Source organism: Malus domestica, chromosome 16, assembly GCF_042453785.1.
Source record: "Malus domestica chromosome 16, GDT2T_hap1".
In the NCBI taxonomy this organism is placed as follows: domain Eukaryota; kingdom Viridiplantae; phylum Streptophyta; class Magnoliopsida; order Rosales; family Rosaceae; genus Malus; species Malus domestica.
Genome location: NC_091676.1, coordinates 13,893,389 through 14,033,572, shown reverse-complemented (window position 1 = coordinate 14,033,572; position 140,184 = coordinate 13,893,389). Strand labels below are relative to the sequence as shown.

The following is a 140,184-nucleotide window of genomic DNA, read 5'->3' as shown; positions in this document are numbered from 1 at the left end:
TTATTCAGTAACTCCCACTGACACTATCACCATTTCAGTGGGGAAAACTCTGAGACTCCCAGAGACCTTAGTTTCTTAATACCCTTTTCTGGGTTCCTCTCCATTTCACCTCTGATTGCAAATTTGAAGCTCTTGAGCTCCATTTCTTCTTCTTCTTCTTCTTCTTGTTCTTGTATATGCAATGGCTCTCTGCGCATTCTCATTTCCTGCACATATCAGCAAACCAGCAGCATCTGCAGATGCTCAGAAATCCCACTTCTCTGTGGGAACACCTCTTCCATGCCCATCTCAGCAGAAGCTCAATCAGGTCAGAAAAGTTTGCATCTTTCTTGTAAATTTCACAAAAGGCACTCACTGCATGGATGATTTGAGTTTTGGAGAAATGGGTTTTGTTCGAAATGTCAATTTTATAATTCAGAACAAAATTTTAGTTGTTTTTTTGTTGTCTTTTGGAGCAGGTGATGAGAAAAAGGCCAAGTGGGATTTGTGCATCACTGTCAGAGAGAGGGGAGTATCACTCACAGAGACCTCCCACTCCTCTCTTGGACACCATCAACTATCCAATTCACATGAAAAATCTTTCTGTCAAGGTATATATTTATTTATTTATTTTTTATTATTGATATATTTGCATTGGTTGTAATTGATCTTGCTTGTGCTAATTAACTGTTAATTCAGGAGCTTCAACAACTAGCAGATGAGCTGAGGTCTGATGTGATCTTCAATGTTTCAAAAACTGGAGGCCACCTCGGTTCAAGCCTTGGTGTTGTGGAGCTCACTGTGGCTCTTCACTATGTCTTCAATGCTCCTCAGGACAGAATCTTGTGGGATGTTGGCCATCAGGTTTCTCACCTTCTTTGTTTGGTTGCTCTCTTTGTCTGATATCGAATAAGCAATGATTTGATAACTTCAAACTTTTCCATGTTTTGATTGTAAATCGTGATTTTTGTTTTGTGTAGTCTTACCCACACAAAATCTTGACTGGGAGGAGAGATAAGATGCACACCATGAGACAGACAAATGGATTAGCCGGCTTCACTAAGCGCTCTGAGAGCGAATACGATTGCTTTGGCACTGGTCACAGTTCCACCACCATCTCTGCAGGCTTGGGTAATTTCCTCTTCTGATAAATGTTGAGAACTCAAATGTATTGAACTTCAAAGTGTTCCTTTTTGGTTAGAAATTGAATTTCAGATTAGAATATTAATTGATGATCTGAGGTAAAAGGTTTCCGTTTAACAATTGGGATCAAAACATGAATGCCCCTTGGGAAGTTCCACACAATTGTAATTATAAGACACTTTATCATGTAATTGTCTAAGTGAAGAGAATCTGATTCCTTCTACTATACTCTCATGTAACTATTTACGATTTGATATACTTGCATCATGCATTGGTTTTTATGGAAAAATGTTATATTTATCCTCACGCCAGTTTTTTCTCTGAATGATCGTATTGACATCTATTTAATTTCTATAATTTCAGTCTCGATTACATTTTTAGATTTAAAGGTCAATTCCTCATTTTGGTTTTTAATCTAGGATGTTAATGGAAATGCAGGGATGGCAGTAGGAAGGGATCTAAAGGGAGGAAACAATCATGTAGTTGCTGTAATAGGTGATGGTGCCATGACAGCAGGGCAAGCGTATGAAGCCATGAACAACGCGGGGTACCTCGACTCTGACATGATTATTATTCTTAATGACAATAAACAGGTTTCTTTACCTACCGCTAGTCTTGACGGACCCATCCCGCCGGTAGGAGCTTTGAGTAGTGCTCTCAGTAGGTTGCAATCAAACAGGCCGCTCAGAGAATTAAGAGAGGTCGCCAAAGTAAGTAATACTTAAGTCTGAACATACTAAAGCGTAAGGAAAACACTTACATTTCCATAAGTGTGCAGATTCTGATTATGGTTCAACTTTGATATGCGATTGTTGCAGGGTGTTACTAAACAAATTGGTGGCCCTGTGCATAATCTGGCAGCAAAAGTTGATGAGTATGCTCGAGGAATGATCAGTGGTACTGGTTCTTCGCTATTTGAAGAGCTTGGACTATATTATATAGGTCCGGTCGATGGTCATAACCTAGATGATCTTATTTCCATTCTCAAAGAGGTTAAAATTACCAAAACAACAGGTCCTGTCCTGATCCACCTTATCACTGAGAAAGGCAGGGGATATCCGTATGCAGAAAAAGCGGCAGACAAGTACCATGGTATATACATTTCTTTCTGAAGAGACAAATAAGCAACACGTGCATTATTATTTATTGAATTGTTTCTGAAATTAAATCCATTATTGTACGTAAACAATTTATTCACTGATGATTCTTTAAAAGGAAAACTGAACGTCTTTAATGCCGTTAAAAGATCTCATTCGTGTGGTCTGCATGAGCGTAATCTGGATATAGTCAATGAAAAGCGAATAAAGTAGTTTTTCTTTTGCTATTGCAGGAGTGGCCAAATTTGATCCGGCAACTGGAAAGCAATTCAAATCAAGTGCTAGTACACAATCTTACACAACATACTTTGCAGAGGCTTTGATTGCAGAAGCTGAAGCGGACAAAGATATTGTTGCTATCCATGCTGCAATGGGAGGTGGAACAGGGATGAATCTCTTCCTCCGCCGTTTTCCAACAAGATGCTTTGATGTTGGAATAGCAGAACAGCATGCGGTTACTTTTGCTGCTGGTCTGGCCTGTGAAGGCCTAAAACCTTTCTGTGCAATTTACTCATCTTTCTTGCAGAGAGCTTATGACCAGGCAAGCTATTAGCTTCTTTCATCTTTAACTTCATCCATCATTGTTATCTTCTTTCAGAAACTGATATGGTGCTACTCTTAGATGGTCAGAATATTACTGAAAGAGTATATAAACTCAAATATTGACTTCCATGTTTGAGCCTCAGGTAGTACATGACGTAGATTTGCAAAAGCTTCCGGTTAGATTTGCTATGGACAGAGCTGGGCTGGTCGGAGCTGATGGTCCTACGCATTCCGGGTCTTTTGATGTCACTTTCATGGCATGCCTTCCTAACATGGTGGTGATGGCCCCTTCTGATGAGGCAGAGCTTTTCGATATGGTAGCCACTGCTGCTGCCATAGATGACCGACCAAGTTGTTTCCGATACCCAAGAGGAAATGGGGTTGGTGTTGAGCTGCCACTAGGGAATAAAGGAACTCCTCTCGAGGTGACTTTCAGCAGTATCTACTACTATATATCTATCTATAGCAACCATAAATTTCAATAATTACAAGATGATTGAACGTTGGCAATTTGCCTACAGGTAGGAAAAGGAAGAATATTGATCGAAGGGGAAAGAGTTGCACTTTTGGGTTACGGAGCAGCAGTACAGAGCTGTTTGGCTGCCTCCTCTTTGGTGGAATCCCATGGTTTGCACCTTACAGTTGCTGATGCACGATTTTGCAAACCACTGGACCGAGCTCTCATTCGCAGCCTTGCAAGGTCACATGAGTTTCTGATAACTGTGGAAGAAGGATCCATCGGAGGGTTTGGTTCTCACGTTGCTCATTTCCTGGCCCTTGATGGCCTTCTTGATGGAAAACTCAAGGTATGCATTTGATTTTGTTACAATATACTATGATTTCTCGATGACTCTTGCATAAACATTGTACTCCTCAAATTCCTTAAAAACTCACATTGATGCTCAATATCTTGTAGTGGAGACCAATTGTTCTTCCTGACCGGTACATTGACCACGGTTCCCCTGCTGATCAATTGGCCGAGGCCGGACTCACCCCTTCTCACATTGCAGCAACCGTATTCAATATGCTTGGACAAGCAAGAGAGGCCCTGGAGATAATGTCATGAAGACAGAAATTTACAAAGCAGCACCATTTTTTTTGCTGTATACAAAACCGAAACTGTGACGCTCTCTATTTCCATCCGTATAAAAAGTCCCATATTTGAGCAAGGTGTTGCATTAGGTAGCTGAAGGAAACCTAAACAATTCAGTTCATCAATTAGGAGCTCCAACTAGTTGAGGCACCTGAGATTGTAACATGTCCTACAAACGCAAGAACCGATTTGTGACTAGAAGAAAACTCTTTTTGAGTCTTTTGCATGGTGTCTTTTGAGTTTTTAACTTAGTTGCTTAACCCATCCGCATCCAAGTTTGGTTTCAATGTCATAGTAGCGTTCTGATTCAATAATGCATAGCTGTAGAAAGAAATTTACACATGATATTATGTTATTAGATTGAAATGTCATGCAGTGGGAATCAGTTGTTTGATTTTAATAATGCATTGTTAAGGGATTGTTGACACGTTTTAGTAGAGAGAGAGCAATTGGGGTTGTGGCGTTTCTAGGAGGGTTTGGCCAGGGCACAACATTCCATATATGTGTAGGCAGGAAATTAGTTAGTGGTGATTGATTTGAAATCACATCATACAAAGTATATGTCATGAAATGTCATGTCATCTATTCCCAAAGAAAAACAGCTAACAACAATTTGATGGTGCACATAAAAATATTCCCAAGTGATAAACCCACATCTCTCAATCCTCCAATTATATCTCATGAATGTCAAATCTCCAAAACCTTCCCTTAAATTGAAAAGTTACGCCACTTTGCCCTATTGATCATGAAATAAAATATACAAAACAAATATATACTTAATTAGTTCCCCAATTACTTAAATAATCAAGCTATAGAAAGAAAAAGAAAATTCCTCACCAATTATGAAATGACAGTCAATGAAATAACAGTTGAATTAAAAGATTCTTTTTCTTCTTCAAAACCGTTTTAAGTGTTTTTAACTATAAAATGGAGTCTCGAATTGATTATTTGAGAAGAACCCAAAATACACCAGGATGAACAATATTGCATTAATTTCACCTATAATTAATATGAAACAAATAAATTGATTTGTGTACTAAATATCCTAAAAAAAAATGGAGTTTTAACGAAAAACCTGCAGTACTGTTCACTTTAACGAAAAACCATATTTTTACATTAAAAAGTCAAACCTAGTATTATTCACTTTACCCTTTATTTTGTCCTTATTATTAAAACTCAAAGCTTTCTAACCATTTTTGTCACAGCCCGTCCCGGGATTTTATTCATCGAGAACGTGAAAAGACGAATTTACCCTTAGCGGGTATTAAGGTACGTATGTGTGGCATATTATTAGTCTAAGTACATTCCTAAAGTTTTATAAAGTTTGGATATGATTTAAAATGGATTTATATTTTGTGTGGTTAGGGATTAAAGAATTGGAATTGGATGGTTTGGATTGACCACACCCACACACGGATAACCCTCCATCCCCCGTGCCTTCTCTCTCTCTCCTCCCTCGCTGCTCTCTCAGTTTCTCACTCTCTCCCTCTAATATTGTACGGACCTCACCACAAAACCCTGAAACTTCACGGATCGAAGGTGCCAAGGGCACCATTGTGCTCGTGAAGACTCTACGAACTCAAAGACACCATTTTCAGGTAAGAATCCTTCGTTTTCACGTTGAAAACTCGAGGTCCGAGTTTGGCACTATTCATGAACTTTTTGTTGGTTAATTTTTAGGACAATCCAAGCTCATAGTGAGCTTAGTGAGGTCCCAAGGAAGCTCGGAGTGCTTCGTTGGAAGGAATTGGACGTCGGGATCACGAGGGTTAAGTTTGGCCGGTTTTGCTTGGATTTTTCCGGTGAGATTTAGTTGTTTTTGAAGCTTAAAAGTAGTATATTGTGATTCTACATGTTGAGGGCTTTAAATTGATATATTATACGAAGAAAATGGTTGAGAAACGAAGGAGAACGAAGCATTTGAAAATTCCCCAGTTTTCCGGCCACCGGAAAAACCAGTCCGGCGAACTCGCGAGGAAGAAGGTGCGCGTGGGCGCGCGTGGACCCGTGCCTTCCTTGGCGCGTGGGGGCGCGTGCTACAGTAAAAAATTATTTTAAAAATTTTTCGACGTCCGTGACGTCGAGTAGATCACTGTGGTATATTCATATACCCAAATTGAGCACCGTATGAGAAAGTTATTACGATTATTGGTTAGATGCTTTAAATAACGTTTTATAGTTTTCGCATTTAGGTGAAAATGTGAATTGACGATCCGACCGTTGGATCGTCACCAAACTTTGATACGTTGTAATACGTAATATTTGAGGATTATAGGAACTTACAGATTGGGAATCCGAGTTACGGATCTTCCGGAATTGGAGTTGTAAGTTCATAAAATAAAATGTTAACCGTCACTTAGTTTTGGAAATTGACGGAGATCCGACCGTTGGATGGTAATGAAATTTCAGGATGTTGTCCTAGAGATATATTGTGGACCTCTGGAAGTTATGGATTTAAAATCTGAGTTGCAGATCTTTCGAATCGAACTGCGTAGTGATGTGTTTTATATAAGTTATATTCTATCGATATGATTTCTGAGGTTGGATTTGATTATTGTTCTAGGCGACGATCGTCATGACGCCTTGATGTGTTATGCTAGGGAGTTGTAGGGCGAACTCCAGGTGAGTGGGCAGTTTTGTTTTCGTATTACCTATATACTATTGAGTTTTCCCAGAAATTGAATTTAAATGAAAGTATGATTTAAAATGCCATGGATAGATTTATATGAAAAGTATGATTTGAAATGTCATGCATAGAAGTATATGAAAAGCATGAATTGATGTATGATGCATATATATATGTGAATTGGTGCTGTGGACGCACAGGTAAGTATCAGGTGAGTTTTATATTATTCATGTGCATTGTTGATGTGTATATTGTGGATAACTCATAACCTGCAATCATGGTGTTAGTGCTTATATTATTCACCACACCGCACGCTCGTCTTGGATCCAAGTAGGTGGATGTCGTACAGACCAAGTGAGGGTTCCGACATGCTAGTCGTATAGATTACTAGATGTGATTCCGACTAGTGGGTGACCTTAGATTATGTGCACAGATGATTGATGAGAGAAGCACTAGAGCGTATTATTACACCATCCATGTCGTACAGACTACTTCAGGTAGTTCCGACTTATCTGCAGTGTAGTGCCGTACAGGTCATCGAGGTGACTCCGGTTGGATTGGATGTTGAGCTATGGAATTAACCGTACAGGACCAACTGCAGGGTCTCCGGTTAATTCAACTTTTCACCTGTTACATTGATGCATCATTTATTTTGTTTTCGAAATTAAAACATGGCATACTTTCGGGTTTTAAAGAAAAATTGATGATTCGAGATTTATGAAAAGTATTATGTTATTATACTATTTTCTGGGAAAAGTATACAGGTTTTACAGTGAGGGGTTAAAATTATTTTTGGCGAAATGTTTTTGAAAAGCTTGGTTTTACTGACCCACTCAATTTTGTTTTTCGCCCCTCCAGGTTCTTGATAGCAGAGTTTTGGTGGCCACGAGGAATCCAACGGTATTCTGACAGAATTCACAAAAGTAGGACTCACCCTCGAGGGTTTCCATTTTAATAATTGTATTTTAAAAGCTTCCGAACTGTGTAAATGGTTACGTCACTCTCATGTGACGGCCAGCATGCCCTCCTTCGGGACGGGGTGTGTCAATTTTCATTAGTTTTCTTAAAAAAATAAATAAATAAAAGTACGGTCTATATTACAGGCGCCTGCCCCCATCACAAGTCCGTAGGTGTGAAACCCGTAACCATTTACGTGAAAGGCGGACGCAATCAGCATCTGTTTAAACACAAACTTTGTTACTCCCTCGTCCCTACTACATTATGCAACAAGCATTTGGATTCTCATCACTGAACATGAAAAGAATTTCACTCTCTTTACAGCAATCAAAAAATGGCGGATAAACATTTGGTTTTGTCAGATTTCCCTCACCGGACGCATCTTTTGGTTTTTCTTCCTTGTCAACCACAATCTCCACTTTCTTGCCCGTCTTTTTCCTCAGTTTCTTCAACACCTTTTGTGGGTCGATTTTCCCAGTCACCACAACTTTGTGTTTCTTCATTTCTGTCGTAAATTTCTCCACCCCTAATAGTTCAATTAATCCAAAAACTAAATTAAAATTAAAACAAATTTAAGATAAAGCTGTAAAAGAAGTTAACCTTTGAGTTTGCGGAGGGTTTTGACGACGGTTCTTTCGCATGCATTACAGTGCATCGAGACTTTGAATTGTACTGATACAACCTATGGATGAATGAAAACGAAATCTAGTTATGTAATTTTGAGTCCGACATGTGATGGTAAAGGGTAAATGTGGGTTAAAACGTAGAATCTTACTTTGAGTTCTTGGTCATTTTTCTTCTTACTCTTTCCCATTGACACTGTTGAGTGTTGACGACGAGAAGGCAAAACATGCAAATTACCCATGCAGGGATGGAAGTTGAAGAGACACAACGGCAGTTCGGTAAATATTTGCATGTGTTTGGTAAGAGCGGTTATTAAATCGAGTCGTCAAATTACGGACATGCCCCTTCCTTGGTCGGAAAACGAATTAACAGTTTGTCAGTTTTTTTTTTTTTTTTTTTTTTGTCCCTTATTTTTTTTCCCGCGATTTTCTGAATGATGTTCCAACGTTTCCAACTGCGAGTTTCTCTTTTGCCACTTCAACACTTCAATCTTACCCAACTTAGTTAATGCAACTGACTTTTTTTTTTTTTTTTTTTTGTGAACAAACTGTTTAGGGTTACTCTCATCACCAACGTTAGACTATGTTGAGAATGAGTCCACATTAATGAGATGATGGATATTGCATGAGTTTATAAGAGGTTGGCTACTCTTCATATTGTTAATTGGTATTATGATGGAACCTCAACTTTCTTCATACTGTACTCATAACGTCGAGTTAGAAGGACTTATGCATAACGATCAACTGACAGCTGTGCTAGTATGGCTTTACGTAGGAATTTACAAATCGCGTACCAATATTTAGGATCGCTAACAGCGAAACTCAAACCTTGGTGGGACTATACATAAGACAGAGACCATAATTACTAACTGAGTCAACCCTCGTTGGCTTTAAGCACTTGACTTTAAGAATGTAAGTTAACATACTATTTACCAAACTTTTTTGTTTCAACAAATGTCGTAAGATTTGGATTCAATGATAACAAAGTTGAGACTATATGCTACTAAATTAAGAGTTAGTTGATAATAAATTTATGGCCCATCGAGATCATAACAATTTAAAAATAAAAAATAAAAAAGAGTTGTATGTGATGAATTGTTCAAGTGGATAATTTAATCGTCTTCAATCCATTGCATTATGAATTTAAATCTTCTTTTGCTCGTAATTTAAAAGAATTTAATATAAATTATCCTATCGACAAAAACAAATAATCAGTCATTTCATAAAAGATTCGCAGTACAGCTTTTAGCTGTTGCAACCAAAGCCCTGCTTATTTATTTATTCCGTTGGAAAATATAAAAAAAAAATTACAGCAACTATGACATTACAGAAACTGGAATTTAATACTTAATTAGCATTAACAACCCTGCAATTCTTTCTAATCTCTCCACCATCCTGCTCTCGTGTTTTGACTCCAATGGCACCCATTTTCTTCATTGAATTCCCAAAGTAGGTCATGAAAATATGGAACCTCTCAAAACGTCTAACAATCCGAGCCGAACGCCGGTCAGTGAGTAGGGCAGCATCTGATGTCAACAGGCCTTTGTTTTGCCTCAACCCCGCAAAGTAATGACTGTCAAAGGAAACTGAGCTGTTGGTGTCCAGCGCCACCGCGACGGCCGGAGTGGTGCATTGTGTTCCCAAAAACTCTGCGTATTCTGGATCAAGTGTAGGGTCTATGTCACCTTTTCCGGTTACGTTCAGTCTCCTTTGAAATACAGCGCAATGTGCCACTCCAATTGTATGTGCCCCTACACATCGAAAAATGTTCTTTTGTTAGACGGTCAGTAATTTAATCAGTTGAACTAAACCATTGATTAGATAAAGTTCTCATTTGAATGTGTGATTTAGATTGATAGTCTAAAGACCTAACATGATATGATCATTTGATTATCGACCGGGAAGAGAAAACTTGATACATACCTGATAATGCCACAAGATCTATGACGTTCAGCCCCAAACCAATAAATTGCTGGTAGAGTGTGGTGAAGTTTGCACCTGCGGAGGGTAAGTTTGCTGAAGCCTCTGACGAAAGGGAGACTTTTCCATCTTTTCTCCCGGTTAAAACCTGCCACATCGGCCTTCCAAACTGCCCAATGATCGATAATAATTAAATATCACAAACAAATTTAATATATATCAATGATTTTATTTGATATAATAACAATATATATGGGAATGATTTGAGTGTGTATATATATGGCACGTACTTGATAAGAGACAGCATCTCTGGCTGCCAAGGCAACAATATCAGCACATGAGACGATGCCGGGACACTCTTCTTCTAATCTGGCTTTAATTTCATCAATAACCTCATAACCTCTAATATTCCTGTTTTGTATTGCTTCCTTCTCCGCCGTGTTGTCGCTGGTTGAATCTAGCAATAGTGATGCATCACATCCCTACAACAAGACACACACACACACACACACACACACACACATTAGAATATATAAACGTTGTACAGGTGGTGAGGTTTTGATAACAAGAAAAAAGGCTGGTAGACGCTCGAGTATCCAACCCAAAATCAATTTTAGGATACTAGGATAACATACTCTCAACGAGGCATAACGTGTAATTGTGTATGCGTGCACTTACATATAATAAGGTAATTAAGGTGCATCTTAAGGTTTTGCTACATGATCCATGCATGTGGTGATAAGCTGAAATGGAAAGGAATTGGTGCTCATACGTACCCTAACAAAACAGTCATGGTAGTGCATCCTTAGAAGCTTTGCTGCCATGGTAGGATTTTCTGCAACCTTGCTCCATGTGATATTCCTCACTATTCTTCCAATTTCAGGGCAACTCTTGTGATAGAACACCAGACTCAGCTCACCGAGACCGCCATTACAAACGCTAACAACGTCAACGAGCACAAGAAGAGAAACTAACACCACATTTATGCTAGGCCTCATGATCAAAGATATTTAACCAAAAACCCAACTTTTGAGTATGAGTTTGTTTTCTGAACACGTAATATGAAAAGCACCAGGACTCTAGGAGTATATATAGCCGTGGAAAACCTAGTTTCGAAATAGCTATTCTGGGTTCCTTGAGCTATAAATTAATCAATTAAATACTTATTTAAGTGATCTCGATTATCAATTGTATAAAATTCGATGTTCTTCATGATACATTTTGATATATAATTGAAGTATATGATTCGTTTAGTCAACTACTTTTTAATTGCAACATAAATGTAGCTGCTAGCTAATCATCTCTCGTTATTCGTTGAATAATGGCCGCCATTGACCAAATGAAAAACGAAAAGAAGAACAATAGTTGGAGTGCAAGCAATCTTCTTATTTAATTTTTTTTCGTTCTAACTTTCTCATTTTTCTTTTTCAATTTGCAATGTGACTGAATGATTCAAACTGTTTATTTTCTAAGTTGTCCTTCAAAGATCAAGTCTTGCTAAAAATCAACCAAATCTAAATCCGTTTAGTCATATGACAGTTGTCCAATAATAATCTAAACTATATATAAATAAAACACTCATTGTCAATCAAAATCTTATGAAATTACTAGTTTAACCCTTTAATTAAAACTGAATATGAATAAGAAATATGGACAGAAGTATAATTTCACCCTACCAAAATTTTGCTGTTTTTTTCAAAGCCTCACCTACATGTAATTCTAACATATCTCTAATTAAAAATTAAAAAAAATAAAAAAAATAAAAAAAAAAGCCTCTCCCCACTCTCACATCTTCTATCACTATCTTCCTCTCTCCTTCTACTTCAAAAACAAAAATACACACTTTGTGTGTGCCCATATGCTAGTATATATATGAACTAGGTTATTCAGTTAAACACTAAAATTTAGACAACATTTTTCGAACGGTTAAATGATTTCTAAATTAATTTATTTTGCAAAGTTAACCTTAAAGGATAAACTAGAAAGTAGATTGTATTGATCATCACAGAACGTTACAAGATGAAAATGAGAGCCGAAAATGTAAAATAAGAAGGTCCGACTAAGAAGAGCGGTATCATCCGTGTAGGTTTTTACAAAGTTTGTCAAAGCATATAAACAACTTAGATTCTGTCAACTCAATCATGGTAAGTGTTGGCGCCTATGGATATACATATAATGCGAGCAAATGTCTGGAAGCTGACAGAAATTCAAGAGTAATGTTATTCATACCATATTTTAATACCACATTTTTATACTATCTTAGATGACATCTGATTACATCATTTGAAAAATTTGCAAAACTCAAGGAAATGAATGAGAAAAACTTCTCGTATACCACACTCATCATTTAATTAACTAGTTTTTCTTAATTATTAATTTATTAAATAATGAACTAAATTTAAAAATCTAATTAATTCAAATGATGTGGCTATCCACATCAGATGTCACCTAAGGTGGTATGAAAATATGGTACAAAAACATGATATGAATAGCATTACACGAAATTCAATGTTTCATGGTAGCTAAGGTATATACTTTCTGTTAATATAATGCATGATTGCACGCAGGATCAATTATCTAAGTTGTCTGCTGTTGTTTTTCCTTAAGAAACATAACAAATATGTAATGGCTGGCAATATATAGAGTTTCAATCTGGCAATGTGTGTGTGTGTGTGTATGAAGCTTTACGGGCATAAAGCACACATAACCATTAAAAAAAGTCAGAACAGCTCGTTTTCTAGCCATGTACGTCTGTTCGTGGACTTTGATCACAAATGCTAGTTAAAATCTTTCATTCAAAGCATAATATATCATATATGTGCTCTTCGATTTGGGAATAGCTTCAAATCAAAGATTTGTTTTGGATATTCTTGATTAACCACATGTTAATCTCGCCACGCCGATCCTTATGCTCTTGTGTAGATAACTGGAGTCCAATAGTCGGATAATATTCATAACATTTAAATTAATGTTAATGATAATGTTAATCAACTTTCTAGTTTTTATCTCAAGAAACCATCATTAAAGTCATGCTGAAACACCTTAAACAGAAAGCTAAGCCACTGAAGTGAAGATGAATACACATAAATATTACTTTGTGACAAGACTTTGCTATGGTTAGTCGCCACACAAAGTGTAAATGGATATTCATAAGTATTAGTATGTAACCGACATGCTTAAGCGACTAACCGTAACATGGTTCTACTCAATCTAAGGAGCATATATTATCACAAATGCATTACCTAGCAACCAAAAATAGAGCCTTGGGTTTCATGTGTAAGCTCTAGCCACAAATCGCTATAAAAGCGCTCAAAGGCCTGATGTGAGATCCCGTATTTTTAGAATTTGTTTAAATGTTACTATTTCAGTCCCTTTTTTACCTAAAGCCTTTTTGCCATCGCATTTGTTATATTAGTTACTAAACCTTATTATTTGTGTACAACTGTAAAGGTTTTCGGATTATTTATATTAGAGAAGTTTGTTTTTTCTTTTTATTTTTACTTTTATTCTCGCTCCGAACCTGATCGCAGATCTAGGACGTGACACCTAAACCTGAAAACAGTTTGTATATGCATGTAACTTTTAATATCAATACTACTTAATCAAATGCAAAATTTTATCATTTCCAGTATTAATCTTTCTCATACATACTTTATTTGGGCGATAGGACAACAAGAATCGAGACTCTCACTCTAACCACCACACAATATACACATTGATCTTTGTCTTTTTTCTCCCCTTTCTGATAAAACAATATTAGTGGGGTAATTTGAGCTAAGTCACACAATGAGCTAATTATAATGAGGTATCGAACTCACTACTTATGAGAGTTGAATCTGAGACCTCTCACATACAAATAAAGAGAAATATCACTAGACCGTACTATTACCGACAAACATTAACACAACTCTGGCGTGCATCAAAATAAGTAGTATATATACACGTACGATGACATTTTCTCTATCTAGAAAACAACACTTAAATTAGGTTTATAATAAATCCTAATAAGAATGAAAGTAGAAGAGATGAAGATTTCAAAAGGACCTTAAAATTCATAATAAATTCATGGGTACCCTGCTGCCATGCAATTCTCCCAAAAGAGGCTATCCACCGTTTCATCCATGTTGCTAAGTACACCAACCAGCTTTGATTCCACTTCTTCTTCCTCATATCCTGAGGCTGCACCTTCTGAGTACTGCAGCCACACCTTGCTACGACACCAACTCCGCGCTCGATGCTGATCTTCTACACGATCCTTAGAGTAATTATGATCACAAGCACCAAATGTATGAGAGCTACATGATTCTGCGTCCTCATCTACAAGTAGTACTAGTGCTGCTTTAGTAGTGTGATGGTCTGCTGCCTCTGAATCTGCAGTGCCTTCAAATAAAAAGAAACAAGAAACATCAACAAACTTACCCTCTTTGCAAGCCATAATCTTCACCACTACTATTTCATCAAGTTAATAAGCTTTGTGATGGTTTTAATTAGGTGGGTTTTGATCTTGATAGTTCGTTTATAACATTTTTTTTATAGCTAGGGCTGTGGTTTTAAAACCTTCCTGTTTGTTGATGCAATAGTGACAAAACGCACTCTTTACTCCTGTTTGGTCAAAATGTGGTAGGTTAATTCTTGCTTGACATTCCAATTTGGTGGTGGGTTTTATGTCATCCATCCACTCCATCTTTCAAAGTATCTTGCTATTCACCTTCCACTCAAGAATGCTAGACAGTGCAAATTTCATGTCGGGAAGATATGCCTTATATGTGTTACAATGTAATGAATGACTTCACGATTAATTATATAGAGGAGGAATGGAAGAATTTCACAATGAAAGTTTGATATGTAAGAACCAATAAAGCCTCCTAGAAATCTTAGTCCAGTTAAACAAACCACGAATAACCAAAACAATTAATATACTACAAGTATGAAATATAAACCAACCTGTAGCAGTCATAGATGAAGCCATGATCAAACAAGTAGTAGACCTTCTCCTCTCTGTCAAAACCAATAATACTCAAACTAACAATAGGCCTTAGTTCAATAATGAGCGTATGTTTTGTGAGAGCAGAGGCTACTATTTATACACAATCAATCCATGTAATTCTCCTATTAGAATCCTTATTCAACACTGAATAAGTTTACCTTATTGTATACAAAGTGTTAAAACCAGTTTTCATACTTTCATTCAATCCTTCACAAATAAGGATTAAGTATACCTTTTTACATTGGGACTTTTCTATACGGATCTGAAATAAATAGCAGGCCTTAGGAATTATAATCATGATCATATTCTTACATTCTCCCACTTGATCATGACCTAAAACCATCGCACAACAATTCAGATCATTATAGAAGTGATCACTAAATCTCAATGAAAAATTACTTCATCACAAACAATCTATCAATGCATTTCAAAGAACTGAATCCAGAAATTCACTCTTTATACAATACAAAGCTAATTTCAAAATCACAGATACTCAATCTGCACCTTTGTAACATTGTGAACCAACTGATTAAAGACAAACTCAAAACAAGTTTGCTCCCACTTTTGAAGCCAAAACATTTAATATCAACACATGATATCAAATCGTAATCATCTCAATATTCAAACCACTTGAATAACATGATTCATAATCCAAGTAATTACTTAAACCAAAATCTCGAAAGATCATAAGTAATACTATGAACAACACTTTATAATTCAGCCAACTGCTTTATCAAATCAAAAACTAACTTTAAAGCATTGTAAGAACCATAAAACAAAATTTTGTCTTCTAGAACAATTAATCACAGATAATCTGGAAAATTTGAACGCAAATGAAAACATTCGATTATTCAAAACTAGCTAAAACATAAAACTAGTTGAAACAAAATAATTGAAACAAAACTAACTAATAAACCTACAAAGATGTCATCACCTTCAATACTTCTGTACCAGCAACTACTCCCACTGATCAAAAGATTCCAGCACTCCCATTCGAGTAACATGAGCTTTGAAGACTCCAATTGGTAAAGCTTTAGTCAAAGGATCTGCAACCATGAGATTTGTACTCAGATGTTGCACTTCTATAGTTCATTTCTTTACCATCTCCCGAACTTTCAGGAATTTTACATCCATCACTCTACTAGCAGAAGTCCTCTTATTGTTTTTAGAGAAAAACACAGCTGAAGTGTTGTCACAAAACATCTTTATCGGCTTTTGAATTGAATCGATTAACTTCAACTCACTTATGAAATTCTTGAGCCAATTAGCTTGCTTGCTGCCTTCAAAACAGGCTACAAATTCTGCTTCCATGGTGGATGTTGTTATGATAGACTGCTTAGAACTTTTCCATGAAATAGCTCCACCTCCAAGCATAAAGACATAACCTCCAATGGATTTTCTTTCATCTAAGTCTCCAGCTAGATCTGAATCAGTATATCCAGTGACTTCTAGAAGTGGATTTCTGCCATATGCAAGCATGAACAACTTGGTCCGTTGCAGATATCTTAATACCTTCTTTGCCGCAGTCCAATGAGCTTCACCTGGATTTGATTGAAACCTACCCAAGATGCCAACAATGAAGGCAATATCAGGTCTCGTACAAACATTTGCATACATCAAACTACCCACCAAAGAGGCATAAGGTTTGTCTCTCATCTTTTCCTCTTCCATTTTACTCTTGGGACATTGTGCTTTGGTGAATATGTCACCTTTATTGACAGGAACGTGGCCTCCTTTGCAATGCTCCATGTTGAACCGAGTTAGCACTCTATCAATATAGCCCTTTTGAGATAAACCCAAGAGTCTTCGTCTTCTGTCTCTCACAATCTCTATTCCAAGAACAAAATGTGCTTCTCCAAGGTCCTTCATTTCAAAATTAACACTAAGCATGGACTTAGTGTTCTGCAGTAATTGAGAACTAGAACTAGCCAGTAGTATGTCATCGACATATAGCATCATTATAATGAAATTTGATCCACTGAACTTGATATAGATGCAATCGTCTAACTTATTTTCAGTGAAACCATGAGCTGTAACTACTTGATCAAATTTGAGATACCATTGCCTTGAAGCTTGTTTGAGACCATAAATTGACTTATTTAATTTACAAACCATATCTTCCTTCCCCCTTTCAACAAATCCAATCGGCTGCCTCATATAAATATCTTTTTATAGCTCTCCATTAAGGAAAACCGTCTTGACATCCATCTGATGTAGCTCCAAATCGAAATGTGAAGTCAAAGCCATTATGACCCTTATGGAATCTTTTGATGAAACAGGTGAAAAAGTATCGTTGTAGTCAATACCTTCTCTTTGAGTGAACCCTTTTGCAACTAATCGAGCTTTGTATCTTTCAATTCTACCTTGAGAGTCTCTTTTGGGTTTATAAACCCACTTACAACCTATAAGCTTGATTTTGGAATCAGATTCGACCAATGTCCAGACTTTGTTTTTGTTCATCGATTCCAATTCCTCCTTCATTGCATTGATCCATAAGATTGATTGGGAGCTCTCTATAGCTTGATTGTAGGTGATGGGATCATCAATATCACCTATGTCATACTCAGATTCTTGCAAATAGACATAATCATTTGATATGGCTGACTTCTTTGTTCTTGTCGATTTTCTTAATTCTGGTTCAGTTTGAGGTGCTTCTGAACTGTTAACTTGCTGTTGTGTTTGCACAACATGATCTTCCAGCTGAGTCTGTTCAGATGTAGTTTCTGTTTCAAGTCCACAATCTACCATTTGATGATCTTCTTCATTTGGACTAATCTGTTACGGGAATATGGGAAGAATCTTGTAATTTTCTGCAAGAGAGACATATTCATCTGAGATTTGTTCCTCAAAATTAAATTCTTCTTGATTCAGATCTGCCACATCTTGGTCTTCTAGAAAAACAGCATTGTGTGACTCTTGAATTCTTGAATGAGCTTGTGGATCATAAAACTTGAACCCTTTGGACTTTTCGCAGTAGCCAACAAAATAGCAAGACCGAGTTCTTGCATCTAATTTCTTCTCATGTGGATTATAGAACCTTGCTTCAGCCTTGCAGCCCCAAACATGAAAGTAATCAAAATTTGGTTTTCTTCCAGTCCAAATTTCAAAAGGGATTTGTGAAACAGCTTTGGTTGGCACCATGTTGAGTATATAAGTTGCTGTTTTGAGTGCTTCTCCCCATAAGAATGCTGGAAGTTTAGCTCTAGACACCATGCTTCTCACCATCCCAATCAAAGTTCTGTTCCTCCTTTCTGATACTCCATTCTGTTGTGGCGTTCCAGGTGTCGTATATTGTGCCACAATGCCATGTTTCTCCATATAAAGAGCAAAAGGTCCTTTCTGTTGACCTGCCTCAGTATACCTGCCAAAATACTCTCCTCCCCTATCCGATCTAACAATTTTAATAGTTCTATTTAATTGTCTCTCAACCTCAGTTTTAAAAATTATGAAGCAACTAAGGACGGCTGATTTTTCACTAATGAGATAAGTAAAACTGAATCTTGAGAAGTCATCAATAAAATTCACAAAATAGTTGTTTCCACATATAGTTTTAACTGGAAAAGGACCACATACATCAGTGTGTATGATTTCAAGCAGATTTTGACTCCTCCTAGCTTCTAATTTTCTAGTATTAGTCAATTTCCCTTTCAAACAATCAACACATTCACTTTTGGTTTGAAAATCAAATGAGGGAATCAAATTGGATTTAGATAATTGTAAGATTCTCTCTTTCGAAATGTGTCCCAACCTTTTGTGCCACAAAATGTAAGAATTTTCAAAATCATGCATCCTTTTGGTGTTTACATTTAAAACATGCACATAATCCTTTTCAAGAGAACAATCCAATTGCCAAAGGTTTTCACGTAAATAAGCTTTTCCCAAAACTGAGTCCAAATTATTCTTTTGAAAAAACTTTATGCCCTCATCATCCCCAAGAAAAACCAAATTCTGTTTAGTTAGTTTTGATGCAGAAACTAGGTTCCTTCTCATTGTAGGCACAAAAAGTACATCATTTAGTTCAAGTATAAAACCAGAAGATAATTTTAGTTTCACTTTCCCTATAGCTTCTACAGCAACCTTAGTCCCTTCCCCAACAAAAACACTATAATTCATTTTATTTGTTTGTTTTTGTTTTTCAAAACCATGCAATGTATTTGTGACATGAACTAATGCTTCAGTATCAAACCACCAAGATTTAGCAGGAATTTCAACCAAGTTAGACTCCTCACATACATAGACATCAGTATTACCCTTACTCCTCAGCCAATCCTTAAAAGCTTCACAATCTTTTCTTATATGACCTTTGGTTTTGCAAAAGAAACATTTAAGCTTAGTTATATCTTTAATTTTAACTTTAAGATTGTCAGATTTCATAGAGGATTGAGCATATTTAGCAGGCATACCAGATTTAGAGACATTATCATAAGATTTAGAGTTCTTACTTGGATTAAATCCGCCACCCTTCTTGCTCTTTCCTTTGGATGCATGTACAAGGTTTACTGCTTAAATTTCCTTGCCCTTGTCTTGCTTCAGTCTTTTCTCTTCTTGGACACATTGAGCAATGAGCTCATCAAGTGTCCAAAGATTCCCTTGAGTGTTATATGAGACTTTCAGTTGACAATATTTAGCAGGGAGTGCTTGAAGCACCATAAAAACCAGTTGAGTCTCTGAAATATGTACATCCATTGAGTTGAGTTTCTCGGTAGCATCTGAGAGTTTCATAATATGATCCCTAATTGAGCCATTGCCCTCACACTTGTAAGTTGTCAAGAGTGCCATGTAGTGTCTAATTTCAGCCTTCTGAGGTTCCTGGAACTTCTCTTCAATAGCCTTGAAGTAATCAACAGCAAGATCATGTTGTTTGATACCTCCTCTAACATGATTAGTCATGCCAGCCTCCAAAATGGATAGTGTCAATTTATTTGATCTCCACCACCTCTCGTGCTCTGCTTTCTCAGCCTTGGAACTTTTGTCAGTCAATAATGGGGGTTGTGGATTGTCAATTGCAATGTCAAATTCATTGAGTGTCAGTAGCAACTTGATCTCGCGTCTCCACTTCTTGAAATTACTTCCACCAGTGAGAATTGGAACACTTGCCAGATTCAAGGTTTTCAGTGAAACTGCAGTAGATCAGAATGAAATCAGTAAACATGAACCAATAGGTTCCTGATTTCTCCACTGCTAGTTAAACTTTACAGAACAAAATTTGAACCAATTTGACCATATATGTAGTCTCAATGATAAAGGATACACATAGATCAGACAATTCAAAAACTTTTTTTTTTCTTCGACCCATCAAGCAAAACCAATCAATTATTGGAGATGTCTGGATGCAATGATTTTAGTCATCTTAATTAAAAATAGATAATTAAGATCTCAACTTCTGGGAAAATTAAGGAATCACACGATAACATGGGGATCATAATTAACATATATGCATTTTAAATCCAATTCATACAAGTCTGTTGAGTTTTTATTGCTTCCGAATCTCATATAGTATCAATTAGAATAAGGCACTCAGATTCAAAATCATAGAGAAGTGCAGTAAACGAAAAAAATTCACTTTCTCATGAATCAGCAAAGATTGAATTAGACGAAAATGAAAACGAAACACATACCAGTAAGTATCCATATTGAAAACGAAGTAGTGCAGCGGAAGTAATGAATTATTTGTAATCTAGATTGACTGCTCTTTATGAACCCCAATTCGATCAGAAAACCCAGTTTTTCTGAACCCCAAATTCGAAACGACGACAACTTTATTTTACCAAACAAACATTAACTTTGTTTTATAAAGACAGCTCCGGGGTTCGAAACCTTTAGGAGCCCCTTTTATTTTATAATTCGAGTTTTTTAACTAAAACTTTGGCTCTGATACCACATGTAAGAACCAATAAAGCCTCCTAGAAATCTTAGTCCAGTTAAACAAACCACGAATAACCAAAACAATTAATATACTACAAGTATGAAATATAAACCAACCTGCAGCAGTCATAGATGAAGCCATGATCAAACAAGTAGTAGACCTTCTCCTCTCTGTCAAAACCAATAATACTTAAACTAACAATAGGCCTTAGTTCAATAATGAGTGTATGTTTTATGAGAGTAGAGGCTACTATTTATACACAATCAATCCATGTAATTCTCCTATTAGAATCCTTATTCAACACTGAATAAGTTTACCTTATTGTATACAAAGTGTTAAAACCAGTTTTCATACTTTCATTCAATCCTTCACAAATAAGGATTAAGTATACCTTTTTACATTGGGACTTTTCTATACGGATCTGAAACAAATAGCAGGCCTTAGGAATTATAATCATGATCATATTCTTACATGATAAGCTACAACATCTTTAGTAACTAATTATATTGATGCCTTTTGTGCTAGAACCTCACGCATGTTGTGGCAATGGTAATATGCAAGTCGAGAAAAATATCGATGTTGATTAGTAATGAGTTGATCTATCTTGCTAGTGCAAGTACGATCCACTACTAGGGTAACACCAGTATAAAGTCTCAAAATTGGTTAACCAACACGAATAAAAGCACTAATAGAGGAAGGGAATGAAGCACTCGTGTACTTGATTATCATTCTAAAGTGGGTTTGATAATCCGAAAGTTTGATGGTTCATTTTGTGATTAGAACCGATTCCAAAAATGCTAATCTTCGTTAGCACAAAAGTAATACTGTAATTATTGAAAGCGCACTAGCAAAGCAAGGATACTTGAAATCTTGAACTAACCCTTTTCACCAACCTTTAATAGGGGTTTTACCGACTAGTATTGGAGTGTTTCAAATTTGTGATTTTTGAAATTATTATTTTTAGCTGAGGATGTGTTGTTGCTCGCATCCTCAAGAGATCATGTGTGGATTCAAATCCCTTGACCCCAAAGGGTGTGGCTTTAAATTTTGATTTTGTGGTTAATTAGCAAGAGCACGGATTAGAGAATGTTGGACAATTTTAGCCACTCGCTTCTCTAATTCAATGCTTCGGAATTAAGTCATGCGAGGAGAAAGACAGACTGGTATGATACAACCAAAATGGCTAAAGAGCGAAGAGACTGAGGCAAGAGTGACATGAATTTTTCTCAAGCGTATTCATTCGTAACTATAGATGCGTACTAGAAGAACCAACCAAAATGGCTACATACATACTTTCAAAACTGTTGATCTTGTTCCCCAGGACAAGAACGATAAGCTACATAAATAAGAGGAATGAAATAATTTTCGGGATGACCACGGTCGCCTCTCACGTTGTTCAACTAGAAGAAACAATGTCATCTTTCACAATATTTCCCAGATTGATGTCCTGCTAATACTGTTATCTTCTTCCTGCAGAGCCACACAAAAAACTGTTTAGTTTTTAATAAACTGAACTTGTTTACAAAAAATCTTCGGCAGTTACAACGTTTAACTAGCAAGTAAACCATAGGTGCAGTTTTGAGAGTCAACATTCTCGTAAATCAGATGTTGTACCATGATAATGAATATATTCAGTTACAAGATACTTTCAACGCTTAGTTCAAGCTGAGTCAATAAACTGAATGTAATATTATCAGCTATCATTAAAATTTTGTAAACACATATATTAGTCAAAATCAATCGATCACGGAAAGAAATGGCTGAGTTCATAAATAATATCTGTGTTATGCAACTCTAATGGATATTTGAAACAAAACAAGGCAGATAACACCCCTGATAAAAATGGCTTAGAATCGTGACCCGGCCAGAAGTTGCGAGGGAATAGGAAATAAAGAAGCAAGAAAGTGAATTAGAGTCTGCTAGCAACTGTGAATGTCGAATTGTATAAAGGCTAAGAAAATATCAGTTCTTGAAGTCGTAAATTCTACCAAGTAAATGGATAGCAATGTGCAGATCTCTAGATCCCAACTATGATGTGGTCAAACAAACCTTGTGAACATGCAGCCAGCCAACTTAGGATTCCTTGCTTGCTTCTGCATCACGATTTCTCCACGGATTGAGAGCTTCCCTGATAGCTTGGGCCTCTGGCGAATTTTCATAAGCCCGTTTCTCTGATTCAAGAACAGTTACTTTGTCATCTGCATGTATGAAAAGAGGGCAATTAAGAATTACATTATGCAAGAACAAAATATAGTCATAAGAGAGAATGCAACAGGCGCTCTTTCAGATAATGTGGTACATAACAATTCAACTCGGTTATACCAAACAGAAAAAGGAATCTATTTTGTGGAAAAACGAAACCAAATTTTATCGGAAATGACAATAAAATTACAAAAAGTGGACAAGACGACCACAAGTAAAAACAGAAAGCACACAGCAAATCAGCAAACTAAATCCCCTAAAACTGAAGCAGTTATAAGAAGAGAAACTCCATTAAGCTAACTAATTGCAGATTTCCAATGAAGCAAAAGAGCAGTTTTAGAAACAACATTAACATGCGAAGGTAACTAGTCTCTTGTAAAGTGGGGACGATACAGAGCGGAGGCTTTTTGCAGAAAACAAAAAAAATGCTAAGAGTAGTGGAGAGCCGAGGTTAGAGGGCGATGGGAGTGAAGGAACAACTTAGATGGCCCAACCATAGTCAAACTCAAGGGGCACCCCAATGACGGCTCAAATGCGGAGCAAGACAGATCAAAAGAAATATTTAGTTGATCAAACACCAAATCTTTCAATCCCAGAAACCATTTGGGAGTAACCAGCACAACTGGTAATTGGTTACATTTGCAAACAAATTCCAATTGAAAGGGTTCTAAATTCAATAAAATCCATGTGAATGTGAAACCTCATCTAAGTTGAGTTCAACCAAAACAAATGATATTTCTGTCTAATCCCTTTTCACAATTTCCCTACTGCAACTCTGATATTTGGTTTCACAAACTACAACTTAATTTATAAAAAAAAAACAAAAAAATTACAGGAACAATTTACGAACAATTATTGCAATATTGCTCCATTAATTATGTCATAAAATGAAACAACAGGTACATAATCAAAAGAAAGAAAAGGGTAATGATGAAATGGAGAGTTCTCACACAGAAGCCGGTCTTGATCATGAAAAACTCCATGGAAGCTCCAATCAGAGCCGACCCGAATGCGATCTTCAAATACCAATCCAGAAACTTCATTTTCCACTACACATAAAGAAAAATCAAAACTTCAATTTCAGCAACTGTATGTATATACATATATATATATATATATAGATTATGATCAGGGCATGCTTTCGCTTAAAGAATTACAAGGTAAGAACGAGAGCTCGAGATTTATATGGCTGAAGTCTGAACAGAAAACGGAGCTCTGGGAGGCTGAGACTCTCCGACTGCGAGAGCAACTAGTTTCTCCGTCTGTTCGAGTTTGGACTGGATAACTTCAGAGATGGGCCTGGGTTTTGGGCTCCAGGTTTTTATGTCAAACTAAACCCCCACCAATATTTTCCTTTGCCCGTGTGGGAAACATTTCGTTTTTAATTTTCAATTTAATTTTTACTTTTTTTTAATTGAAAATTCAAATTTGTTTGGTAAATATTTTTGAAAATTGAAAACTACTTCTTTGAGTTTTCAAACTTGGCCTTGGGTTTTCATTTTTTTAATTTTTAATTTTCAGTTTCATAAAAACTGAAAACCACAAACTAAAAAAAATAAAAATTAAAAGCAAAATGGTTATCAAACTGCCCCTTAGAAATACTCTTTTAATAGGAGAGGGGACATTCTATTTTGGTTTATTTGGGCCTTCAAAATTCCAATTTAGTGTTGAAAGTTGAAACCTCCTAAAAATTGCACAACTTTTTAAAAGAAATAAAATAAGCAGAAAATCAAAGTCTTACTTGTGAGTGTCGTAGTAAATTAAAGAAGAATACTCTAAAGTTTTCGTGACAGCTTTATAACATTCCTCCAAATCCTAAATTCTAGATTACCTTGGTAGATAGAGAATATTCTTCTTCAACTCACCGTGTTTAGCATTCAAACTCTCCCCCTCTTTTAAATAAATTAGAGTAGTGATATCGTTTGCAATAAAAAAAATATTGGGGCTAAATTGTGCTTAGTAAATGAAAAAAAAATGCTTTTGTCAAAATCATAGATCCAAAACAGCAAATAATAGAAGCAGCTCTATTCTTACTTCTAGAAACAACATTTTTTTTTTCATAGCACAACAACCCCAAACTGATCGTACCAAACGTGTGGTTTGATTTATTTATTTCATGATACGTGGCTCATGAGCTTAATTATGCATGACCTTATTATATACCTTTGTGAAAGGAAAAAGAATCTGATACCAGCCATAATAACCGACGGTGGACGTTTGTGCTTCTCTTTTAGTTTGTGTTTGGTGGACCAACATCTGGATGATGTCGATGCTTAATATTCAAAAGTAATGCTAGGTACATTAATTTTTTAGACTAAATTTATAAATTATATGATGTATCATCAATAAAAAATTAGCACATTAATTAATAATTTAATTATTAACAACTACATCATGTAATTTACAAAATTCAATATAAACAGCTAGTCTCACAAATATTAAATGAGATGGGCCCGACAAAACTACAAGTAGGTTACTTGTCATCGTCCCATCTCATGAAATACAGATAGATTGCTTCGGCCCATGCTTTCCTCGATTACCATACAAATCGCTTGGTGAAACAAAAAGGGGTGTTCAACATGGAAAATTTTTCATTGTGACGGAAATACGAATAGTATATCATGTGTTTTTATATAAATGGTAAAAAAATTTATTTTTTAAATTATTTACTTTTTAATACACATATTCCACCATTTATATAGTGACACATGGTATACCATTTCGTGTGACGATTACAGTGAAAAATCTTTTGTTCAACACAAAATTACTTCCAAATTGCTTTTCCCTACTTGAGCTTAATGTTCTATTGAGAATTACTAGAATTGTGTAATTATACTGATATCTTAAAGTACATGTTAGATAAAGAATTTAATTTGTAATCTTCTATTTAGTTATCGCATGTATTATAACAATGTAATTTTTAATTATATTTAGTTTAAGATTTTTACGGAATTTTTTTTTTATTATAAATATTAATATTAGCAAGTTAAATTGTTAGATTTTAGGTACGAACGCTGGCATGCTTTGTCTTGGTCAAAAGCTTCTTGTCCATTAGCTCTCTTCCTTCTAGGTTTCTAGTCTAGAGGTATTTTACTTTTGGTGAAACCCTAGCAGATCAATACGTGGAGTAATCCTAACCAGGCTCTTAATGTTTTGAACCACATTATTATAGCTAACTCAATGTGAAGTTTAGCACATTATCTCATTTTTTTAGTGTAGATAGTATCGTTTGTTAAATTTTTTTTTTGATATTGATAAAGGTGTTGTATTCAATTTTTAGTAATACGTTAATGTTTTTTGCCCACTTAGTCGCTCACAAGTGAATTTGATATTAAAAATGAAAAACAAATATATATATATATATATTTTTTTTTTTTTAAATTAATATCAAGAATGAGGATCCTCTTCTGATCATTTTTGTGAGGAACCTGTGAATCTTCCAGTAATACGTTACTGGAAGATAGAGGTATTGTATTCAATTTTAACGTAATACGTTAATGTTTTTTGCTCACTTGGTTGTCAATGAATGTGTAGTTGCTCACAAGTGAATTTGATATTATAAGTGAAAAACAAATATATGTATTTTTAAAAATTTAATATCAGGAATGAGGATACTCGTCTGATCCTCTTTGCGAGGATTATGTGAATCTTCTAATCATGTCCGTTAATTGTACATTATGCGGTTAGTTTTAGCTAGATAATGTTTATATTCAATTTTAAATAAAAAAATTTATAATAATTTCTAACGATAAGATATATGAACGAACTATGATCGAACGTGATTGAAACATCTGCGAAAAACGATCCCGAGAGCCCCGGATCCTCATTCAATCTTCTCGGGAAACAAATGGGTAAGTGATGTGCAACGTGACGAAAACCTCTGCACACCTTCAGACAAAAGTTGCAAAACTTCTCGTCATCTTCCTCTGCGACCTGACCAGACCATCGTCCTCCCAGATAATTCCATGTATTTTCTCACCAATTAAATAGCATTTCCCATTATTCTAATAAATTAATTTAAATTAAAACCACTGCAATTCTCCAATTCCTTAATAAATCTTTCAGTCTCTCAGTCTCTCACTCTTTTATATTTGCTGGGTTCTTTTTTTTCCTTCCCAAAAGAAAGAAATTCTTGGGGTCCTCAGTAATAACAATGCAAGCTGCTCAATCAGTCTCCAACGGAGCTGCAGAACGTCCTCCTTCTCCTCAGGTTTATATCTCAACTTCGCCATCTCTCACTGTTTTTGTATGTTTTCCATGTTTGCATTTACTGTTTCTGCAACTTTTTGGATGCAACCTATGCTTTGCTCTCGCAAGATTTGAACTTTTTTGTGTGGATAAAGTGGAAGATTTGAACTTGATTTATCATTTTTAGCTCAAGAAATCAACTGGGTAAAAAGAAGATTTTTGCTGGGACGATTTATTTGCTGTGTTGCTTGCTTTGTTAGGGGTGTATTTAATTGAGATTAAAAGAGTTATAAGTCTATGGAGTTTAATGGAGTTCCATGGACTTTATGTGAATTTTGAGTAGAGTCTTAAGGGAGATGTCTGATTTTATAAAGCCTAGAAACACTATAAAAATCCCTCCAAATCCATTAAAATCTTCATCCTTTAAAATACTTTAAAATCAAATCTTAATTGAATGCGTATGGAGTTTTATGAACTGCTTTAAAATCCAAAATTAGACTCAGATTCTGTGGACTTTCATGGATTCATCTAAATTCTTGATTGAATACATAAGAATTTGTAAACTCTCTTAAAATCTTTAAACTCCTAATTGAACCTGGATTTTTGATTATTTTTGTCTCTGGTGGTTGGATTTCAGACGAGAACTAATGTTACGTGATAAAGTTAAGCATGAAACTTTAGGGGTGCCCCCTGCCCAGTTTCTGGTTTCACTGGTTTAATGCTATTTTTCATTGCAAGTTAAAACTACTCCCAAACTGTTACATTCTCTTTTGCCCTCCTTTATTAGTATTTTGCAGATCTTGATTGTGTACTGCAAACTGCTTTTCTGTTACCTTTTTTCTGATTATTGCAGATATGATCTGTTTTTTAGTAACGGTTAAAAAACCTGGGGTATACTAGAAAATCCCAAATCTTTATAGCCATTCGGGTTGTTTTTGTATGAAAAGTTTGTGTCTTTTCATTTTGTTAATTGATATAAGAAATCTTCTGAAAGGTTGTAGACCAAATGAGATTTAGCATTAGATATTTTGTTTTGTGAAGGCTGATTTCCAAAATCTGAAGACAGTAAATGAAGAAGCTACCGACCTGGAACCTACTGGGAGGCGGCCAGACATATCACTTCAGATACCCCGAAGGCCTGTGGGTTTTGGCAGTAGCCGTAGTGGAAAGGGTTTACTGCAGTCTCAAGGTTCCTTTAAGGGCAGCTCGCTATCAGGGGGCCTTTTCCGGGGTTTAAGCTTCAAGAAAAAAGGCAATCAACCAGATGGTGAGAGAAGCTCCCTCCTTAATTCGGACCCCAGTAGAGCTCCTGAAAGATGTACCTCTCTTCCTTTTACACCGATATCAAATTTGTCCCCCTCTGTAGCTACACCCAGCTCTGCGAGGATGTATAATGAAGTGCACAAGCCACATGTAAGTGGTCATGCATTCTACAGTTTCCTTAATTTTTGAGATTTCACATGAACTTCTTTGCATTTGGAGGTATAAAACTGGTAATGCAACAAAAGATAATAATCTTCCAAACAAAAATTATGATTGATGATTTACCTAGAGACATTGTAGATTTTTTTTTTTTGCCCCCAAAATGCTGTTTCCAAGAATGATGTCAATCTGATTTACGTTTCCAGTTTAGACACTCAAGTTACCTCTTAACCGTGTAATATGATAATTCGGGTCAATTTTTCCATTAAACTACTATGTATGTACTAAGAAAAAGAAAATTAAATCTGAATCTTTGTGCTTCTTCTAATTTTTTCCTCATTAATGCTTCCCTAAAAATGGCTTGTTAATCTGAAAGTCATCCAACTGAAAGAGATGGTTGTGATTAATTGTGTGCAGAAAGAAACTACAACAGTTTCGAGGTCCCTTTCCATGCCTGGACGTAATAAAGTCATTGTAAGATCCGTATCTTTTGCAACTCGAAATGAGCAGACTCAAGCAGAACCTAGTGATGGTATGTAGTGAATCAATTATTCTGGTTTTTTGTTCATGCTGTAAATACAACTCACATACTTGTAACAATGAATGAATTTACTCACTATATTTCAACTACTTTTGGCATATGTATTCCTCTCTCTCTCTCTCTCTCTCTCTCTCTCCCCTCTAACTTTATTTTCGGCAAATCAGATCAAATAACTCCAGTTCCAGTGGAGGCTAATGATGAAGAAATTCCTGAAGAAGAAGCAGTGTGCAGGATATGTCTTGATGTATGTGATGAACAAAATACGCTCAAAATGGAATGTCTTTGCAAAGGTGCTCTTAGACTTCTACATGAAGAGTGCGCCATTAAGTGGTTCAGCACAAAAGGAAACAAGAAATGTGATGTTTGTGGTCAAGAGGTTCAGAATTTACCTGTAACATTGCTTCGGGTGCAGAGCACTGCTCAAAGGGGTAGTGGACAGCAGCACAACCAACAGAGTTTGCATCCAGAAACGATAAGGTGAGATACTGCGGTATTGAGATCCTTTCCATTATGACTTTGATAGAGGGTATTATTTGGAGACTCATGATATCATAACTAGTAAAGGGAAAGAAAAACAGGTAGAAACCTTTTCATGAAGCATCCATTTCGATTCAGTCATGAATGTCCAGTTAGAATTCTCTAACATTAAATGCCAGAAGAGGATCTAAGTAATATCCAAATCATATTTTATTATCTTGTAGAGACAAATTTCAGCCATCATAGCCACATCATTGGCAGGCGACAGTGCTACTGTAGGGTTCTCTTTCTGATCAAGTCACACCTGTGCATTATTTGTAGAATTCAACTTATGATAGATATCATGCTTCCTTTTTTACTCTTTTATGGCTAATGAAGTCATATTTAATGCAGTGCCTGGCAGGACTTTGTGGTAATGGTCTTGATTAGCACAATATGCTATTTCTTCTTCCTTGAGCAGCTACTGGTATGCCATTCTTCTGGTGAAAAAAACTTTAGAACTAAGAATTTGATTTCCGCTAAACTAGAACTTGTTTGTGTCTCCTGATGAGTTCGATATCATAAAAATGAAAATAATCCGATCTAATTGTGTGTAATTAGACCATTGTGTAAGAACGCCTAAATTATGCGGCTCCAGGTGCCATGAAATATTATCTGTTCATTTGTATGGTCTACAAACTATCTGAGCACATACAGGGTCCCAAAAAGAACGCATTGAAAGAAGGGACAGAACTGGTTCAAATTGTGACTGATAGTTGGCGTAACGATGCTAATTCTACCTCTTTTCCAATGTGTAGATTCGTGACTTGAAAACTAGAGCGATTGTAATTACAGCACCGTTTGCATTTACATTGGGTCTCTTGGCATCCACTTTTGCCATCACCCTTGGTATAGCAGAGCCTCTGAGATTTCTGGTTCTCTTCTCTCTGTGTAAGTTTATAACACTCTAACCATTTGCTTGTTTAATTGCAGCAATCAGGGAGTATATATGGACATATGCAGCTCTGGAGTTTGCGCTTGTCGCCCTCATCGTCCACCTGTTCTACAGCATAGTGAGTGATGCTTTCGATTCGTGATTTTATCCAAACCCTGTCATAATATATGCTCCATGATCTGCGTGTGTTTTTCTGTTGCTTACTACGGTTTTTTCTACGGTGCACCAAACTGCCTAATGCCAGATTACGTGTGCTTGATTATTTCACAATTTGCGCCTTATTAACTAAATCTTTTTTGTTCTTTCTTTCAGCTTCATCTGATGGCCATTTACGCGATATTGCTTGCTGCGGTGTTGGGTTTCGGATTAGCGATGAGCCTCAACTCATTGTACATGAAATATTTCACCTGGAGGGTTCAAGTTGCGCAATCTCAAAGCTCTAGCCCTGTATGACTGATTCCTGGATTTAACAGTTGCACCATATGACTTGTCGCTAAAGAGTCGACTGCTAAATGTGGCATCCTTTGTCTTTATATTCATAATTTTTTTACTTTAAGTTTTGTAAACAATGTCGCGCCATTGGGGCGGGGGACCTCGAGTACAAGGGTAGATGCTCTTGAACCACTTTGGTTCGGTTAAAGGACGTAACATCTATAAGTTAAAATAGCCAGCACTAAAGGTTTGCTTTTATGAGCTCAAACCCGTAACTCCGTACAATGAGAGCTCAAACCCGTAGCTCCGTACAATGAGAGCTCAAACTCATTGGTGGTTTCTATTGGATGGGATTGGATTGGATTGGATAAGCCACCGCATACTAGGTATACTGATGCTAGAAATGGATGTTTACTTTGAAACCTTGTTCAAGCTAAAGGTGGAAGATAAATTAGACGTGAAGAAAACTTATCGCGTCCACCTTGGTAGGATTTGAAGTGAGACGTTTCCTTCACTAATCCATCTTCTACTTTCAACTTGGATACGATTCGAAGTTGATTTCCATTTCTTCCTTCAACATAATCTAATCCAATCCAATACGCACCAAACTAGGCCTAAAAGTACAAGATTTATAACGTTGACAATCATAAGTTGATTTATCTAATAGCATCATCGTCCCTCCCGAGTAATCAAGAATATTCTTGTGGTAAACAAATAATTTACGTTACAGTAAGCAAATCTTTACATGCAGTAAACAGTAACTAGCTACATCACCCGGTAAAAAAGGGAGAATAAAGAAACCTTCTCATATATTTGCAAGTAGTACGGTTATATACAACATGGAGATACTTACAGGGAAAATATAAAAAAGAAAACTCAATTAGTAATGCCTAACCGTATAAAGGAAGAAAGATATTTGAAAAAAAAAGAAAAGATGGACAAATATAATTGACCTTATTTATTTTTTGTCACAGGGAGGAACTTACTGCCATCTTTCCTTAGCCATATGGTCGAACGGGTTTTCTTAACTTGATCCGTGAAGAGGCGATGCCTGCCACATCATTTGTGCAAGCGTGTTAGGAAAACCAAGATACGAATCCTCGATACACATAATCTTTAGTTTCTTCCATTATTTTAAAGAGGACAAGAACAATAGATATTACTTTCGAACAATAAATATGAAATCCTGGAAGTAAAACTAACCTTTCAAACTCCAGCTTCTGAGCAACAATCCCATTCAATAGCAACTCTGAGCTGTAAACTGTAGCTCCTGAAAATATAAAGCAGTGTCAAAAAAAAAAAAAAACCTCGTATTCTTTTAGGGGTGTGATATTAGCACATCCCTTTTTACTTCTCACACACCCTTCTAATTTTCGACCATCGGATCGGATGAATTAAAGAAGATCAACAGACAGAAATTAACAAAGGGTGTGAGAGAAGTAAAAATAAGTGTGTGAATAGCACCCTACTTCTTATAAATACTTGGTAAATAAAAGCCATGGCTGATAACCTTTTTCGAGTATAGGCACACAAATTTCATAATCTTCTTCACAAGATAGAACCAACAGATCATCTGGAATTTTATCAGCCTCCAAAACAGATCTACCAATTCTTTCTATAGCCTAATGAGCATTTCGAACAGAATCAAAATCATTTCTGGAATTAATGGCAATCAAAAGCTCAGATAAAAACAGGATGAACTTTATACGTGCGTGTTGCTGTGTATGCATGTGTGAAGAGAAAGAAAGAAAACCATACCTGGCCATGGACTGCTTTGACCAGACTTGAAATTATTTCTTTACCAGGCTTCGTATTTGGGGTGATGAAGACTTTACGACCCTGCAAAATCATGTGTTAATGGAATGCAATATAAGTCTAATCTATCTGGGCGCACCAACATAAACATAATATTTACCTCCAGAAGCGGATGCTGGCACGCACGTACCAACGAAGTCGGCATGTTAAAGCCAAACTCCTTCTCCTTCTTGGTATCCCTTAGTATATAGTTTTTCTCATCGATGAGACAACTAGCTTGTCCACAGCTATCGAGCCATAAATGCGTCACCACTGGTTTTCCAGCAGCAATAGCTTCTAACATATTCCTCGTACGCACAAATTGATCTGCTATGAAGTGTGTGGCATCTGTCATAGAGGATGCTACAGAAACTCCTAGTCGGGCCAAAATCTGCAAAAAAAGATTTGCAGATAAGATTAGTTTAGAACTTACATGTTTAAAAAAAGACTGAACTCACTCACAAAATAACCTTTTTCTGATGCTTAATTACATGGTCATCCAAGTGGTGGCTATACAATACTTGAACATCTGTCATATCTCTCCTCTTCCTTAAATCCTTTGATGCTGAAGTTGGTGTATGCCCATTTGCACTTAAGTCACGGATTTCTTTCAAAAGACTTGGCCTTGAAGGGGTCTTCTTGCATGACTGTTTGAAATATTCATTACCCATACAAACCGGAGATGCATCATTGACAGGCACCTTACTGTTAACTGGAGTAGCACAAGCTGAATCCAGTGGTTTGCATTTCCCTATCGGGGATTCATCCCTCATTTTAGTAGCAGAAGACGGATTTGCATCACTCGCCCTGTCAAGAATTCCAACTGCCTCTCCACCAGTTGTAATCTCTGATATCATTATCCCATCCTTATGAGAAGAATTACAATGAAGAGGAGCTTTCCAAGGATCAGTTTTTAAACTTTGACGTGCAAATTTTCTAGCACAATTCTTGTCACCACGTGTAGCCGATCGGGTTCTTCTTGTTGACTTTACATCAACAAAAATGCTTTGAGCAGCACCCTGCGGTCTTGTGTGCCTAGTGACACGTTGTCCAACTTTGTCTGGCTGAACAGATGGGGTCGGTGGATCATTTAAGTTATCAGGCCCATAAACCTGATCAGATAACTTTCTCCTAGATCTTTTTCCTTTGGGGAAGCTTAAAGCATCCAATTTGATGCCATTGCAAATAGCTTCAAACTTGAGATCTGAACCATGATGTTGGCTTGGTTTATGATTTCCAACTTCTCCAGATCGATTGGGACCCGATTTTGAAGATTTTGCATTCAACGCATTAGACACCTGAACACCTGTTAAACTAATTATTTTTTCTCTAGTTGCAACATCCTCTGTTTGAGAGCTCGACTCTTCTCCACAATCACTGGATGCATCGTCAGCTTTCTTTAACTGATTTACCACCATAGACCGTCTAGTTCGACGTGCAATCGGCGTAAACGTACCAACATCCTGTTGTAAATGCTTTTTTATAGATCCTTCTGTTCTTAGGTCAATAGCAACAGAAGGCATTTTCTCCATGTTTCTGTTCCCAATGATGTTAAGATGCTTTTTAGCGTTGGACTTCCCCTTCTTTGATTTTGCTATCACCACCTTTGTTTCACACTCCTTCCTGGTATTCTTAGAATATTCCAGAGGTGAAACTGAAGAATGTTTACTTGATCTGCCACCAACCCTCATTTTCTTTGCTTGTTGAGTTTCTCGGGAAACCCCTGCATCAGTAAAACGCCCTCTTTTTCGAGAAGACAGTTTTGTTGAACAAGTTCTATTCTTTGATTTTTCTCCCATCGAACCTTCAGGAGAACTCTGATTTCCTTGAGCATCTTGATGGTCATCACTAGCATCACAATTGGAAATCCCTTCACCATAACACAAGGCTTCTATAGCTTCAGCTGCCATTTGAGTATCAAAGCCTACATTCATCATTTCAGGTGCATCGTTCTTATTAATATTAGCATCCAACTTCTCTCTAGGGGAGTCATTGTTAAACTGTTCATCAAACTCACTGACGAGATTCTTTTTATGTTTCATTTCATCTTCATGTGCTGTCTTCTTGTCGACTTTTGAATTATGCAACAATAGTTTTGAATCAGAATGAACTACACCTATTCTCTTGTTCTTTCCTTGTAATTGTTTTTTGCGATCCTTCTCCGCATCCTGTCTTTTCTCTTTGGACTTCTGGGGTTGGGGAAGAGATCTCCACCCATGGCTTCTGCCATCAAAGAAGTCTGCTTTTCTTCGGCGGAAAAATTCACCTCCTTCTTCATCCTCGCGGTTATCATCCCAATCAAAAATCCCTTTATCTATGCTTTTGTCATTGGCTTTCTTGGCCAAAGTTTGTGGCCCTTTTGCACTTGAGACAAATCTTGAATTGTCCCTTGCACTCTTTCCATGGCCAACTTCTTTATTAGACTCATCCAGATTATTTTGGAGGAATTTATCCACAAAATCAAGTGCATTAGCCTGTGATAATTCACCTGGTTCTTGAGAGTCAATATAGCTCAACCCTGCCAAATTACTAGGAAACTGAAGCAAATCTTCAGCTTCTTCATCACTAGCGCTGTTATGAGAAATTTCCGTGTTTTCAGCATCTGAATCCTCAGTAAAAAGTTTTCTCGCTGTTAAACTACCAGTCCTCCATTTGTTCTCATTCCTTGAATCATGTTCCTTGTTGACTTCTTCCCCATCTATGGTCGAACCCCCTAGAAGAGATACTGCATTATCTTTCCCGGAAAGTTGATTCAAAGATTGGTTATTACTTGGAACAGAACAAGACTCACTGTTGGTACCATTCAAAGCTGTACTGTGAGCTGCTAGACCGGAGGCCTGTAAGGATGCTGCACGGACTGAGGTAAATTGCATATGCACAGAACCTGAGCAAAATGGGTAGATTGACATAATAGTTCATATTAGGAGTGTATTATATTATTCCATTGAGCAATCATGAACTCTGACTTCCAGATGTAAGTAGCTGGAAAATAAATTCAGACCATGTTTCCTTTATATTTATTTTGCTTTTGTAGAAAATCAAGTAATCATAATACAAACGAGGCCCAGATAGATATTTGCACTTTGAAATAAGAAATCAATTGTATGCTCAAACAAACCGGCAGCACCATAAACCAAAACCAGTTTAGCAAAATATATAATTGATACGGATTCCATGCAATTTGAAGGAGTTAACACACAAGATCCTAGCATCCATATTCCATACAATTTTACCAAATTTTTTATTAAAAAAATGCAGTCTAACTATGAAGAAGCAGGATAGCTCATACCTGGTCCCAGTTCCGGGGAGCCGTCATCCACAGGTGTTGCAGCAGAAACATGGAGCCCTAAAAGATAAAACCCGAACTTACTTTTATGAATTAGCACATAAATTTACATGCACAATTTATTAAAAGAAACTTCATGTGAATTCAAGATTAAATAAAACATTCCAAAACCAAGGAATGATATTTCATTCAATAAGTAGGAAAATGTTCTAATTTGCAATCCATGAGCCCATTATGTAATTCACTCTGCCAGAAGCTCATCATTGAAATAGTAGATAAAGCAAAGAATTATGCAGCTATGCATATTCAAGCTTTAGACCGCAAATGAAGCTAAAGATTATGGGCTTCGGTTTCTAATGAGTTCACTGGAATATCGCTTTCCTTTCTTTATTTAGATTGGAAATCAGCTATTTGTTAGTCTGGTTGTGTTTTTGTTTTAGGCTGTTGTTTGTTTTTGTTTGCTTGGTTTTGTGGTCCTTGTTGTGGTAGCGGTGTTTGGGCTGGTCTGCTAGACCACCCTCTCTGTTTACTTCTTTTTCCCTAACAAAATTGTCTCTTTACCAAAAATAAAATAAGGTAAGGACTAGCATTCTTGTCTAGATTAAAGAGGTCAAACCTGCATTGTGTTGCTTGTCGATCAAATGATTGGCTTGCTCCGTTAACCCATTTTCACTATTTTCACAAGGAGTGCGGCAAATATTCTCCTCATTCATTAATTGACCAGAACCTCTCTGTACCGATTCATTGTCAGTTAGATCCTTGCTATCATCCAAAACTTCAGTTGCATCCGACTCTTCACTGTCACTGACAACTACATCATCAAACTCTAATAACTGAGTATCCTCCATGTTTGCAAAGCAGTTGATATCATCCAACACTTGTGTTTCACCACTGAAATCCACTGCTTGTGTTTCACCACCAAAATCCACTGCTTGTGTTTCACCACCGAAATCCATCGCTTGTGTTTCCCCGCCCAAATCCAATACTTGGGTTTCGCCACCAAAATCCATTACTTGGGTTTCGGTTGCGAAATCCATTAATTGGGTTTCATCACCAAAATCTACCATTTGGGTTTCAAATGCATCTTCAACTGGAACAGTATCATCACACGGCACAATGTCTCGCACTAACTCATCCACATCCCTCGATTTGCCCTTCTCATCTAATTTTCAATAAAACAAAATGAAGAAAAGAAATCTCAATAACAATTGTAATCCTAAACCAAAAGACAACAGCATTCACATCCCAAAATGCGCGAAAATCATACTAAAACACAGCCAAACAAAAATTCTCACAGTGATATGCACAATTTCAAGAGAACATATGCGCAAACATGTAAAAATCTTACTTTTCCATGAAAAAATTCAGAGAAAAACCGCAACAGAAATTGTTGAATCGAAAATTTTACTATGCGAACATGAATTTAACAAATTTGACTCCTTGTCTATATATTCACATTAAAATTACCATAAAGGACAAAACTTTAACTAAAAAATAGTTACCGGACAATGGAGGGCTTGAAATCTGAGTATCAATGGGCTCGGTATCGGCGCAGTCGGCGAGTGAGTTTTTCTCCATCGGCTTGATTTCGTCGTGGCCGTCCCAGAGGGAACCCATTTCAACTCTTATCGGATACCAGATCAGAATCCACCGGAACCCTAGAAAAAAAGCATCGAAATTTCATAAGGAAAAAATACGAAAAAAGAAAAACAAAAATTGATGGCGACGATCGAAAGTGGGGTAGGAAGTATGCGGAAGTGAGAAGCGAAAGACGATCAATTGGGGAAAGAGAGGGAGCGAGAGAGTGAAAGATTAGGGTTTTTGGAGGTGGAGGGAAAATAGTGGGGGGAGTGATGGGGGCCGTGGGAAATTTTGGAGGGAATATTAAGGAGTGGAACACCGTGTGAGTGTCTGTTATAATCGGAGCCGAAGTTGGTAACTTGTCCTTCATCTACGTTTCTCTCCTCTTTTACTTTTCCGACCGTAAATAAAAATACCACGGAAACTTTCACCACTGACCAGGAAACGATCAAATCAAAATCCAACGGCTGAAAATCATCACCTTAAATTCCTAGTGTAGAGGATGGTAAATGATAATAGAATACCATGACCGGCCGTTTGGTCTAGTGGTATGATTCTTGCTTTGGGTGCAAGAGGTCCCGAGTTCGATTCTCGGAACGGCCCCTTTTTATTTTTGTTTCTCCTTTTATTTTATTTTAATCTTTAAATAAAGGGGAAGAAGATTGATCCGATGTGTGGGATTATTTGGAAGTTGTTGGTTCTAGAAATCAACCAAGAAATTGGTAACAATCACTTCTTTTCATCGTTAATTATCGTTCATTTTCAAAACCTCGAAGAAGTAAAAGCCTAAGTTTTTGGAGTTCAAAACTTCAAGTCCAACACAAGTGGCGACGCCACAAGGAGATAGTAAGGAAATAAGTTAGAATTAAAATAGGTCGTTCAGAGCTTGATTCCTCCAACGTAACAACAAAAGAAGTCAAAAGTCTTGCGTAATTTGACAAGTCTTAGTAAAAAGATAAACGTGCATGCAACCGAAAACTAATATGACGCCTAAACTTGCATGCAGAACATATTTTGATCATACCCAGTTTCAACCGTTTATACACAATACTACTGTGGGACTATATAATCCCAAGTACAACAAACATAAGCACACTCCAAAACTTCACTGTCCAATGACTTTGCAAAAATCTATGAAGCAATCAGGGAACAAACATGCATTATCACTTATCACGGTTAACATGCATCAAGATTCAGTCAAGGAAAAAAATAGAGAAGTAATCAATTTTTCTTTCTTCTCTCTCAATTTTTCTTGTTTCCTCCACAAACCCTAATTTTTTCTCCAATTGTTTCCTCCATCTCCAATTTTTTTTTCTTGACACCCATACACTCATCCCTTCACTCTTCCCACCCCTCTTTCACTCACTCTCCCCATCCCCAAATTTAAAAATCCAAACAAATAAATAACGAAATTTTAGACAAGAGAAGCTTACCAAAGGAAGGAGGGAAGGCGACAACGGTATTTCTGGCGCTGAGACTGATGGAGAGAGAGGAAAAGGAGGAGGAAGAGGTGCAGCAGCAGGCAACAGAGGAAGAGGGCGTGTGAGAGAGTCTGAAAGTGTGAGGAAGGCAGGAGAAAGGAGGGCAATGTTGGCAAATTGAAAAATTCATTAATAAAATTAATGTATCTCTGTGTTTTTCACAATAAGCTGCTTTTTGCAGCTTTCGGTTTTATAGCTTTTTTTCATCTAAAACTTTGAAATAAATCTATTTTGGAGTGTTTACCAAATACTAAAAACTCTCCCAACTTTTTTTGATACCCATTTTTTTTAAAATCACTTCAATACCAAACCAGTACTAAGGCTGTCCCAAACAAACTTGTCGGAAGAACGGCTACAAAACATAGCCTGGTACGGAAAAGGAAAAGCTAATACTTTGTGTATTTTATTTTTTATTTTTTTTGACAAACGATAGATTTGAAGATTATATAATAGATTAGGAGTCGACAGAGTTTGAACTCACGTCATTATGCAAGGGGCTCCTCCCAACCATTGTGACAAAGAGCCACTCGTAGAAAAGCTAATACTTTAACACCAAAGTAAAAGGCTAACAGAAGCATTTATCTAGGAAGACGAGGTTGTTCTTGTTCATCAGAGAATTCAAATACGAGGTTCCAGTTACAAGAAAAAAAATTTCAGTTTCTTTCACTCTCGACCAACATTTCAGCATAGGTAGCCCAGGGTTCAGTGAAAATTCAAGGGTATATAAACAAGAAATTCAGAATATGCAACACAAAACCAGCAGAGCCACCTCCTTCTTCACCAAGGACCAAAAGCCGGCTGCAAAATGTGCCTGCCTCGTCATTCCAATCAATAGACGGCTTCATTTCCCACACCGGCATTCTGGGAAAAGGCCTATGAAGCAAAAGGCTAGTCTGATTACCAACTCAAGTCTGACTGAAGAAACGAAGCGGCAAAGCAGCCGGGTCAAGTTCCCAGCATCCTCTGAGGCTGCCGCCTTTTTCGTCTGTCAGCTGGAAAGAAGGAATCATGTGAGAAAACCTCAGTAGCTCAACCCCACGGACGGTCATGGTTTCAGCTGATCCTCCTTTCGCCCGAGTCTTGAAAACCGAGTTGAAACCATCCACACGCTCTAAAATCAAGACCTCTCTTTGCAAATCATTTTCAGTCTGCACCACCACAATGTCATACTCGCAGGTATCCAAGTCGGAACACGAGAGATGAGCTGTCCAGTTCTTATATAAAGCCCAAACCTCACCTCTGTGTGGATATATTTCAAAATCATTCTTACCAATAGAAACTGCATTTAACCGGTGTGAAAAGGACAGAGTAGAATCATAGTCCTGGAGTGGACCCCTTCTAACCCTAAATCTCCCGCAGCTGACGGGCATCTCCTCATCATGCCATCGGATCACATTGTCTGGTAGTAAGTTGGCAAGCCATGCAATATGCAATTTGGATCGGTGACTATCAATGCTCTTTATCTGGCCATAGTATTTTGGCAAGCCATCCTCATCACTATACAATGCCCAGATCTGACCAATCTCAAACTTTTCCAGAGATTTATCAGCATCAAAGTTGTAGAACTCAGCTTCCGGAATATCGATACCTTCTATACCTTCTGGGGATGATCCTTTGGGAACATTACCATCTTCATTCCTTGTATCCGGAGATGCAGAAAAACCATTAGTACGAGTACTAGCCTCCGTTTTCCGTTCTCTAGAAACAGGAACTTCTTCAATATTAAAAGGCAAAGCGGCGGGATCAAGCTCAACAGATCCTAATGGAACTCCTACTCCCTCGTCACCAGTCAATGTATAAGATGGAACTCTGTGGGAAAACCTCAATAATTCTCCGGATGGAACTTGAAATGTGCCTTTCCCATCCTTAACCCTTCGAAAAACACTCACAAAGCTTTTCACCTTCTCCAAGAGTGCAACATATATTCCAACATCCTTAGAATAGTCTGACAAAATATCAACAAATTCATATTCAAAGTGCTTCTGATTGGAGTCCAGATCAGAGAACCACTTTATATCCCAGTTCTTGAAAATGGCCCAAGTCTCTCCCCTTCTTGGATATATCATGTAAGCACTTCTAATCTTCCCCCAAATCATCAAATGAGAGAACATGGGAAGATCTTTCGTGGTTTCAGAGTGACCTTGTCTGAATTTACCACAAGAAAATGGCAAGTCAGCTTTGGCCCATTTCTTTTCATTATCATCATCGGGGTCCGGCTCTAGCCAGGTTATCTGCAACTTGAACTCAGGTGAGTGAACTTTCTTGATTCTAGCATAGAATCTTGGCATCCCATTTCGAGTATCATAAATAGCCCACACCTGCCCAGCTTCAAAGAGTTCTTCTTTCCGGTACCTCTCAAAGTCGTTGAAATCACTATCAGGGAAAGAATACAAGGGGTCTGGTTCTTGTTTCTCATTGGAGCTTTTATCTAATGGAGAATTCTCAAGACTTCTTTTCTTCGAATCGAATACTTTCACCCTTTCTTTAGGCCCAAACTTCTTTTCACCAACTCCCTTTGGCAAACACTCTTCAAAATAAGCACTTTCTTTCTGTTTCACCTTTTCCTCATCTCCTGTAGCGTCAGCAGCACGATCAGATTTATTATTCATGTTAGATTCCTCCTCTTTTAATGCGTCTTCATCTTCCTCTTCAGTGGCACAGGATGAACCACTCCTCTTCTCCCTTTTTGATAAAGGAGTGTCTTCACCATCACTTAGATGTTCCTTATAAGAAACGTTCTGCTTATGCCGTGAAGACCTCCGTGGTTGCTGCTCTCCATAAATTCCAGATTTCAAACCAGCCTGAAGAACAGCATCATTGATGACCATATCTTCTTCAGAATCACTGCTGCTTTCAGAGACACTGCTTTCACTGGATTCTACTACACGTTTCCTTTCTCTCTTACGCTTTACCTTTTCGGGGCGGACACCTGAAGAGCTACTTGCCTTTTTCTCTGTCTTTTGGAAAGGTTTCGCTTTGGAGTTCTCAGCTCCAACATTCCTCTGAAATGTCACTTCAGACATGTTAACATTCACTTTTTTTGGGGGGAATGCCTGCTGACTTAAGTTAGTTGGTGGTGGTGGTGGTGGTGGTGCTCCACCTGGCACATTTGTGTCATATGCAATGAAGGGCTTACCGCAGCCTTGACAACGAAGAGATCTAAGAAGAACTTCTCTATAATACTGGTACTTAACTGAACAAAATGGGCAGGCAGTCCAAAAAGTGGATCGGGCATCTGAATACCCTGGTGGAAAAGGCTGCTGTTGCTGTTGGCTCTGGAGATTAACGCCTGAAAAGTTGCCTCTGGAGTTGTTTTGAACTCCAGGATTTGAGTTCCAACTCGCCCTCTGCGGGGGCTGATGTGGTACACCTGTTTTACTCACAGAAGTCTTGCGTTTCAGGTCATGCATGCTCCGTTTGTCACGGTCCAAAAGTACTCTTTGAGCTTCACCTATCAGCTTAAAAGCAGCTTCTGCACCGGAAAACTTATTTTTATCAGGATGAAGTTGGAGAGCAAACTTCCTGTACTGCTTCTTAATTGTTATCTCATCCGCTGTTTGATCAATCTGAAGGATGCCATACCAGTCCATCTCAGTCCCAAATAATTTCTCAGCAGAGCAATGCACATCACAAACCATAAGCATCTGAGATATATTCTCCAGATCAGAATAGAGTTGTTGCGCCTTTATAGCAATCTTACGAGCCCCCACGAAATCCTTGCTCTGCATCTTCTTCTCAGCAATCGACTTGGCCCTAATGGCCTCCTCCTTATTGCAATCCATCACTAATCTGGAGAACCTGAGTTCACTTAAGCTGATTTAATGGTGCATAAAGCAACAGGAAACACTATAACCCCAAAAGCATGCTTCTTTATTGAAAAAAAGCCAAGTTTGATTTCCGTTCAATATCACAAGTCACATCCAGTTGAACCCTGCCAATTCTGCATCAACTTAAGAGTTAGGACCAATTAAAAGCCTTTAATCAACGTAAAGAAAAATAAACAAGGTGTAAGCAATTACATGTGTGCAACATTTCACCCCCAGTATTACTTATTAAGTTGACATTCAAATTAAAGAAAGGCAATGTAAAATGCATTTTTTTGCAGTTTAATAGTAAATCACTAAGCACCTACTTATGTGGTGAAACTTGAAAAAGGTCGGAGATGAAAAACAAAACAAAATCCTGAATAATAACCAAATAAACCATGCAAATATTTTCATCACATATTAGAAAGCACTTGGTGCGATGGCAAGTGCCTTCGCCCATGAGCGGTAGGTCTCGGGTTCGAGACTTGGGAGCAGCCTCTCCATAAATGGGGGTAAGGCTAGCCGACATTCACCTCTCCCAGACCCTGCGTAAAGCGGGAGCCTTGTGCACTGGGTACGACCTTTATTAGAAAGCAACTCAACGAACTCCATAAGCCACCCAGAACAACATTCAAAATAATTAAGGAAAAACAGGAAACCATGGTTAAAACTGAAAAATAAATACAGAAAACCCACAATACAATGAATTGCTTTCTCAGGAAAACCATAAAATAATAAAACATTACGAATTAAAACAAAGGAAGATATAAGAAGGCGAAATACACAACAAAATATATCCCATTTCCCGGAGCTAGACATAACCGCTTATCTCAGAGTCCCCTCTCAACAGTCTCTTTGGAACCCAAATGAAATCCTTGAATTTATAGAATTTCAATTCCAAATATTTATCCTCATACTTCAAAGACCATCTCCAACTGAGACAATTGTAAATTACCTCAACCCGAACAAATACGAATCTGTACAGCGGACGATTGTCTACAGCCGGTACAATACAGAAAATTTGGTCCAACTACAAGGGTTGGTCCTATGCTAAACTACCAAACTAACCTGCAGCAATTACGACTTGTAAGTTTTATTTTGACAATAATAAACATTGAACTCTGTCCTAAACATTTAAATTTCATTCACAAATGAATTCATTTGCAGATAATCCAAATTTTTTTTTTTTTTTTTTGCCATTTGGTCCCGGAAAGTATGACAGTTCACTTTATAAACCAAAAACATTATACCAATTGCTCCCACAACGAAGCCTTAACCCACATGCAATCCAAACCCAAAAGAACCCATAACATCACAGTCCAAAACGGGAAGCAAAACCCTTGTAAAAATTAGTAATATGGGGATGCAGAACCCTAATTTTACCCAAAATTCAACAAATAATCTCAAAAAGTTTGAAAACTTTGAAAAATTACTGTAATTTGTTGACATATTTGAATCGCAAAAACAGACCCCCAAAAGTATGCGTAATTTAATACATCGAACAATCAGAGTCAAACATCGTTCTTCAAGCTAAAGGTGGAAGCTTGAACAACTTTGGGAAAACACCAAAAAGTGATAAAAATGTCGCAACGAATTCAGAAACATAAAAAAAGGGTTTTGGAAAAGAAGCGCTTACTCGTTTGTTTTGGCTGAGAAATCATAGAGCCGGATTTGGGAGACACAGGATTCTGGAGGGACCTGGGGTTTTCAGAAGTGAGCAAGAAGATGACCTATGATACTTCGGCTTATTTCTCTAATGCCACTCATTCAGTCATTTGGGTTTATTGGTAATTAGAGTTGTAATTTAATTCAAATTCAGGGGTATTTTGTTTGGTGATTTTTTCGATTAGTCCTTGCTCTGCCCAATGTCGTTTGTAAAAGAACGTACTTCGTTCGGAGAAAGGGAAATCTTGTGATTAAACTTCATTGACATTGAACTGAAATTACAATTCTAGCCTCTCTGAAATTACCAAAAAGTACATTCATCAATTAGGGCATAGGGATTATCAATGCGCGGGCCCAGCCCAACTCTTAATGTTGGGCTCGAGCCCGGCTTAGGTTGGACCATTTTGGGCCTAGAGATATTTCGGGTCGAGTATGCTTCTGGTTCTAAAGCCTTAGCTAAAACTCGTTAACATGAATCAAAGTAAGTCCGTATAACAAAAATATGTTTATATAGAAAGGCAGAATTTGAACTCATTACTTTGGGTGTAATGGTGAATGCTCTTAACCGTATAAGCTACAACTCTTTTCCAAATACAAAGGGCCAGTTTGGGATTGTTGTGTTTAAAAAAAAAAAAAAAAAAAAAAAAAAAAAACTACTTATGTTGTGCATTAAATATAATTAGCTGAAAAATAAAGTGGTTGAGTGTTTGATAAACTGTATTTTTAAAAGTGGTGTGAGTATGAAAAGCAATATAAAAACGTTAGTAAATTTTAATGTAAAAGCAGTAGCAAAAATAGACATGATAGTGTGGGCGATGGTGATGATAATGGTGGCGAGGCCAATGGTTGTGATGGTGATTCCAATAAAAGGGTGTGGTGGTTGGGCTACAGAAGTAACAATGATGGTAAGGGAGGCGACAACGGCGATGGTGGCAGTTATGGTTGTTATGGCAGTGGTGACGGTGCCGGCAACGATGGTATTAGCAGTTGTGGTGGTAGTGGCGGCATGTATGGTTGTGGTGGTGGTGGTGGTGGCAACAATGATGGTAGCAATGGAAATGGTAGTGTAAGAGGATAGGGTTTCTAATAGTTGGTAGTGGTCACTTTGTTTTCTAAGGATAAAATGTGTATAGAATAATAAATAATGTCAATTTAAAAAATTAATGAGCATATAACATGAATTAAAAATATTCATTAAAGGCTCAACTCTGCTTTTTCTTAAAGCATCTTTTAAAAACAACTTTTAAAAGTTTTTGTTTGAAGACCATTACTTTTAAAATAATTAGAGTATTTTATTACTATCAAACATTTTTTTACTGCTTAACTTTAAAGTGAAACAATTTTTTTTTTTTATAAAAATAACCTAAATAAGATATATAATAATAGAACTGGGTTTGATATGTTTACCGAACCAAAAATAGGATATTGATTAACGTACCAAACCTTACATATGCTAATATTAGTTACCATTGTCGTGCCGCAAGTATGTCGAATGAGTTGGTTGGTAAGGTTGGTATTGGTCCTGTCAATTAATTTAGCATGTGATTGTTTCATTTGGACCCAAAATTTATTTTTTGTTTTAAGATTCCTAACTATTTTCTTCCAGCCGAAAACCCTTTTTTTTTATTTTGGTGAAGGCCTTAAAAAGTGTAACATACACATTAAGATGTTACCTAACACCATCTTTAAATTTTTTATGTAGTCGTACAAGACACCAAAAAGGAACCCAACTTTTGAACCAAACCAAAAGGCATCAAGGTTTTTTTTATTTTTTTTAAATTTTTTTAACAAAGGGTAGATTCATTACCGAAAAGAACAAGTACAACAATGGCCCAAAAACAAGTTGAGCATAAATAGAAAAGATGGACCATAAACAACCAGATGACAAAGCTCCAAAGCCAGCCTTGCCCAGCACACATAAACAAACTCTTTGCACCCAAAATGTGCCCATTTTTACTTATTTGGGCCATTGGGGTAAAATATAGTATTTGAATTATTAATATGCAAGAAAGCTAACTTGGAAAGATATTTGGCTGCAAGTGGATGAGTTTGGCACTATAATATTGTTTTTCCCATTTGTTTGGGTGGTGAAGGTTTGTCAAGCCTTTGTTTAATCAAGATACATGCATGTATTGCAAGTGGATGGGAGAGCTTTCGGATAAGGATAATATGAAAGAAGCCAACTTGCTTCTTTTAATTGTTAGTTTATTACAAGTTGGGGAGACATGTGCTAAAAACATGTGGTGGAGATGTAAGTTTCCCTTTTAAATATTATTTCTACATGCAAGTTGGCAAAAGCAATGCAAGCTGCCCAAGTTTCTTTCGGGCAAGTACAAGGTTTTCAACATGTGGCTCTTTTCAGATCTCTATTTAAAGGGGCAGATGCACAAGAATTATGGACACTCAATCAAACAAACAAATACAAGCATTCATCCTTTTCAGGATCAACCCTCACAAAAGCTATCTTTTGTCTAGTTTATTAGCTCTGCTGCTCACTTGTAGTATCGATCTCCTTTGTAGTTTTCATGTACAACTCATTTTCAGTCATTTAAATTACAACCAATCTGCAATATTAGCCACTTTCCTCAGTCATTTACATTTCCGAGCAACCTTGTCATTTACATATTGTTCTATCTCTTCATATAAGTAAAGTCCTTATTTTTAAGGCAAAGAAAGAACCTTGATTTGAGCAACTCCCACTCAAATGGCACAATCTCTTGATTTGAAGTCAAAAGGCGCAACCTCAATTATTCAAATCCCGTCTACTAGTAGTGGCACGCCCCCACCCACCAATCTTGTATGTGAAGTAAATCCCCAACTTGCCCGCGAGGCCCATGGCGGATTTAGGGAGCAAACATATTTTGGCACGCTTAATGGGACCCTTATATAGAGTTAGATTATGAACAATCCTTATGTTCATGATTTTTCTCAATATGATTTTTCTCAATATGCTTTTCCGGAGAGTATGAACAATCCTTATGTTCTCGGTGGGACCCTTGAAGATTGGCCAACTTATGGCTATGATGAAGGTTATTATTCTTTTGAAGACAATCACATTCATGAATACTATGATAGGCAAACAAATGGCTTTGAGTATCAAAATGCTTCCAATGAGTACATAGAGCCAATATCTGAGATGCCAACTCATGATCATCCGGATGAAAAGTACTACAAAGAGGATGTGGGCACATTAGAGAAGGTGTCCAAACTCCATATGGCAAGCATCGAATATGGTGAAGAGGTGACTAAGTGTTATAAAAAGGTGGAGGAAAGCTATACAACTTTTGGAGAAACTTTGAGAAAGTTGATAGATCAAATGTGTCAAATCCCCTCTACAAAGCACACTCACCCTATTACAACCAAGGAAGAACAAATCATACACGTTGATGAAGGCCACTCAGTGAAAAATCCATGAAAATGGATATGGTTGTAGAAGACCAAGCCGTTGTAGGCCAAACACCAACGCTCGGGGGGCTCGAACTCACACCTCATGTGGAGCCCGAAGAAGAAAATAGCTCCTACACTCCTCCCCGCCAACATAAGCATGTCATCCAAACCGAGATCTCAAGGAGGATGAAGCTTAGGGTCAAACATGAATGGCCACCTCCTATGGTTCCCAAGCTACATGGCATGGCCAATTTAAATGGTGAGTCGGATCTCTCTATACTCAATTTTAAAAAAAGGAAAAGATTTGAGTGTTGAGAGAAGAATAACACTTGAGCAGCCAAGGGGCTTCACCCAATTTGCCCGAATGGCTTTCTCTTATGTTATTCTTTTGTGCATTTTCTCCAGTACCCTTCTCCTCCTTTTCTCTTTCTTTCCTTTTTCTTTCTCCCTGTCTCTTTCTATCTCTTTCTGTCCTGTCCTCTGCTTTGCCCGAAAGGGCTATGTCTATATATATCTACATATTTATTATAATAAAATAAAAAATAAAATAAATCTGGGCAGTTTGCCCGAATAAACTGTGTACCAGTTTGCCCGACTTGGGCTTTCTTTTCCTTTGTTTGAATTGCCCGAAAGGGCTTTGTCCTTTTTCTTGTTTTGGTTCCCTGATAGGTTTTCCCTTTTATTTACGTTTTTCTTTCAGCTTGTCTGACAGGACCTTTAATTTCCTATTTTTGTTTGCCTGAAAGGGCTTTGTTTTCCCTGTGTTTCTTATGTTGTTACAAAGAAGAGAAATTAAAAATTAAAAATTCCAAAAATCAAAAAAATCCTTTCCTTTCTTGCTTTTATTTTTCTTTCTTGCTTTCTTTATTTTTTTTTCTTGTTGGGGGGGCTTTACAGAAAATATAAAAATCTGAGCAATCACCCAAAGGTCTTTTCCCTTTCTTCTATTTTTCTTTTGTTCGAATGGATGTATTTAGCCGAACCCGAAAGCTGAAAAACCATCAACAACAGCAGCAAGATATTCTGATTTTTCTACCATTAGTTGTCAAGGACCTATCAGCCACCAGTTTTAATGGATGAAAAGTAGAAGAATGAAGCCTCGTTTGGGTTTGGGTTCTCAAAACAGATTAAACCATGGAGGTTGGATGGTGGGTGCAGAAAATTGTTTTTGCAGTTTGCCCGAATGCTTGATGAAAGTATGTTGCTATTGCCCGAGGGAGCTACAATCTTGCCCGATGGGCAAGACATCTTTTCTGCTGCAATTTGTTTAGATTAGACATGGGGCCCCATGTTTGATCTGATAAACGTATTTGAAGTGCTCATGCCATAGCTGCGCCTGAAGGAGATGCTGGAAATTGCACCGACTCCTCCAACAACCATGTCAATGGCTTCCTAACCCAAAAATTGCCTAAATGGTGGACAAAACAAGCTACTGTGAGAAACAAGTCAACAAACAACATTATAGCTCACAGCTGCCCGTCGTTACCTTCCAACATACAGCCAGCATAGCAGTTGCAGCTTCAAAGCCAGCCACTACACTTCAGCCTTCATCTTTAAACTCACCACTAGTTGGGGGAAGTGCTCGACAGGACTTTGTTTGCATTTGCCTAATGCTTCTTCCCAATATTACATATCTTCTTGTCGGCGAAGTCTGGGCTCTGAGGCAAGGTCAGAAAACAAGATGTGTTTCGATTATAAATGCAAAGAACCAGACTTGATCAACGGCTACATATGGGATCTTTCTCTGCATCGATTGCTCGGCCGGTCATCGTAGTCTCATCGTTCATATCAGCTTTGTTAGATCTACAAATTTTGACTCGTGAACTCCTAAACAGTTGAGAACAATGAGCTTCAGGAAAACAAACATGCACAAGTTTTCTTTAAACAGCATGGATGAACGGATGGAGGCAAAGTTGAGGCTAAGTGTACATTAAGAGCTGCCGAGTTGTATAGGCAAATACTTTCTAAAAGGGTTGTCAAAAGTATGGCAAAAGTATGGCAAAAGTATGGCAAAAGAGGCAAGTCTTCCACCATCACATGTTGCATCTCAGTCAAGATAAGCATCTAATGGGATTCTTGATGTTAAGACCCAAGAAACTCCAAAAGAGAACTCTATTGGTGCTAAGAAAATTGGGATGGCTGGGGGCTCGGTGCTCACAGGCTTACTACACAGACAAATGAAAGCTTGTACGATCAAAAACTTGAAAATCTAGTCGTCCTAGTACCAGCACCGTCCGCAACTAACAATACTCCAACAGCTTGATCATCTTTTGCATCTTGATTTTTGAATTTTGGGATGGACAATAACTTCCCCAAGAGAACTATTTCAAAATACCTCAGGAGTTCAAAATCAGAATTCTGATGAAGCAAGAAAGAAATTCATAAATGTAGAATCTATCCCTTCCGCACAAATTTCTGGGTGACCAAAGCAAATCTGCTGATGTTGATACTCAAACCTCCTTGCAGAAGTTCTCGAGCCCTGCAGCCATTTCCTTGTAGAAGTTTCTCTCTTCTTTATCTTTTTCTGTGTTTTCTAGTTTGCCCGACTTCGGGCATTTTTCCAGTTTACTATCTCTATAACCAGTGAGGTTGCTCCCATGTTTTTTGGTATCCACAAGAAGGAATACAAGCCAGATAGAAACATTCTTTCCAATGCTAGTTGCACTACCAATTGCCCTGCTCTTCTTGCCAAAGTTTATCAACGACAGAATGACCGAAGAGGTAGACGTGCCTCTTCCTTCGACATCAATCCTGGCAGCATTGGAGTCGTAAATTTCACAAACTTTGCTTAAATTTGTAAAACTTGGGGGGGCTACTATTTGCACCCAAAATGTGCCCATTTTTACTTATTTGGGCCATTGGGGTAAAATATAGTATTTGAATGATTAATATGCAAGAAAGCTAACTTGGAAAGATATTTGGCTGCAAGTGGATGAGTTTGGCACTATAATATTGTTTTTCCCATTTGTTTGGGTGGTGGAGGTTTGTCAAGCCTTTGTTTAATCAAGATACATGCATGTATTGCAAGTGGATGGGAGAGCTTTCGGATAAGGATAATATGAAAGAAGCCAACTTGCTTCTTTTAATTGTTAGTTTATTACAAGTTGGGGAGACATGTGCTAAAAACATGTGGTGGAGATGCAAGTTTCCCTTTTAAATATTATTTCTACGTGCAAGTTGGCAAAAGCAATGCAAGCTACCCAAGTTTCTTTCGGGCAAGTACAAGGTTTTCAGCATGTGGCTCTTTTCAGATCTCTATTTAAAGGGGCAGATGCACAAGGATTATGGACACTCAATCAAACAAACAAATACAAGCATTCATCCTTTTCAGGATTAGCCCTCACAAAAGTCATCTTTTGTCTAGTTTATTAGCTCTGCTGCTCACTTGTAGTATCGATCTCCTTTGTAGTTTTCATGTACAACTCATTTTCAGTCATTTAAATTACAACCAATCTGCAATATTAGTCACTTTCCTCTGTCATTTACATTTCCGAGCAACCTTGTCATTTACATATTGTTCTACCTCTCCATATAAGTAAAGTCCTTATTTTTAAGGCAAAGAAAGAACCTTGATTTGAGCAACTCCCACTCAAATTGCACAATATCTTGATTTGAAGTCAAAAGGCGCAACCTCAGTCATTCAAATCCTGTCTACTAGTAGTGGCACGCCCGCACCCACCAATCTCGTATGTGAAGTAAATCCCCAGCTTGCCCGCGAGGCCTATGGCACATTTAAGGAGCAAACACAAACCACACGAAAAACCCTAGAAAGCTAAGCTTCCTGAAGTTGCAAACGCAGGCACCAGAAAACCACATGACGATCATCTCGATCTAGCTCCCTCCACAAGCAATCAGGATCACGCAAGAAAGAACCCAATAATGGTGAAGAAAGAGGCTGCATCATCCTCCCAAGGACCAACACAAGGATTGTCGCCACGAGACCAAGGAAGCACGCTGGTAGAAAGAACTCACAAGCAACATCGCCAACAAGGGCAAACAACGGGGAGGACTAACAAGGGCCAAAAAGGATGGTGATGCGAACACCCGATCTTTAGCCAAAGCTAGGGCCGGCATCGATGCAAATCGATGAAAATGAAAACCACTCACATGGCGGTGAGAAAGACTCATTGGGGGAGAGAAGGCTCTCACAGGAGGAGAGAATGACCACTCCAAATGCATCATTCACACACGTTTTGCAAAACTAAACTTCTTCTAGTAATCTACTATACCTATTACCTACCATCAACATTTATCATTATCATTCGCACATTTGGTATACCAGGCAGCAATTCATTAACATTCATGATACAAGTTAAAAGTTACAAACTAACGGCATTTTCAATCAAGAAACCCACATTTGCTGCCTTGCAAATTCTACACATGCACATGTGATGGTGGAAGTTGGTTATTTAAATCCCATATTTTTTTTTTCTTAAACAAACGCTATCATCTATACTGAAAGTTGGCTACTTGGCTAGCAAGATCGGAATGCTAAGTGGCCTCAACATTTCTACTAAAGCTCTAAATTTATTGAAGTCCAGTCCAGTCTAATCCAGTCCACCATCTCACTTTTTGTAATAAAATCATTTTGTAAAACGTTACGAAACACTCCTAACGAGCAACACGCGCGTACGAAACCCAATTATAAGGCAGCAAACCTAGAAAGAGGGCTTGACAGATTAAATTAATGGAAGACACTTCCACAAAATACCTTATCTACATACAAAATAGGAACCTGATTCCCCTTTGAAGGGACAAACTATAATTTACTGAATAGTTGGTTTAGGTGTTTTTATGCTCTAAGAAGCTGTACAAAAACTCTCTTGTCAGGCACTTAATTAACTTCAAGGCTGTTCCATTGAGCTACCACCAACAGATCCCTCAGCTGGTAACTCCACCTTTTCTCCCTCCTCCGCCGTTAATGATGGCTGAATATCCATGTCTTCGGATGCATTTTCTGGCATTGTCCCAGAAACCTGACAAGTATCGCCCACTTTAGCTTCAGATTTGGACTCCTCTGGTGTTTCCAAGCTGCCCATAGGCCCTGCCTCCGACAAGCCGTCAATGTTGTCACCCTCCACAGCCATGTTAACCGGAGGCTGATCCACATTTTCAGATGCAACTTCTGGGATTGTCCCGGAAACCTGAGAAGCATCAGCAACTTTAGCTTCGGATTTTGATGACTCTGGTGATTCGGTGCTGCCCACGGGCCTTACCTCAGATAAACCTTCAACACTATCGCCCTGATTGATCAAGATAACCGGAGTTTGATCCATGCTTTCAGACACATTCTCTGGCAATTCCACACAAACGTGAGAAGCATCAAGTATTTTAGCTTCACATTCCAATTCCTCTGGTGATTTGGAGCTGCCTATAGGCACTGCTTCAGACGAGCCCTTGACACCATCATCCACCATGGTCGAGGTAACCAGAGGCATATCCACAGATTCACACACAACTTCTGGCTCCCTCTCACAAGCATCAGGAGCATTCATCTGAGTATCCTTGTCAGCTACAGGTGTTTTTGGACCCTCCGTCACTGAGCTGCCATCTAGAACCTCAGATGGATGATCTATACCTCTTCCTTCTGTCTCTAAGGAGGATGCAGCCAGGTCAATGTCCTCCGCCATTCTATCTTCTAGCGGCACCATGCCAACCTGAGTCGTACACATGATATATACATTACTAATGAAATTAAGAGCAATAAACCAACTTTGTGATTGTCAGTGGACATTTGTATGCATTTGAATTTCAAGTGTAATTGTTATATGCTTTGAGATATTACAGTTTATAATTCTGTTTAGTAGGAAGCTCTGAGATAAGACAGGTTTTGTTTTGCGGGTGTGGTGGTGGCGGTGAGGTTCGCTCTTGTAATTTTGAAACACAAGCCTAGCTTCCAGCATTAAGGTACACACCTATTTATTTGAAAAAATACAACAACAACAACAACAACAACAAAGCCTTTTCCCACTAAGTGGGGTCGGCTATATGAATCCTAGAACGCCATTGCGCTCGGTTTTGTGTCATGTCTTCCGTTCGATCCAAGTACTCTAAGTCTTTTCTTAGAGTCTCTTCCAAAGTTTTCCTAGGTCTTCCTCTACCCCTTCGGCCCTGAACCTCTGTCCCGTAGTCACATCTTCGAACCGGAGCGTCAGTCGGCCTTCTTTGCCCATGTCCAAATCACCGGAACCGATTTTCTCTCATCTTTCCTTCAATTTCGGCTACTCCTACTTTACCTCGGATATCCTCATGCCCAATCTTATCCTTTCTCGTGTGCCCACACATCCCACGAAGCATCCTCATCTCCGCTACACCCATTTTGTGTACGTGTTGATGCTTCACCGTCCAACATTCTGTGCCATACAACATCGTTGGCCTTATTGTCGTCCTATAAAATTTTCCCTTGAGCTTCAGTGACCTACGACGGTCACATAACACGCCGGATGCACTCTTACACTTCATCCATCCAGGTCGTATTCTATGGTTGAGATCTCCATCTAATTCTCCGTTCTCTTGCAAGATAGATCCTAGGCAGCAAAAACGGTCGCTTTTTGTGATCTTCCCTAGATTGCTCCGGTCATTAGTGTGGATAAGTATATAAATGAATAGAGATAGGAAAGCAAACACAAGATGTACGTGGTTCACCCAGATTGGCTACGTCCACGGAATAGAAGAGTTCTCATTAATTGTGAAGGGTTTACACAAGTACATAGGTTCAAGCTCTCCTTTAGTGAGTACAAGTGAATGATTTAGTACAAATGACATTAGGAAATATTGTGAGAGAATGATCTCGTAATCACGAAACTTCTAAGTATCGGAGTGTGGTATCGTCTTGACTTGCCTTATCTGTCTCATAGGTAGATGTGGCATCTTCTCTGGAAGTACTCTTCCTCCATCCAGGGGTGGTATCTTTAACTGGTGGAGATGCACAAGGTAATGTATCAATTTCACTTGAAGCTTACTTGTAGTTTCAGGCTTGGTCAAGCGCGATACAAACCATGTAGTAGGAGTCTCCCAAGTCGCCGAGCTAGGAGATCTGCTGAAAGAGGTGACAGACAAGGTAAGCAATCAGAGCTCCGGCTGATTGTTCACCTTCTCCCTATCTTGCAGCAGCATGAAGGATAAAGAGAAGAAAGATGAGAAGAGATGATATGGGATACTTTTGCTTTTGAAGAAGTAACTTTCCACAGGCTTATTCTTGAACTGAGCTGGAGGGTTTTCTGGTTTCCTCCAGAGCCGACTGAAGAATTTGAGGGTCAAAACAAGTCCATCAAATCTAGAGTACGTTCGACCCTACTGATATGGGATACTTTTGCTTTTGACAGAGTAATGGATGTATCGGCACGTGTGCTGTTACGCTTGTCTCCACATGCTTCCTTGTATCCTTCGCACTTGCCCTATCTGTTCCTCAAGCAGATGCGGTATCTTCCCTGGAAACATAAGATGTTGAAGATGAGTATTCGAGAGCAATGCCAGGTAAGTAATCAGGTAAGGGGTTCCAGGCAGTCAGTTCCTGGCTGGAAGCTTGATTCCAAGTGCTGACTGATTGCTCTCTTTCTCCTTGTCTTGCAGGTAACAACAAGGCCAAAGGAAAAGACAGGGAAAAAGCATGATATGGGATACTCTTGCTTTTAACCCTGATGATATGAGATATTCTTGCTCTAGTATAACTTGTTTGCAAAGGTATTATCGGGGGGAAAGAAAGCTGAATATTTCGAAAGGCTTCGTTGGGAGTGCCCTCTCAGATATGAGGAAGGGTTGAACATTTTTGCAGGTCTGCCTGTCCGTTGGGGATGGAGGTCGACATATATAGGAGTCTCCCTAACAACAAGTAGTAATGCTATTCCTTTACCCTGCTTGGTCATAGCACGGTAGTGGGAGCTGCCAGCTTCACATGTTTTAACTCTGTCAGAGCACTTTGAAAAAGTGGTCTGTCGTATCTGGCTCTCGAGAAGTCTTCGACAGAATGCCCATAATTTCCGCAAAGCTGAGTGTGCGTGTGACAGGTGCTGACAAGGCTAGAAAAGAAGGTGCCTCTTCGATTTCTGAGATCGGCCCTCGTGGTCTCTGAGCAGCCCAGCTTTTGAGAAAGCGAGCGTCTCTTCGATTGATTCGGAGAACGATGCATCTTCGATTTTTAAGAAAGCAATCATGATGGGGGTCTGGCTCTCGAGATTCGGGGAGCAGTGTCACTTCGATTTTTGAGAAAGTAATCATGTTGGGAGTCTGGCTCTCGAGATTCGGAGGGCAGTGCCTCTTCGATTTTGGAGCAAGCAATCTTGTTGGGAGTGTTTTCTCGAATGTGAGTAAAGGTTGGGCATGTTTGCTAGTCTACCTTGCCACGAAGCACAGAGGTTGACACACAGGGATTTTCGAATTATCCAGCAATGGTACTGTTCCTTTACCCTCTCTTCGATTTTTGAGAAAGTAGTCATGTTGGGAGTCTGGCTCTCGAGATTCGGAGGACGGTGCCTCTTCGATTTTGGAGCAAGCAATCTTATTGGTAGTGTTTTCTCGAGTGTGAGTAAAGGTTGGGCATGTTTGCTAGTCTACCTTGCCACGAAGCACAGAGGTTGACACACAGGGACTTTCCAATTATCCAGCAGTGGTACTGTTCCTTTACCCTTGTGGGTAATAATATGGTAGCTAGACCTTCAAAATTTATGGGTCTAAACTTTGTTAGTGCTGTTTCTTTGCTATTCTTTTACCTTTCTTGGTCAGAGCGATGTAGTGGGAGCTGCAAGCTTTACGTGCTCAATTTTGGCAGAGAACTTTGGCAAAGTTATCTGTGGTACCCATGAGCTATTGTTGCGTGTGGGAAGTGGGTGATTCAACAGTAAGATTCATGTGTTTTCTACTTCCTCAGAAGTCTTCGACAGAATGCCCATAATTTCCGCAAAGCTGAGTGTGCGTGTGACAGGTGCTGACAAGGCTGGAAAAGTAGGCGCCTCTTCGATTTCTGAGATCGGCCCTCGTGGTCTCTGAGGAGCCCAGCTTTTGAGAAAGCGAGCGCCTCTTCGATTTCTGAGATCGGCCTTCGTGGTCTTTGAGCAGCCTAACTTTTGAGAAAGCAAACGCCTCTTCGATTTCTGAGATCAACCCTCGTGGTCTCTAAGCAGCCCAGCTTTTGAGAAAGCAAACGCCTCTTCGATTTCTGAGCAGGCGCCTCTTCGATTTCTGAAGATCCGTCGAGTGCAGATTTTTATAGGGGCTGGCATTAAGTTCCAAAGCACACTTGAATCTCCACCAGTAGAAGCTCCATTCTTGCACTTCTAAGATCTTGATTTGTCCAACCTCTTCTCTCTTCAACACCTTTGAAAATGTTTGGCCCCTCCGACCGTCGTTTTGACTTGAACCTTGTTGAAGAGGCAGCCCCGCCTTCTCCAGACAACATATGGCGCCCATCCTTCGTCTCCCCTACTGGTCCTCTTACCGTTGGGGATTCTGTGATGAAGAATGATATGACTGCTGCGGTGGTGGCCAGGAACCTTCTCACTCCCAAAGATAACAGACTACTTTCCAAACGGTCTGATGAGTTAGCTGTTAAGGATTCGCTGGCTCTCAGTGTTCAGTGTGCAGGTTCTGTGTCTAATATGGCCCAACGCCTATTTGCTCGAACCCGCCAAGTTGAATCATTGGCGGCTGAGGTGATGAGTCTCAAACAGGAGATTAGAGGGCTCAAGCATGAGAATAAACAGTTGCACCGGCTCGCACATGACTATGCTACAAACATGAAGAGGAAGCTTGACCAGATGAAGGAAACTGATGGTCAGGTTTTACTTGATCATCAGAGATTTGTGGGTTTGTTCCAAAGGCATTTATTGCCTTCGTCTTCTGGGGCTGTACCGCGTAATGAAGCTCCAAATAATCAACCTCTGATGCCTCTTCCTTCTAGGGTTCTGTCCAGTACTGAGGTTCCGAATGATCCCCCTCCGGTGCCTTCTCTTTCTGGGGCTCTACCGACTGCTGAGACTTCTCCTAAGCAACCCTTGTGAAGGCTCCCTCTTGTTTGTTTATTTTGACTCATGTATATGTACACATTTGTAGCTTATCGGGGATATCAATAAATAAGTTTTCCTTCATTTCAACGTATTGTGTTAAATACACCAAAACCTTCTTCGCTAAGTTCTTTGAATTTTCTTTTGTTGAAGCTTGTATGTTGAAGCTTTCTGAGTGGAGCATGTAGGTTGGGGTAGTGTTCCCTTAATTTCCCGAGTGAGGAAAACTTCTCGATTGGAGACTTGGAAAATCCAAGTCACTGAGTGGGATCGGCTATATGAATCTTAGAACGCCATTGTGCTCGGTCCTGTGTCATGTCCTTCGTTAGATCCAAGTACTCTAAGTCTTTTCTTAGAGTCTCTTCCAAAGTTTTCCTAGGTCTTCCTCTACCCCTTCGGCCCTGAACCTCTGTCCCATAGTCGCATCTTCTAATCGGAGCGTCAGTAGGCCTTCGTTGCACATGTCCAAACCACCGTAACCGATTTTCTCTCATCTTGCCTTCAATTTCGGCTACTCCTACTTTACCCCGGATATCCTCATTCTTAATCTTATCCTTTCTCGTGTGCCCACACATCCAACGAAGCATCCTCATCTCCGCTACACCCATTTTGTGTATGTGTTGATGCTTCACCGCCCAACATTCTATGCCATACAGCATCGCTGGCCTTATTGCCGTCCTATAAAATTTTCCCTTGAGCTTCAGTGGCATACGGCGGTCACACAACACGCCGGATGCACTCTTCCACTTCATCCATCCAGCTTGTATTCTATGGTTGAGATCTCCATCTAATTCTCCGTTCTTTTGCAAGATAGATCCTAGGTAACGAAAACGGTCGCTCTTTGGTATTTCTTGATCTCCGATCCTCACCCCTAACTCGTTTTGGCCTCCATTTGCACTGAACTTGCACTCCATATATTCTGTCTTTGATCGGCTTAGGCGAAGACCTTTAGATTCCAACACTTCTCTCCAAAGGTTAAGCTTTGCATTTACCCCTTCCTGAGTTTCATCTATCAACACTATATCGTCTGCGAAAAGCATACACCAAGGAATATCATCTTGAATATGTCCTGTTAACTCATCCATTACCAACGCAAAAAGGTAAGGACTTAAGGATGAGCCTTGATGTAATCCTACAGTTATGGGAAAGCTTTCGGTTTGTCCTTCATGAGTTCTTACGGCAGTCTTTGCTCCTTCATACATATCCTTTATAGCTTGGATATATGCTACTCGTACTCCTTTCTTCTCTAAAATCCTCCAAAGAATGTCTCTTGGGACCCTATCATACGCTTTTTCTAAATCTATAAAGACCATGTGTAAATCCTTTTTCCCATCTCTATATCTTTCCATCAATCTTCGTAAGAGATAGATTGCCTCCATGGTTGAGCGCCCTGGCATGAACCCGAATTGGTTGTCCGAAACCCGTGTCTCTTGCCTCAATCTATGCTCAATGACTCTCTCCCAGAGCTTCATTGTATGACTCATTAGCTTAATACCCCTATAGTTCATGCAATTTTGTACGTCACCCTTATTCTTGTAGATAGGCACCAAAGTGCTCGTTCGCCACTCATTTGGCATCTTCTTCGTTTTCAAAATCCTATTGAAAAGGTCAGTGAGCCATGTTATACCTGTCTCTCCCAAAACTTTCCACACTTCGATTGGTATATCGTCTGGGCCTACTGCTTTTCTATGCTTCATCTTCTTCAAAGCTACAACAACTTCTTCCTTCCGGATTCTACGATAAAAAGAGTAGTTTCTACACTCTTCTGAGTTACTCAACTCCCCTAAAGAAGCACTCCTTTCATGTCCTTCATTGAAAAGATTATGAAAATAACCTTTCCATCTGTCTTTAACCGCGTTCTCTGTAGCAAGAACCTTTCCATCCTCATCCTTGATGCACCTCACTTGGTTTAGGTCCTTTGTCTTCTTTTCCCTTGCTCTAGCTAATTTATAGATATCCAACTCTCCTTCTTTGGTATCTAGTCGCTTATACATATCGTCATAAGCCGCTAACTTAGCTTCTCTCACAGCTTTCTTCGCTTCTTGCTTCGCTTTTCTATACCTTTCACCATTTTCATCGGTCCTATCCTTGTATAAGGCTTTACAACATTCCTTCTTAGCCTTCACCTTTGTTTGTACCTCCTCATTCCACCACCAAGATTCCTTTTGGTGTGGGGCAAAACCTTTGGACTCTCCTAATACCTCTTTTGCTACTTTTCGAATACAACTAGCCATGGAATCCCACATTTGGCTAGCTTCCCTCTCTCTATCCCACGCACACTGGGTGATTACTTTCTCTTTGAAAATGACTTGTTTTTCTTCTTTTAGATTCCACCATCTAGTCCTTGGGCACTTCCAAGTCTTGTTCTTTTGTCTCACTCTTTTGATATGTACATCCATCACCAACAAGCGATGTTGATTAGCCACGCTCTCTCCTGGTATAACTTTGCAATCCTTACAAGTTATACGATCTCCTTTCCTCATTAGGAGAAAATCTATTTGTGTTTTTGACGACCCACTCTTGTAGGTGATCACATGTTCTTCTCTCTTCTTAAAGAAGGTGTTGGCTAAGAAGAGATCATATGCCATTGCAAAATCCAAGATAGCTTCCCCATCCTCGTTTCTCTCCCCAAAACCATGGCCACCATGGAAACCTCCATAGTTGCCTGTCTCCCTGCCCACGTGTCCATTTAAATCTCCTCCTATAAATAACTTCTCCGTCTGAGCAATTCCTTGCACCAAGTCTCCAAGGTCTTCCCAAAATTTCTCCTTCGAACTCTTATCCAACCCTACTTGAGGTGCGTACGCACTAATCACATTGATAAGTTCTTGTCCTATTACAATCTTGATTGCTATGATTCTATCTCCTACCCTCTTGACATCTACAACATCTTGTGTCAAGGTCTTGTCCATGATGATGCCAACACCGTTTCTCGTTCTATTTGTGCCCGAATACCAAAGTTTAAACCCTGAGTTTTCTAGATCCTTTGCCTTACTACCAACCCACTTAGTTTCTTGTAGGCACATAATATTTATCCTTCTCCTCACCATAACTTCCACTACTTCCATAGATTTTCCCATTAAGGTTCCTATATTCCACGTTCCTAAACGCATTTTGCTCTCTTGAACTCTACCCTTCTGTCCTAGCTTCTTCACCCTCCCCCGTCTAATAGGATCAAAGTACTTCTTTTGTGTGTCCCGTGTAAAGTTGATAGGAGCATATGCTCCCAAACAACTTTGAGTGGAGTCGTTCGAAAAGAAGTTTCTATGGCCCCCTTGCTCATTTAACACTGCATCCGGGTGCCGATGGAGATACAGCGACCCTTGCTCATTTATCACTGTGCTCGGGCCACACAGCGCGCCACTTACGGGTGACGCCCTAGCTTTAGCGCGATTTTGTTCTGGATTCATTTTCATAAGGATTCGACGTGATCATGGAGTGCCGGCTGTCGACTACCTGACGCCCTCCCCCTCCTCCTTTATCCGGGCTTGGGACCGGCAATGTAAGATACATAGGCGGAGTTTTATTTGAAAAAATACAATTGATAAAAAAAATGTTTATCTTAGTTCCCAATGAGTGCAACGAACCTTGGATGCATCGGAACGATCACTTGTCTCAGGTTCAGAAATCAATGATTCTAACAGCGGCGCTGAGCTGCTTATAGGATCCTTCTTGGATAACCGCTGAACCTCCTCTTCTGAATCAACACTTTCTCTTACAAGCAAATCCCCAGAAGATCTGGGTGTTTCCATTAGATGACCCATCTCGTCTTCCTTTCCAGTTGATTCCTCAAGTTGTACTGAGCTGCCATCTTGACCCTTCTCAGAAGAGCCCTTAGTATTTTCCTGCTCTTTTGTCAAGGAAGATGAAGGCAGATTTTCTAACATCCTTTCGGGCACAAATGTGTCAACCTCAGAGACAACCATTTTATCAGAAACTAAAGCTTCAGATGCGTCCCCCAACATTATTGATCTGGCTGGACCGCTCTCAGATAAGCATTCAATCTTTCCTTCCTTAACTGCAACAGTAGATGATGGCACAATAACACTTTCTGATATATTTTCGGGTTGGAGCTCACTAACCTGAGAAACATCCATTTCAGTATCAGATCCTTTCGATTCTCCCAGTAAGTCTGAACTCCCACATAAATGTTCCATAGATGTTCCATCAATCTTGTCTTCTTCCACTGGTACTGGACTGCCGAGTAGACGCTTTCCAGATATGTCAGTATCTCCTTCTGGTAGATTCTCATCAATCTGAGATGAATTAATTAGAGCATCTCTTTCGGCTCTAGAAACTTCTGGTTCCTCCACAGGTAATGAGCTACAAACTTGAAAAGTCTTAGATATATCCTTAGTCATCCCCTCCTCAGTCATTCCTTCTGATAAAATATTTTCTTGCACAGTTCCATGAACCTGAGATAAATCCATTTTAACTGTTAAAGCTCCAGAACCTTTGACGTCTTCCAGTAGTACTGAGCTGCAACTTGGCCTCTTCTCAGATGAACCCTTAATCTTTTCTTCCTGCATATTTAAAGATGAAGGAAGATCAATTTTTTCAGAGATATGTTGTGGCGATTTAACATTCATTTCAGTGACATGGTGATCCTGATCAACTGGAGATTGTGAGCTGCTACTCTGGCATTTCACGGATGAGCCCTCCACTGTTTCCGCTCCCCCTACAGAAGATGACAGCAAGACTTCTGATTTATCTTCTGATACAAATTTACCATCCTGAGAAACAACCAAGGCAGGATGAGAACGTTTTTGGTTCTCCTGTGCCCTATAGCTGCCAACTTGAGCTCTATCAGATGAGTCATGAATTTCTCCCGCCACTATTAAAGAAGATGAGGGTAAAACCGTTTCCAATACTTCTTCATGTGGACAACTAACAGCATGAGAAATATCCATTTGATCACCCTCAGCAGGGACCACTTCCTTATTGCAAGCATCAATACTACCATCCCCAATCATTTCAGTTCCAAGTTCCAAGATGCCCTTTTCAGAAGGAATAACATGCATAGTGGTATTACGCCCTGAAGCACCACCAACTAATTCATGAGAAGCTTCAGAATCATCAATCTTGGATGAAAGTTCTGAATTTAAACAAATACCTTCATTATTAACAACTTCAGATTCTGTAAAAGGCATGTCAACTTTGTCAAGAGAACCCCGCCCAGAATCAATATATAGCATTGAGGGAATAATTGTGGAATTATCATGGCTCTGAGGAGAATATTGTGTACAACCTTCTGAAGCAGGCTCATTCTTTCTTCCAGGGTTATTCTCAGCCATAACAGGAGGCACTACATCCCCTAAACCCAGAGACGATGGTGCACTTTCTCGAGGACAAACATTTTCAGATGACGTGAGCACAATGGTTTTTCTATCATGAGGGGAAGATTCTTGGGACTCTTTTGAAGAATGCTCTGATTTGTCTGCTGAATTTATTTTGGTCATTTCAGTAACACCAGGGGCAGCAACTGAATGATCTGGACTTGAAGTAATAGGTGAAGGGTCTTCAGAATGATAGCCGGCATCCTCAGTAATACAAGGAGATGTTGGATTCTCTTTAGCAAAACTCCCTTTTTTGTTTTCAGAATCTACCATGGCAGGAAGGCCCACCTCGCTTGACTCGATTGGGACCCTAGGAACAGGAGGTGTAACACCAAGATGAAGACTGGCATTATCAGTATCCTTGGACATTAAAGGGTGCTCAACAGAAGAGGATTTATGAGACTCTACTGAAAAAGATTCAGTTTTCTGTCCAGAATCTCTCCCAATCACCTCAGGATGCTCAATGTTACTTTCCAATATTAACGATGAATTCAACACACCACCAGAAGACCCTACACTAGTAGGCACATCAGCATCTCGAGCCAATGTCTGAACAACAGTATCTGTTTTACTCACCATAGTCGAACCATCAACACAGAGTTGTTTTGAGTCTTCCAATTCTTTAGTGGAGCCTAGAGCTGCCTTGCCCTCGTGTTGGTCCATATTTGTGATGGGAACATGGGTTTCATTCAAAGCAGGTGGCTTGTCCCTCTCCCCTTCTGCACTAACACCAGTCCCAGATTGCTTCTTGTAATTTGCTGGAAGGTCAAGTACACGGGCTGCTGCTTCCAAAGTTGACACAATTGGAGCTGCTTTATCCTCCAAACATTGGTTTTTGGCTAATTCCACAGAAGCCTTACTTGATACAGGTACACAAGGGACAACCCTACCTTCTCTCCCAGATGACTCAGGAATTTTAGCTTTTGACAAACGTGTTCCGGAAAAGACCTCCTTCATCACACGAGCAACATCACTTACATCAGCAGTCTGGATACGGCCCAAAGCAGAACTCTTATCAGAGAATCCTAGAGGAATGTCAAGTGTTGACGAAGAATTTGAAGGCTGCTTACCGTGGGTTGAAAAGACTGGCTCCTCTTTTCTCTTTGAATCATGACCCACTAAACTGCTAGCCAAATGTGCTTGACTTGCTTGGGCCTGAGTACCATTTGTCAACTCCTGTCCATCAGTACCCTGCTTACTTCTCAGTGCAGCAGACTTACTCCCGAATGAATCAACAGATGCATTCTGTGATTCAAACCTTAAGTTTGGATCCTGACCTGCTGGACCATCAGAAACAGAAGGTAACACCGGAGCCTGCTTCCTTCCCCTACGACGGGGTGCTTCGGCTCTGTTTGAAGTCTTTCGACCTTGTCTTTTGACTTGTACTGTTTCAGAAGGGCAAGGAGTGAGAGATTGAGAAGCTAGAGGAGCAGAAGGGTTGGAAGGCATTGACTGCGAGCTAGGAGCAGTCTTAGCAACATCATAGTTTGCCTCACTGGTGTTTTCCACTGCTGGAGGTGCAGTTATGGGAATTGGAATAGCAGGAGCTGCAGCACCTTCATTCATTTTAACAGTAGATTTGCATGCAACAACATTTTGACTTTCTCCCAATGCAGGACCTGTCAAATGTTAAATTAATTCATGTGAGGAAAATATAATCATGAATTCTGTTGTAAAAAAAAATTTCAGGCATGCATAAATGCACAGTGTTTACCAAGGGATCTGACGGATGTATCATGCATCATTGTTGAGCTTGTTATTTGCTTGGCTCGGGCAAAATTTACTGACTCTTCGGTTAAGTTCAGATCCTGACCAGCTAAATCCTCAGCCTCTTGCTTACTTTGCATGGCAATGTCTTTCCTTCCAGATGAATCCCCAGGTTTATCCTGTGGTTGCAGATTGGGTTTCAAATCTTGACCAACTAACACATCACTAACAGCAGGTGATATTGGTGCCTGTTTCCTTCCCCTACGCCGCGGTACTCCTACGTCACCTTGCGCCTTCCGGTTTTGCCCTTTTGTTTGCATGGGTACAGAAGGGGAAGGAGAAGATTGAGACAAAGGAGCAATAGATGGAGAAGAAAGGGCTGGCTGCGAACTCAAAGCTACAGCATCACCAACTTGGTGATCAGCCCCACTCACAACTTGTAAGGGAGCAGAACCAGAAAAAGAATCAGGGTGTTGGACAGCGGAAGTACTAGAAACAGTTCCACTCATGCCAATGGCTTGATTTTCTAGTGGATTCACAGATGTGTTCTGTGATGCTTCATTTTGTTTTGGATCAGGACCAGATACTCCACCAACACCAGGTGATATTGGAGCCTGTTTCCTTCCCCTACGCCTGGGTGCTTCTGGTCCACTTTGAGTCTTCCGACCTCTTCCTCTTGATTGTGCTGATGGAAAAGGGCCAACAGTGGTCGTCTGAGAATCAGGAGTTACAGAAGGTTTAGGAGCAATTGGCTGAGAACTAGGTGAGGCCACAATACTAGTATGTTGTACAATTCCTCCAATACTCTGTGCGTTAGCAGAACTAGTTGATGAATCAGGGACCAAGTTTGTGGCAGGGCTAGATGCCATCCCTCTTTGCAACCCAGTATCCACTTTAAAAGTTCCAGAAGGTGCTGTAATAGCCATCGCATTTGGTGATTGAACTAATGTTGCTCTTTTTGGCCTTCCACGGCCTCGCTTAGCTGGTGGGGTAACCTCTTTACTTTGTTGCATCTGGGAAAGGTCCACAGAGGGTGACGATATGTGTTGTGGAAGTGGAGCAGGAAGTTCTGTTTCACAAACAGCAACCACAGACCCATTGTCACCTTTTGGCATGTTTGACTCTCTAACTTCTTCTTTTGTTTTTGTGGGGGAATCCGGAGATTCGGCCTGACATAACTTTTCAAATTCCTCTTCTGTCCATTGCTCTTCATATGAACGCACCTAAAAAGCATTAAGAAAAGGGTTCATAATCAATTAGCAGGTTTGTGGTATAAGAAACACAAGGATAGAGAGGAAACATTTATTCTACTAGAATCCAATATGACAAACAAACCTCTCTTGCCCGTTTTCCCCGGCCATAACGTTGAGTATCAAGGCCCCCGAGAGACCCACCCTTCCGCTTCACCCCATCATTAGACATTTCACCAGTTTTTGGAACCTCATATATCTTCATTGCTTCACAGAACTCCTTCAAGTCATCATCTGTAACAAGGCGAGAAGGCAAGGGAGGCAGAGTCTCAGAACCATCCATGCCTTGTACACATACTAACTTTCTCCATGTTTCCTGCAAAATTAATTTTTTTAAAAAGCTGCCACTTAAGAGAAGCAGATAGCTTTCGATAATATACAAGGATACTTGTACAATGTAAAACCAAAGATACAGACAGCATTGACTGCAAATGATTAAGTAGATACCATCTCTTCTTCTTGCCTTCTTCTGTCAACTGATTCAAAGACATCAATTTCTGGCTCACTGCAAGAAAAGAGGCAACCATTGATACTCTACTCCAAATAAAAAATTGAGCAAAAAAACAAACAGATAAATAAGTAAATAAATTTTGCTTCATTTGAAAGGGGGGTAGCTTTTCAAACAAATGAAAGTAATAATGACATTTAAACCAGTGACAAACAAAATCAGGCAAGAGAACAATGGGTTTGCAATTTAATCAGCAACAAATTCCAACACGCTAATGACTTTTGATTGTGAAATTTCCAGCCCTTCTCATTTTGTAGATAATTCTACTCGGAGGAAAAATAAATAAAAAAATAGGGCAGTAAACTCATCATTGCTTATGAAAAACATTAAATATCAACAAAATCAAAGAAAACAATTAGGTACCATGGTTTACAGTGGCTCCATCTTTTCAAGAAACCCATGCATGGATTTTTTTTTCTTTTTCTTTATTATAATGGACATGCTTAAGCTGGAACAGGAACGATGCATCTAACTAGTCCACCTTATTTAGATGAACAGTAGCATAAAACTATCTACCTGCGAGCTAAAAGATCATTTAAGGCATCATCATCCAATACAGGTGCAGCTTCCTCTTTCTTACACTCACGCAAAAGGGTCTCCAAATATTCTCTTCGATCTTCAGCACTGTGGTAAAAAAGAATTTCAAGAAAACTTAGAAACAGCTTTAGAAGTATGCAACAGAGCAAGTATATAGGCAACTAACCTTGTATTGTTGTCAAAGAAACCAGCAGTAATGCTCTGATTCGCAACTCCCAGCTTGTGCTCAGCTGCAGCTCTGACTTGTTCCTCAACAGTTTGAACCTTGTGCAAAAGAAAAAACCTCAAGCAGTTAGATATAAGACTCTAAATTAGGGACAATTTAATTTCAAGACGTAAATAGAAGAGAAGGAGTGGTTATAGCTTATAGATGTACTTTTGTCTTATAAACAAAGGGGAAGTAACAAGGGGGAAGTGCCTACAGTTTCAAATCGAAGCACAAGTACATCCTTCTTCTGGCCAATTCTGTGAGCCCTTGCCTGTGCTTGCAAATCAACCTGAAGATTTACCAACCAAAAAACTAAAAACTTTAGACTTGGAATTGTATGTTATAAACTCAAAATTTAAGTTAATGAACAGTAATTTTGTAAATTGCCTGTGGATTCCAATCAGTGTCGAATATTATTACTGTATCTGCAGCTTGAAGATTTACTCCTACACCACCAGCCCGAATACTATCAAAATCATACAAATGTCAGTACCATTAACAGGCAAGAGCACATGCAGACACACATCAAGACATATGAACAGCACATCAAAGCTTTTATAGTTTCCATTTTCTACTTTCTAGCAAACCCCTAAAAGTGGAATCAAGCACATAGCAACCTAACTTTAAGGCCAAGAACGTGACAGTAGCGTAACTCAGTGACATTAAAAAAATAATGCTGGATTTTTAGACCCTATATGGGAGTGTTTCTGTATAAGGTGCATCTGTTAGAGGCACATAAGAACTTTCATAAAAAATGAAATGCATCCTCCATCTAAACCTAGCTGTGCTTCCTAAGAAAGTAATAAAGTGCTCCTCTCAACCCCAAAAACCTATGTCTATTTCAGACAAACGAAATAAAAGGCACCCTTATCTGAAAGTCGTTTTGACACCACCAAACACGCCCTTTTTTGCTTCCACTTCATATGTAAATCTAAATCTCTCCCTTTATTGACTTCTCAGGTAAAAATATAAAAGTGGAAAAAAGGGGGAGGGGGGATAGTTATCTTAAAACCTCCAAGAACCTGAGGTTCCAGTAACCATTGAACCACCTAGTCAAAGCATACAAAAATATTTACACAATACATGAAGAATCACCTGAGAAGAAATATAAAAAAGGGAGAATCCGGGTTGTTGAACATATCAATGAGGGCACCGCGATCACCCCCAGATGTATGTCCATCCAGCCTAAGGTACCGATATTGTTTATAGTTAAGATATTCCTCCATAACATCAAGTAGCCTAGTCATTGTGGAAAAGAAAAGAACCTACACAGTAACAAGTTTCATTAAGTTGTAGTCCAATGTCAAACCAAAAAACTAGAATATTCGAAAGAGACATGAATACATATTAAAGAATGAGAGGATAAGTAAACAAAATATTCATGTGGCTAGAAACAGGAAAAAAAGCCTTCCATACCCTATGATCTGTCTCTTTTAGCTTGGGAAGCAATCGATCTAGCATCTCAAGCTTCCCACAAAGCCTTATAACTGGGGGTAGATAATGATTTGGTATCAAGTTATCAACCTACAAGAAGCAATAAGATAAAAAAGTTTATCTTAATTGGGAACTCAGGGAAAACAACAGAAAGCCTTGAGAGCACAAGATAACAATGACAACTGCTTCTCCTCCCTTTCAGTATCTTTAGGAGAGCAAATAGGAACTTAAAATGAACAGGTAAAGAACATACCTCCTCTGCATGAAGCTGGCTGAGATATGGATGATTACATATATTTCGAAGCTCCATAACAGAGTTGTGCACTGACCGCGCCTGCAACCAATATGCAGATATTATAATAACAGATGCATTGTAATTCACCTGTCTTAATGAAAGTGGAATTAAAATACCTTGGAATTTCCAATTGTACCCAAATTGTCTTCTACCCTCTTCATTAGAAGCTTCTGATAAGCAGAAGCCTCACATCTTACAAGTCTCTCAATCTTTTCAGGTAGTTGATTCTCAACCTGCCACAAAGAATATAAAATTCCGCAACATTAAACATAGTGACTTGCCATACTCGAGTTTAAGAAAATAAATGGTTTGTTAATGACAAAACAGAAACTTCGATAAAACATCAGCAAGGCCCCAGAAGCAATATATTTTATACCAAAATTTCTCGATGTAAAAAACACCATAACAAATCAAATACAACCAGTAAAGGCACTAAGAACCCAAATAAAATATTCAGGAGTCAAGTCATATTGGGCCTCATCAATCATATGATCGACTTAAATTTGCATATCCTAATTAAGCGGCCAAGTCTACACGTGCCTTCTACACAACAACAACAACAACAACAACAAAGCCTTTTCCCACTAAGTGGGGTCGGCTATATGAATCCTAGAACGCCATTGCGCTCGGTTTTGTGTCATGTCCTCCGTTAGATCCAAGTACTCTAAGTCTTTTCTTAGAGTCTCTTCCAAAGTTTTCCTAGGTCTTCCTCTACCCCTTCGGCCCTGAACCTCTGTCCCGTAGTCACATCTTCGAACCGGAGCGTCAGTCGGATTTCTTTGCACATGTCCAAATCACCGGAGCCGATTTTCTCTCATCTTTCCTACAATTTCGGCTACTCCTACTTTACCTCGGATATCTTCATTCCCAATCTTATCCTTTCTCGTGTGCCCACACATCCCACAAAGCATCCTCATCTCCGCTACACCCATTTTGTGTACGTGTTGATGCTTCACCGCCCAACATTCTGTGCCATACAACATCGCTGGCCTTATTGCCGTCCTATAAAATTTTCCCTTGAGCTTCAGTGGCCTACGACGGTCACACAACACGCCGGATGCACTCTTACACTTCATCCATCCAGCTCGTATTCTATGGTTGAGATCTCCATCTCATTCTCCGTTCTCTTGCAAGATAGATCCTAGGTAGCGAAAACGGTCGCTTTTTGTGATCTTCGCTAGATTGCTCCGGTCATTAGTGTGGATAAGTATATAAATGGATAGAGATAGGAAAGCAAACACAAGATGTACGTGGTTCACCCAGATTGGCTACGTCCACGGAATAGAAGAGTTCTCATTAATTGTGAAGGGTTTACACAAGTACATAGGTTCAAGCTCTCCTTTAGTGAGTACAAGTGAATGATTTAGTACAAATGACATTAGGAAATATTGTGGGCGAATGATCTCGTAATCACGAAACTTCTAAGTATCGGAGTGTGGTGTCGTCTTGACTTGCCTTATCTGTCTCATAGGTAGATGTGGCATCTTCTCTGGAAGTACTCTTCCTCCATCCAGGGGTGGTATCTTTAACTGGTGGAGATGCACAAGGTAATGTATCAATTTCACTTGAAGCTTACTTGTAGTTTCAAGCTTGGTCAAGCGCGATACAAACCATGTAGTAGGAGTCCCCCAAGTCGCCGAGCTAGGGGGTCTGCTGAAAGAGGTGACAGACAAGGTAAACAATCAGAGCTCCGACCGATTGTTCACCTTCTCCCCATCTTGCAGCAGCATGAAGGATAAAGAGAAGAAAAATGAGAAGAGATGATATGAGATACTTTTGCTTTTGAAGAAGTAACTTTCCACAGGCTTATTCTTGAACTGAGCTGGAGGGTTTTCTGGTTTCCTCCAGAGTATAAGGCCGACTGAAGAATTTGAGGGTCAAAACAAGTCCATCAAATCTAGAGTACGTTTCACCCTGCTGATATGGGATACTTTTGCTTTTGACAGAGTAATGGATGTATCGGCACGTGTGCTGTTACGCTTGTCTCCACATGCTTCCTTGTATCCTTCGCACTTGCCCTATCTGTTCCTCAAGCAGATGCGGAATCTTCCCTGGAAACATAAGATGTTGAAGATGAGTACTCGAGAGCAATGCCAGGTAAGTAATCAGGTATGGGGTTCCAGGCAGTCAGTTCCTGGCTGGAAGCTTGATTCCAAGTGCTGACTGATTGCTCTCTTTCTCCTTGTCTTGCAGGTAAAAACAAGGCCAAAGGAAAAGACAGGGAAAAAGCATGATATGGGATACTCTTGCTTTTAACCCTGATGATATGAGATATTCTTGCTCTAGTATAGCTTGTTTGCAGAGGTATTATCGGGGGGAAAGAAAGCTGAATATTTCGAAAGGCTTCGTTGGGAGTGCCATCTCAGATATGATGAAGGGTTGAGCATTTTTGCAGGTCTGCCTGTCCGTTGGGGATGGAGGTCGACATATATAGGAGTCTCCCTAACAACAAGTAGTAATGCTATTCATTTACCCTGCTTGGTCATAGCACGGTAGTGGGAGCTGCCAGTTTCACATGTTTTAACTCTGTCAGAGCACTTTGAAAAAGTGGTCTGTGGTATCTGGCTCTCGAGATTCGGAGAGCGATGCCTCTTCGATTTTTGAGAAAGCAATCATGCTGGGGGTCTGGCTCTCGAGATTCGGAGAGCAGTGTCTCTTCGATTTTTGAGGAAGTAATCATGTTGGGAGTCTGGCTCTCGAGATTCGGAGGGCGGTGCCTCTTCGATTTTGGAACAAGCAATCCTGTTGGGAGTGTTGTCTCGAATGTGAGTAAAGGTTGGGCATGTTTGCTAGTCTACCTTGCCCCGAAGCACAAAGGTTGACACACAGGAACTTTGCAATTATCTAGCAATGGTACTGTTCCTTTACCCTCTCTTCGCTTTTGAGAAAGTAGTCATGTTGGGAGTCTGGCTCTCAAGATTCGGAGGACGGTGCCTCTTCGATTTTGGAGCAAGCAATTTTGTTGGGAGTGTTTTCTCGAATGTGAGTAAAGGTTGGGCATGTTTGCTAGTCTACCTTGCCACGAAGCACAGAGGTTGACACACAGGAACTTTCCAATTATCCAGCAATGGTACTGTTCCTTTACCCTTGTGGGTAATAATATGGTAGCTAGACCTTCAAAATTTATGTGTCTAAACTTTGTTAGTGCTGTTTCTTTGCTATTCTTTTACCTTTCTTGGTCAGAGCGATATAGTGGGAGCTGCAAGCTTCACGTGCTCAACTTTGGCAGAGAACTTTGGCAAAGTTATCTGTGGTACCCATGAGCTATTGTTGCGTGTGGAAAGTGGGTGATTGAACAGTAAGATTCATGTGCTTTCTACTTCACCAGAAGTCTTCGACAGAATGCCCATAATTTCTGCAAAGCTGAGTGTGCGTGTGACAGGTGCTGACAAGGCTAGAATAGTAGGTGCCTCTTCGATTTCTGAGATTGGCCCTCGTGGTCTCTGAGCAGCCCAGCTTTTGAGAAAGCGAGCGCCTCTTCGATTGATTTGGAGAACGATGCCTTATCAATTTTTGAGAAAGCAATCATGCTGGGGCTCTGGCTCTCGAAGATTCGGGGAGCAGTGTCTCTTCGATTTTTGAGAAAGTAATCATGTTGGGAGTCTGGCTCTCGAGATTCGGAGGGCGGTGCCTCTTCGATTTTGGAGCAAGCAATCTTGTTGGGAGTGTTTTCTCGAATGTGAGTAAAGGTTGGGCATGTTTGCTAGTCTACCTTGCCACGAAGCACAGAGGTTGACACACAGGGACTTTCCAATTATCCAGCAATGGTACTGTTCCTTTACCCTCTCTTCGATTTTTAAGAAAGTAGTCATGTTGGGAGTCTGGCTCTCGAGATTCGGAGGACGGTGCCTCTTCGATTTTGGAGCAAGCAATCTTATTGGGAGTGTTTTCTCGAATGTGAGTAAAGGTTGGGCATGTTTGCTAGTCTACCTTGCCACGAAGCACAGAGGTTGACACACAGGGACTTTCCAATTATCCAGCAGTGGTACTGTTCCTTTACCCTTGTGGGTAATAATATGGTAGCTAGACCTTCAAAATTTATGGGTCTAAACTTTGTTAGTGCTGTTTCTTTGCTATTCTTTTACCCTTCTTGGTCAGAGCGATGTAGTGGGAGCTGCAAGCTTCACGTGCTCATCTTTGGCAGAGAACTTTGGCAAAGTTATCTGTGGTACCCATGAGCTATTGTTGCGTGTGGGAAGAGGGTGATTGAACAGTAAGATTCATGAGTTTTCTACTTCCCCAGAAGTCTTCGACAGAATGCCCATAATTTCCGCAAAGCTGAGTGTGCGTGTGACAGGTGCTGACAAGGCTGGAAAAGTAGGTGCCTCTTCGATTTCTGAGATCGGCCCTCGTGGTCTCTGGGGAGCCCAGCTTTTGAGAAAGCGAGCGCCTCTTCGATTTCTGAGATCGACCTTCGTGGTCTTAGAGCAGCCCAACTTTTGAGAAAGCAAACGCCTCTTCGATTTCTGAGCAGGCGCCTCTTCGATTTCTGAAGCTCCGTCGAGTGCAGATTTTTATAGGGGCTGGCATTAAGTTCCAAAGCACACTTGAATCTCCACCAGTAGAAGCTTCATTCTTGCACTTCTAAGATCTTGATTTGTCCGACCTCTTCTCTCTTCAACACCTTTGAAAATGTCTGGCCCCTCCGACCGTCGTTTTGACTTGAACCTTGTTGAAGAGGCAGCCCCGCCTTCTCCAGACAACATATGGCGCCCATCCTTCGTCTCCCCTACTGGTCCTCTTACCGTTGGGGATTCCGTGATGAAGAATGATATGACCGCTGCGGTGGTGGCCAGGAACCTTCTCACCCCCAAAGATAACAGACTACTTTCCAAACGGTCTGATGAGTTAGCTGTTAAGGATTCGCTGGCTCTCAGTGTTCAGTGTGCAGGTTCTGTGTCTAATATGGCCCAACGCCTATTTGCTCGAACCCGCCAAGTTGAATCATTGGCGGCTGAAGTGATGAGTCTCAAACAGGAGATTAGAGGGCTCAAGCATGAGAATAAACAGTTGCACCGGCTCGCACATGACTATGCTACAAACATGAAGAGGAAGCTTGACCAGATGAAGGAAACTGATGGTCAGGTTTTACTTGATCATCAGAGATTTGTGGGTTTGTTCCAAAGGCATTTATTGCCTTCGTCTTCTGGGGCTGTACCGCGTAATGAAGCTCCGAATGATCAACCTCTGATGCCTCCTCCTTCTAGGGTTCTGTCCAGTACTGAGGCTCCAAATGATCCCCCTCCGGTGCCTTCTCTTTCTGGGGCTCTACCGACTGCTGAGACTTCTCCTAAGCAACCTTTGTGAAGGCTCCCTCTTGTGTGTTTATTTTGACTCATGTATATGTACATATTTGTAGCTTATCGGGGATATCAATAAATAAGCTTTCCTTCATTTCAACTTATTGTGTTAAATACACCAAAGCCTTCTTCGCTAAGTTCTTTGAATTTTCTTTTGTTGAAGCTTGTATGTTGAAGCTTTCTTAGTGGAGCATGTAGGTTGGGGTAGTGTTCCCTTAATTTCCCGAGTGAGGAAAACTTCTCGGTTGGAGACTTGGAAAATCCAAGTCACTGAGTGGGATCGGCTATATGAATCTTAGAACGCCATTGTGCTCGATCCTGAGTCATGTCCTTCGTTAGATCCAAGTACTCTAAGTCTTTTCTTAGAGTCTCTTCCAAAGTTTTCCTAGGTCTTCCTCTACCCCTTCGGCCTTGAACCTCTGTCCCATAGTCGCATCTTCTAATCGGAGCGTCAGTAGGCCGTCTTTGCACATGTCCAAACCACCGTAACCGATTTTCTCTCATCTTTCCTTCAATTTCGGCTACTCCTACTTTACCCCGGATATCCTCATTCCTAATCTTATCCTTTCTCGTGTGCCCACACATCCAACGAAGCATCCTCATCTCCGCTACACCCATTTTGTGTACGTGTTGATGTTTCACCGCCCAACATTCTGTGCCATACAGCATCGCCGGCCTTATTGCCGTCCTATAAAATTTTCCCTTGAGCTTCAGTGGCATACGGCGGTCACACAACACGCCGGATGCACTCTTCCACTTCATCCATCCAGCTTGTATTCTGTGGTTGAGATCTCCATCTAATTCTCCGTTCTTTTGCAAGATAGATCCTAGGTAACGAAAACGGTCGCTCTTTGGTATTTCTTGATCTCCGATCCTCACCCCTAACTCGTTTTGGCCTCCATTTGCACTGAACTTGCACTCCATATATTCTGTCTTTGATCGGCTTAGGCGAAGACCTTTAGATTCCAACACTTCTCTCCAAAGGTTAAGCTTTGCATTTACCCCTTCCTGAGTTTCATCTATCAACACTATATCGTCTGCGAAAAGCATACACCAAGGAATATCATCTTGAATATGTCCTGTTAACTCATCCATTACCAACGCAAAAAGGTAAGGACTTAAAGATGAGCCTTGATGTAATCCTACAGTTATGGGAAAGCTTTCGGTTTGTCCTTCATGAGTTCTTACGGCAGTCTTTGCTCCTTCATACATATCCTTTATAGCTTGGATATATGCTACTCGTACTCCTTTCTTCTCTAAAATCCTCCAAAGAATGTCTCTTGGGACCCTATCATACGCTTTTTCCAAATCTATAAAGACCATGTGTAAATCCTTTTTCCCATCTCTATATCTTTCCATCAATCTTCGTAAGAGATAGATTGCCTCCATGGTTGAGCGCCCTGGCATGAACCCGAATTGGTTGTCCGAAACCCGTGTCTCTTGCCTCAATCTATGCTCAATGACTCTCTCCCAGAGCTTCATTGTATGACTCATTAGCTTAATACCCCTATAGTTCATGCAATTTTGTACGTCGCCCTTATTCTTGTAGATAGGCACCAAAGTGCTCGTTCGCCACTCATTTGGCATCTTCTTCGTTTTCAAAATCCTATTGAAAAGGTCAGTGAGCCATGTTATACCTGTCTCTCCCAAAAGTTTCCACACTTCGATTGGTATATTGTCTGGGCCTATTGCTTTTTTATGCTTCATCTTCTTCAAAGCTACCATCACTTCTTCCTTCCGGATTCGACAATAAAAAGAGTAGTTTCTACACTCTTCTGAGTTACTCAACTCCCCTAAAGAAGCACTCATTTCATGTCCTTCATTGAAAAGATTATGAAAATAACCTCTCCATCTGTCTTTAACCGCGTTCTCTGTAGCAAGAACCTTTCCATCCTCATCCTTGATGCACCTCACTTGGTTTAGGTCCCTTGTCTTCTTTTCCCTTGCTCTAGATAGTTTATAGATATCCAACTCTCCTTCTTTGGTATCTAGTCGTTTATACATATCGTCGTAAGCCGCTAACTTAGCTTCTCTGACAGCTTTCTTCGCCTCTTGCTTCGCTTTTCTATACCTTTCACCATTTTCATCGGTCCTCTCCTTGTATAAGGCTTTACAACATTCCTTCTTAGCCTTCACCTTTGTTTGTACCTCCTCATTCCACCACCAAGATTCCTTTTGGTGTGGGGCAAAGCCCTTGGACTCTCCTAATACCTCTTTTGCTACTTTTCGGATACAACTAGCCATGGAATCCCACATTTGGCTAGCTTCCCCCTCTCTATCCCACACACATTGGGTGATTACCTTCTCTTTGAAAATGACTTGTTTTTCTTCTTTTAGATTCCACCATCTAGTCCTTGGGCACTTCCAAGTCTTGTTCTTTTGTCTTACTCTTTTGATATGTACATCCATCACCAACAAGCGATGTTGATTAGCCACGCTCTCTCCTGGTATAACTTTGCAATCCTTACAAGTTATACGATCCCCTTTCCTCATTAGAAGAAAATCTATTTGTGTTTTTGACGACCCACTTTTGTAGGTGATCACATGTTCTTCTCTCTTCTTAAAGAAGGTGTTGGCTAAGAAGAGATCATATGCCATTGCAAAATCCAAGATAGCTTCCCCATCCTCGTTTCTCTCCCCAAAACCATGGCCACCATGAAAACCTCCATAGTTGCCTGTCTCCCTGCCCACGTGTCCATTTAAATCTCCTCCTATAAATAACTTCTCCGTCTGAGCAATTCCTTGCACCAAGTCTCCAAGATCTTCCCAAAATTTCTCCTTCGAACTCGTATCCAACCCTACTTGAGGTGCGTACGCACTAATCACATTGATAAGTTCTTGTCCTATTACAATCTTGATTGCCATGATTCTATCTCCTACCCTCTTGACATCTACAACATCTTGTACCAAGGTCTTGTCCACGATGATGCCAACACCGTTTCTCGTTCTATTTGTGCCCGAATACCAAAGTTTAAACCCTGAGTTTTCTAGATCCTTCTCCAACCCACTTAGTTTCTTGTAGGCACATAATATTTATCCTTCTCCTCACCATAACTTCTACTACTTCCATAGATTTTCCCGTTAAGGTTCCTATATTCCATGTTCCTAAACGCATTTTGCTCTCTTGAACTCTACCCTTCTGTCCTAGCTTCTTCACCCTCCCCCGTCTAATAGGATCAAAGTACTTCTTTTGTGTGTCCCGGGTAAAGTTGATAGGAGCATATGCTCCCAAACAACTTTGAGTGGAGTCGTTCGAAAAGAAGTTTCTATGGCCCCCTTGCTCATTTAACACTGCATCCGGGTGCCGATGGAGATACAGCGACCCTTGCTCACTTATCACTGTGCTCGGGCCACACAGCGCGCCACTTACGGGTGACGCCCTAGCTTTAGCGCGATTTTGTTCTGGATTCATTTTCATAAGGATTCAGCCCAGATAAGAGGCTGGACTGGCTTATTTAAGAATTAGTCACATGTTTGGTAGTTACATACACTACAATGGGCAGGTCCACTTAAGAGAAGACGCGGGAGTTCCGCCTGCTTATTTTCGTAGGGTCAAGCCAGGATACATTTTATCAGCTTTTATCAAACTCAAGACTACGTTATCTAAGTTTTATTATCAAATGAAGGAAGCCAAAGAACAAAGCTGGCTGCAGTTGAAATGTATGGCTTGGGGCTATGAATTATTAATTTCTGGATAAACTGGATGTAGGTGATAAAAGTTGGCTTGGAATAAAATAAATGAACTTATTTAACTGAGTTCATTGTTCCCTAAAAAAAAAAAAAAAAAAAAAAACCTGAGTTCATTGAAGAAACAAAATCTACACTATTTATCTTATGTTCAGTTTACTTAAGACATTTCATTCATATTAATTAATTTTTCTTACCTCAGATGTTTCAATATATTTGTAAAATTATCATAGTTGATATATATGGTCATTTAAGTCTTAAGAACTACAGCAGTATAGTTCATATGCTAAATACAAGATAATAATACATAGAAATTGGAAGTCCAACACTGACAAACATAAGACAATACTAGATTGGGTCCAATTAAGGTCAGACCAGCCCAAAATAATAGTTCAGTCCAGTCTAGTCCTGCCCACTAGGGAGCCCCTTAGTTTCTAAAATGACTGGGATGTATGACATTCTCATGGAAAAGGCACAATGTTAGCATTCCAAGTCATTTACAAAAGTTATGATGACACAATAGTTTCCCTGCCCGGAGCACCAACATAAATGGATACACAAAGAACTCCAGAGAACCACAAGCATGGTAGAACCCCAAACACGGATGCATGCCTGTATGTCTACACATCATAATAGGGATACTAAATCCACACAAGGCATAAAAATCTAATATGGCAATATGTACCAAAAACACACTTTCCAAATGGCAAATGCTATTGATAAGCTAAAAATACACTTTCGGTACCTTATGCTTCAGCCTCCGGAGGACAAATGGTCGAAGTACTTGGTGAAGACGGTTTATGATCAATAAATTCTCTTCCTCAGACAGCAAGGCCTTGTCAACATAAGCCAACAACAAGTATGTAACTATTAGATTTTAATGTAACAGGAGTCATAAGAGAATGTCAATGACTCATACAATCTTCCAAAGCTTACTTGCTCAGCTGAGTTATCACCACTACTTTCAAATGGTTTGTTGAACCACTGAGAAAAATCATCTGATGAATTAAAAATATTTGGCAACAAGAAGTTTAATAGCGCCCACAACTCCTCAAGATTATTCTAATCAAACAGAAATAAAAGGTAATCAGGATACCACATTTGTACGCCAACCAAGGTAAGACAACATATTTACTACACCATCACGGACAATGAGTGCTAACAACAACAAAAGAAGAGCACAAGATAATAAAAGCCTGAAACCTGTAATGGAGTTCCAGTTAACAGCAATCTGTGAGAGCTCTGATAATGCTTCAACTCAGCGTTTAACTTGCAGGAAGCATTCTTTATCCGGTGACCTTCATCAATTATTATATAATGCCAATGTATTTTGCTTAGTTTAGGTCTGTCATGCTTATTCATCAGATACTCGTATGTCGTAAGGAGAACATTAAATTTCTGTTGAACTATTCTTTCCCTGCAATGTAAAGTACCTCCTGAGCCACTGTATACCAAAAGTATAACACAAAATGAAGTAGCTGTTTGGTTTTATGTGATTACTTGAATAGCCTACGTCTCTCCTCAGGGGCACCAGCATAGACAATGCTAAGAATACTAGGGGCCCAAAAGTTAATTTCTGACTCCCATCCAGGTAAAACTGAAGATGGCACAACCACTAGAAAAGGTCCTCGGTCATTTTTTGTTTCCATCAGGTAACAAATTAAAGAAATTACCTACAAACAAACATGTTACAGAGTTTACATGTGTAAACAGGAAACAAAATGCCATAAGTCTAGGGAGATCGAGTATCAATCCCTACCTGAACAGTTTTACCTAGTCCCATTTCATCAGCCAGAATACCATTCAAATGATTGTTGTATAGTGACACCAACCACCTTAAGCCATTCATTTGATACCTGAAGATAAAAAATACTGTTATTGATAAAAACACTTCCTCAATCTTTTCCAATGGATACGACAATTCTAAAATTGTTATTAAATTAGACCATTTTAAAGTTGAGGAAAAAAAATTCAAGCGTTTATCCATCCCCAACCACCAAAAATATATTATATTTACAAATATATAAATATGACAAAGCACATTCTACTCACTCTCTCAATTTTCCACCGTTAAGAATAGATGGCTGCTCAGCGACAGTCTCTTTTATACTGCAAAAGTCAATGTTGATTGTAAGATACTTTGGCATACCGTGTAAAGGAGAAAGTAGTACAATTGACAGCCTCAAGAAAGCAAGACTTTATTTCTATAAAGAATTAATGTTCCAAGAGTTATGGTCAGAAAGGAATTTTTTTAAAGAGGGATTAGTAAAAGGAACCGGAGCTTAGCTCAGTTCAACCACCACTAAATAAATGTTAGGTAGTGAGGGATAGCTATTCCAAAGCAGCAAATAAAGTTTAATAAACAATGAACCCAAGATAAAGAAGCCATATCAGTACCTATGAGCCATCAAATAGTACTTCTCATTGCTCTCCATGTAATGCTGCAAAACAATAACAAAATGAGCAGGGACTTAACTAGGAGGTGAAGTGCACAGAGAATAAACTTGCCTTAGCCTGGTCACTTTCATCTTCATTTTCAAAAGTAGGCTCACTCTTCTCCACAACACTTGCAGTTCCACTATCATCCATATCATGCTCAAACCGGCTTGCCAAAGCCTTTGCATCTCGTAGTTTGGAACCGAGCTTTTGAAGATATTTCTCAGTCTCTTTGAGAAGTTGCTTAACACGGTCAGATTTGGCATCCTAGCATGAGTTCCAAAAATGTTATGTAAAAAGAGTAAACTTAAGATGCAATGCCGAAGTCAATAAAACTTTAGAACATACCTGCACCATTCGCAGATATCCCTCCACGTCATTGATCTTCAATAAATTTATCTTTTCACGTTGGATCCTATCAATCTTCTCACGATGGATACGTTCCTTCCTTTTATGGAACTCCTTCACATATTTATTGAAAACCTTCCAGCGCTCTCTCTTAAGTTTAAACACATCATCCAGTCTTTCCCTGAAGTCCAGATTAGAAAGCAAGTAAGAAAACCGCGCACTTTGGAAACTGAATTGACTATGATATATAGAATAACTGACTACTACAGCTCCTCAAAAACATAGAATGCTAAAAATGTTGACATGCGCTGGACAAAGATAAAACACGTACTTGTGAACCTCGATATCACCAAAGAACTCCTTTTGCCTCTCCCGAATTCTCTTTTGTCGCTCTTCCTTCATCTTTTGCTCAAACTTTTCAAGTTGTTTAATCCTCCTACCATGTCTATATTTCTTACAACTTCTCAAGTGATCCATTTCAGTACCGATTGGTTTGAAGAAATCACCCAAAAATTCACTGCCGAAACGAGTCAAAACATGGTTTTAAGTGTCTGAGAAATAAAATAAATTATACAGAAAAAGAAAATTGCACTAATTAGACTGAAAAGATAAATATATACTCCCTCTGTCCCAAACTTTTTAGGAATCCAAAAGAATTTTACCCACGGTGAAAAACTTGAATAATTTCTTTCCACTTTTTCCACAAGCCTTAGTCATCTCTTTAAATGAATTTGATACGAAATACTTCATAATTTTAGATTTAAAAATAAGAGAAACAATTGAATGCAAACACCTGAGAAGTAGGAAAGCATTAAATGGTTACTTAAATTTTTATAGAAAAGCATTAAAACATTTCCAAATAAATTGGTAAGAAAGCATTAAAGCAGTACTTAAAATTTATGTTTCTGCAGCACAGATAATTCTTTAAAGGGACAGAGGAGTAATTGATCTTCACTTGGAAGCCTGTATAGGATAATCAATAACCTCCGGAGACGGCGTTGCAGCCCCAAGAGTTGTAGCTTTTTCAGTTCTATGACGCTTTTGGTTTTTGCAGATATATCCTCAGAAGAGCTCACATTTTCCTACAAGTAGTAAAACGCACTACATGAGGCAAAAACAGTATTAAAAATAGGATAAATGAACCTATCACACCAGCCATCTAGTTGAATTTATCTTTTTGCAAAGATATATTCACATATAGATGAGAATTGAGTAAATATAAGATAAGTATTTGGTCAAAACATGACATGGAGATCATTTAACAACTTCAAGAATACAGAGCAAACAAGATAAGTAGTTGAGTAAATTCCTTTCCATAACAGATGTATTGTTTGAAGGGTGAGTTATAGGAATAATGAAAGCACATGAAAAATAACAATAAAATAATTATCCCTTCAGCGATGTAAACATTACGATGTGCCCAAACCGTTTCTTGTGGAACTCGGTACAGCACCATGTAAACACAGTTGTGATGCAATTCATAACAAAACAAACACAGCAGTGCATGGTTGGTTAAGTTCTCTTTTATGTGTCTCTTACTACGTGATCTGTGCTTCATACAAGCTATGACGTGCCAACTTACTGAATAAGTAAACTGGCCCAAATAATTTGATTCTTCTATTCTTCCAGCAGAGAGATGCACCTATGATCTGTTGGGTTTTTCCAGCCCATGATGCGTTGTCCTAAGTCTATTAGGAATTATAGTCTTAGAAGATATAGTGGTTTTCCCAATTGGAGTTAGTTTCTCAATTAGAGAAAGATTCATAACTAGATTCAAATTAAGAATAGTAATCCTTATTGAAGAAGACCTTTATTATGTCTATATAAAGGGGCTACTGTACTAGTTTTGAATGGGAGCAAAACAATAAGTTGTATACCACTCAAGGGATTAGAGTGAGAGAATATTGTAAGGGCAAAGTGTGTGCGAGAGAAATGAAAAGAGATAAAGAGTGTATTTCTTGTTCTTGTTCTTTCGGTGTGTGCGAGAGAAAAGAAAAGAGATAAAGAGTGTATTTCTTGTTCTTGTTCTTTCGGGCTTATCATCAAGTTCTTAATTCTAGAGGCTTGGTAAGATTATTGGTTGTACTCATTATTGATATAGTGAAAGATTTTTGTTGCTGTCCCGTGGATGTAGGCACATACAGTCGAACCACGTTAATTCTTTGTGTTACTTATCTTGGTTAGTTTGTTTTCGATTTCCCGAGTTTGTTTTGTTTTTGCCATTCTTAAACGCGAGATTCACAACATGATCAAGTAATTTTAGAGCTATTGCCTTTAAGCCCGACCCCCTAAAACATTCTTAATGCTACTCTAACAAAGAAAAAAAAGCACAAAATCCATACATGGTTAACTTTTCTGGATGGCTCCATTGTTTTCATAGAAGACATACATGGCACACGGCATTCTGGACATTTTTCCATATTAACCACTTAAGTTAGATATATTATTCTTTTAAGTCAAAAATCAATCATTCCCCATGAAACTTCTAACACAGATAGATCAGTTTTAAAGTATACATCAGCATAATACTTTTTTAAAATAGTCTAAACTACTCTAATTTGGTAGAGAGGGGCTCAAACTTGGGAGCCAAATGGCCTACCCCACATCTGCATCAGCATAATTCTACTTGAAATCTGTGAAGATGATCCCTTTTGTATTTCACAAAAGTCCAGTTAGGGAACTAAGGGTATCGCTGAATTTCAGCTTTACAGCAACCCCTCAAACCCCAACAATCCACCCCCCCCCCCCCCACACCATGCGCGGGCACCCCTCTTTCTTTTCCCCACGAAAAAAAAAAAAAAAAAAAAAACCTCAGTAACTACAAATTAAGACCATAACAATTACCAGGCAAGAATTAAGAAAATTATGTTTTGGGGTAATAAAAGAACAACCAATATTTGAAGACACATAATGCTTTTATAACAGACCTTTAACTTCTGGAAACATGTCGCAATTTTTTGCTTCGCTTTTTGCTGTTTTAGAATCCAAGTTTGTTCATCCAAAAGCTTCTTTTTCTGCTTATCCATAATCCACTTCTCTGACATAGTGTACTTTGGTGAAGGTGGCAAGTCAGTATGGTTGTCGTTCTTTACTTGTCCTGCAGTTCAAAAAGGTCTTTTTTCAGAGATTCACAAATGATTTCTTACACTCAAAAAGCATTTCTTTTGAAATACAAATACCTATGAACCATCTACACCATAATTACCAGAAGTAGCAAGATCACACGAAAGAAAAAGGACAGATTGATTTAAATATATTGTTCTCACCCTGAGACAAATGTTTCGGCATGATCTGAGCATCCTTTGATGCAACTGCTGTGTGATGGTCATTTCCAATTCCAGAAATTGGTTTCCAAGGATCTCTGAGTGAAAAAGAAGAGGTTTGGCTAGCCCTTGCAACTTGCAAATGTCCATTTTCCACATTGTTCAAAGGATTAATGACAGTTGAACCACTCCTTGCACCTGAAGATTCGGGATGCTGTGATGCAATAGTTAAACATGCCGGCGAGATTGTGGTCTCCTGGGTCTGCATCTCAGATTCTGGTTTCTGTAAACCAAGAAGATGGTTTCTTTCTTCTGCAAGTACAAAGTGATCTGGAGGTGGGCCATTCTTTTCTTCCATTTTTGGGTTCTCGGTTTCTTTGGACAAAGAGTTAGTCTCAGGGAATTTTCCAGTGGACAAGGCACTGGGCAGCATTTTATCAGTGTCCCTCTCATTGTTAAGTCTTCCATATGGTGTAGTAGCATCAGAAATGATATTTGGCTCATTTGAAAACTGTGTTTTTCCTTTACGGTCAATGAACTCTTTATGAGGCCCATCTGTATTGCCACATGAAATTTTTTAAATTAATACATCAAGGCCAATAATACAAAGTTATTCAACTCTGGGGCAGCAAGTCAGTAAAATTGAGGATTTAGATAAAAATGAAAATAGTTACCTTCTTTAGGGAAAATGTTACCGAGTGCAATTTCAAGATGTAGTTTCTTTGGCATCAAACCATTTCTGCACGCAACACACCAGAATTTAACCCAACTAAGACAAAGATTTGAACTGGATAGCATCTTGACCAAATAGGATAACATCAGATCCAAAATATAACTGTCTACCTGAAGGCTAAAAAGACAAGGCACTGCGCTCTGAGCTGTTTCAACTGCTGTTCCTGGAAAGGTGTGCCAGGAGATCCAGAAGCCAAGTGAACTGGAGACTTACCAGTATCTCTCATAGCTGCACTTCTCAGCACACTCATTTCTACTGCACTATTTTGCCTGCCAGCCTATGAACAAATGTGTCAAACGCAAATTACAGCACATGCACCAACTTTCAAACAGCAAAGGAGCAAATAATTTCATGTGCGGAACAGATTTCCAGATAATATACCAGTATTAACTAAACATGAGGAACGCCATTTAAGCAGACTGCTAAAATGAAAAAAAAGAAAGATCTAACTCAGACAAACCACATGCAATATACACATTCGTAAGAGGGTTTTTATCCCAAATGGTCCCTGGCATTGATCCAACTCCTCATTTTGGTCCCTCAATTTCAAAATCGATAAATTTCATCCCTAACTTTCACCAACGCACATCAATTTGGTCCTTCCGTTAGAATTCCGCAAATTTTTTGTTAGTGTGCTGGTGTGGCACACAATAAGTCCCACTAATCCAATCATATTGTGCCAAGTGGATTATTCAATAAAAACCATTTTTGTATAAGATTTAAAACTAAAATTGATAAAACAAAATAAACACTAATAAAAAAGGAAGGTATAGCCCAGATGAAGACGATGGGTTTGGAGATGTGGGTTTTGGGGGAGGAAGAAGAGGAGTGTTTCAAACTCTCGGTGAATGTAGAGGAAGGAATCGACGAGTTCTCAGAGCCATTGGAGGGAGAGGAGGTTCCTGGAGGAAGAAGAAAGGTGGGCCGTGGACGAAGCAATTGAAGACATGGGTTTGGAAGGAATCAAGGTCCAATCAACCACCACCCACTACATGGTTGTGGCTCTCCATTGAATCCAACTGATTACATCTCGGCTGAAGACTGAACGTCCGATTTGGTTGGAACCAAATGATGAGTATTCCGCGCTGGCATTTCTCTAGCATCCCACAACCCCAATTGGGAAAAAAATTCAATCTAAATTAGATAAAATCAAATCCAAATTCAATTCAAATTTAATAGGATTATAAACAACTAGAGACAATGTGGAGTCAGTTCAGGGAGGCCAAGTGCTTTAGTGGTGTCATGGTGCCTTCCCTTTTCTTTTTTAGCATACCCAGTGATGATGTCTTTTTTTAGTTTTGGTTTTTAGTTTCTTATTTTACTTTAGGTTGTAAATCTTAAACAAAATAGTTGCTTATAGTTAATCCACGTGGCACCATATGATTGGATTAGTGGGACCCATCATGTGCCACATCAGCACACTAATAGAAAATTTGACAAAATTTTAACTGAAGGACTAAATTGATGTGCGGTTGTGAAAGTCAGGGACCAAATTTATCGATTTTGAAACTCAAGGACCAAAATGAGGAGTTGGATCAATGTCAGGGACCATTTGCGAGAAAACCCTTCTTAAAACTAAATGTTTTCATAAGATCTGAAAGACAAACACAAATAGAATGTATATTGTATGACCTATGTTTTCTTTTAGTATGTCTTTCCCACATATATCAAGTAAGAATGCTAGAAACAACTTAATTCAGCATGATGGACAAGACTAAGTACAACACCCTTGTTTTGCCTAAAAGCGGAGAACATAATGGATATAGATTAAGTACCTGAGATGTCTTATTTGCATCAGCTAGTATATCAGTATTTCCTCCATCATGCTCAGAGACCTTTCCAGTTGGGGCCAATGTGCTGCTGTAATGGATTGGACTTGAGAATCCAGGTTCTGCTACTTGAAATGAACCAGATGCAACTGGCACACCTCCTTGAATCTTGCCAAAAGAACCTGAATTTCCAAGAATACTATGTGAGCCTTAATTACTCAAAAACCCAGGATATAGTAGAAGAGTTTCAGCCTTAATAAGATTAACCTCATTTAAGAATCATTTATTTGTTCGTATATTAATTCAATACAAAAGAAAGCGGAGAAGATATCATTCCAAAATATAGATAAGTCATATTTCAATATAATTCAACCGAAGTTGATACCAAATCAAATAATCCCACGGAGAGGATATTGTTTAAGGACATAGTCCAAGGGGTCCATGTTTTTTTAATACCATTTTATACCAGTTATATTTGGAAAATCTTCAATTTTGCGAGCTGAAATTTCAGATGCATTGATTTCCAACGCGTTAATTCCACAATAATATCAACGTCTTTCCAAGTTCTTACTTGATCCAGGTGATGGAGATGTTGACTGCTGCATCGGAATCTCTGCTGAAATATTACCTGGGATGGCAACATTAGAAGAAAATCTGGGAACTTGAGATTTTTGAAATGGAAACCCAGCTTTACTTTGATTCCATATGCCCCTAGTGTCATGTGTAGGAGTAAGAGAAGTGGCTTGCTGCTGTGCTAACGCATTATGAGTAGAGGAAACTTCCATTTCTTCAGGGTGATTTGAACTCAGAGCCCGAGACATCGAGTTGCTAGTATTTGTCACATCCAACTGCTTTTCTGAAGGTTGACCTTCTTGCTTGGCTCTGAGCAGTGGTCTCATGCTTCCAGAGAACGATGTAAAATGTTCCATTTGACCACCACTCGGACCAATATTAAAATTAGCATTTTCACCACCTTTACTTGAGAAACCAGCCAGTGGTTCGGCCTTGTTTATCTTTCCCTTCCTTGTAGTAACTGCAGCGTTTCCAGTATCAAGATGTTGAGGGTTTTCAGGATGCGGTTCCATAGGCATGGATGTATCTTCCCTCTTCCTCTTAGTGGTGGGTTTTTTACCATCCTTTCGATTCACCTGTTTGTTTGCGTCGCGCCTTTCTTGTGACTGTGAATTGGTAGACCTAGAGTCTAAACTAGATGGACTTTCATGATCAAAAGACTGACTACTCCGATGAGTTGCAGATCCTTGATAATAATCATTCCCTGTACTGCTAGGACCAACAGGTGGTCTGCTTGAAGAAAATGTGTCCATATTAGACATCTCATTTTCGGTCAAGCCTGCTTTGGAATCTTTTGCAACACCAACAGCATGAGAAGAACCTGCAGAAAAATGGCTGCCAATTATCTCACACTGGCCAAGATAGTATACTGAGCCAATTTGATTGAAATAAAATGACATTGACTGATTGACCTCAAAATGTGACTGAAAAATTACCTGTTTGAGTTCCACCAGACATAGGAAGGCGTGAGGACTTCAAAGCTTCAATATCAAGACCATGCTGATTAATAACAGTCTCCATGGCCCTAAGTGGGTCAAGGAAGATAAGTTAGAGAAACGTATAAGATCCCCCCCCCCTCCCCCTTTCTCTCTCCCAGTCCCCAAATAAATGAAGATGATGGAGAAAGACCCAATTCACAAATCAGCTATGAGAAATCAAAATTTTCGGGTTATGATTTGACATACACGCAGAAAAAAATTGAAATACCAAAACAAAAAGAAAACCCATGAAAAATAGGAGTGTTGAAAAAAAAATTAAAACAATAGGTAATGCTAAGATAAGCTAAACACAAAAAAACAGAAACATAGCTTAATGTAAAATGATCTCCATACTAAAGCAATTTAGTCTTGAACTAAGCTTGTTTTTTGCCAAAACTAAGTAAACTATTTAACTACCTAACCAATATTATTGGATATGGTACAACTATCCCCACTATGTGGGGTAAATACCCGAATAAAAGAAAAGGCAGATTCATCCTCCAGATTAATAGGTATAGAAAACTTATTTTCTTGGACACTGCAAGCTCGATGGTACCAGATAATTAAGTAAATTATCTTTAGGATTCACCATGTAAAATGATAACAATGCTAGCACAGTTTTGAAACTTTTTCACATGTCTAGATAACTAATGCAATCTTAAAATTTCTGATTGTCCTAATATTTTTTTGAGAAGACTGATTGTCCTAATATAAGTCCGGAATTAACAAAATACCATCAAATAAGGTGAACAATGATTAACCTTTACCTTGATATCACTTGATATGGCATGGAATGTTCCTTCCCACTTGACTTCATGTGTTGTAGTATCTGCATTTCCCAAACACAAAGCAAATAAACACTTGTACATGCACGTCAATAAATAGGAGCGAACAGAGGGCGGGGTGAGATAAAAAGACCAATTGTCAAGAGAAAACTGCACAAACCACGTAAAGCTTCGTAGCAAGTTTGGCAGGCTCATCTTTAGAATCTTGAATGAGTTTGTGGAGAAACTTGGCTGCTTCCAACTCGACATTATGTGAAGATGCCATCTCATTCAAACTGCCATGAGCATAGTCAATCAATCAATTTTCCGGTTCAACTTTTGGAATCAGATGCTCAATGCATATATATGGTTGAGAATTACAGTTTTGATGTATAGTAGTAACCAATAGCTTTCAGCACCAAATGGGGGAAAATACCACAAAGACCACCTAGCAATTACAGCCGCTTGTTGACATCTCATAAGCACCCATGACTAGAAGTGTTACAAGACAAAAACACAACTACTATCCCCCTCAACTACTGAGAGGGAAAGAGAGAAGCATTGATTGTAGACGAAATAAGTGCATTTTATTTAGGTAAAGTAAACAATTGATTAAAACATCAAATGGTGCCGATATAAACTTTCTATTTGAGAAATGGATCAATTAGATTGCTACTTCTACTTCCCACATACCCTTCTAACTAATTTCCAAAAGTGGCTAAGGCAATAATACTGTCAATTTAAACCCACTTTTCAAAATTCACTTTAAACAAAAACCCAAGTCAATTTTCACATACTAGAACCGAAAAAAAACCCAATTTTTTTACAAAAACCCTACCTTGGCCCTTTTGCAGGAAAGTTGAGCTGAAAATTAGTAAAACACAGGCAACTCCTGTCCCAAAACCCAAGAAAATGATATTTAAGAAGCAAAATTTCGGTCTCGAAAATAAAAACTGACACTGACAGCCCGTATTCGAATTCGTTTCATCAGCTTTCGGTGACTGAGTTCGGAAACAGTAAAAATTTGTGGACGGCAATATAAAATACTAAGAAAAGCGGCAGCTTGAAAGGCAAAAAGGTTTACCTAATCGGAGATCCGACCCGGAATTCGACGGAGACGCTGCTGCAAGCTGGACAGCTTCATAAATAAGAGTCAGAGCGAGAGCGAGAAGAAGCAATTGTGAAAGCCCTCGCCCTGAGACATGGTAATTTGCGGAAACTGCTCTTCGTTGTGTGAAAGACTTTAACTCCGTCTATGTGAGAGACTTTAACTCCGTCTAAATTAACAGAGAGCCCTTTCTTCTTTTCTCTTTTTTTTTTTTTTTTTTTTTTTTTTTTTTTTTAAGAAAACTAATGAAAATAACTTAAAAATTTTGAGTTTTAACGATAAGGATAAAATAAAGATAAAATGAATAGTACCAAGAACTCCATCTATGTGAGATACTTTAACTCAGTCTAAATTAACTTTCCTTTTTTCTTTTTTTAGAAAACTAATGAAAATGACTTGAAAACTTTGAGTTTTAACGATAAAGATAAAATAAAAGGTAAAGGAATAGTACTAGGATTGACTTTTTAGAGTAAAAATATGGTTTTTCGTTAAAGTGAACAGTATCGAAAGCTTTTCGTTAAAGTTTCCTTTTTTTTTTTTGGAAAAACAGGGAGCCCTTTGTGCTTATCGATTATTTAGTGTTGTAAAATCGACGATGTGTGCAGTGAAATAAATAAATAAAACACAAAATTTACGAGGTTACTCTACAGTCAGTGTGACTGGAGTACATTCTCGAGGCAGCAGTAGTGTTTTTATATATAATCAAAAGTAATAAAATTACAAAGATAACTTCCCACTCTATTTCCTCTCTCTCTACCGTGAGCCTTATGGCTTCTCACTTCTTCCTCTCTTCTTCCTTTTATCACCACCTTTTGAACACTTGTAATACTTTATTTATAGAGTAAACATTTTAAAAAGCAAACAAAACACTATTAAACTTGTGAAAGGCTTACTATATGCATGTGGGCATACATACCCACTATTTACAACACTCCCCCTTAGATGCCCACATAAGTCTTTCATTAACTTGTTAAAATCTTGATCTGTTTTTGGATGTTCCCCCTGATTTCAAACTCTTTAGGCTAATCAATGATCATTATGCTTCAGTCCCTTAGCGAGCAGAGTTGCCGAAAAATATGCTTTATTTGTTGTTAACTTTCCACAAGCTTGTTCTAGAACTGGGCTTGAGGGCTTTCTGCTAGACTCGCATCAAAGGTCTGAATTTACTCCTTTTATCTGGAGTAGAATTTGATTTAAGGTGGTGGACACTTGATTTTGAATCGGACTTGTGATTTCTTCAAGGATTTCGAAGCTTGATCTTGAATGAAATTAGACCATGATGAGCTTCACGTGGCAAATGATCTTTGGCTTTGTCGGGGATGAATCAACACGTGTTCGTTGCACTTGTCTCTACATGCTTCAATATATCATTTTCACTTGCCTTACTTGTTCCCCTTGCATAAGTTGTATTTTCCTTGCTTTTTCCTTATGCATGTGTGGCATCTTCTCTTCTAGGATTTGTCAACTGATGTAGGAGTGGAATACCTGATGCTGCACAATTTTCTAATCCATAGTCCTTTAAATAAATATTTATATAAATTGATGCTACACAATTTTCTAATCCATAGTCCTTTGAATAAATATTTATATAAATTGATGTTGCACAAGTATTATGTTGATTAAATAAAACTAATGTTGCACAAGTATTAAGTTGAAAATTATTAAATGCTTATGGGGGGTTCCCCCAACCCCCTCCCCAAAAAAAAAAAAAAAAAAAAACTTATGCCAACTGATTAAGATTCTATGAGTTGATACTGCACAAGTATTACATTAAAAATTAATGATTATATAAAATTGATGATGCATGGTGATGCTGCACATATATTACGTTAAGAATTAATGTTTATATAAACTGATGCTACACATTTATGCTGCACACATATTCGTTGAAAAATATTACATGTTTATGGAGGGGTCCCCCCCCACCCCAAAAAAAAAAAACCTATGCCAACTGATTATGCACGTTTCTATTAACTGATGTTGCATAAACTAATATATATATATATATGATAACTATACTGCAAAAAACAAAAGGAACTTCAATGAAAACCAAAAGCAGCACAACGAAAAATCGCCTTCGCCAAACACTCAATCAAATAAGCTCAAAACCAAATCAAAATCTTCAAAACTAAAAAATCGTGACTGAAAAAACAAGAACAATCCAAAAAAACTAAATGCAATCAATTAAAATTTGAAAAATCAAAGACTCTTTCAAAATGTAAACTAAAATAAATTCAAAAACACACAAACACTTCAAAAATCTAAATTGAAACACATAAAATTCAGAGAGATAAACATGAGATAAACACTTACCTTCGAAGAAAGTTTGAATAATTCGAATAGAAAATATGGCGAGAGATAATTGAGGGAGATGATGAAATATAAATCGGAACAGATAAACTTCAGAGAGAAAGAAAAACAGCAGAGAAAACGAAAATATAATTCGAATGATTCAAATCACCGTCGATCGCTATTTAACAAAATATGGAAACTTCGTTTCTAACGGAAAAACCGGACATGACGTCATCTTACGCGGAATTTAAAAATGTCATTGTCTCAATATATAATTAAGTATTGAAAGTATACTCTAAGTGTAATTTTTCCTAAATACATTATATGCTTAATTGTAGTAATGGTCCTTGAATTTTACTCCTAGTTTAACTTTAGTCCCTAAACTCTCATATTAGTTTATTTAGTCATTGAACTTAACAATGTGTTACATTATTGGTCCTTTTCACAAATGTTATCTTCTTCTTTTTTTGTTAAATCTAGGGTATATTAGGAACTTCAATTTAAAACTTAAAAGAAAAAAAATAGAAGAAGCTTAAATACAAATGAAAATTTATGAATTAATATCTAAAACTTAAATCAAAATGAAATTATACATATACTAAAACCCAACACAAAAAATATTGTTCATTAACAGTGTTCTTTAACAATAGAATGACGAGAACGCCCTCCAAACTTTTTTTCTCACTGCGTTTTGTCTCAGCCTTTCTACAGTAAAAGAACGATTATGCCCTTCTAATTGCACGTGTCAGTCATCGATGGATGGTTTGGCTTTAGTTCTTCTGGACCTCTCATTTCCTTTCCACTTTCCACTTTCCACTTTCCTCTCACGAATACCTCGAGTTCTTTCGTTTTTCGCAGGCCGTTTCTCTTCGCCTGGGATTCTGTTTTCTGCCGTCATGCTGCTTTGTTGGTATTGTTGTTCAAAATATACCTTTTGCTTCGTTGTTCTTCGATTACTTGTTAGAATTGTTAATTTATACCCTTTGGTTCGATTGGAATTATTTTTCGGTTGATTTGATCCACCGTTTGCAAGTAAATTTTGCATGTTTTTCTCCCAACGGGATTACGATGTTCTATGTTTTCTTGGATGGTTTTTTTGAATATTTGATGTGGTTTGGTTTTTTGTTTCAGGAATTTGTAAATATTTGGTTTCGATTGGAATTTCTGGGCTCATCTAATCCAACGTTTCCAGGTGAGAAAGTTGCTTAAATTTCGATTTTTATTAAACTCAGGTGAGCTACTTCAGTTTTTTAGATTGATTTGAAGGAATTTTTTGCCCAGAAAAGCTAGGGTTTCTGGTAAGTTTATCGAGTCTTACATCTTGGGGGTTTTGTGATTTTGGATTTACAAATGGATTGAAATTTCATTTTTCTGATTTCACCTCCCACATAGAACCTGATACTTAGTCACCTTTAGAGCAGCTTCCTTCTCTCTTCTTCTCCAACCATGGTTGCTGATCCTCAGGGCATTAAGGTGAGTTTCATTGTGGCCATATTTTTTAGCTTTGTCAGTGCGTCTGATTTATTTTTTTTGTATTGGTGGTTTTCAATTTAGGGATGAATTGTGTGTTTAAATTTTGCTTTTGTAAGTTTGGGGGTTATGTGTTTAAATTTTGCCTTTCTAATTTTGTAGGTTTTCTGGTAAATCTAGGATTGTAGATATGAGGAGTCGAAATTAAGGTTGTCGAAGTTGGGGTTTGGTCGGTTTTTGTTGTGCATCCCCGTGCAGTAGGCAAAATGGGAGGCAATGGGGTTGACCATCCATTGAAACATTTGGAAGAGGAAGGCGGTAGCAGTCAAGGACAGAGTAAGGATTTTCTGTTAAGTTGTCGAATTTATGATTCGGTGGAAATGGATAACAAGTATTCAAATTAACGATTGGTTACATGTTCTTTTCAGCATGAGAGGAATCAGAAGACAAATTCTTCACGGCCTTCTTCGGTTTTAGAGATTTTTCAGGCAAAAGAGTTCAATGTTGGTTCTTCACCTCGGAGAGGTTAGCACCCCCACATATTCCGAGTTATAGTTGTTTTTGTTATCTGTAATGCATTGAGGGACAAAAAATGAAGCTTTTCCTTGACGAGAGATCAGGTTCTTAGTCTTATGGTTGAACTATAGTTTGACAACGTGGAATTACTTAATATTTAGCCAAGAAACTTTCTATTAACACCAATGAACCAAAATGTGTTAAGCTTTATTGTCTATACAATGCGGAAATGAGCTTCCCGTCTTAGCTTAAAATTCAAAAGTATATTGCCAGGATGTTTGTTGTGCCCTTTAGTTTAGTAATCAGTCATTACTTAGTGTAGTCACTAAGGTGTAAATAAGTCATGAAATTTGGAATTTAGATGACCATACTGAAGTTCTAGAGCGATACTGATTAAGAAACGAGATGACGGATTGAAGTGGTAGAATAGTTCTTAAAATTCATGTTGTCTAAATTGTGGAAATACTTCAGATCCTAAACTATGATTGAGTCCACTATTGTTGTTGGTGTGGCCACCATTTACTAAGCTTTTCAGTGAACCATAGGATAATGTGATCATGATCCAAACTGATAGTCTAATTAGTCCGATGATGTGATCATGCCTACCCCAGATGTTATTGGACTTTAATGCCATACTGGGATCCATTTAAATATGTATTTATGTTTCTTTTGTTCTGGTGTTAATCTAATATTTGCTCACTGATATGTAGTTTACTCCAACGATAATGGTTATCTAGGATAGCCTTTCTTTATGTCTTAATTATTGATAGTGCTATCATTTTTGCAGGAAGCTCAAAGGATGATTAAGAAGAAAAGGAGATCATAGATTGGAAAATAGATGGACAAAGAGGCGATAGAAATTTCTAGGGTCCCAAACCCGTGACATAAAAGGTATAAAATTGTTAATTGTTAATTGAACATAAATGCACTGATTACGAATAAGTATGGTTGCTTTTGTGTCATATTGAATCTTGATTTCGTGGTGTACATTTTGTCTAATAGATTATTATTGCCCAATTTGTCCCATGTTCGTCTTCCATAGTACAGCTCTGAATTTCCACAAAATTTTGTCCGATTCTGAATCTGTTTATTTCCAAAGAAGGGAAATTATAATAGTTCAATAAATAACCACATTAGAGTTTTGGGTTTTCAAGAGATGGATTTCTATGTTAAAAATTTTGTTTGTTTTGACGCATGAGTGAACATGGGGAGAATCGAGAGACGGAAGATAGAAGAGAGGAAGACTCACTTCATGTTAGTGCCTTTTACTATATCTTTATACTTTCAAACAAATGAAATTGTTATTAGATTTTGTAAGGTGACATGTTAATTCTCTAAGTAACTTGCAATTTTTTCCAATAGGTTTGTTGCTAATAATATATTGTAACCACTCTTTTTGCCATTTTCCAAGAGGTCATTCTCACTAATTTTTATATAGGTTTTTTCACATTTGCACAAGTTTAGTTGTCTTTCTTATTATACAATGTAGTTCATTAGTTTGTCATTTAATAAGTGCAACCGTACATGCAGCTCTGATTTTTGACGATATAATTATTCTTATAATTTTAATTTTGACATGTGAGTTTAGCTTACTAATTAACGTTGTTTCAGAATTCATGGTGTGTTAATTTGATGAAGTTGCTTCCTATTGTTTGGTTTATCATATACTGGAATTTGAAATGTCATTTGATTCAAAGTTTGCTCTATTTTTACAAAATAAAGAAAGGGTTTTTGTGGGGTTGTTGCCCACAAATTCTCTTTAGGCCAAATAATAAAGTTAGAAGAATTGCGGTTTGATTTCGTTTAGTTTCCTCTATTGAGTGCAAACGCGTTGCTAATATACTTGAATTGATTCTAAAAATGATATCTTTTCTGGGTTGTATTACAAAAGAATTTTCCTGCCTTTGATTCAGATTTTGATATACTTTACTTCAAGCACGTTAAACAAAGGAAATTAACTTTGCAATACAATATTTCATACAATTTTCAATCCCGCAGCAACACGCGGGTACAAATTTCTAGTTTGAACTATAAAAACACAAAATGAAAAAGGTTGGACTTTAGCAACTTGTAAATACAATGCAATTTCAAAGTTGATAGAAGATCGAACTGTGGCTGGACTTAAACAACTAATAAGTCACATGATTTTAAAAGAGAGTGATGTGTTACTAAAGAAACTAATATGAGGTTCAAAGGTTAAAATTAAACTACAATATTGTTAACGAAAAATAAAATTAAACTAGAATATGTCCCTACATTGTGAAAGAGAGTGGGGCGTGAAGAGAAAAAATAATAATTAAATTACACGATCCAACAATCTAAAAAAGAATGAGGATTCACTTTGGATCCTCTTTATGAGGATTTTGGGAATCCTCCAATCACGTTGGTTCATCGTATATCGTGCGGTCAGTTTTCGTCAGGTACTATTTATATTCAATTTTAAATAAAAAAAATTACAATGATTTCTGACCGCATGATGTACGATGAACGGACATCATTAGAAGATTCTCGGGATCCTCACAAAGAGAGGATTCTCATTCTCTAAGAAATTACATGACCCAAAAATAGTTCAAATTAATAAAAAAAAAGGTTAATCTCAGCTTACTACCCTGAAGTTTCTTGGTTTTCAACATTTGGTACATGAAGTTTTTTTCATCCTAGAGTGGTACAAAAAGTCATAATTTTGAGACGCTATAATACGTTCGTTAAGGTTGTTAAATCTATCATTAAATGGTGACGCGGCACCTACGTGGACAATAATTATGCGTCACGTGTCAATATTGGCTCATGTGAATATTAAAAAATAAAATAAAAGGCTAATCTCTATCCCGCCCCTCACCCACCCCACCATCTCCTTCCCTAATTGTCACGCCCCGATCCCGACATACGTCCCGGATCGACACGCGATGCCACCAAATACTCGTATATCTAACATACCCGCCTCCGGGATATGAATAAAGCACCACTCAAGGTCCAAATTGCGTAGTTCCTTATACTTTATGGCTGCATCTAACCTCCCCATTAGACTGCCTACGTACTCTCAACAGGGATCAAGCCATTCGTAGTTCGTACAACTCGACATATATTACAGTCCGTTCAAGTCGAAAGGTATAACATTCCTTAATCAAACATATGGACTTGACGAGCATGAATTATTCAATTCAAGCTACATATCGAACCCACATAACAATTAAGGTTCTATTTCATCCATCATATAAGCCATTATGTTTCAACATAAAATTGCAATTCATAGCATGTAATATATCAAAGAATCAACAAAGCACAATAGTATCCTCTAGTCACATTGATCATTGATCTAATCATATTAATAACAATCATATTCAACATCATTCCACAATCACCTCAAGTAACCCATTCCATGAATCAAGGACACACGATATTAACATTTAATTATGTTAATCAGTTAACCAGATCATATATCAGTGCACGAAATTTAATAGAGGAATTCTACATAATTCCTTGCCTGGATTCCAAGTAATAACCTGATAATTCTAATTTATATTCACAAGGTCTATTATGGGTAATTCTCATTCATTCGAATATAGGGTTCTAGTCTAACTTAGGGAAATGAGCAAGAGTATGGATTCCGGACCACTCAACGGAATTCAACCCAAGATACGATTCCAGACCACTCAACGGAATCCAAACTAAATTATGATCACCTATTGAAATGTACCAAGTACAACTAATCATCATCATTTCTAAAATGCGTATGGTCCCCCATCGCAGATATACCAAGCAGAACCATAAGCATAATCTCATCGTGCAGGCAATGATCACCCATCGTGAATATACCAAGCATGATCACCCTTGAATACATATGGTCCCCCATCATGGATATACCAAGCAGAACCATATACATAATCTAATAACATAGGCAATGATCACCCATCGCGGATATACCAAGCATGATCACCTTTAACAGTGCCCCATCGCGGATATACCAAGCAAGACTATATTTTGTAGCTCTAGGTAGTGATCACCCATTGCGAATATACCAAGCATGATCACTCCTAGAATGCGTACAGTCCCCCATCACAGATATACCAAGCAGGACCATAAACATAGTCTAATCGCGGATATACCAAGCATGATCACCCCTGAAGTACGTATGGTCCCCCATTGCGGATATATCAAGTAGGACCATCTAAATACCACTACTACCTAGTGCAGTTTAGCACACCATCTACCCATATCTCAACCTGTACGAGTTACAACGTAGCTACCTACACCATCAACTTCTTATGGCCACCAATAAATATGTCACACAAGCCTATAAGTTCTACATCATACTTCTAATAAGATTCTAGGCTCACATTTTCATAACAATAGTCATACACATCATTCACATTGCTAAAAAGATAATCAAACCCACATATGTAGCACCTCAACCCCCAATTATATGTATAATTTTGTTATTCCCCAAAAGGTTTATGAAATTATCAATTTAGTCTATTTCTCTTTTAACCAATTGTGCTGCCACGTGGCAGCACCCCAACAAACATCATCTCTCTCTCTGTTTCCCCTCCCTCGTGACTCATTCTTCTTCTTCTTTTTGTTTCTGTTTCTCTCCCTTCTCTCTCTTCTTTCCATCTTTCACCGAGATGCACATACACACATATGCACACACCCAATTGCTTACCTGCACGAGGAAGACAATAATAATCATCAAACCTCGTCTTCCTCTTCATTTTTCTCTTGACGCAACTGAGACTGTGGAACCCAGGAACTCTCCAGCAAGTTCCCTTGGTTTTCCTGTTAGGTAAGCTTCAGATTACCTCAAATTCATCTTGGTTGTTGCGTGGTTGAGATATATTAAGGTTTAAATTGTCGTTTTTACAAGGTTTTTGAAGGAAATCGGCTCGGGTGTGCCAAACCCATATTTTCCGGCGAAGTCGTGACCTTCAAGGGTTTTTCAGAGCATTCACGGTCGTTCCACGGCGAAGAAAGGGTATGGAGATACTTTACTCTCTTCCCTCTTCATTTTGGTGTATAGGTTGAACCCTAGTTTACTAGAAAATCTCCGGCCGGAACTATAGCAGCTCCGGCTTTCTCATCCGATCAGCACACAGACCCTTTAGGCCGCTTAGGACACCCATGGGCTTTGGGCCCGTAGACAAAACCCAACCCATTTCTTAATTTTAATTCCTATTATTTGTTTTAAATGCCACAAAGTCTTGGGCCTTTATTACTTACTGAGGGTTTGAGGCCCGGCCCTGTGTGTGAGGCATTTGGATTGTGCAGTGCGTGAGTGTATGTGTATGTGTATGTGGGCTACGTGTGTGTGTGTGTACCGTGTGTGTGTGCGCATGCCGTTCATGCATATACATGATGCGCATGTGTGTATGTTTGTGTAGTGTGTATGGGTTTAGGCTTAAGCCCAAACCACCCTTCTTCACCCTAACCCATCCAACCCAAATCCTTTATTTTATTTAGTTCAAGCCCAAATCCTTTAGAAAATCCTTTTATTTATTTATTACATTTTTGTGCTTAGGTGAAGTTGCTAGTGAGGGAATTCGTAATCCTTATCCGCATAACTCTACTGCTACGGAGTACTGTGAGTGGACCCCTTATAAAATTACATGATTTTGTAGTTCAATTGCATAAATGAATAGCATGCCTTACGAGTTTATGATTTGATTTTATGTTAAGCATGTTTATTGAAATTGTTGATTTTCGTCTCGTGTTTTTTGTGAGGAATTAATTGTTGGCCTATATTGAGCTATATTTTAATATATCGTATTTTCTATAAAAACCATGAACTGGTAGACTATTTGATGGATGACAATAGGATACTAGAACATGTTATAGAAACCCCTCTTTATAGTATAGACGATGAATGACTTTATACTATGAAGTGATTATTTATTAGAGGCGTAACCATTTGTGCATACCTAGTGGACACTATGCCGCCTGGGGCAAGGATCTGGTGTTAGCAGATAAGCTGGGAGAAATAATCCCTAGCTACAGGCTGAGGGACATGGAGTAGGCATTGGGCCGGGAGTTGGTAATCTCTGGCTACGGGCGCAGAGACCACGGTGCTGGCATAGGACCGGGAGAATATATTTAATTCAGTAATCTTACTAGCAGTACACCGCGCTTACGAGACAATATACGAGACGATACACGCGATGATTTATATGATGTTTTTCTGCGTTTTACCTGTTGAGATGTTTTATGGCATGCTAGAGTTCAGAAAACCTATCATTTATTATGCTAGTAGTTTTCATTATATATAAACCTGGGGGTTAGTATGTTTATAATTGTTTTCGTATTATGTAGGTATATAAACTTGATCCACTCATCCTTGTTTTGCTCCCCCTTTCAGGATTTAGAATCGAGGAATACGATCCCTACGTCAACGCTTTCGCATTGGCATATTCGAGTCCTCTCGGTATAGGACCCACATCCTTTTATTTATTCAATTTTATATTAATTTTTTAGAGCTCTAGTTAGTTGTATGCTCTGAACACCTTCCTAAATTATTAATTCATTGTATTTTAAATTCATAACCCTTATTTCTTATTCTTAGCTTTTGTATCAATTAATGGCTTTCGTCACCCTCCAGTGTCGGCCAGCACATGTCTATCCTGATATTCGGGGAATATCAGGGTCGGGACATGTCAACATATATCACAACCATCATCAGTACACAAGCCAAATCATGTTTAATAAACATAGGTCTATGGCTAAATATATAAAAATCACATTTCAATAGAAATCACATTTATAAAATCAATTCATATTCACAACAGATACTAATATAAGAATTTAAGGTAATAACCCTATCCCATATATTCAAGTCACTCTCTAACCAATGTGGGTCAACTAGACTTCACTTAGTCTCTCATAGTACCAATTCTAGTATCTAGAACGTTTCGAGACATGTTGACCAAAAGTCAACTCTTGGTCAATGGTAGGGTCCACAACTTTATGTAATTCGATCTGAAAGATCCGCCCATCAGATTTCAGATCCGTAACTTCCTAAAGTTTACATTATGCTTCTAAAACAACATACTAAAATTTCATGGCAATCCGACCGTCGGATCTCCACTAATCACCAATTCTAGTGAATATCAACGTGTTATTTTACGAACTTACAAACCCAATTCGAGAAGATCCGCATGTCGGATTCCTAATCCGTCAGTTTCTAATATCCTCAAATATTACATACTATATGTTTGTACCATACTTAACTAATCCCGAAACTACTGAGCACCGGTCAACGTTATACCGTCAAGGACCCAGAAAAGCTTCCCTTCAACCAGGAGGCCAATCACAATGCGACACGTGTCGACATCAGAAGCCAATCACAGCGCGACACTTGTCAACATCAGAAGCCAATCACAACATGACACGTGTCAATGTCAGAACAAAACTAGAAACTCTCTTCTATAAATAGGGATCATTCTCCCACAATAATCTCTAATGTCATTTTGTAGTAAACTATTCACTAGAACTCACAGAAGGAGAGCTTGAACCTATGTATTTGTGTAAACCCTTCACAATTAATGAGAACTCCCCTACTCCGTGGACGTAGCCAATCTGGGTGAACCACGTATATCTTGTGTTTGCTTCTCTGTCTCTATTCATTTACATACTTATCCTCACTAGTGACCGAAGCAACCAAGCAAAGGTCACAAAACCTGACACTTTCTGTTGTACCAAAGTCCTCACTGATTTTGTGCATCAACATTTGGCGCCGTCTGTGGGAACGACACTTATTCCCATTCTCTTCAGCTTTGTCAAGCTGGTTTCCACCGTTCGTACACTCTTTTTTGGCCAGGCATCTCTCTCCGACATGGGTAACGAAAGAAGCCATAGCACACAGAATGACACCCTACTTGGACCTAGTATGAAGCAACGAAAGCATGAAGGAAATAGAGTTACTTTTCAAGCTAAAGTCGATGAGCTAGAGGTTCAGAACAACAAGATAGCGATGAAGAATGAGGTCCTCCAAGAACAATATGAAAAACTTTTCGAGATGCTTCACGAGGCTAGGCATGCTCAAACACACAAGCTCGTCGCCCCTGTTGAGGTCAACAATCATCTGAATGCCCCCCAACACGGAGGGTTACTGATATCCAACATGGACATCCTTGATAGGGATCGAGCTACACATCAATGTGATAATCAACAGAAGACTTCTCTCAACCCAGCTGCTTCAACCCAAAGCAGAAGAAGTAGAGGAAAGCACCTCCTCACAGAGGGAGTGGAAGGATCAAAAGCCGCCTATCGCGATTGTCGAGACTTCCTAAAGCAACGTCGAGAGAATCTCATCCACATAAGCTCGAAGATCAATGACCCAAGAGTTTTTGAAAGACTCTGTCCTCTTCCACGACCCAGGCCAGCAGCCAATCTAAGGAATGGGTAACAGGTCCCAGAAGAACATGAAGGTACAGGGGACTCGGAAATATTCCGACATACTCACTCTAGGAATCAGTGTGGCGAGTCCAAGGAAAAATCACGTTATCTTGATCAAACTTTCCTACTTCCAAAAGGCGATGGGAACTTACAGAAGAAAACTTCAGTGGTGCACGACTCCACTCAGGACCCTCTTGTCCTACAGCTCCTGGATGAAGTAAACAAATTGAAGGCGGAACGTCAAGCCGAGATACCTGACTGGAACCAACCCAGGCCTGGCCCCCTCATAAGAAGGATCCTCAACACCCCCTCCAAGCGAAGACAAAGCAGAAGCTTGACTTACAACTCTATACTGGAAGGGAATACCCGATTGAACACCTTAACCTATTTGAGTCCACCATGGTATACCGGAGACACACCGACGAAGAACGGTGCCTTCTCTTCCTCTCCACCCTCTTTGACAGAGCTTTAAACTGGTATTGCCGTCTTCCACCTGAGACAGTAGACTCATTTGAAGAGTTGAGGAAGTTGTTTGTCTCTCAACACATCTTTCAGACCGATCGCTTGCATTCCGCAGATGACTTGTACACTATTCGCCAAAAGCCGAACGAGTCATTACGAAAGTATGCTAGCCGTTTCAGCTATGAGTATTCTCACTATGCTGAGGCAGATGACAAGACAGCCCTCAAGGCCTTCACGACAGGCTTACGTGACTGTTTCTTCAAGTACATGATCAATGCCAACACTTGGAAGACTTACTTTGAGGTGATGGCACAAGCTTACAACCATGCCTCCGCCGAGGCAAGGACATATCAAGGGAAACCCCCTACAGTCACCCCTTATCAACAAGTAGGGAGTGGAGGCCAGATCCAATCGAATGAGAAGACCTCAACCTTCCAAACGGTAGCAGCACACCCCCTGCCTTATTTAATGTTTCGCCAAGTCAACAGACATATCAATCCTAAGGCAAAAGGAAAGATTTCCATCCTCACCAATCTCATTTTAATAAAGAGAATAAGGGGCACTATCGCGATAACTCAGGATATCATCACAATAACGCTCGTCCCCAAGCAGTTAACGCAGTGGGCCAATCACGTGTCAAGACAGGCCATACCCTGAGGTGTGAGACATACACACCTTTGAATGTTACATGCGCGGCTATCTACCCCAGTATAACTCACCTGATACCAAAGCCAAAGCCAAGACAGCCATATTACAAGTCCACGAAGAACACATGCATGTTTTGTTGCTACCACGAGTATAATGGCCATGATGCCGAGAAGTGCATCATCATCCGTGATCATATTGAAGCTTTGGCATGTGAAGGAAGAATTGATCAGTTCCTCATTCACCCTCCAAGGGATAACCGTAACCAACGCCAGGTGAATGTGATATATTCTATAAGCGGCGGCACACCCATGTCTGAATCTTCCAATAGGGCCATGAAAAACAGTGAACGAACTTTGAGACCTGGCCATCAAGTGTTTCACGTGGAAGACATCAGGGGAGGCAAGTATCAAAAGCCTAACTGGGATCCAATATGTTTCTACCCTGAGGAAGAAAGAGGTATCATCTACCCTCACAACGACCCGCTGATCGTGGAGGCTCACATAGCAAATTTTGATGTGAAACGAATCCTGATAGACACAGGTGCTTCAGTCAATATCATGTTTGCTGAAGCTTTCGAGGCACTTAATGTAGCTGAACACTTGCTCGATCGCTCGATTTCTCCTCTGATAAGCTTCTCTGGCGATATCGTACAACCTTTAGGGAGTATACACTTACCCTTCACCATTGGTACATGCCCCTACACAGTTACTATTACCACTAACTTCCTAGTGGTCAATTGCCCGACGGCATACAATGTCATCTTTGGGCACACATGCATCAATGATCTCAAGGCCATGGTATCCACACATATGTTGTTAATGAAGTTTCCAACCCCTTTTGGTAATGGATACATCAGGGAAGATCAACTTAGTGCTCGATCATGTTACAACACTTCAGTTAAGCAACAACACCTGCCTGTCCCCTCTATACATAACCAGGTAGTAAAGACCAATCCAGATGAAGCCAACTCGGATCTTCATGATGGCAACAGTCAACCCGACGACCCTCGAGATGACTCATTCACCCAACAAGCACAACCCACTAAAGAGTTAAAGAATGTCTCTATCTCCAAAGACCATCCAGATCGCATGGTGAAGATTGTCACCACTTTGTCACCACCCATTCGGTTGTCGCTGATCTCCTTTTTGCAAGAGAACGTCGAGGTCTTCGCTTGGTCATATAAAGATATGTCGGGCATCTCTCCCGATATCATCTTTCACCACTTGAGTATTGATCCCAAGACCAAACCAGTAAAACAGAAGCGAAGATCTTATGATGTTGAACAATACGAGGCGATGAAACCAGAAGTTGAAAAACTCAAGGACATAGGCTTCGTCCATGAAGTCAATTACCCAACATGGGTAGCAAATGTTGTCCTTGTTAAGAAAAATTCGACCAAGGAAAGTCTCCTGCTTCAAAAGGTCTTGTGGAGAATGTGTGTCGACTACACTGACCTAAACAAAGGATGCCCGAATGATAATTTCCCCCTTCCTCTCATTGATAGACTTATAGACTCTACGGCAGGGTGTGAACTCTTGAGCTTCATGGACGCTTATTCAGGATACAACCAAATCCTCATGAACCCCTCAGACCAAGAACACACAGCCTTCACTACTAACAGGGGACTATATTGCTACAAAGTCATGCCCTTCGATCTAAAGAATGCAGGGGCAACTTATCAGAGGTTAGTTAATTCAATGTTTACCGAACAAATCGGGAAGAGCATGGAAGTTTATGTTGACGATATGTTAGTCAAGAGCAAACATGCCGACCAGCATATCACCAACCTATATGAAACCTTCACCATTCTGAAGAGGTATCAAATGAGGTTGAACCTCAACAAATGTGCCTTCGGCGTGGGCTCTGGCAAATTCTTAAGCTTCATGATTAGCCAACGAGGCATTGAAGCTAACCCCGAAAAGATCAAATCAATCCTCGACATGAAAGAGCCAGTAACTTCAAAAGACATCCAAAGCCTTACTAGCAAGGTGGCAGCCTTAACCAGATTCATCTCTAAGGCCACAGACAGATGTGCTCCTTTCTTCAAAGCACTCAAGAGAAATAAGAAGTACATTACATGGACGGAGGAATGTGCCAAGGCATTCAGGAACCTCAAAGAGTACATGAGTAAAGCCCATCTGCTCTCCAAACCAGAAGTTGGTGACACTCTCATTATCTATCTATCGGTTTCGGCTTCAACAGTCAGTTCTGTTCTTATTCGAAAGGACAATGGTGTCAAACGGCCCGTCTACTATGCTAGCAAGGCCCTACAAGATGCGGAGACATGATACTCCAACATTGAGAAATTAGCTCTAGCATTGGTCATGTCTGCTCGAAAACTTCGCCCTTATTTCCAAGCACACGCCATCATCGTGCTTACCAATCACCCTCTTCGACAAATACTCCAGAGTCCTGACACGTCTGGGTGAATGATCAAATGGGCGATAACATTGGGTGAGTTTGACATCTCCTACCAACCAAAACTAGCCGAAAAGGGTCAAGCAGTAGCAGATTTCATTGCCGACTTCACATATCCTGTTGACATTGCTTCTGCACCTGAAGCAGTAGCTTCATTACCATCGGAAGCTCAGAAGATAGAATCAACAACCCCAACACAGAGTCTGTATGTTGATGGCTCATCCAACCAACAGGGCTGCGGAGCAGGATTAGTCCTCACTACCCCCGACAAAGTGGCGATAGAATACGTTCTTCGTTTCAAATTTAAGACATCGAACAACGAGGCCGAATACGAAGCCCTTCTAGCAGGCTTATGTTTGGCCAAGCACCTTGGGGTTAAACAAATTGATATTTTCAGTGACTCCCAATTAGTGGTCAACCAAGTCACGAACAACTTTGATGCTAAGGATAGCTCTATGGCAGCATATCTTGCGCAAACACGACTTTTGCTCAAGCACTTCCACTACCAGATCACCCAAGTTCCTCGAGCGGTAAACAGTCATGCAGACGCTTTGGCTCACCTCGCCTCGGCAGTGGAAGACAAGATTGGGACGAATTCACCTCGCCTCGGCAGTGGAAGACAAGATTGGGACAAAAATTCATGTCGAATTGTTGGCAGCACCAAGCACCATGGTCGCGGAAGTGTGCAATTTACAACAAGGAGATAGTTGGATCACCACAATTTATAAATTCCTTGCTCATGGCACCCTCCCAAATGACAAAGTCCAAGCTAAGCAGATTCGATACAAGTCTGCCCGCTACCTGATCATTAATGACTAACTCTACAAGCGCGGTTTTACCCTGCTATACCTAAGATGCCTTACACTTGCGGAGGCGGAAATTGTCCTTTGGGAAATACATGAAGGAGTCTACGGTGATCATGCTGGGTCTCGATCCCTAGCACACAAGACTTTTCGCCAAGGATACTATTGGCCAATACTCTACCAATATGCCATCAGAATATCTCGCTCATGTGATAAGTGTCAACGCTACGCAACTATCCTTCACTCCTCTCCTGAGCCGCTCACTCCTATGATTAGCCCTTGGCCCTTCGCCTAATGGGGAGTTTATTTGATCGACCCAATGCCTGCAGGGAAGGGCAAGGTCCGCTATGCAATCGTTGCAGTTGACTACTTCACAAAGTAGGCTGAAGTAGAACCCTTGGCAACCATTACTGAGGTAAAAATAAAAGACTTCGTATGGAAGAACATCCTCTGCAGATTCGACATTCCCAATGCGATAGTCACAGACAATGAGCGGCAGTTTGACAACAAGAAGTTCAGGATGTTCTGCTCTAAGTTCAACATCAATTTATGTTTTGCCTCTTCAGCCCATCCCCAATCTAATGGACAAGTCGATGCCGTTAACAAAATAATCAAGTGCACTCTGAAAACTAGCTTGGACAAAGCTAAAGGTTGTTGGCCAGAATTCGTACCCCAAGTTCTTTGGTCATATCGCACTTCATATAGAACTTCCACAGGAGAAACTCCATTCTCACTTGCTTTTGGTACAGAAGCAGTTGTCCCGGTTGAGCTTAAGCAAGCAACATATCGAATCCAAAACTACATGCAGAGTGAGAACGACAAACAACTCACCCTCAACCTGGATCTAGTTGAGGAACACAAAAATCAAGCTCACCTGAGGAATGTCGCCTACAAGCAGCGCATCTCCAACTACTACTACTCAAGGGTCAAACCTCGTTCTTTCAAAGTGGGAGACTGGGTACTGAAGAAAAGATTACTCTGTGACAAAGTCCCGAGTGAATGAACACTCGGTCCTAACTAGGACGGACCGTTCGAGGTCGTCGGCATCAGCCGCCTTGGCTCCTACAAGCTCAGAAGCTCCGACGGCATAACCCTTGGCTATCCATGGAATGCTGACCACTTGAAGTACTATTACAAATAAACTCACATTGTACAAGTGTTAAGCTACAGCCGTTCGACATCCTATGTAACAAAGACCATTTGGTATGAATTCAACAAAGAAGTGATTTAGCCAACTTGGCCCTAAACTCTTTTACATTCTGAGCAATGAAACACTCAAGTGTTGAAGTTTCAACACAAATGTTTCCAATACAAAATAAAATCTAAGTATGTGTCAACAAGACTTTACAAAGGATCTATGCAAACATAACCAAACATTCATCAATGATAGGGCAAACACTTGAAGCTTGATAATGCAAACACTTGAAGCTTGATAATACATACACTTGCTTGATAATGCAAACACTCATAAACATGCAAAACAAAAAAAAAACTCTCAGGCTTATAACATGGCAAATGCCATACAAACAACAAACTAGTGCAGGTAGAGTACATGCAGAAAGTGAAAGCACTTCTAGTCATCCTCATCTGAGGTTGAACCCCTGATCATATCACTCTGAGTCCTACCGCCATTTTCTGCATTTCCAAACTCATCATCACCCTGATGACTCTGCTCATCAGCACTAGCCTCATCGCCAGACTCATCTGCACTGCTAGAATAAACTGCAAGGTCGAAGGTTTCACCTTTTCGATGATGCTCGTCTATTTCTTCACGGTATTTTCGAAGAACGCTTCCATCATCATAACGATCAAGGACAGCCATCCACTTCCTTTTTTCAAAGTGAACTTCCCGAGTACAGTGAGGTCTAAGGACATGGAGAAAGGCTTGGGAACCCAAGAACTCCTTCACAACAGCTTCCTTCTCAGTTGGGATACTACTCTTCAGCTCAGAAACCTTAACCAAGGCACTATCCAACTCCCCTTTAACCTTGGAAACCTCGAGCATAGTTGTCTCCAACTGTTTCTTAGTCGCCTCCAACTGTACCTTGAGTCTCAAGTTCTCACCATTCCGCCTCTTCAAACTCTCAAAATGTTGATCCTTGACTTGGATGGCCTTAGGCAAAGCTTTGCTCATCTTCCTAGCATCATTCACAAGCTGCTTATTCTCTTTCAATTTCACCTTGCATCGCTCAGCCTCTCGCAGTCTGTCGTGATACTCAGCCATGACCTGCATGACAAGATGATCATCCCTACCAAAATAATGCTAATAAAGAGGAGAAAACAAGGAAATGACAAAGTAACACTCACATATGAAGACAGCTTCAACATCCGGTCGCAATCTGATTCATCTTTAGCTAAGGGCTCTCCGAGCTCATCGAAAGTGAATCGACGCCCTGCTAGGCAATTGTTGATATACCCAAAGTCCTTTGGCCACATGGCAACCTTCAAATCCTTCCAAGGGACACTGCTAACCTCTTCCTTATCTTTACCCTCGCTGCTAGAACTAGGATCACCTTTCTGCCCAATGTGCTCCCTAACTGGAGGAAATATAGGATTGATAGTAGGAAGAGGAGGCAGCAATCGCCTATCTTCCCCGGCAACTATGGCAGCATCACATCTAATGGCCTCAGCTTCAGCTTTCTTCAAGGCAGCAACCTTGAGGACTTCTTCTCGAGAATTAGTTTTAATGATTGGTCTCACTCGGTGCTTGTGAAACAGGATGTCTTCTGAAGGAACTAACATAGGCACTCTCCTTTTCTTGGTGCTAGTCTCCACTTTCTTACCCACCTTCTCCACTGAATAAGGAAAATCAAAGTAAGGAATACCACATTATATATCTATATATAAAAAAAAAATTGAAGGAAGAACAAGGATCAAGTGAAGGATACAACTTACTCGCTCGTTTCTGGCACTCGGAAACTAAGGGCTGGAAACCGTACTTTCGAAACAAGGGTCGTAGGTTACCCAAGTGTTTATCTTCTTTAAGCACCCTCAACACTTTCTTTACATCAGCTAGCTCCTGTCCGGCGAGTTTGATGGTGCCTCGTGTCATTGCATGAAGAAAAATCTTAGAAGCAAGAGAAAATCACAACAATAGCAAATAATGAGAAAATTGATACATTACAACCTACAGTCTGGAAATGAGTAGGAACACGTCGCTCAGGCGTGACACCTTTAGCATGCCCCCAATCATTATAAAGAAAGCACCAACGTTTTTTCCATATGCAGTACGCCGTTCTCTTATAAAAGACAACACGCTCTATCTCGCTCCGACATGCACATTCGACATAACCAGTACATGTTTTCACCGGGCGCATCTTATAACAGTAGCACCACTGATGGAAGGAAAGCTCACCTAATCCACACTCCATCCAAATAATATAAAACCCGATCAAGGTATCCCATGAACCAGGGTTAAGTTGCCCAGGTGCATAACCAATAAAAGACAGCATCCGTTGCAATCACGGATGCAAAGGTAAATTTACCCCCAAGGTCACTAATGTCTGGGTATAGAACATACCATGACCCTTGGGCGGCTCAGAAGGCAATTCTTCACAATACACCAAACCTAAAGATGGTGCAGCAAAGCAATGCCAGAATCCCTTGCAAGTAAAGAGCACCCTGTCTTCAAAAATCACTACAAGATGAGCAAATGAAAGTAAGGTAAAGAATGGAAACTTATCCTTCTTATATATAGTTCAACATGGCTATTGACATTCAAAATTCAAATTCAAACCATGAGAAAACCCCACATGGAAAATCTTCAAACTTCTAACACTGGGGAGTTTCAAATTTCAAATGTTTCAGTTCCCCCCTTCAAAAAAAAAAAAAAAGGAAGGGGGAACACAGCAGCTTCATCAATGGGATTCAACTACCAATCTCAAAAACTTCGCACTATCTTCATAAAGATAGTACGAAGCACAATCAATTTATGGTGCCAACAAAAACTTCATCAATGGAGGACAAATATCAATCTCAAAAGATTCACACTATCTTCATCAAGATAGTGTGAAGCAAAATTAATTTATGGTGCCAACAAAAGCTTCACCTATAAAGCTTCAACCCCAAAGCTTCACCTATAAAGCTTTAACACCAAAAGCTTCACCTATAAAGCTTCAACCCTTCAACACCAAAGCTTCACCTATAAAACTTCAACACCAAAGCTTCACCTATCAAGCTTCAACCCCAAAGCTTCACCTACAATACAAAATTTCAACACCAAAACATATAAAAGCTTCACACACTCTTCATCAAGATAGTGCGAAGCTAATTCAAGTTTTGTGTCCTAAAAATAGCTTCAACTAGTCACGCTATATACCCAAGCAAAAATATGTAGTCAATAAACCTTACCTATTAAACTATTTTCCAAACACAAAACCTTGTGGCAAATAAACAAATTTTGTTCACAAAACCAAGATTCTCTTGAACTTGTACAACAACACATGAGTAAACACAAAATTTTTTTGTTTTACATCCGCAATATCCCTATCATAAACAGACATACAATTATATAAAATCCAACCCAAGCAGCCTTTTTCTTCCTCTCCCTCTTCCACCTCTTTCCATCTATCAAATTTCTGCAACTCCTGCTCTTCCTCAGTGGAGCTGAATTTTGGACATCTTATAGTTCTTAAGTAGATGAACAACTTTCACGAAGGAAATGTTTCTATTTGAGCGACGGAAGTTAGAGTGTTGAAGCTCTAAACATGACGGTCAGATTTCTGCAAGCTTCAAAGCTGCTGCGGTGTTTCGAAGATCTAGAAATATTCAACCGTTAGTTTGTTCTGAATTTTTGATATGTTATGGAAGAGATGATGAGGAACAACTTCAATGAAGAAAGTATGTTGATCTGAAGAAGAGAAAATGAAGTTTCGAAGCTCACAAAAAGTCTGACGGGTTAACAGAAAAATGATGAATAGCTACTCATCATACCTGACTTTCTGAATTTGTACTGCTCCGACGGATCTCAAATTTGGATATGTTGTAGTTCACACGGTGAGGAACAACGTCGATGAAAAAAGTATGTTGATCTAAACAAGAGAACATGAAGTTTCGAAGCTCACGATAAGTCTGACGGGTTAACAGAAAAATGATGAACAGTCACTCATCATACCTGAATATCTGGAGTTGTACTAATCCGATGGATCTCAAATTTGGATATGTTGTAGTTCACAAGCTAAGGAACAATTTTCATGAAGACAACCTTGTGATTTGAGCTACAGAGAATGGTGTTATATTGAAGAGCTACAGTTCCCTCTACGTTAACTCCCTCCTTCACTTCCTTGGCTCCAACACCCACATTTCCTTCAACATGGCTTTGGAATAATTCAGATTTTTAGTGGAAATGAAAACCTTTCCAGCAAAGAAAGGAAAAGGCAAAGCAAAAGAAAAGCTAAAGGCCACAAAAAGTGACGGACAAAAGGAACAAGAGCAGTTTTGGGCTACACAAAAATTTTGGGCCCTCACAAAGCTAAAACCAGCTTGAAATATTTTTGGATAAGGCATATATGAAGGTGTGACATCAAAACAAGGCTTCGTTACTTTGAAAAATTAGTAGCAAGCAAGACACCTCATTCGGCAACTCTCCTCGCTTGAAGACTTGGGGGACTCCCACTATATGCTACTGCACATTGATACTCGGAAGTCTCACAACCACTCAGTGACTTGGATTTTTCAAGTCTCCAACCAAGAAGTTTTCCTCACTCGGAAAATTAAGGGAACACTACCTCAGACTACATGCTTTACTCACAAAACTTCAACAATACAAGTTTCAACAAAAGAAAAAATTCAGAGAACTTTCTGAAGAAGGCTTTGGTGTATTTAACGCAATACGTTGAAATGAAGCAAAGCTTATTTATTAATATTTCCGATAAGCTACAAATATGTACATATACATGAGTCAAAATAAACAAACAAGAGGGAGCCTTCACAAAGGTTGCTTAGGGGAAGTCTCAACAGTTGGTAGAGCCCCAGAAGGAGAAAGCACCGGATGGTGGTTATCTGGAGCCTCAGTACTGGACAGAACCCCAGAAGGATGAGGCATTGGAGGTTGATCATTTGGAGCTTCATTATGCGGTACAGCCCTAGAAGACGAAGGCAATAAATGCCTTTGGAACAAACCCACAAACCTTTGATGATCAAGTAAAGCCTGACCATCAGATTCCTGCATCTGGTCAAGCTTCATCTTCATGTTTGTAGCATAGTCATGTGCGAGCCTGTGCAACTGTTTATTCTCATGCTTGAGCCCTCTGATCTCCTGTTTGAGATTTATCACTTCAGCCGCCAATGATTCAACTTGGTGGGTTCGAGCAAATAGGCGTTGGACAATATTAGACACAGAACCTGCACACTGAACACTGAGAGCCAGAGAATCCTTAACAGCCAACTCATCAGACCGTTTGGAAAGTAGTCTGTTATCTTTGGGAGTGAGAAGGTTCCTGACCACCACCGCAGTGGTCATATCATTCTTCATCACAGAGTCCCCAACGGTAAGAGGACCAGTAGGGGATAAGAAGGATGAGCGCCATATGTTGTCTTGAGAAGGCATGGCTGCCTCTTCACCAAAGTTCAAGTCAAAACGATGGTCGGATGAGCCAGACATTCTCAGAAATGATGAAGGAGAAATGAGGTGCAATAAATCTCTGAAGTAAGGGGAAAACTCCTACAAGCAATAACTCTCTGAATGTACTCCTTGCACATAATTGGTGCCCTTATAAAAGAAAGGGTAACAGGGCTGTTGGTTCAAAAATCTAAGAGGCACCACTCTCCGGATTTTGAAGAGGCACCACTATCCGGATTTCGAAAAGGCACCACTTTTCACAGCTCATCGGGTACCACAGATAACTTTTTCAAAGCGCTCTGACAAAGTTAAAACATGTGAAACTTACAGCTCCCACTACATTGTTATGACCAAGAAGGGTAAAGGAATAACATTATTACTTGTTCAAAAATCGAAGAGGCACCGCCCTCCGAATCTCGAGAGCCAGATTCCCAACAGCATTATTACTTTCTCAAAAGTCGAAGAGGCACCGTTCTCCGAATCTCAAGAACCAGACTCCCAACAGGATTGCTTTATCAAAAATCGAAGAGGCACCGCTCTCTGAATCTTGAGAGCCAGATCCCCGACAGGATTGCTTGTTCGAAAATTGAAGAGGCGTCGCTTTCTGAACTTTGAGAGCCAGATTTCCTTGGATAAAGCTTGTCTGTAATCTTCACACGCAACATCAGCTTTCCAGATACCACATACCACTTTTTCAAAGTGCTCTAACAAAGTTGAAATACGTGAAGCTTGCAGCTCTTACTACATTGCTACGACCAAGAAGGGTAAAGGAATAGCACTACTACTTGTTGTTAGGGAGACTCCTATATATGTCGACCTCCATCTTCCACAGCCAGGCAAACCTGCAAATAAAAAAAATGCTCAACTTTTCTTCACATCCGAGAGGGTACTCTCAGCAGAGTCTCTCAAAATACTCAGCTTCTTTTCCTCCCGATAATACCTCTACAAATAAGCCACACCAGAGCAAGAGTATCTCATATCATCAGGGTTAAAAGCAAAAGTATCCCATATCATGCTTTTTCCCTGTCTTTTCCTTTGGCCTTGTTCTTACCTGCAAGATAACAAGAAAGAAAGCAATCAGTCATCACTTGGAATCAAGCTTCTAATCAGGAACTGACTGCCTGGAACCCCTTGCCTGATTACTTACCTGGCATTGCTCTCGAGTACTCATCTTCAACATCTTATGCTTCCAGAGAAGATACCACATCTGCCTAAAGAACAGATAGGGCAAGTGAGAATGATACAAGGAAGCATGTGGAGACAAGCGTAACAGAACACGTGCCGATACATCCACTACTTTGTCAACAGCAAAAGTATCCCATATCATTAAGGTCGAACGTACTCTAGATTTGATGGACTTGTTTCGACCCTCAAATTCTTGAGTCGGCCTTATACTCTAGAGGGAACCAGAAAACCCTCCAGCCCAGTTCAAGAATAAGTCTGTGGAAAGTTACTTCTTCAAAAGCAAAAGTATCTCATAACATCTCTTCTCCATTTGCTTCTCCTTATCCTTGGTGCTATTTACGACACAAGGAGAAGGAGAACAATCAACTGGAAGCTGAAGTCGAACCTCTGATCCAGGTTGCTTGCTTGGAAGTCTGATTGCTTACCTTATCTGTTACCTCATTCGGCAAATCTCCTAGCTCGACGACTTGGGGGACTCCTACTATAGGGTTTGTATCGCACTTGACAAAGCCCGAAACTACAAGTAAGCTTTAAGTGAAATTGATACTTTACCTTGTGCATCTTCATCGGTTAAAGATACCACCCCTGGATGGAGGAAAAGTACTTCCAGAGAAGATGCCACATCTACATATGAGACAGATAAGGCACATGAAAATGATACAACACTTCGGTACTTAGAAGTTTCGTGATTACTCAGTGGCTTGGATCTTGCAAGTCCCCAACCGAGAAGCTTCCCTCACTCGAGAACTTAGGGAAGCACTGTTTGTACCATACTTGACCAATCCCGAAACTACTGAGCACCGGTCAACGTTATACCGTCAAGGACCTAGAAGAGCTTCCCTTCAACTAGGAGGCCAATCACAATGCGACACGTGTCGACATCAGAAGCCAATCACAGCGCGATACGTGTCAACATCATAAGTCAATCACAGTGCGACACGTGTCAACATCATAAGCCAATCACAACACGACAAGTGTCAATGTTAGAACAAAACTAGAAACTCTCTTCTATAAATAGGGATCATTCTCCCACAATAATCTATAATGTCATTTTGTAGTAAACTATTCACTAGAACTCACATAATGAGAGCTTGAACCTATGTATTTGTGTAAACCCTTCACAATTAATGAGAACTCCCCTACTCCGTGGACGTAGCCAATCTGGGTAAACCACGTATATATTGTGTTTGCTTCTCTGTCTCTATTCATTTACATACTTATCCTCACTAGTGACCGAAGCAACCAAGCGAAGGTCACAAAACCTGACACTTTCTGTTATACCAAAGTCCTCACTGATTTTGTGCATCAACACTATAACATATTAAATTTTGATGATGATCCAACGGTCGGATTGTCGAATTATAAAATGATCAAGTAACATACTTCACCATACTAGGTTCAAACTATCAAACTATATCAAACGGTTATCAAATTTGAAATTAGAACATTGAATTCAACTTAAAAAGATAGCGTCGGCCCACTGGCCATGCGCCGCCATACGCGCCGCCACACGTGGTGGCCAGCCGGTCCGATTTGCTGGAAAAACCAACTATTTCAAAAATTACCAAAATTTACATAAATTAATATCTCAATGAGTAAAGCAAGTTTAATACCTGTGGCCAAGTCCAATTTGGCCGAGAAAGGGCCCAATTTCCCTCGAACCTATCAAAACCCTAGAAAATGGTGTGCTTCGATTCAACCTCCATACTCACTCTGAGGCCTCCACCACTGCTTGGGTTTTGTTTTTAAGGATGGAAGGAGTCTATTGGTGGTGGTAATAGAGGGTGAGTGTTGCTGGAGTGGCGGATTGCCGCCATGGTGTCCCCGGAACCCACAGTTCCGTTCTTCGTCATACGGGGCCAAAACCCCATCGATCTTGGGTGCAAAATGGAGAGTGAATGTCGGTAAAGAGTTCCCAGGTGGTGGATTGGTGAAACTCGTCAGAAAAACGCAGGAATTTGACTAGGAACCCAACGGGTTCCACTGTTCCGCCGGGTTGAGTTACCAGAAATGGGTAAGGGATCCATGATCCCGTGCCTCTCCACTCCCTCATTTCCCTCCATGTTCTCCTTCCTGATTAGTAACCCCCATTCCTCTCTCCTCTCCCCATTCGCCAAGCCCCCCCTTTTCTACCTCCTGAAACTTTCCTTTTTCCTCCTCATTTGTTGCCATCATGTAGCTTCTATCTTATTCTTTTTTTTTTCAAAGAAACTTCTAAAATGTTCGTAACATTCCTTTCTCATCTTGATTCACATACGACCTTTGCCTAAACGCTCGTGGGGTCAAGCCCTATTAAAAGTGACCCTCGAAGGTCTATGGATTTAATAACTATTTTCAAAAATACAAACTTTGTAATTAAGTAATTAAAATTTAAAATTAATTTAAATTCACGAAAATACTATAAAATCCCGCAAATACAAAATATGTAGATTACAATAGTGAAATCCAGGAACGGGATTTCACACTGATACCCACCCGCCACCATCCTTTTTCCCCGTCATTTTCCCCAAAACCCCCAAACAACCCTCCTTCCTTTCTCTCTCCATTCCAAAATTCCACCATAACCCTTTTTTTTTTGTTGAACCACCATAACCCATTTCACTTTAACAATCATTCTTCTAAACAAAAATTCCACCATAACCCATTTCACCAAATCACCAAATGAGCAGAAAATAGACAAGAAAATCTTCAGAGAAACTTATAACCTCATGAAAAGATTTTGACTTATAAATTGGATCAAATAGGTGGGATGCACGAACACCAGAAGGACATCTCTGCAGAAAAAAATCGCAATCTTGAACCCAGATGAGCACGCGGAAGAATATGGATCAAACAGCCTTTCGATTCTGTCGATCCTCGACTGCACTATGAAATCAAACTTCTCTAGCGGAGGGTCGGCCTGTGTGTAAGCCAAGCTCTCATCCAGATCAAGAAACTCCGTCATCTTCTTTGGAGAAACAACGATGTAAGCAGTGGCTTGAACAAGAGCTTGTGGCAGACTGTGGCAGACTGGGTTTCCTAATCTGGGTTCGTATTTTGCGTGTCGACCATGGAGAGAGAAGGGAGGGAGGATTGTTTGGGGGTTTTGGGGAAGAGGAAAAAGGATGGTGGCGGGTGGCTACGAGGGAAAAGGAATATGGGGTGGGTGAAGGGTAGGATAGAGATTTAACCTTTTTTTTTCTTTCTATTTTTAATGTTTTTAGTATTTACATGGGCCTATATTGACACGTGGCACCTAATCATTATCTACGTAGGCATCATGTCACCATTTAACAGCAACCATAATGAATGTATGAAATGTCCCAAAATTATGACTTTAGGTACCACTCTAGGATGAAAAAAACTTTATGTACCAAATGTTGAAAACCAAGAAACTTCAGAATAATAAACTAAGGGGGGTGTATTCAATTAGGATTCTGAGAGAGTTTTAGGGAATTAATAATTACAGGGGGTATTCAATTGGGAATTTAAAAGATTTTATAAAAATCTTGGTGTATTCAATTGAGATTCTTAGAGACTTCTTACAATTCCCTATAAATTTAGGACTATTCAATTATAACTTTATGAAAGTCTCTCAAAGTTTAGGTGTATTGAAAAAGGCATTGGATTTGAGCGGATTTATGATTTGGTGGATTTTGGAGGATTTCAAGGTGATATGTATAAATAACAAAGAGCTTGGCAAATCTCACCTCAACCCTAGAAACTTTGAGAGATTTTGAGCGTGTTGTTCTCTCCTCCAGAGAGCATATTCTCCGGTCTCCGTCTCGTTGTTTTGAAATTCTTTGCAAAGGTACAATCTTTTTTCCTCTGCAACTTCTTGCCATTGTTTCGAAGGGGGGTGTATTCAATTGAGAATTTGAGAGATTTTAATGGATTTATAAATCTATGGATTTTTATGGAGTTTAATTGATTTATAGAGATTCTATATAAAATTTTGATTCAATTCCCTTGAAATCTCATGGGAGATGTGAGATTTGTGGATGCTTAAAATATACTACGAAATCTCTCCAATTCCCTCTAATTCCTCAACTTTCTCAAATTCTTTAAAATCAATTTCTAATTGAATACACTTGGAATGTTATAAACTTCTTTAAAATTCTAATTGAATACGCCCGGATTTCTAAGGATTTTAATAAACTATCTTAAAATTCTAATTGAATACACCTTGAATTTCAGAGAATCACTTAAAATCCTGATTTAATACCCCTAGATTCATTAAAATAATTAAAATCCCTCAAAATCCCAATTGAATACACCCCCCGAATATTGTATGCCTCATGTTATTTCGAATATTGTTGTGTAATATTGTAAGCCTCTTGTTGTTTCAATTTTTTTCAGCGATTGGTTGTTTCGAATTGTTTCAGCGATTGGTTGTTTCGAATATTGAGCCTCCTGTTGTTTCGAATTTTTTCAACCATTGGTTGGCATTGTTATATGTTCTGTGGGTTTTTTTTATCAGCGATTTGTTTATCAATTTGTTTAGGGTTTAGACTATATGCTTGTAATCCCTATTAATCAATCTATTATTGTCATGTTATGCTTTTTTATAGTCATTATACTTGTTGCGTTAATAATATGTCAATATGTTATCCCAATCCTTTTTATAGTCATTTATACTTGTAAACCTTATTATCATGTTATGCTTTTATTGTCATGTCTCATTGTTTTATTATAATGCATCATCTAGTAAGATTGGGAGATTCACAACAAGAAAAGACAAATGGAAACTATAATCAGTGGTCCGTGCAAGAGAACAACATGTTATTACAACTACTTGTTGAGGCCGTAAACAATGGATAGTGTGATGCTAATGGAATAATAAGTAAGTAGACCATAGAAGCCAAAATTGTTCCCGCGCTCAATGAAAAACTTGGGTGTAAAAAAACTGAAGATCATGTCAAGAACCGTATGAAAACATTGAAGGGTCAATTTCAATCAATTTGCCAGCTTTTTAGACACACTTATGGATTTGGTTAGGACTCTGTCACAAAGAAGTTCACAGCTAGTGATGAAGTATGGGAAGGTTTCCTTAGGGTGAGTTTTTTTTTCTTTAAAGAATATATTATTTACACATGATGATCTTTCATGTTTATACATTTTGTATTTAACAATTTTATTATGTTTTTGTTTTTGCTAGTCTCACCCAAAGAGTCAAGGTATTCGCAAAGAGACCTTTGCAAACTATGAAGATTTGATGATTGTTTTTGGTGATGGAACAGCTAAAGGAAATAACTCGATTGGATTGGGCGATGATATTGATGCCACAACATATAGAGTTGAAGAAAGTAGGCCAGTCAGAGTAGACGAAATTCCTCCCTTTGATGAGACCGTCGAGCAACTTGATCCATTATTCCAAACGCCATCCTATGCATCATCTTTCCTAGATGCAAATTTTGAGGCTCCCGCTGCTACACCCCTACAAAAGCTACTTCCAAGGAAAAGATCTCAACCTGAGTCCGAACCAAAATTAAATGGGACTACCTCTCATATCTTTCTTATGGAAAAGGTTTCTATTGGAATGGATTCGATTGCTGCAATTGCCACTGAAATTCAAGGAATTCATAGCATAATGGCGAAAAGAGAAAAAGATAGAGAAAAAAAAAAGAAATGGAGAAAAAAGAAGAGGAGAAAATCAACAATGTGTGGGATGCTATCAAAGAGACTCCAAACTTGGATGCTCCTAGTCGTTACAAAGCAGTTGCGTTGGTTCAAAAATTGGGAATGAAAAAAGAGTTCTTGAAAATGACACCAGAAGAACGCTCAGAATGTATAAAATACAATATGGAGTGAATGCGGTTATTTTTAGATTTGTTTTCATCTTGGAGTATTTACTTTTGTTTGATAACATGTCGACTTTGGTTTGGTTATTTCAAATTTGATCTTGGAGTATCTAATTGGTTTGATAATACGTTGACTTTGGTTTAAATGATAGAAGTAGTTTGTTTATTTGCCTAAGGTATTTTCCCATTCCATTGGTCTTCTTAACATGGAATATTAATGCCATGGTTTGTATAAGTTTCGGTTATTTCCTGAGTTCTTATTTTTTTGTATTTCGAAATAGTATGAAGAGTATATTTCATAGCTGTAAAACTTGCACCTGATATTGCAAGGTGTGGTACTAGTTTGAATTGGCTTTGATTATCTCGTTCTGTATTTCCTTAACTAACAAATGAAGAGAGACTATATACTAAAAGCTACGATGTTGAACAATTGGTTGCTTGATTCGTGTTGTGAAAGCAAAATCATGTATTGTACTTCGATATTTCCCTACTACTTATCTTTTGATATCTTGCAGAGGAATGAGTTATTTGCATGAGAAGTAGTTTGTTTCTTTACCTTTCTCTCTATTATGTTCTAATGGATATAGTTTTGCTTTTTTAGGTGATTCTTTATATAATGTCTAAAAACATGTCTGAAGAGGAAATGGAAAGAGAAGATGAAGAATATCATGAAGCCATTAAGTTACAATTGATGGCAGTACAAGCAATAGTTCAAGTGCCAAATGCGTTAATGGGTATTATACATGATAATCATATTGAACGTCCATTGGCTCGATGACCTATTAGTAGAACTGGATACGATTATATTAACAAGGTATTGAATGAGGATCCTCAAGAATTTCGAGTGCTATATAGGATGTATCCGGATGTTTTCTTAAAGCTATGTGACGTCCTTACGGAAAAGACGCATTTGAAGGGTACAAGATTTATTTGTATTGAAGAAATGGTTGCTACATTTCTACTCACTATTGGTCAAAATTCTCGATATTGCCAAACTTGGGACACATTTTGGCGGTCACATTTTACAACAAGCAAAACTTTCAACAACGTTTTGAAGGCCTTGAACACAATTGCACCAGATTTGATTGTCCAACCTGGATCCACGGTGCCAACTAAAATAAGAGAAATTACAAGATTTTACCCTTATTTTAAGGTTTGTAATTAGTACTTATCTTAACCATGTCCTGATTAAACTGGTTTCATAAACATATTCTTAGCTATGTATTAACTCTTATAATTATTTTAGGATTGTGTTGGAGCTATTGATAGAACACATATACCAGCAATGGTATCGGGACCCGAAGTAGCTAGCTATTGTGATCGTCATGGTAAAATATCACAAAATGTATTAGCTGCTTGTAACTTTGATTTGGAATTCATATATATTCTTAGCGGATGAGAGGTTCAACTCATGACTCCAAACTATCACATGATGCTGTATCAAAGAGGAACGGACTTAAAGTGCCAGAAGGTTTGTATTCATTTATTTATTTACACTAGAATGTACCATAACTAATAACTTTATGTGTTTTAATTTTAGGTAAATATTTTCTAGTGGACTGTGGATTTGCAAATCATCTTCAATTTTTAGCTCCGTTTCGAGGTGTTTGATATCATCTCCAAGATTTTGTTGGTAACGATCGTGACCTCGTAAATGCAAATGAGTTGTTCAATCTTCGACATACTTCATTGAGAAACGTAGTGGAGAGGATATTTGGTGTATTTAAATCTCGATTCACAATTTTTAAGTTTGCACCTCCATTTCCAATTAAAACACAAGTAGAGTTAGTGTTAGCTTGTGCAGGGTTGCACAACTTTCTTTGCAAGGAGTGTCGTTCTGATGAATTTCCAATCGAACAAGAAGATGATGAATCTGAAGATGAAGAAAATGATGATGAACTAGGTAATCAAACTCAAGAGCAACAACGACAAATTGCTAATGCATGGAGAGCTGGCATAGCTACAAATATGTGGACAGATGCTGTGAGTGATAGCATTCAAAGATGAGAAATAGAGAATTAATTGTTTTCACAGAGTAGAGTATGCAAACACCTGGAGAGCAGTGATATAACCTCGGACTTCGCATGACGTGAGTTGCTTAATGTGTGTATGAAATTACATGGCACGGTGACAGCTAATGTGGAAGTAGGGACAAATTGGGTCAATGTTGTATGTCTATATAGACTTGTTGCATTTGGATATCAACATGGTTGAACGCTGGATAAATCTTTTTGCTTTGAGTAGTTATGTTTATATAAAATTGTTGGGCTTTTTTCAAAAACTTTGATAGTTAATTTATTTTGACATTAATCGATCGGGTTCCTCTTTCACTTTGATAGCTAGTTGAAAACATTGCATGTGAACTTGGTATTGCAATTTGGTATTAGTAGGATGAAATTTTAGCTCGTACAAAGAAGGAAATTGTTGATCAAATTCTCTGCAATTCTCTAACCCTATGTAAAGAATTCTCTCACAATTCATGTGAATTCTCTGAAAGTTATAATTAATTCACTCAAAATCTATGGGAATTCATTTTTTCTCTCTCAAACTCTGTAATACCCTGAAAACTTAAATATATGAAATATATTCGTAATTATGAGTATGTGGAGAAAATCGAAAATAAATCGATTTACGGTTATGAAGATAGAATTGAGAAACTATTATAATTTACGTAATTGTATTATTGAGATTTTATGTTATTTTTCAAGAAATTATATTAGTTTATTTGAGATCAGTTTCTAAATTAAACTAATTACGAGGTTTAAAGTTTGGAAATTAATTATTTACAATTCATAGACCTTTTGAGGTCACAATTTATATTTTTGAATAAAGCTCGATCTCATGAACGCGTAGGCGTAAACTGTTCGTGAAACGGAGTTATAATGAGAAAGTTATGAACGATAGAAGTTGAGGGTAAAATAATTATATTGTCATTAAGTGGGAAGAATCTAGAAAATCTTTAAACAAAAGGGGAGTGCCACGTGTGTGGCACTGATGGAAAGGAAAAGAGAGATAAGGGAAAGTCTCGGACCAATTAGAGGAGAAAAGGGGGATCAGGACCCGACCTTTGGTGACCCGACCCGATCGGCATTCTTAGCCATTTCCTATGGGTTTCCACCCATTTTTCCAATGAATTACACCAACTAATCACTTGGAAACCCCTCCACGACCTCCCCCTTCCTATTACATCCCAAAAATATAGGGATTTGGACTTTAAATCGGGAGAAACCACACGATGGGGTGCGGCAAATGGGTGTTCGAATCCACTAAATCTGAAGCAAACTACATCAATCTCCACCACCATTAGACTCTTCTTGCGGTCTGAAACAAAGCCCAAACAATGGTAGGGACGGCGGAGTACCGGAGGTGACGAATCGAGGACACCCATTTATAGGGTTTTAGGCGGGTTCAAGGCAAATTGGACTTGGCCACATGTATAAAGTTTACTCTACTCTTTGAGATTTTTATTTCTGTAATTTTTACTAATTTGTAGAAATAATTGAATTTTCCAAGGCAGGGTGTTACAACCTCTCTCAAATTTTATAGATTTAAATTCATTGAAACTCTCTAAAAATCCTAATTGAATACACCCCATACGATTAACAAAAAAAAAAGAGTTCAACTTAACCTATTAAACAGGTGGCCAAGATTTTGCCCTTGGATGACTACCAACGGTTAGGACAGACACGTGGCAGTCATACTGCAGACCATCAAAATTAAAAAATGAAACGGGTGGAAATATACTGTTTGGATACAACTCAAACCTTAAACCCGGAAAGCGCGGTCCCTCGCGTCTCTACAATATCCTCGTTTAATTTTCAATGGAAATCCACATTCCCGCCCATTCCCTTGTACCAAACATTTGACCTTTCGTCCCCAATCCAAAAGCCAAATCCCTCTCTCTCTCTCTAAAATTTCAAATCTGCAAACCCTAGGAAGCAAAGCTCAGAGATGAACCAGTACCACGTCTACGAAGCCATTGGCCGCGGAAAATGCTCGGTAAGTTTGATTCAAAAGCTCGTTCGCATCTTCATCTCCGAACTCGCCGATGCGACGATTTTTAGTTCAATTAGTTGCCTAATTAATCGGATTGCTGTTGGATTTGCAGACTGTGTACAAAGGGAGGAAAAAGAAGACCATCGAATACTTCGCGATTAAGAGCGTCGAGAAATCGCAGAAGAGCAAGCTTCTGCAAGAAGTAAGTAACTAAGTGCAGTAAGCAAACTAAGAAGCAAAATTCGGATTTAGCAATGTATGGGTTTAACTTTGGTTTGGTTAATTCAAATTCAAAGACGATTTAGGTTATAGAGTTTTGCATTTGGTGCAGGTGAAGATTCTTCACACTCTAGATCATCAAAATATCCTCAAGTTTTACTGGTGGTAAGAATTCTTTCGTCGGATATTTGCTTGTGTAATTTCGATAGGTGTTTTTATTTAATTTGAGCTAACAATTGATTTGCATATTTGTGAATTTCCTTTTTCGTGTGCCGCTATTAAATGCAGGTATGAAACTTCTGCTCACTTGTGGTTGGTTTTGGAGTATTGCGTTGGGGGCAATTTGATGACACTATTAAACCAGGTAATTGATCACTTAGTCTGCACTTCGCATCAATGTAATGTGTAGAGCTTGGGGAATTTTTTTTTTTTTTGTGTAAGACGGAATTATTGCGAATTTGGTTGGTCTTAGAATGGTGCTAAACTGCTAATGTTTTACTGAAGATGATTCAGTGTTTTTAGAACTCTAATACTGATAATGTATGGAAATGTAGGATAAGCAGCTACCCGAAGAGTCAATTCATGACCTCGGGAGTGACCTTGTTAGAGCTTTGCTGTAAGAATCTTTAATTGCTTCAATTTTTTGTTCTTCTTACAAGTCTTATTTCTTTACTTCATTTAATTCATGTTTTTGGAATGTTCACTTTGTGTTAGGTTTTTACACTCAAGGGGAATCATATACTGTGACTTGAAACCATCAAATATCCTATTGGATGAGAATGGCCGTACAAAGGTATAAGGAAGGCTATTTTCCTTGCATATTTCTCTCGATTGTTTTATGTTTTTTCTCTTCATCTGAACTTGTATGTTTGCACAATGCAGCTATGTGATTTTGGATTGGCGAGAAAATTGAGTGACATATCACAAATCCCTTCTTCTTCTGTAGGTTATCTTATCCCAACATGTGAAAATCGTTTGGATAAAGTAATCTGAATGTAATTAGAAAATATGAGAATACTAATGTAGCTTTCCCTTGTTGTACATGTTTAGTTGCCGCAAGCAAAACGCGGAACACCTTGTTATATGGCTCCTGAGCTGTTTGAAGAAGGGGGTGTTCATTCGTATGCATCTGACTTATGGGCCCTTGGTTGTGTACTGTATGAGTGCTATGCTGGGAGGCCTCCTTTTGTTGGTAGGGAGTTTACTCTGCTGGTAAAATCCATTATCTCAGATCCAACACCGCCTCTACCTGGCACTCCTAGCCGTCCTTTTGTCAATCTCATAAATTCTTTACTCATAAAGGATCCGGCAGAAAGAATACAGTGGCTTGAACTTTGTGGTCATGCTTTCTGGAGGACTAAGTTAACTGCAGTGCCTCTGCCTCCTCAGCCTGCTTTTGATAATATGCTAGAGCAATATGCTAAGCCATGTCTGTCAGAGCGCAATGGGGATAAATCTTCCCAAATCAGAACTCCTAAATGTCGCCAAAATGATGTTAAAGGAACTTTTAAGCAGGATGAGAATTCTATTTTAGGAGCAAAAGGTCATGAGACTCCAGTAAAGGGGACACCTGGGGGCCGCAGAACTCAAGCAAAGGTTTCTGGCAGAGGGGTTGATGAAAACCAAAAGCGTCCTTCTTGTGCCACTAGGGGTGTGAATCTTTTGAGGCTCTCAAGAATCGCAAAACAGAACCTGCAGAGGGAAAATGAGAAGGAAAACTACCGCAGGCCGGTGTCTACTGATACTGAGAATGATTCTGAAGTCAAAATTGAGAACACGGATATGGAACTTGACTTTAATGAGAACGCGGAAGAAGACACACAGGATGAATCTGATGGGTCTGATATCCAAGGTTGTACACCTGATAACAAATTTTCAAGTCAGCACCAGGGTAAAATGGAAGAAATGGAAAACAACTTGAACCATTCACATGCCCTGCCTGTGGTTAGTACACCTGCCTCAGATGAATCCAGAGTTCATAATCAGGAACCATCTCCCCAGAATATTGAAATGGCTACAATTCCACCCAGTGCCAGTCCTCAAATTAAAAATCAGAGATTTAAAGAAGGTTCAGGATTGGCAGTTGACTATGATTCTTCAAAATCTCCGAATAACCTTTCACAAGTTCTTTGGCATCCATCAGATCTCTCAGTCAGACCCGTGATGCCCACCAGAAAATCTGATAAAAACTCGGAGGTAATTCCTTCTCTTCCCTTTGAGGCACTGCAAGCCTCTGACTTTGTGAAGATCTCTAAAGAGCAGTTGGATGCACTCAGTAGTAAGATTATAGCCATTTTTAATGGGAACAGTAGCATTGGTGAGAAGCAAAATGTAATTAGATACCTTGAGATGTTAAGCAATAATGCCGATGCTGCAAATATCTTGACCAATGGACCTATCATGCTTCTGCTGGTTAAAATGCTCCGGCTGTCCAAGGCTTTGGCTTTACGTGTCCAACTTGCTTCACTGGTTGGTTTGTTGATTCGACATTCTACTTTTATTCAAGATGAATTGGCAGATTCGGGAATTTTGGGTTCACTTGCTGATGGCCTTAGAGACAAGCAGGAAAAGGTGAGGAGGTTTTCTATGGCTGCTTTGGGTGAGTTACTATTCTATATATCCACCCAAATTGATCATGCAGACAACAATCCAATAGAGTCTCCATCAAAGGAAAGCCGGTCCACATCTGGGTGGCAGGTTAGTGTCATAAATATTGCAACTTGTTGCATATGCTCCTGCTCATAGAAAGATTGACTGTTATACTCTAATAGTCTGTACTTTTACTCTTAACCGAGTAAAAGGTTTAGTGGTATATTATATATGTATATGCACTTTTAAAACTACCATTTTTTGTTTCCTCATCATTTGGAAGTTAAAAATATGTTCTACCAAGAGAACTGTTACTACTGAATGTCCTTGAGTACTTACCCTTTCTTTTTGTCACTGATAAGTTATTCTCCTTGGGGCAGGTGTCAAATGCATTGCTTTCTTTGGTTTCATCAATTTTACGAAAAGGAGAGGACGATCTAACTCAATTATATGCATTGAGGACGATAGAAAATATTTGCAGTCAAGCAGGGCCCTGGGCAGCTCGTTTGACTAGCCAGGACATGATTAATAACCTATGCTATTTATACAGGGCTGCTGGAAAACAGGAGAGCATGAGGCTCACAGCAGGATCATGCTTGGTCCGTCTGGTTCGTTTTAATCCACCTAGCATTCAACCAGTAATAGAGAAGCTCTCTTTAAAGGAAATAGCATCAGCACTTGTGAAGGGCAGTCTGCGTGAACAGCAAATAAGCTTAAACCTCTTAAACATGGCCATGCTTGGAAGTCATATGTTAACGAATGTTGGCAGGTATCTCCTCCCACTGATGGAGGATAAGAATCTTGTCCCAAGTTTAGTGTCTCTTATTGATCAGGGAAGTGAGGTTTTGAAGGGAAAGGCACTTGTTTTCGTTGCTCTTCTTTGTAAGAGCAGTAGGAGGTGGCTGCCGCATTTTTTTTGCCATGCCAAGTTGCTTTCTGTGGTGGACAGGCTGGTGAAAGAGAAGGACCATTATGTGCAGCAGTGTTTAGAGACATCTTTGTGTGTTATGGCGTCTACTATACCCAGTTTACTGGATACGATTACTGGAGATATTCAGAAAATGATGGGAGGCAGGCGCCATGGGTATCAATCTCCCCTTAACGGTAGAGCTGCTCCAAAGACCAATATTTATATGTTTCCTGTAGTTCTCCATCTTCTTCGGAGCTTGTCTTTTAAGCGCAAGGTGGTGAGTGAACAGGTCCTGCAGCAGTTGGCAAATCTAATGAAACTCGTGGAGACACCATTTCAGGTGGGTGGCAGCCTAGCCATTCTGTGTTATTTATAGTCATTGCTAGTCTTCTCATTGCTATCATGATGCTTATAATTATGGTGTGATTAGATGAGCTAACTGTTAGTTATTGGAACTTGGGATGTTATGCAACTTGCCCGGTGCTTAGGTACTTTCTCTTGGCAAGTGATCCAAGGTTGTTATAGGTTGTTAAAATGCTTGAGCAAGTGACAACCTGATCACTTCCGCTATACAATGCCATTTATTTTCTAAATAAATCACTAGTAATAGACTCATTGGCTTTTAAGTTGACATGTGGAGGGCTAAGGCATAAAACTGCATTAGCTTGGACTTCTGGTACATTTATACTATGTGGAGTGAAAGGCAGTTATAGTCCCAACTTATGATGAGAAGTGGTAACAGATTAATGTTTTCTTGTGTGTTTGTGTGGTTTAACGGTCAGATCTAAGTTGGTCCACTTTTGTACATCAACAGAAAGAAAACGTAATATGGTGACATTGATACTGATAAATAATTTACTATTGATTTCCAGGGCAGGGATGACTTCCAGATTACCCTTCTTCGAATTCTTGAGTCTGTCTCAGAGGAGTCACATGTAATTCTTGAAAGCCCTGACGTTTTTATTCATGAAGTTCTCCCCAGTTTGGCTGTTCTTTATAAGGGTAACAAGGATGGTGATGCCAGGTTTCTGTGCTTGAAAATTTTGTTTGACGTGATGGTAATTTTTCTGAATGAACAGTCTGAAGATCAGCAAAGGTCCAATGAACTGGAATCCATATCCAATAAGAATTTTCTTCCTCTTTTCCCGTCCTTAATTGAAGATGAAGATCCGATTCCCTTGTACGCACAAAAGCTTCTTGTGATGCTTATTGAACTTAATTACATCAAAATTGCAGACATTCTAGATCTTAAGATAGTCTCGCAATGCTTTGAGTTTTTGCTCGGTGATCTCTCAAGTGCAAATGTGAATAATGTCATGCTATGTCTGGCTCTGACATCGGCACCTGAAATGGAAACCAAGTTGCTTTCTCAACTGAAGGTAGTTCGGAAAACAGGAAACCTTCTAGAGTTTGTGTATGCAAAAGATATGGAAGATTTTCTGGAACCAACCCTTGGCTTATGCAGGGCTTTCCTTCTACGGTCAGTGAGTGGTAGAAAAGGCTTCATCTATTCAAAAGAACCTGCTCTTCTAGGTGATGCATCTTCCGAGGCAAGCGGTGCTGATCAGCAACAAGGCATTAGAGATATCATGGACTTCGGCAGCAATGTTGGCGTCTTACTAGAGTTGAGTAGATCCCACGGAGTTAATGTGGCAGATCTAGCTTCAGAATGCGTTGTCTTGTTGCTCAAGGCAGCTCCAAGGGAAGCCACTGCTGGTCTGCTAACTAATCTTCCAAAAATTACTGCAGTCCTCGAGTCTTGGCGTAGGGGCACATCTCACCTATTGGTGCAGCGGGTGCTGCATGCCCTCGGTTATTCTTGTAGGCAATATTTGTTACACGCAATGATACTGTCGATATCTATACCCGAGATCTCAAGAATTGAAGGCATTGTTTCTGAGCTTAAAGGTTCAGGTGTACCTGTTTTAGCCACTGCTGCTTTCCATGTGGCTGTGGAGTTGCAACGGCTGCCTCGCTGCCTGTAAACCGTGAAGGCAAGACGCTTGTTTTTTTTTGTCTCTTTCGTATCATCACAATTATAATCTCTCGAGTGTAACGATTTCTTGTGTTGGCATGCAAATCAATCGGCTTCTCCTGAGTTCTTGACAAAGAATCGCCAACTCATGAAGGTGAGTATTTGTTCTGCATTATGTTAGGGCCCATCCAGCTCTGGTTGGCTTGTTGTATAATCTTTGCAGACTTATATCTCCATTGGAATTCAATTTCTTTCGATATATATCTTTTTCTGGCATTTGCTTCACAGCAATTCGATCAAAACTTCATACGCTAATCATCCCAAAATGCTGATTATTTGTGGTACGAAATTGTTTAGCTGTTCGATTAAGGATGAACGAATCCACATTGAAATCTGGTACGCTAAGGTTGTGAATTTCTGGCCTTTGTGGCAAGGCTTGTTCTGATTTTTTTTTTTTTTTTTTTTTTTTTAACAAACGATATTATCTACGTTAAGGGGGTGGGGGAGTGGGTTAAACCTTACACTAGGAACTTGTTTGGATGTGTTTTTAAAATGATTGAAAACGCTTTTGGTGAAAATAAATGATGCTTCTTGTAAAAAGTATTTCAAATGCTTTTGAAAACTAAAAACATTTTTTCTAAAAGCACTTTCAGTCATTTTAAAAGTACATCCAAACGAGCCTTAGGCTAGCCATAATAATGTGGTTTAAAATCGTCTTTCATGAGAATCGAACTTAAGACTTTTTCACTAATAAGTGAAGATGAATTCTATTAGATAGTAAATATTATATTTTATTGAGACATTGGTTATTATATTTCAAACAAATATTTGATGCACGCATAATAGGCTCACATGCATCAATAGATAATTACTGTTTATAAGCGTGTCCAACTGATGGTAACATTTCTCAAGAAATAATCAAGGACAAACCAAACTTTGATTTCATCTACCAACAAAAAAAAAGGAATTGTTTAAAATGATCGGAAATTAAATCTTAATTGCTAACCGACTAAAATCAAATGCCAAAAATATAGTGACAATATCACAATAAAATATCAAGACATAATAAATAGATATGAGGAAATGGGAGGAATGGTCCCTTAACTATCCTAGAATTGTAGTTTTAGTCCCTAAACTAAAAAATCATTATATTTGGTCCTTGAACTTGATAAGATGTGGAGTGTTAGTCCTTCATTACCAATTCCGTTAAGCTTTAGTTAAAAGTGTTTATATGTTAGTTTCACCTATATATATAGGATAGGATCAATGGACAAATATTTTTACAAATACTTTTACATTCTTTTTAAGCATTTTGATTACATGACATCCAAGGATTCTTATTTATTCATTAAATGACATGAATGCTTATGTGAATTTTAATTACTATTAAAGATAAAATAAAACTGAAAAAAAAAACGTAAAATCTGGAAAATTAAAAATATAATTAAAAAAGGAAGTTAATTTAACTAAAATTGGTTCTCCCATTCCCATTTCAATCAAGACTTGGATTCAAACTTTGAACGCTAATAAAAATATCATGAAACTTCTTCTTTAAATTCATATGCTTGTGCAATTAAACACATGCCTGATTTCACCCATGTATTGAAAGGTTCTTGCAAACAGACATGATATTATCAGAGAAGATTATATGAAGGAACTGTGCATTCTTCAAGACGACGTTCCTCCCATCCCCAATCAGGTAAAATCTCAATTTACCAAAAAGTTATTGGTTCCAGTTGCTTGCATTTGTGATGAGACACTTCTACTTTGTGGGGTTTGATTAACTCATTATAGCATATGGCATGCATTGCTTCAGGTTGCCTTTGACATAATGGAAGAAGAAATGGAGCGACCCCTCGAAGATGTTTTCAGTAAAGTTTCATGATTTTTTTTATTAGGATTCAAAGTCTGAATCCAAGTCTTCATCAAAATGGGAATAGGAGAACCAATTTCAGTTAAATTATCTTCATTTTTTAATTATATTTTTAATTTTCCAGATTTTAATTTTTTTCAGTTTTATTTTATCTTTAATACTAGTTAAAACCCACATAAGCATCCATGTCATTTAATGAATAAATAAGAACCATTGGATGTCATGTAATCAAAAGGCTTAAAAACAGTGTAAAAGTATTTGTAAAAATATTTGTCCCTTGATCTTATCCTCTATATATATATATATATATATATATATATATATATATATATATATATATATATATATATATATATATATATATATATAATAGAAAAGATGAAAACTACAACAAAAATTGGGCCTACCTCATCCACCAACACTTGTAGCCCACCCCTTCAACTTCAATCTTTGATACACTACCCGCCAACCTCCCACTTCCAACCCCCAATCGTTAATCCCCACGCCCCAGCCGACCCCAACCTGTAGCCCATGGAGCACAGCCTTCACCCAAACCCCAAACCCTCATCCCACAAAATTCTTGAATCTTAACCATCGAGACAGCGTTGATGGATGTCATTGTGAATTTGTTTACAAAGGGAGATGTGTTTGAAATTTGGATTAGAAACTTTCTTTTGTTTTGGTTGTTTGGAGAGTGCTACAATGCTGGGGGTGGGGTTTGGAGGAGGTGAGGCAGAAGGGATGATGGGAGAGAGAGAGTTAACTTTTATATTTTTAGTATTTTTATTTATTTTTCTTTCTCTATGTTTGTATTTATTTTTATTTTGAATTTTTAAACCACGTGGCATTTGGTTAACAAAAATATGGAGCCCACAAAGACCACGTCATCAAACTAACGGAAAATCTCACGGTGTTAGTATGGAGGGACCAATGCTCTACATTTTGTTAAGTTCAAGGACCAAAACTAATGAATTTTAAGTTTAATGACCAAAACTACATTTCGATCATAGTTCAGGGACCGTTCCTCCAATTTCCTCATTAGATATCGACAACCTGCTAAAAAATTGATCATTTTCCAATTAAAATTAAGGATTTTTTGTTTGTTTGTTAAATTCCCAACAAAACTTTGGACTCAACGTTCGTGCATGCGTGCTGGACCCGTGATTTTTGGGGGAGGGAGGGAGGGGAGGGGTTGGGGGTTGGTATATAAATTATAATTGTTTCTTTCTTTTTTCTTCCGGAAGTTTGAGGTAACCGGCACCCTAAAGGGGTAGGACTAATCCGTAGTTGGTATATATAATTGTCCTTGACTGCTTGCCCTTTTCTAATTGATTGCAGATCTCTGCATTATGAGCCAATAATGTCCGATGTAGCATGATTTTTGTTCATTTTTCACATTAAAATTTTCTTATGTTAAAATAACAATAGTTGTTCACTGACCCCGGTCAAATTTTAATGTACCATTACAAAGTTTCGATTTGATCCCGTGAAATTCCTTTGATTGGAACATCCTTCGTCGGTTAATGGTTCAATTCAATCTAGTTGTTGACCTGCTCGTGCTGGACCCGTGACTTTTGGGGAGGGAGGGAAGGAGGGAGGGGTTGGGGGTCGGTATATAAATTAATTGTCCTTTTCTTTTTTTTCCGGAAGTTTGAGGTATCTCACACCATAAAAGGTAGGACTAATCCTTAGTTGGTATATATAATTGTCCTTGACTTCTTGCCCTTTTTTAGTCCATCATGTTCGGATCTTGGTTTTTGTTATGAGCCAATAATGTCCGATGCAGCTTGGTTTTTGTTCTTTTTTTTTCACATTAAAATTTTCTTTGTATTAAATAACAATAGTTATTTACTGACCCCAGTGTGACAAATATTTGAAATTCTTGATTTTTTGACTTGGTTGTGGATGATGACTGGAGAGTACTCATAAGTTGTTTGCTACTTATGCAAGATCTACACATCCTTGTATAAAAGATTTAATGTTGATTTTTCGACATGCGCATTGTTGATTCACAGGTTGTGACATCAATCAACTCTTCCATGAACTTCTTCTTTTATTTTTTATTTTATTTTTTAAATTTTATTTATTTATTTGAGTTTGCAATTAGGTTGCATCAAAAGTGGTGGATTGTTCCGATTCTTCAATCTCACTGCTTCTTGGGTTCAAACATTCTTCATAATTTAGATGAATTTAGTGTAAATTATGTGGTCGTTTGTTAAAAAAAAAAGATCAAATCAAAAAATATCATTTGAATATTTCTTTTAATTGATGGCCTTAGAACTCAACATCAATATAATATCTTCATTATCCATTTGAATCAAACATGAGACCTCTCACTTACAAGTGAAGAACAATAGTAGTAAGCTGTAGAACTAGTTAGTAATTGTTTGTCAATGCATATTAAAACTCTTTTTGGGACTTTAAGCATCCAAAAAAACAAATTAGGTAAAGTCAAACTTAATTAATGAATTTGCTTGATTGAAGTTTAGTCATTGGGTTAATGTGAGTACTTACTACTGAGATTAACTAGTGAGTAATCACTTTTTATTGTCCGATAATGTTTTAACACATATTTTATTGTTTATATATAATGTAACAGGTAACATAATTTATTTATTTTAGGTACTCCTTCAAGTCGTTAGCCCTAGGCCGTTACACTCTCCACCACTGATTAGGGCCGGCCCTAAGTATTTAGGATGATGGATGGTTTTATAACATTGAAGTAATCAATTAGATTAGGAATTAAGGTTCCGGATTATCGGAAAATCAAGGGGACAGCAAGGTCACAGACCAAAAGGAAAAACAAAAAAAAACCATCTGATTCCAATTAAAAAATATGCTCAAGTCATCTCCGATCTTTGATCTTCGTCTCTTCCCTACACATGCCAACCTGTATGTGCTCAAATCCACCGAAACTTCACTCTACCCATGTGGCACATTGGTCCCAGCTAAATAGAAACGTTTCAATGTGTTGGGAACACGGCCGAGTGTACAAGTGTAATAATACAATTGATTGGAAACTTGAAAAATGATTTCAACCAATTTGTATTATTACACTTGATGTACCGAACCGTGTTTCAGACAAAATGAAAATTCTCTCAACCTAAAACTTCTAACCATCTGCATGATACTGTTACTTAGTTATTAAGAACATTTACCCGCATCAGTGTACAAATGATATATTTACATAAATGGTGAGAATATATTAGTATAGAATTTGCTATCTACGAAATTAAAATATAAGATTTTTCATTTAAAATTGAACATAAATAAAGAGTTATACTAACTAGTCTAACTAGTAAGGCAACTTCTGTCATCCTTTCAAAAAGCCCAATCATAACTTCCACCAAAAGCACTTTCACTTTCACAAAAGAAATATATAAACCACACTCCCCTAAATTTTGTGCGAATTGGTATATCTTCATCATTAGAAATGGCCTCTTTTTGGTTAAATATAGCCCTCATTACGGCTCTCATTGTCTCACCTCTCCTTACCTTTAATTCAAAAGCCTCAAGCATCTCAGCTTCACCAGCATTCTTCACCAACTCCCCTCCATCTTCTAATCTGCAAGGACTGCCTCCAGAAATAGCTCCACTTTTGCCATCTCCAGGTCCGGAGGTGCCTACCACTCCAACTGATTCCTCCATACCCACCATTCCCTCCAACCCGAGCCCTCCGAATCCCGACGAACTGCCTTACTCTGCACTTTCGCCATTTGGGTCACTGCCAGCTTCTTCAGCAGCATCTGCCAACTTATTTTGGACTTTGAAGTTGGCTGCTTTTGCAAGTTCAGCTGCATGTGTATTGCTTCATGCAGTTTCATAGGGTGTAAGTCATCTTTTTGTGGGATACATGATTCAATTCTCATTGGTTGTAGTCAAAATTGTCCAATATATATGTATAGTATTACTTTTTGTATAGGTTAGAGAACTTTTAATTGATTTCGAGTAATATTCAGAGTTTGTAGCTCATAGTTGAAGAGCATTTATTTTTACATTTGAGATGTTGCATTCAGTTATCTTCTTTTTTCGACATCGATTGTATAGAAAAGAAATGCTTGGTGTCTTGCTACTCTCACTAGAGATTGAGTCTGCAACACTCATCACTTAATATTGATATAGGTAAAATACCGAAAATTACAACACCAAGTAAAGTCGCACATTGTTTTAACTAGATCGAAATCGAATAATTGGAAGTAAATTTATTTGTCAGTGCATGTGACATCCTAAGATGTACCGGAACGAATAAATTTGGCGTTTTAGGTAATCTAATCTGTCTGTTTCTGCTGTCGTGATCTTTGAACACCAAGTCTCGTATAAGATTTGTTGATCTAAAAAGAGATGGCTGGATTTTAATATCTCTAGTGAATTTGTTTGTCAGACGCCAACCAAGTGGGTGGGTGGGTGGGGGCACGAATTTGAGCGAAGAAAATGTCCAACTTGGAGGTGGGTAATGGGGCCTTGGATCATCCAATGATCAAGTTTTCTTGTGTAAGATCTGGGGCCTTGAATCATCCATCGATAAAGTTTTCTTGTGTAAGATTTGAAGTAGATACATGAGTTAAGTCAGCTAATCAACATGGTAATTATTCGCCATTTTGCATTTCCATACTAATAGGGCCAATTACTCAACATGGCATCATGCACCCATGTCTGAATTCCCAAATTCTCTTCGTGACTAACAGGGCGATTGTCTGTCATTCTGCACCCAAGTCTGAATTCCCCAAACCCCTTCCTGACTAACATGACAGTTCGTCAGCCATGCTGCACTCAAGTCTGAATTCCCCAACTCTTCTCGACTACCAGGGGCAATTGTCCGCCATTCTACACCCCCCAAGTCTGAATTCGCCAAACTCCTTCCGAATTACCATGGCCAGTTAGTCAACATGACAGTTCGTCAGCCATGCTATACTCAAGCTTGAATTCCCCAAACTCTTCGAGTCTGTATTCCCCAAACCCTTGCACTCAAAGTCTGAATTCCCCAATCTCTTCTTGACTAATTCCGAATCTCCCAAATCCCCTTCCCCACAACTAATCAGGTAAGAATTTGAATTGCCACCCATCTTACAAAGGTTGAAGGTTATTGGTAGTGTTTGTAATTAAGTAACACTTACTAGTGCTTGTCACATTGATTTTCTTCTCTTTCGAGAATTGTCGTCCACGATATTTGCAGTTATGCAAGTATGATAAAAATAAAATTCAGCACCTTAGCAAACAACTATTCATTATTTTTCTTGAGATAAAAGTAAACAAATACATAACATTAGAAACGCCACTAACGATCGATCTTCAATTAAGCGCGCTAAAACATCCATAACTAGAGATAATTAAAGTCCCAAAATCATAAAATATAAACCTCATACAAAGAAAGTAAGGGGAGAAAAAAAGGGTCCTCATGTTTGTGTTGGTTTTCTTCAAACTTCATTAAGCACTCTTCGCAACGAGATCCTCAATCAGATCAGCTGCATCTTGAACAGTGGCGATGGTCTGGGCATTTTCTTCCTCCACGGTGATGCCAAATGCCTCCTCAAGTCCCATCACAATCTCAACCTGTATCAATGGGTGCGAATATATCAATCACGATAACCAACTAAACACGGAAAAACAAACATCTATAGCAAGTTGCAACCAGTTTTGCACAAAGAGATCTATCCAAGAACGTTGTAGTCTGAAAGTTAATGATTAATTGGACTCCATAGCCTGATGTATCTATCCGCCCTATAAAACCCCTATCATTCTAAAATTCTAATTGCGTTATAGCAAAGGAAAAATAATAGAAAGCTAATGATTAATCGGCAAGGTAGAAAATAGGAACAACAAAAGATAATCGGTAATTACCGTGTCAAGAGAATCAGCACCAAGTTCTGAAAACTTTGAGCCAGCAGACACATCCACGTCTTCAGCTAAAGCCAGCTGCTTCTTCACTATGCTACACACTTTGGTGATAGTGTCCGGTTTGGCCTGCAAAAAGTATTAATACCATATTACTATTATAATTATAATCACTGTTACCTAACTTATATTTGACAGAGTTTTAGTACCTTTAGAGAACAAAAATGCTTTCTTAGACGACACAAGGCTAAGCATCCTATGACATGGTTATGATATTCAAGGGATAATTTGTTTTGTAGATTAAAGAAAACTGTGGAACAGTATAGGAATCATAGCGAGCCATGAGCAGATGGTACAAAGCACTGGCTTTCTGAGATGCCATAGTTTTTTTATCAGGCCCTCTTTTGGCGAAACAAAGAAGACATCTGAGGTCTGTGTTAAAGGAAACAGCACTCCGTGTCTTTAGGGGACCTCAAAGGAAAAGTTGTTTCATAGATTAAACAAAACTATGGAAGAGTGTAAGCATCTTAGCGATCCAAGAGCAGATGGGTACAAAGAACTGGCTTACTGAGATGCTATGATTTTTTATCAGGCCCTCTTAGCCAAACAAAGTAGACATCTGAGGTCTGTGTTAAAGGAAACAGCACTGCGTGTCTTAAGAGGATCTCAAAGGAAAAGTTGTTTTGTAGATTAAACAAAACTATGGAAGATTGTAAGCATCATAGCGAGCCAAGAGCAGATTGGTACAAAGCACTGGCTTTCTGAGATGCCCTAGTTTTTTATCAGGCCCTCTTTTAGCCAAACAAAGAAGACACCTGAGGTCTGTGTTAAAGGAAACAGCACTCCGTGTCTTAAGAGGACCGCAAAGGAAAAGTTGTTTCGTAGATTAAACAAAACTATGGAAGAGTGTAAGCATCATAGCGAGCAAAGAGCAGGTTGGTACAAAGCACTGGCTTTCTGAGATACCATTATTTGTTATCAGGCCCTCTTTTAGCAAAATAAAGAAGACAAACTGAGGTCTGCGTTAGAGGAAACAGCACTCCGTGTCTTAAGAGGACCTCAAAGGAAAAGTTGTTTCATAGATTAAAGAAAACTATGGAAGAGTGTAGGTATCATAGCGAGCCAAGAGCAGATTGGTACAAAGCACTGGCTTTCTGAGATACCATTATTCTTTATCAGGCCCTCTTTTAGCAAAACAAGGAAGACAATCAGAGGTCTGTGTTAGAGGAAACAGCACTCTGTGTCTTAAGAGGACCTCAACGTATAATTTCTTTCAATGCAGGAAACTTTTAAAAAGCGGAGTGAAGATGTTAAGGGAACAAATGGATTTTCCAACATGTCCAACCAGTAATCATATTTTATCAATTCAAAAAGAACATGTATACAATAAATTAATCCAATGCCACATCACCAGAAGTGAAGATATATTTAGAATGCAGAAATTTATGTATGAGACAGATGACAATAAAAGAAAAGGTTACGGTAGTATTATGATCAATCAAGCTTACCGCACAAGAAATTTGGAGGCGCCCAGGTCGGGAACTGAGAGATGGAAAGTGCTTTCCAGTGACGGAAAAGGAAACTGATTTCAAACCAGAGCTCCTGCTGCCAGGTGCCTGCTTCAACATTCAACCATAAAAAATGAATGTCATGAATGAAAATATATCAAATAAACATGAAGAAAAAGCAGAATCTAAGGAATTGAAAATTTTCAAGTCAATATTGTTCACTTATCTAAAAAGAGATATCATGGAATAAACACCCTTCATCATAAACCTTCTAAAATAGCCAATCTCCCACATGGCAAATACCCAACACTCTTTAAATTATACGAAGGGAAAACCCCAGCTTCCATTTTATCAAAGGAAAGTCAAACAGAAAGTTCATAAATTGTTCTTAAGCAGTGACAAAAATGTTGTAAATATGAACTAAACAAAACAGAAAACTAACTAAAAACAAATTTCTAGAGGGAGAGAACTGACGGAGGGGAAGATGACCTCGGATCTCCTAA

At 38.8% G+C, this 140,184-nt stretch overlaps 12 protein-coding genes, 2 long non-coding RNA genes, 1 other non-coding gene and 2 pseudogenes across 32 annotated transcripts in view; 8 read left to right on the top strand and 9 right to left on the bottom strand.

The window, feature by feature from the left end:
• LOC103403800 (probable 1-deoxy-D-xylulose-5-phosphate synthase, chloroplastic) overlaps positions 1–4,075 on the top strand; it is a 4,340-nt gene extending 265 nt beyond the window's left edge. Inside the window, exons 1-10 of the mRNA XM_008342646.4 lie at positions 1–307; positions 459–590; positions 679–843; positions 960–1,110; positions 1,561–1,832; positions 1,941–2,214; positions 2,453–2,760; positions 2,906–3,187; positions 3,284–3,568; positions 3,679–4,075. The exon at positions 1–307 is cut by the window's left edge and continues 265 nt beyond it. Of these exons, the coding sequence (XP_008340868.3) occupies positions 182–307; positions 459–590; positions 679–843; positions 960–1,110; positions 1,561–1,832; positions 1,941–2,214; positions 2,453–2,760; positions 2,906–3,187; positions 3,284–3,568; positions 3,679–3,828 (2,145 nt within the window). The 5' untranslated portion in view covers positions 1–181 and the 3' untranslated portion in view covers positions 3,829–4,075. The remainder of the gene's footprint in view (positions 308–458; positions 591–678; positions 844–959; positions 1,111–1,560; positions 1,833–1,940; positions 2,215–2,452; positions 2,761–2,905; positions 3,188–3,283; positions 3,569–3,678) is intronic.
• A 3,508-nt stretch (positions 4,076–7,583) lies between these two features.
• Positions 7,584–8,295, bottom strand: LOC103403878 (heavy metal-associated isoprenylated plant protein 19). Its single transcript, XM_008342729.3, has 3 exons — positions 8,214–8,295; positions 8,039–8,120; positions 7,584–7,964 (listed from the first exon to the last, which is right to left on the bottom strand). The coding sequence occupies exons 1-3, from the start codon at positions 8,250–8,252 to the stop codon at positions 7,696–7,698; spliced, it is 390 nt and encodes a 129-aa protein (XP_008340951.1). The 5' UTR covers positions 8,253–8,295; the 3' UTR covers positions 7,584–7,695.
• Positions 8,296–9,260: 965 nt separating this feature from the next.
• On the bottom strand, positions 9,261–11,042 carry LOC103403799 (peroxidase 24). The gene is made up of 4 exons (XM_008342645.4): positions 10,758–11,042; positions 10,272–10,463; positions 9,985–10,150; positions 9,261–9,812 (listed from the first exon to the last, which is right to left on the bottom strand). The coding sequence occupies exons 1-4, from the start codon at positions 10,977–10,979 to the stop codon at positions 9,409–9,411; spliced, it is 984 nt and encodes a 327-aa protein (XP_008340867.3). The 5' UTR covers positions 10,980–11,042; the 3' UTR covers positions 9,261–9,408.
• A 2,796-nt stretch (positions 11,043–13,838) lies between these two features.
• Positions 13,839–14,490, bottom strand: LOC139192831 (uncharacterized). Its single transcript, XR_011577262.1, has 2 exons — positions 14,401–14,490; positions 13,839–14,298 (listed from the first exon to the last, which is right to left on the bottom strand). It is a non-coding gene; the product is annotated as an uncharacterized lncRNA (long non-coding RNA).
• Positions 14,491–19,471: 4,981 nt separating this feature from the next.
• Positions 19,472–20,975, bottom strand: LOC114822252 (uncharacterized). Its single transcript, XM_029096575.2, has 2 exons — positions 20,951–20,975; positions 19,472–20,088 (listed from the first exon to the last, which is right to left on the bottom strand). Exons 1-2 carry the CDS (start codon positions 20,973–20,975, stop codon positions 19,472–19,474), a joined length of 642 nt encoding a protein of 213 aa, XP_028952408.2.
• A 1,070-nt stretch (positions 20,976–22,045) lies between these two features.
• LOC103403794 (uncharacterized) lies at positions 22,046–24,332 on the bottom strand. The gene is made up of 4 exons (XM_017323462.3): positions 24,194–24,332; positions 23,989–24,085; positions 22,884–23,032; positions 22,046–22,304 (listed from the first exon to the last, which is right to left on the bottom strand). Exons 2-3 carry the CDS (start codon positions 24,077–24,079, stop codon positions 22,908–22,910), a joined length of 216 nt encoding a protein of 71 aa, XP_017178951.1. The 5' UTR covers positions 24,080–24,085; positions 24,194–24,332; the 3' UTR covers positions 22,046–22,304; positions 22,884–22,907.
• Positions 24,333–26,820: 2,488 nt separating this feature from the next.
• On the top strand, positions 26,821–31,298 carry LOC103403795 (uncharacterized). 8 transcript variants are annotated; one of them, XM_008342637.4, is made up of 9 exons: positions 26,821–27,003; positions 27,163–27,246; positions 28,266–28,637; positions 29,064–29,178; positions 29,352–29,664; positions 30,058–30,130; positions 30,462–30,552; positions 30,637–30,716; positions 30,911–31,298. In XM_008342637.4, the coding sequence occupies exons 2-9, from the start codon at positions 27,190–27,192 to the stop codon at positions 31,049–31,051; spliced, it is 1,242 nt and encodes a 413-aa protein (XP_008340859.3). In that variant the 5' UTR covers positions 26,821–27,003; positions 27,163–27,189; the 3' UTR covers positions 31,052–31,298. The 8 variants fall into 8 exon arrangements, with proteins under 8 accessions (XP_008340859.3, XP_008340858.3, XP_028951196.2 ...); XM_008342636.4 differs by having other exon boundaries at positions 26,827–27,003; positions 27,159–27,246; XM_029095363.2 differs by having other exon boundaries at positions 26,849–27,003; positions 28,287–28,637.
• Positions 31,299–31,815: 517 nt separating this feature from the next.
• On the bottom strand, positions 31,816–38,077 carry LOC103403796 (uncharacterized). 4 transcript variants are annotated; one of them, XM_017323777.3, is made up of 10 exons: positions 37,613–38,072; positions 36,727–37,272; positions 36,114–36,170; positions 35,616–35,708; positions 33,295–35,537; positions 32,946–33,215; positions 32,789–32,869; positions 32,541–32,652; positions 32,234–32,300; positions 31,816–32,081 (listed from the first exon to the last, which is right to left on the bottom strand). In XM_017323777.3, the coding sequence occupies exons 1-10, from the start codon at positions 37,725–37,727 to the stop codon at positions 31,985–31,987; spliced, it is 3,681 nt and encodes a 1,226-aa protein (XP_017179266.3). In that variant the 5' UTR covers positions 37,728–38,072; the 3' UTR covers positions 31,816–31,984. The 4 variants fall into 4 exon arrangements, with proteins under 4 accessions (XP_017179266.3, XP_008340864.3, XP_008340863.3 ...); XM_008342642.4 differs by having other exon boundaries at positions 35,625–35,708; positions 37,613–38,028; XM_008342641.4 differs by having other exon boundaries at positions 33,295–35,708; positions 37,613–38,077.
• A 145-nt stretch (positions 38,078–38,222) lies between these two features.
• TRNAP-UGG (transfer RNA proline (anticodon UGG)) lies at positions 38,223–38,294 on the top strand. The gene has a single exon. It is a non-coding gene; the product is annotated as a tRNA-Pro (tRNA).
• Positions 38,295–39,749: 1,455 nt separating this feature from the next.
• LOC103403797 (uncharacterized) lies at positions 39,750–44,890 on the bottom strand. Of its 2 annotated transcripts, XM_008342644.4 has the most exons (3): positions 44,615–44,873; positions 43,934–44,046; positions 39,750–43,112 (listed from the first exon to the last, which is right to left on the bottom strand). In XM_008342644.4, the coding sequence occupies exon 3, from the start codon at positions 42,952–42,954 to the stop codon at positions 40,078–40,080; it is 2,877 nt and encodes a 958-aa protein (XP_008340866.3). In that variant the 5' UTR covers positions 42,955–43,112; positions 43,934–44,046; positions 44,615–44,873; the 3' UTR covers positions 39,750–40,077. The 2 variants fall into 2 exon arrangements, with proteins under 2 accessions (XP_008340866.3, XP_008340865.3); XM_008342643.4 differs by lacking the exon at positions 43,934–44,046 and having other exon boundaries at positions 44,615–44,890.
• A 2,652-nt stretch (positions 44,891–47,542) lies between these two features.
• Positions 47,543–50,529, top strand: LOC139193006 (probable ADP-ribosylation factor GTPase-activating protein AGD9; annotated as a pseudogene).
• A 2,143-nt stretch (positions 50,530–52,672) lies between these two features.
• On the bottom strand, positions 52,673–90,404 carry LOC103431977 (chromatin structure-remodeling complex protein SYD-like). 4 transcript variants are annotated; one of them, XM_070815494.1, is made up of 35 exons: positions 90,238–90,388; positions 89,335–89,449; positions 89,157–89,218; positions 88,348–88,436; positions 87,411–88,232; positions 86,846–87,021; positions 85,181–85,347; positions 85,012–85,076; positions 84,341–84,904; positions 84,002–84,171; positions 82,059–82,156; positions 81,406–81,591; positions 81,075–81,255; positions 80,799–80,993; positions 80,688–80,731; positions 80,343–80,399; positions 80,050–80,146; positions 79,791–79,963; positions 79,494–79,707; positions 79,227–79,352; positions 79,036–79,125; positions 69,420–69,536; positions 69,262–69,342; positions 68,991–69,098; positions 68,670–68,839; positions 67,962–68,040; positions 67,789–67,863; positions 67,533–67,630; positions 67,346–67,453; positions 66,769–66,826; positions 66,407–66,637; positions 65,079–66,294; positions 61,616–64,983; positions 53,247–53,687; positions 52,673–53,174 (listed from the first exon to the last, which is right to left on the bottom strand). In XM_070815494.1, exons 2-35 carry the CDS (start codon positions 89,437–89,439, stop codon positions 52,875–52,877), a joined length of 10,131 nt encoding a protein of 3,376 aa, XP_070671595.1. In that variant the 5' UTR covers positions 89,440–89,449; positions 90,238–90,388; the 3' UTR covers positions 52,673–52,874. The 4 variants fall into 4 exon arrangements, with proteins under 4 accessions (XP_070671595.1, XP_028952003.2, XP_028952002.2 ...); XM_029096170.2 differs by having other exon boundaries at positions 52,673–53,687; positions 61,616–63,063; positions 63,142–64,983; XM_029096169.2 differs by having other exon boundaries at positions 52,673–53,687; positions 84,341–84,892; positions 90,238–90,404.
• A 2,970-nt stretch (positions 90,405–93,374) lies between these two features.
• On the top strand, positions 93,375–95,563 carry LOC139192852 (uncharacterized). Of its 2 annotated transcripts, none has more exons than XR_011577334.1 (6): positions 93,375–93,463; positions 93,685–93,745; positions 93,970–94,026; positions 94,186–94,359; positions 94,452–94,548; positions 95,327–95,563. It is a non-coding gene; the product is annotated as an uncharacterized lncRNA (long non-coding RNA). The 2 variants fall into 2 exon arrangements; XR_011577333.1 differs by having other exon boundaries at positions 93,946–94,026.
• A 25,982-nt stretch (positions 95,564–121,545) lies between these two features.
• Positions 121,546–123,013, top strand: LOC114822251 (uncharacterized; annotated as a pseudogene).
• A 1,515-nt stretch (positions 123,014–124,528) lies between these two features.
• Positions 124,529–132,464, top strand: LOC103403793 (serine/threonine-protein kinase RUNKEL-like). 2 transcript variants are annotated; one of them, XR_003770187.2, is made up of 12 exons: positions 124,578–124,778; positions 124,888–124,977; positions 125,107–125,159; positions 125,283–125,358; positions 125,549–125,610; positions 125,709–125,787; positions 125,877–125,936; positions 126,045–127,691; positions 127,964–128,833; positions 129,366–130,622; positions 132,078–132,167; positions 132,285–132,464. XR_003770187.2 is itself a non-coding variant. In XM_008342632.4 (10 exons), the coding sequence occupies exons 1-10, from the start codon at positions 124,731–124,733 to the stop codon at positions 130,476–130,478; spliced, it is 4,098 nt and encodes a 1,365-aa protein (XP_008340854.3). In that variant the 5' UTR covers positions 124,529–124,730; the 3' UTR covers positions 130,479–130,744. The 2 variants fall into 2 exon arrangements, 1 of the variants encoding a protein (XP_008340854.3); XM_008342632.4 differs by lacking the exons at positions 132,078–132,167; positions 132,285–132,464 and having other exon boundaries at positions 124,529–124,778; positions 129,366–130,744.
• A 3,310-nt stretch (positions 132,465–135,774) lies between these two features.
• Positions 135,775–136,167, top strand: LOC103403873 (classical arabinogalactan protein 26-like). The gene has a single exon (XM_008342724.4). The coding sequence runs from the start codon at positions 135,775–135,777 to the stop codon at positions 136,165–136,167; it is 393 nt and encodes a 130-aa protein (XP_008340946.3).
• Positions 136,168–137,548: 1,381 nt separating this feature from the next.
• The window catches only part of LOC103403791 (acyl carrier protein 1, chloroplastic-like), a 3,776-nt gene continuing 1,140 nt past the window's right edge, over positions 137,549–140,184 (bottom strand). The window contains exons 2-4 of one of the 2 annotated variants that reach the window (XM_008342631.4): positions 139,682–139,789; positions 138,180–138,302; positions 137,549–137,891 (exon numbers count right to left, since the gene is read on the bottom strand). In XM_008342631.4, the coding sequence (XP_008340853.3) occupies positions 137,766–137,891; positions 138,180–138,302; positions 139,682–139,789 (357 nt within the window). In that variant the 3' untranslated portion in view covers positions 137,549–137,765. Of the gene's footprint in view, positions 137,892–138,179; positions 138,303–139,681; positions 139,793–140,184 lie in introns of both variants that reach the window. The other variant, XM_008342630.4, reaches the window with a different exon arrangement.

Bases quoted from the DNA above. Each gene is read 5' to 3' on its own strand.
- LOC103403795 (XM_008342637.4), top strand. From the start codon at position 27,190: ATGCAAGCTGCTCAATCAGTCTCCAACGGAGCTGCAGAACGTCCTCCT. The intron at 27,247-28,265 runs GTTTATATCTCA...TGTTTTGTGAAG, and splicing joins AACGTCCTCCTTCTCCTCAG to GCTGATTTCCAAAATCTGAA. The intron at 30,131-30,461 runs GTATGCCATTCT...TCCAATGTGTAG, and splicing joins TCTTCCTTGAGCAGCTACTG to ATTCGTGACTTGAAAACTAG.
- LOC103403799 (XM_008342645.4), bottom strand. From the start codon at position 10,979: ATGAGGCCTAGCATAAATGTGGTGTTAGTTTCTCTTCTTGTGCTCGTT. The intron at 10,151-10,271 runs GTACGTGCCATA...ATCATTGGGCAG, and splicing joins GAGATGCTGTCTCTTATCAA to TTTGGAAGGCCGATGTGGCA. The intron at 9,813-9,984 runs GTATGTATCAAG...TTCGATGTGTAG, and splicing joins AGATCTTGTGGCATTATCAG to GGGCACATACAATTGGAGTG.
- LOC103403793 (XM_008342632.4), top strand. From the start codon at position 124,731: ATGAACCAGTACCACGTCTACGAAGCCATTGGCCGCGGAAAATGCTCG. The intron at 125,160-125,282 runs GTAAGAATTCTT...TATTAAATGCAG, and splicing joins ATCCTCAAGTTTTACTGGTG to GTATGAAACTTCTGCTCACT. The intron at 125,788-125,876 runs GTATAAGGAAGG...TGCACAATGCAG, and splicing joins ATGAGAATGGCCGTACAAAG to CTATGTGATTTTGGATTGGC.
- LOC114822252 (XM_029096575.2), bottom strand. From the start codon at position 20,975: ATGGCTTCATCTATGACTGCTGCAG. The intron at 20,089-20,950 runs GTTGGTTTATAT...GATCTACTGCAG, and splicing joins TTCATCTATGACTGCTGCAG to TTTCACTGAAAACCTTGAAT.
- LOC103403794 (XM_017323462.3), bottom strand. From the start codon at position 24,079: ATGAAGTTTCTGGATTGGTATTTGAAGATCGCATTCGGGTCGGCTCTG. The intron at 23,033-23,988 runs GTGTGAGAACTC...TCATACATGCAG, and splicing joins CATGATCAAGACCGGCTTCT to ATGACAAAGTAACTGTTCTT.
- LOC103431977 (XM_070815493.1), bottom strand. From the start codon at position 89,439: ATGGCATCTTCACATAATGTCGAGTTGGAAGCAGCCAAGTTTCTCCAC. The intron at 69,099-69,261 runs GTATGTTCTTTA...TGCTTCTTGTAG, and splicing joins GCCAGCTTCATGCAGAGGAG to GTTGATAACTTGATACCAAA. The intron at 64,984-65,078 runs GTAAACACTGTG...AACATTTGACAG, and splicing joins TACATCCGTCAGATCCCTTG to GTCCTGCATTGGGAGAAAGT.
- LOC103403873 (XM_008342724.4), top strand. From the start codon at position 135,775: ATGGCCTCTTTTTGGTTAAATATAGCCCTCATTACGGCTCTCATTGTC.
- LOC103403878 (XM_008342729.3), bottom strand. From the start codon at position 8,252: ATGGGAAAGAGTAAGAAGAAAAATGACCAAGAACTCAAA. The intron at 8,121-8,213 runs GTAAGATTCTAC...ATTCATCCATAG, and splicing joins AAAATGACCAAGAACTCAAA to GTTGTATCAGTACAATTCAA. The intron at 7,965-8,038 runs GTTAACTTCTTT...TTGAACTATTAG, and splicing joins AACCCTCCGCAAACTCAAAG to GGGTGGAGAAATTTACGACA.
- LOC103403796 (XM_008342641.4), bottom strand. From the start codon at position 37,727: ATGGGTTCCCTCTGGGACGGCCACGACGAAATCAAGCCGATGGAGAAA. The intron at 32,870-32,945 runs GTAAATATTATG...ATGATTTTGCAG, and splicing joins GCCAGCATCCGCTTCTGGAG to GGTCGTAAAGTCTTCATCAC. The intron at 32,301-32,540 runs GTTATCAGCCAT...TTATATTTTCAG, and splicing joins TGTGCCTATACTCGAAAAAG to GAGCTACAGTTTACAGCTCA.
- LOC103403797 (XM_008342643.4), bottom strand. From the start codon at position 42,954: ATGGATTGCAATAAGGAGGAGGCCATTAGGGCCAAGTCGATTGCTGAG.